Source organism: Phoca vitulina, unplaced genomic scaffold, assembly GCF_004348235.1.
Source record: "Phoca vitulina isolate PV1807 unplaced genomic scaffold, GSC_HSeal_1.0 scaffold6, whole genome shotgun sequence".
NCBI classification, from domain to species: domain Eukaryota; kingdom Metazoa; phylum Chordata; class Mammalia; order Carnivora; family Phocidae; genus Phoca; species Phoca vitulina.
In genome coordinates this window covers 31,876,753-32,020,931 of record NW_022589709.1, presented here as the reverse complement: position 1 = coordinate 32,020,931, position 144,179 = coordinate 31,876,753, and positions in this window count along the sequence as shown.

Here is a 144,179-nt window from a genome sequence, read left to right as displayed (position 1 = left end):
TGTTTTATAAACAGGTGTCACTAAAGAATTGACAACATGAGAGGATTTCAAACCAGAGTCCCACCTTCTCACTTCCTGAAAGGCTTAGTTTTTAGATTCAAACTGGAATCTTAGAATAGCTTCTTGCCTTTGTTTTATTGGTGTTTAATAATTCTAGCAAGTGTAATAGCTTAATAAAAATAGCTCATGCTCCAACTCATCAAAAATGTTATCTGTTAATAAAATGAAATAAAGAATAAGTAAAGCTTCAATAATTAAAATTCTTCCAAGTTTAAGAATACAGAATATAATTAATAATACACTATTATTTTTATATTTTTGTCTACTTACATAAAATAAACGCTTTGTTGTTCTTTCCTAGTTGCTGAATAATCTAGGAGTATTTTTTTCCTAGTAGGCTTGGAATGGTTATGGAGTATTTCACATTTGCCCAACAAAATGTTCTTAAATGTAAATACTAGCTTATAGTAGAAAGAGATCTCTAATTCCTTGTATATATTTGAAGTTTATTCTGTGTAATGATTTAAAAGGCTTTAAATTTTCTTAGTGGCTTACTCTGTAGTAGATCATGTTTTTCTTTATGGATTGGTGTTTTTGATAAGTGGGAAAAAATAGAAACAAGCCACAATAATTTTTGTCTCCCAGTTTAATCAAATTTGCTCAATGCAAATTTAATCAGAATGTGTGTTTCAAATGACCATATTCTTCTATGAGAATGACTAGACAAAAAATAGTAGAGAATGAACATTGGATAATGAGCGATGAAATGATCTTCTAGGAGTAGTTGTTGTCCCTGCGCCTGTGAACAGCTGGCTGGTGTGTACCGCAAGAGCTTCTCTGGTGACACTTGTCAGTCTCAGTTGTCTGCAGAACTGTCTTTCAAAGACTGTGTTTCTGCAGGGACTAGCAAATCTCCCAACTGCGCAAGGACAAAACGGACTTGCCTAGCCGTCTAAATCATTTTTGTGGTATTTAAAGGCTTTTATAAAACATTTAAAATTTTTAAGACCGATGATTATACAAAGTTTGAGTTTCTCAGAGAAATTAAAAAAAATCCAACAAAACCTATCATAAGTTACATTTGAAGCTGGGGATGGGAAAGTGAGAGGAGTTGCAGGGAAAATCAAGAAACTCTGTGTTTTCATCCTGGATTTCACCACACATTTTAGAATACTCTTACAGGGTTGTTTGAGTTAAAGCACTCCTGGAAGTTTAGTCTAAATCCAACTGTTCATATTCTTAAAAATGACTAATACAGTGTCTTCAAATTTATGAATATTCACCATATGCCAGGCACCAAACTGTTCTCATTTTCAATCTTTATAAAAGTCCAACACTATTGACCCCATATTGTACATTAGACAACTAGCATAGGGAGGTGGTGAGTATTTTGGTCAAGATCATTCAGTTGGTGAAGGAACAGAAATTTTAACCTAGCTGTATATCTAACGCTACTCGTACGTAGTTGTAGTAAATTTACTGTGAAATCAAAAGTTACATTAAATGTAACCTTCCAACATGTTCTATTTTATTTTGTCCCACAGCCATGACTGGTATTGTTGTTCACCTGATGGCTCTATATGCTTTCTAAAAAACAAAATGTTGTTAATCATGGAAAACATACCTTCCAAATGTACGATTCAAACCACTCACTGAGAATCTCACATAATTCTTTGTTTCATAAGTCATTCAAAATAAAATGTGCCACATACCGGAACCCAAAGATTTCCTCCAACAATGTAAAAAGGTAATCTGCTACCCCCCATTTTTTTAAATAAAGCTCTAGCTTCTTTTGTGTGAACTTTAGCCAACTAGTAATTGTATTATTTTATGCTGTCAAAAACCTCCATGCTTTCTTTTCTAATGTGCCAAGGTCACTTTCTCAATTATTTTCCTTTCTTGTGGGTCATGATTTAGCAAGCACTACTCATATCCTATGCAACTAAAGTAATAGAAGGCCTGAATCCCCATATGATCTAATTATATAAAAATTTGGCTAGCTATTATGCTAAATGTGCCCTTTGACCCGAAGAAAATATTTCGAAGATGTTTTGTTCACTGAGAACGATAAATGAGATGCATCAAAATTTCCTTAACTAATTGAGAAATGCTTGAATGATCTTGTCTATTTGACTGCTCCCTACTGGGACACATTTTACTGATAGTGTGAAAGAAACTTTGGAATCTAATCAGTAAGGTGGAGCATTTTTAAGCAAGGGATTTTAAGATTAAAGAGTGGTGTCATTGAGATGAGCTTCAAAAAAGGAAGAACACAAAAATACATGATCAAAGATTTAAGCCAAAAGATACTTTTTAAAGCAGAGAGAGAAAATTCATTTAATTAAACCATGTTATTATTATTATTATTTTTTAAGATTTTTATTTATTTATTTGACAGAGAGAGACACAGCGAGAGAGGGAACACAGGCAGGGGGAGTGGGAGAGGGAGAAGCAGGCTTCCCGCGGAGTGGGGAGCCCGATATGGGGCTCGATCCCAGGACCCTGGGATCATGACCTGAGCCGAAGGCAGACGCCCAATGACTGAGCCACCCAGGCGCCCCAAAACCATGTTATTGAGAGAGATAAAATCTCTAGTCTGAAGCTGGAGGAAGATAGGCTATTATATTACTTTATCTTTGTTTAAGCATTAAAGCATACATATTATAGATAATGGATGTGTTTCTGCCTGGTGTTTGGGAAGTGGATGGCTCTGATTTCATGAGGTGTATGTGGTACAGGTTTGCAAGCCAGTTGATTTTAGCTATTTCCACAAAAACCACTCTAGCAAAGATTCATGTGATCATTTTCTTCTGGGGCTCAGTGAGATGCAGAAGTCCTAGGTTTTATAGGATGGGTAGTTAGCTTAAATGGTTGCATTATGTCGTAAATGATGGCAGGGGCCAGTTAGCTTTGAATAGAGAACCCTCGACTATGAAAAAAATGTGTCCCTGACCTTGGCTAGCCATCTTGTAATGTCTGGTCATGACTACACCTGGGCCCTCAAGTAAAACCACTCAGGTAGCTAGCAGTTCTCATTACCATTAATAAATTAGGTAGAACTATGTTGCTTTGTTTTTGTATGAAGAGGAGAGCAAAAGATATGAGGCAGAGCGAGGCCTGGTAGTTCTTGAAGAAGGGTGTATTAGGGTGCTCCAGAGAAACATAACGGGAAGGATGGATACATGTACATACTTATATGTAAGTAACAGACTGTATTCTCTCTATATAATATATAATTATTAATATGTAAATATATGCTGTAATATATTTATGTAATATATATTTCATCTATGTTATATATTTACATATTTATATATCATGTGCATATGTAATATATGTATAATATATTATACATATGTATAATACATAATACATATAATATATGATATGTATATTACACGTATATAATATATGGATTATGTATAATATGTAATATCACATTATATAATATATAATATTATATAATATGTATAATAGCATTGTACATAATCCATATATTATATATATTATGTATACATATATACTGTGTGCGTGTGTATATATATATATATATATATATACACATAGAATGTGCACATGAGAGATTAATTGATTGATTAAAGAAATGACTTATACAGTTGTTTAGGATATATGAGTCCAACATCTGATGGGGTAGTCCATCAGGCTGAAGAGTTGAAAAGAATTTCAGTTCAAGTCCAAAGACAGTCTGTGGGCAGAATTCCTGTTGCTCCATGAAGGTTAGTCTTCATTCTAATAAGGCCTTCAACTGATCAGGTGATGTCCACCCACATTACGAGGATAATCTGCTTTTTTTAAAATTCACAGATTTAAATGTTCATATCGCCCCAAAGAAACCTTAACAGATAAATACAGAATAATGTTTGACCAAATATCTGGTCTCAGTTGTCCAGCCAAGTTGACATAAAATTAACTAACACAAGGGATGTCTAAGTGAATTATGGTACCTTTAGTCTAGTAATGCGAATCCAAGTAAGACCAATGAAATGGCCAATGCCAACTTTATCAGCAGATTCAGACGATGATAGCAGACAGGCTGATCATCTGCAGGTCTGTGACTGTCCATTCCAGTCTCAGTGTAGAAAAATACCTTGGTCCACTGGAAGGGCAGGCATAAATGGTTATGGCAGTGCTAGAATGCCTGAGACGGTAACCTGGATATAAAAGATAGAATTTTGCTGCTTTGAAGACATACACTATACTGCAGTCTATTTAGTGTGCAATAGCATTATGTCTATAAAAAAAGGTATTTTTATTAAAAAATCTTTATGGCTAAAAGATGCTAACCATAATTGGAGTTTTCAGCAAGTTGTAATCACTAATCACAGATCACCATAACAAATATAATACTAATGAAAACATTTAAAATAAATTCTGAGAATCACCAAAATGTGACAAAGAGACACAAAGTAAGAAAATGTTTTGGAAAAATGACACCAATAGACTTGCTCAATGCAGGGTAGCCACAAACCTTCAATCTGTTAAAACAAAACAAAAAAAACAACAACCAAAACAACCCCACAATATCTGTGAAACCCCAAGGAACAAAGCACAATGGAAGGAGGTGTGCCTGTACTGTGAATCTAAGAAGACTGATTCCCACCTGTAGTACAGTTTGTACCTGAAGCTGAAGGAAGGAATGTGCTCAGAAACAAGCACATTGTCCTGAACACACCTACAAACTGAAGGCAGAAAGGCCCACAAGAAACTCTGGGCTGACCATGCTGAGTTCCATAGATCTCAAACCAAGAAAACATGCAAGCACAGAAGAGTGGCTCCAGTCCAAGAAGGAGGAAATCAGCAAAACTCTGTCCGAGGCAGAAGAGACCAAGAAATAAATCACCTTTCTCTTGTCTGTACATACTGGCTTTGGCAATGACATAGATTAGTCATTTAATAAAACAAGGCTTACTCTGTGTGCCTCCACCACCCCCACTCCCAAAAAGGAAGAATATAGAACAAAGGCTTTAATGCTGTAACCTCCACAGGGGATGTCTGTGATGGTCCGTTAGTTGCCTTTAGATACTCATGCTTTCTCTCCCTAACAGATGCCTAGGCCATCACTGTGGATTAAAAACAGTGTAAGAGCTCCCAAAAGAGCAGGGTCCAGGACTTCTAGCCAGAGATTCATAGACATTATTAGTACACCTACTCTTTCTGTATCCACACTCTTCTGGCTAAGGTTTCCTATACATGCCAACTGCACACGTCTAATATGCCCACCCTGATTGAATGCAGTGGCCCTTATTAGGAACTTGGCAGGTCTCGTGTAGGTACAGATAAGGTGCCCTTGCTTGAAGTGGGATTCAGAATCCTAATTTGCATACACATGCCAGGCACATAATACTACATGCATTTCCTGTGCAGGAAAAACACAGGGTAGAAGAGAACCAGTTTTGAGCTATCTTGAGCATTACTTAAGAAAGACATTGGCTAGGAAGGATATTGTATGAAAAGGCACAAGCTGTGAAGGACATGAAAAGAGATCATTTGGAAGTTACCTTCCACATGAGAAAAATAGGCCTCCTTCAGAACCTGGCATAAGAAAACACTTTTATTCCTAAATACTACTGAAAATATTAATATGAAATATCCTAGGGCATAGCTCCAAATTGAAACCAAAACTAGAGTGAAGAATGAAGGACATTTCCAGGAAGAAAGAATATTCTAGATAATAGATGGTATGATTAAGAAGATAAGTAATCTTAGCATTCTAGTGAAATTATCTGCCAATAAAAAGAAACAAAAATTTAAAAAATCAAAGAAAATCTTGATCAGAACAGGAAATAAAACTATAGTATAATATTATGTAATTATTTAAGTAAAAAGTCTCCAAAAGGTAATTGATTTGTCATTTTCTTTTGAAGTGCCAGGCTTTCATTTCTCTATGTGTTCAATTACACTACATAGGTTGAGAAAAATAGTTCTATAAGTAAAATCACTATTGGTAAGTTTTTAAATTCTCTAAGTAAAATGACAAAAAAAGCATAGAAGATTTAATGAGTGTTAGGGAAAAATGTCAGTAATCGCTTTCAGTGACAGAGATACAGTTGGTGACAAAATTTTATGATATAAAGGAGAATTGAGAATTGAAGTCTATGGGAGTTATTTTTAAATTGAATTTGTATGGAAAGGCAAGATACACTAATTTTGTAAAACAAAGTCTAGGTTTAGGTAATAGATTAAATCATCATCCTGGAAAGATACACCAGTGACAGTAAGAATATAGAATCCTAGAGTATCTGAGTGGAGGTGACATAATACTGTCTAGGTAAGGGTATGAGACATGCTGTTCTGCTTGTCCTTCCACAGTATTCTTTACCTGCTCTTCTGCCATTCTGATGAGGGCTTTAACTTTCTTATTTCTTCTTTGCCTTTCTAGCCATTTGTCTGCATCATTACATGTGAGATCCAATGACCTAGATATTTACAAATAGGGATACTAAGCTAATCCTAAACTACGTATTCTCTAGAAAAGTCCCCCCCATACCCCTCAGGCTTAATATTTTTTATTTATTTTGATCAGGAAAGTACCTTTTCAGAGATACTTAGGACAACCTTTTGTTTCTTGATTATACTGAAAGAATGAAATGGGGGTATTTAAGATCTCATATTTCAATTTGCTACTGGAGGAAGCCTAGAGGAATATCGATAGTGTTTCCTTACTTTTGATCACATAGTTGAAATTGTAACTGTTGAATCTTCAACCTTCAAGTGTTTATAGGATGGAATGCTTTTTTAAAAGGTATCTATTAGATATATGATTCCTTCTTGATTTAGATGACAAAGACCAGAGGCCTCAATTGCTTGGTGACTTCCCAGGATATTGTAGAGTATTGTCCAGGTCCCAGTCTTTGAATAGAAAGATAATTAGCATTACGTTCTTTAGGTCAAGGAATTTTGCGTGGGGATTTTAGGTTTTAGTTGGAGGAGAATATTAGAATAATGTAAGTAAATAGGAGCTCAAGGGATTTATTTTGGGACTCATTCTTTTGAAAAACTTACTGCATGGTGGTGGCTGCAAACATTTCCAACATGATTAAGCATTAGCATAAGGATTTTGTTTACTTTGGATAATGCTAATCATGTTTTCTTTGTGGCTGAATACTAGCCAGTGAAGTTGATTCTTTTCCAAACTACAGACTATGTAAACCTTGCCACCCTCTTCACAGTAAAACAAAGGAATAAAGTTACAAGGTCTTCATTTTTCAATCAAATAATGTGTGATTGATAAATTGAATCACCATTGAAATCAAAGTATAAAGAGTCTCAGACCTGTCAGATACCTTGAGAGCAAGGAAATTTACAGGGAACATTCTAAATCACCATCAGGGCGGATTGCCAGTCTTTGTTACAGAAGTAAATTAACAGGGATTTTTGGCTGAAACAGTGAGGAGGCATGTTGAATTCTGTTGTATAGTGCCACAATATCCTATTTAGTTCCAGTTGGATGTATTTGGCAACTTCTCCCATGAGTGTTGGTTTAATACACTATACCTCATTTAGCCATCTGGTCTCAACCATGAGGAGGGTGAAAATTACCTACAATTTAAAATAGGTTTATTCTTTGTTGTCAGGCAGAGATCTTTCTGGACTCCAATGAGTTGAAATTCCTTTGTTCTTTTTACCCCAAATCTCACCTGTCCTTTTGTAATTTAAGCTGAGTAAATGTGTATGTGTTGTTTGTGTGCGTGCATGTACATGTGTGTATTTGTGTGTCTATAAAGGAAACTTGGGTTCATCTTTTTTTAAGAAATGGAAATTTTATTTTGCAAGTCTGAAGGTTTTTCCAATATAATGTCACAAAATGTATGTGCAAAATGTTGAAGTGAATTTTTCTTTTCATTGAACGGATTTGCGACATTTTTCAATTTCTTCTTAAAATCCATCCTGATTCAGAAAGAGGAAATTTCCTGTGAGTCTTTTAAACTTTCCAATAGGCTCCTTATGACATGTCTGACATGTAATAACAAATACAAGGTTAAATATCAAAAATCCATAGAAAAATAATCTTTTTTGAATGGGGTAACATACGTTTATATATTTTTGGTTTTGTATATTCAAAACGAGTTCTTCAATTTAAAGGAAATTAAAAATGAGAGGAAAAGTCTTTCCTATTAACCACATATTTACTTTTTCTAGCATTCTTCATTCCTTCGTGTAGATATCCAAGTTTGTTTGTTTGTTTGTTTTTAATTTATTTTTTAATTTAAATTCAATTAATTAACATATAATGTATTACTTGTTTCAGGGGTACAGGTCTGTGATTCATCAGTCTTATATAATACCCAGCGCTCATTACAACACACACCCTCCCCAATGTCCATCACCCAGTTACCCCATTCCCCCATCCCCTCCCCTCCAACAATCCTCTGTTTTCTAAGATTAAGAGTCTTTTATTGTTTGTTTCCCTCTCTGGTTTCATCTTATTTCATTTTTTCCTCTCTTCCCCTATGATCCTATGCCTTGTTTCTTAAATTCCACATATGAGTGAGATCATATAATTGTCTTTCTCTGATTGACTTATCTCACTTAGCATAATACCCTCTAGTTATAGCCACATCATTGCAAATGACAAGATTTCATTTTTTTGACAGCTGAGTAATATTCCATTGTGTATATATATATATATATATATATATATATATATATATATACATCTTTATCCATTCATCTGTTGATGGACATCTGGGCTCTTTCCATAGTTTGGCTATTGTGGACACTGCTGCTATAAACATTGGGGTGCAGGTGCCCCTTCGGATCACTACATTTGTGTCTTTGGGGTAAATACTGAGCAGTGCTGGGTCATAGGGTAGCTCTATTTTCAACTTTTTGAGGAACCTCCATACTGTTTTCCAGAGTGACTGTACCAGCTTGCATTCCCACCAACAGTGTAGGAGAGTTCCCCTTTTCCACATCCTCGTCAACATCTGTTGCTTCCTGACTTGTTAATTTTAGCGATTCTGACTGATGGGAGGTGGTATCTCATCATGGTTTTAATTTGTATTTCCCTGATGCCAAGTCATGTGGAGCACTTTTTCACGTGTCTGTTGGCCATCTATAAGTCTTTGGAGAAAGGTCTGTTCATGTCTTCTGCCCATTTCTTGACTGGATTATTTGTTCTTTGGGTGTTGAGTTTGATAAGTTCTTTATAGATTTTGGATACTAGCCCTTTATCTGATATGTCATTTGCAAATATCTTCTCCCATTCTGTTGGCTGTCTTTCGGTTTTGTTGACTGTTTCCTTTGCTATGCAAAAGCTTTTTATCTTGTTTCCCTTGCCTTTGGTGATGTTTCTAGCAAGAAGTTGCTGTGGCCGAGGTCACAGAGGTTGCTGCCTGTGTTCTCATCAAGGATTTTGATGGATTCCTGTCTCATATTTAGGTCTTTCATCCATTTTGAGTCCATTTTTGTGTATGATGTAAGGAAATGGTCCAGTTTCATTCTTCTGCATGTGGCTGTCCCATTTTCCCAGCACCATTTATTGAAGAGACTGTCTTTTCTCCTTTGGATATTCTTTCCTGCTTTGTCAAAAATTAGTTGACCATAGAGTGGAGAGTCCATTTCTGGGTTCTCTATTCTGTTCCCTTGATCTATGTGTCTGTTTTTGTGCCAGTACCATACTGTCTTGATGATTACAGCTTTGTAATAGAGCCTAAAGTCTGGCATTGTGATGTCCCCAGCTTTGGTTTTCTTTTTCAACATTCCTTTGGCTATTCGGGGTCTTCTCTGGTTCCATACAAATTTCAGGATTATTTGTTCCAGTTCTGTGAAATATGTTGATGGTATTTTGATGGGGATTGCATTGAATGTGTAGATTGTTCTAGGAAGAACAATATTTGTTCTTCCAATCTACGAGCATGGAATGTTTTTCCATTTCTTTGTGTCTTCCTCAATTTCTTTCATGAGGATTCTATAGTTTTCTGAGTACAGATCCTTTGCCTCTTTGGTTAGGTTTATTCCTAGGTATCTTACGGTTTTGGGTGCAATTGTAAATGGAATCGACTCCTTAATTTCTCTTTCTTCTGTCTCATTGTTAGTGTGATCCAAGTTTTTATTACATGTTGTCCTTTACCTGAAGAATTTCCTCTAACATTCCTACAGTGCAGGTCTGCTGATATAAAGTCCTCTCTGCTTATCTGAACATATCACTATTTTTTAACAACATGGAAATATGTTTATTGTTTAATAAAAATTCATATGTAGTGTATGTTTCCTTTTTTATTAATCCTATAAATGTGCAGAAAAAAGATTTTACATCAAAATAGGTTAGTTTTCCATGAAGGGATTATAAATGATTTTTTAACTTCTCTTTTTCATCTAAATTGTTTTATTTTAACATACTCTTTTATTATTGTGGTAAAAAACACCTAATATCATTTTTACTACTCATAAGTGTAGAATGGTGTGAGAAACAAAGGCAGAAGAAAAATTGTTAATTTTCCTTACTACTTAAAGTTTATTGACAAGTCCTTGAAACAGGCAGAGTGGCACTCCTCTAGGAACGCAGCTGCCTCGATCTCAATACTTTGCTAAGGGCGAAAGGCAATCTTAGCCCAACCCCCAGGATCCTGTAAGTCTACTTTAACATATAAAAATTCCTTTGGAAACTTCCTTTATCTCTATCCCCCAAGATACGTGTTGGCAATCATCCCCCAAGCATATGACCCACCGATATACATCTAAGGGTCTCATGACTCAGGTTTTATTAGACAGTAATAAATGACCCTTTCACAACAATAGCTAGCCCCCTCAAGGTCCTGGAAATCTTGCTTCCAAAATTCCTTAGAGTGTTACGCTATCCCTAACCCCCTCCCAACTTGAAAGTATATAATGGGCCACTCCTCATGACCCTGGTACAGCTCTTTCTGCCCACAGGTCCTATCCCTGTGCTTTAATGAAACCACGTTTTTGCACCAAAAACATTTCAGGAATTCTTTCTTGGCCATCGGCTCTGAACCCTAATGTCTTTTCCTACATCATAGAATTCATCGGCATTAAATACATTTACAGTGTTGTGTAACCATTATTGCTATTTGTATGCAAAACATTTTCATCACCCCAACAAAAAATCCGTACTTACTAAACAAGAGCTCTCTCTTCCCACTTTGCTGCAGACCCTGGTATTTGCCTTTTCTAGGTTCTTCATATAAATGGAATAATACAATATTTGACCTTCTGTATTGGGCTTATTTCACTAAGGATAATGTTCTCAAGGTCCATCCATGTTGTAGCATATATAAAAATTTCATCCCTTTTTATAGCTGAGAAAAATATTCTTATATTTTAATTTTTGAAACTTAAATAAATGTTCATGGACATTCCAGTAATAAGGAAAATAAAACCTGAAAATATCTTATTAGTGAAGGCTTTGCCTCTGAATCCTGTCATTATTCAATTTAAGGTAAAGACATATATGGTTCTTATGATTTAGTAAACAGTGTTCTATTTATGTGGCTATATACAAAACTAACTCTGTCCTTGTATTCTCCTCCAACGCTAATGCATGCAGTCTGAAACACCCATACATTAGGAAATAACTTTTTTAAATGCTGCAGTTTTCTTGCTGAATTGAGTAAATTTTTTTTTTTTTTTTTTAACAAAAGGTTATTATATAGCTACTATATACTAGGCCCTGACAGGTAAAAAGTGTTATAAGCCACAGGCCATGCTCTCCAAATACTTATTGTTTAGTAGAGGAGAGAAATCAATGAGCAATTCTAATACAATGGAAAATCAGTGCAACCGTTTTGTCAGAAAGTGCTGTGGAGGTAGACAGTAGGGTGTGGCCAGCTGTCTAAGGAACAGGAAAGACTTCCTACAGAGGTAGCCCATAGGCTACATCCAGAAGTATAAATAGTATTTCTGCAGTTGAAAAAGACAGAAGGGCCATTCTAGGCAGAGAATCACGCATGCGGAGCTCTTAGCATAGCATGAAGAAAGAATGGTTAGAAATTTGGCATAGTAGGAGATGGAAATGTGTAGAGGAAAGGAATAATACAGAAAGAGACATTAGTTTTCAAATTGAAATCTTAAAGGTACTAGGTCTTGTTTAAACAATAAACAATGACAAAATTTATCTCTTAAAAAATTAAGCTGTATTAAGTGCTTTGAATTTAAAGAGTGATGCTTTATATTAATTAGACTTTATTCTAATAAAAGTAGATAACTTTTGCTCTGTTTCCTTGGAAGGCAGTGGGGTCTAACTGAAAGATCTTAAGCTTTGGCGTTTTTACCTTTAATTCTTTTTTTCCCCACATTTCCCAGCATTGGCTATATTTGAAAGAACTATACTCGAGAAGATACTGTGTTTGCACACTCACGCTGCATCAGAGAACCCCAGAATGGGGTACTAAAAATACCCCTACCCAAAATACACACACAGGTGCACACAAGCATGCAAATACACCCTCTCCGTCCATCAGTGCTCTGGAACTGTAAACTGAGCTTTGGGGGTTAGAGCCACAGCTCAGACACCGAAAGTAAACCTTTAGGAAAAAAGAAAAAAGAAAAAGAATAAAAGGAAAAAAAACCCAGAATTTTCCAATTCTTCTTTCCTTCCAGAGAGGAGTGGAGCTGAGAAGACACAAGGCCACCTTACTGCCCAGTTCCAGGGCCCCAGTTCCACTGAATCATATGACTGATGCCCTTTGAGTTGTGCAGGGCCCAGCTGTAAGCTGCAGCCCTGAGAGCGGTTCCCACAAGTAACAATGAACAGGAAAAGAAATTCCACTTCTGTGCTCCATCCTCAGTTGGCCTGACTTTCAGAGGTATTTGTGGAACATTACAGTGGGGTCTGGCACAGGCGCTGGCTTTAAGAGGCAAGGCTACATTTTTGTTCTTGCCCCGAGGTGGACGACAGGTGGTTAAGTTAGCTGCCTAAGCTTGACTCCATTTCATCTACTCGGCCAGGAAGATCTCCAAGAGTAGAGGACGTGGCCTGGGCAGGGGAGGGTCACAGGACCTGGTGGCTCTAGCCAGTCAGCCTCAGGCAGGTTTTAGTGAGACGTGACCAACGTCCAATGGCTAAAACTGAGTTTAAAAGCTTTAAGCTTTTAACTTGCCTGGGGCTCACAGTGTATGTCCCACTGGACAAAGTTAAGCAGTGGAGAAACTTGGTAAGCAGAGAGGCAGACCCATGTGGAGAAACACACACACACACACACACACACACACACACAGGCATGTACACGCATGCGCATGCACACATATCACACACACATCCGCACAGAGGTTTATACCCCTAGAACCTAGAGAAGCCACTACTAGGAGAACTCCCTTGGTACTCAGCACAGGGAGCAAGAGTTGGTGCCGAAAGAGAGAAGTTGTATGTGTCAGCAATTTGGACCTTATGCATAGTCCTTGGCTCTAATGTCCCAGGGCTCTTTTCTATATATGGCTTGAGCTTAAAAGTACAAGTTGGAACTCTGTCTCATTCTCTCACAGGAAAGCTATCTAAGCTCTCAGAGGCAAACTTCCTTCTCACTCTCCCCATTAAGAGTCCCAGTAGCCATTCCCACCCAGCCTAGAGCCTGACTTTGTGAAAACTGGAAGGAGGCAGGCTGACCCAATGGTCAGGAGAGCTCTGACCCTGCAGCCCAGGTGTAGTGGGCGTCCAAGACCATCTCCCCTCTCTCAGGCTGAGGCACTGAGGCTGCAGGAGACAGGACTGAGAGCCAGCAGTGGCATCCTGACCCAGAAGGAGAAAGTAAGGAACAGATACATACATGTGTGTGCATGCGCACACATGCACACACATCCCGAAGGTGAACAGACTGACACAGGTGTGATGACAAGCAGAAGCCGGGACTCCACCCACTCAATGCAGGACCTTAGGCGGGGCAGAGAGGGAAGATGCTGGGGCACAGAGGCAAGGGCAAGAAGTTCCTCCAAATGGGAGTGGAGCGCCGACCACCCTGCCTTGCTCCAAACACCTGCCTCCGGGGCCATGGCAAGAATGCAGTCCATTAAGTGCAGTGTGCAAACTAGCACTTGGGAGTCTCCTGTCCTCATCTGTGAAGCGGTGTGGATGGGCTAGCAGTCACCTGGCAGGAGGCCTCGACTCCTGGCAGGCTAGTTGTATTGACCCTTGATCATTGTGTTCAACAAGGGCCCCACGTTATACCAGAAGTTCACGGGGATGGTAATCCCTCCTTCTAGTAATGACTCTGTCATGCTGCCAGTACATTGTGATGTAAAGAACATCACCAGGGCCAACCACTGTTTCATAAGCAACCACGTTCTGGAAATTGGGGAACCTCTCGTAGTCAGGATTGTCAAAGTCTACCTGGCTCCGTCTGTCACACGGGTGATGAACGGGACATGGGTACAGCCACTTAAACTGACCTGGAGGGAATAAAATGCATGACTTGTAGCCTTTTATTTGAGCAAAGAAGTTCTGCTTTTCATAGTGAGCAGGCGTCGCATTTCCCTCCATGCCCATGAGCAACGGGTTGGAGGTCAGCTGTCCCCAGCCGCGCTTTCCTTGTTGCTTATTAATCCAGTTCCAGTTAAAACCCAAGAAGTCCATGACAGTCTTCCAGCCCACACTGTCATTGAGTGTTTGCTGCCGATACAACCTGTCTTCCCCTCCTTGCTGCTGACAGAGATGACGCGACAGCGACGGAAGCTGCCGCCTCAGGCCCCGGAGAACCCTGGGAAGAGGCGGAAGCCCCGGGCCTCGCCTGGGATGAGGCGCAGCTGCGTAGTTACAGCTTCCAACCTGGCCCATCGCTCGTCTGAGTCAGAGTGACCCCGGGCAGAGGACCTGATGGAGAATAGGAGCCTGTGTGGTACTGACAGACACGAATCTTGTGTATCCTGCTCTGAAACGGGACCTTGAGTACCTGCAAGAGAACACAGGCAGCGGAGACGCGTCGGGAAACAGGGCCGGCACCAAGAGCTTGAACTACGGCGAGAAGAGGATGGCTGGTTTCCGGAAGTGTAAGCCCAGGTGCAACAGGGAGGAAATGAAATCTGTGAGTTTGTGGAGAACCTGCAGGACGTACTCTTAATTCTATCACTAATGAGCTTGATGTCTTGAAGAAGTAGATGCAGATTTAACAAGATGGAAATCGAGGTCTCTGTAAATCACCCACGGCCACAAAGGCTTCAGTGTTTTCTAATAAAAGTTTTATTTTTAGCTGTATATTTAGGTCTGTAAACCATTTTGATTTAATATTTATATATGGTGTGACATACACAGGGATCCAGCTTCATTTTTTTTTTTTTTTAACAAACAATATGCCCTTTTCCCAACACCGTTTGTTGAAAAGACTGTTCTTTTTTCTATTTAGCTGACTCAGCAACCTTGTTAAGAATCATCTGAGCATAAATGTAGGGTTTCTGAACTCTGAATTCGCTCCCATTGATCTGTAGGTTTATCCATACACTAATACTACAGTGTGTTGATTTCTGTAATTTTGTAGTAAGTTTTGACATCATAAGATAACTTTTGATTTCATTTATTACCTCCATTGGTTTTCCTGTTTTCTATTTCAGTTATTTTTGCTCTAATATTAATTTTTCCCTTCTTTCTACTTACTTTGGATTTTTCTCTTCTTTTAACATGGAAGGTTACGTCAGCGATTTGATTTTTTTTTTAATTAAAGAATAATTGACAAACAATGTTACATTAGTTTTAGGTGTACAACATAGTGATTGGACAACTCTATACATTAGGCAATGCTCACCACAAGTGTAGTTACCAACAGTCACCACACAACACTATTACAGTACCATGGACTATATTCCCTATGTCGTGCCTTGTATCTCTGTGATCGTGTAACCGGAAGCCTGTATCTTCCACTCCCCATTGCCCATTTTGCCCATCGCCTCACCCTGACGTCTTTTTAAATGTAAACATTTACAGTTTTCAATGTAGCATTGATTTAGCTGCAACCACTAGGTGCTGGTAAGTTGTATTTTCATTTTAATTCATCTCAAAGTATTTTCTAATTTTTCTTGTGATTATTCTTTGACCCCTTGGTTATATAGGAATGCATTGTTTATTTTATATACATTCATGAAATTTCCCAAATTCCTTCTATTATTGATTTTATTTTGATTACTGTGTGGTTTGGAGAATATACTGTTGATGATTTAAATCTTTTCAATTTAGGTTTGTTTTATGACCTATCCTGGAGGGCATTCTGTGTGTACTGGAGAAGAATGGGTGTTGTGTTCTTGTTTTTTGTTTTTCTTTTAGGTGGAGTGTTACATAGATGTGTGTGAGGTCTAATTGGTTCTTAATGTTGTTAAAGTGTTATATTTCCATGTTTATCTTCTTACCTAGTTCTTTTATTATGGAAAGTGGAATTTCAAAGCCTCCAACTATTACTGTTTGTTTTCTATTGCTCCCTTCAATTTTGTCAGTTTTTATTTCATGTATTTGGGGCTTCTATTATTGAAAGGGTGCTATATTTTATAAAAATATAGAAATGTGTTTAATAATTGTTATGTTCCTGATGGATTGTAACTTCCATCGTCATAAAATGTTCTTTTTATTGCTAGGAAAACTTTTTGTCTTCAAGTCTATTGTCATGATACTAGTACCTAGCTCTCTTTTGATTACTTTTAACAGGGATTATCTTTTTTTTTTTAATTCTTCAGCTTTCCCTATTTGTATCTTTGGACGGATGCTAATATTATTGAGTATCCCTTTTATGTGTGGAGTCATACTTCATTTGCTGCTTTCAGGATTTTCTTTCTGTCCTTGCCATTAGATATTTAACTATCATGTGTTTAGGTTTGGATCTAAGTTTATACTGATAGGAGTTCATAGAACTTCCTGAATGGGTAGGTTATTTTGTACCAGTTTGGGGAAGTTTTGGCTGCTATTTCTTTAATAATTCTTTCTGTCCCTTTTCCCCTCTCCTTTCATTCTGGAATTCTCTGTATGCATATGTTGGTATGCTTGATGGTATATCACTGATCTTTTGGGCTCTGATCATTTTTCTTCATTCCTTTTGTTTTTGATTCTTTACACTGGATAATCTCACACAGAGCCTCAGTGTCAGCCAGTGGTTAGGGATTATAGGCTTGTCGGGTCTTCCTCAGGCATGTGCCCTACCCTGCATATGCACATGGTCTTTTATATTTCCACAAAAATGTTGCATTTTTTCAAAGGTTAGACATTTCAATTTTCAGGTAATCCTTTGAAGTTGTTTGTTTGTTTGTTTATGGCCAGCCTCTTGTTTGCCTCAACTGATATTGTTGCCTCAGGCAGCTGTGATGGGGAGAACGATTGCCATAGATTGTTTTTTCACAGCGCCTTGAGGGCTAAATTTTCCTCACCGAGTCCAGAGTCAGATCAAACAAAGATAAGCCCTATGAATGGGACTTTTCCAAGGGTTTTCCAGACAGGTCAAATAATGATAATTCTCTTTGGGATTTTTTTTTTAGGGGAGAGGATTCAATCCATTCTACCCCCTCCATTTGTTGCTAGAATGCTGTTTTTCACACCTGCTGTGATTCTAAGGCTGCTACTTTTTGAGGTTCTGTGAAGCTGGGAAGAGAGAAATGAGAACAGTGCAATTTAAAACTGTACAGAATGTGTCCTTAGTGAGACTTAGGCATTTTTCTAGAGTAAGCACTCTTGGGATTGTCATAAGACTTTGGTTAATTTCCATAGTTCAGAAAAAGTCAACTTTCACCATTTTTTTTTTGGTCAGCTTTATCTCTGCTTTTATAAAGGAGCTGATTTTTGGAAGTCCTTATTCTATCACTCTGAAAATGCTCCTTTTAACATAGATTTTTGAACATCTGCTGTGTACCAAGTTCTTAGCTACGCAAAGGGGATATAGTGATAAAATAAAGTCCCGGTTCTTACCTTCAAATTAAATCATATTACTTTGTGCTATGGAAACTCATACTGGACTCATTTATTTCTCTTGTTCCTGCAGGAGAATAAGACACAATCTGTAGTAAGTAACAAATACAGCACCAGTTTAGTTACCTCTTTTTCTAGATTTATTCCTCTCCAATGATACATGTTTTTTTTTTTTTTCCCCCCCTCATGGGAAAATGAAGCTGTTCAGTATTCACTTAATATCTATTTAATGTTAGGAGTATATCTGTTATGCTTGTGACATATCGCTGATGTCTAGTGAAGTCTAGCACAGTGCCTGGCACATAGAAGAAATAAGTTCATTTGATGATGTAAAAACTGTTCAATTAAAAAAAGGCTGGGGAGAGAAGAGCTGTGGAACTGAGAATCTGATTTCTAGTAAATTATTACAAAGATGATGAGGCAGTAGTGTGTTTAATTGTCATTTATCTCCACATAATAAGTCTTGAAGTCAATGTTATTTTTAAGCAAAGGTCAGCCTTTTTCCTTTGAGAACTCCCAAGTGGTAGCAGATGGAGCACAACTGAAGGGACACCATGCTGTCTGTTCCTGGTCATAGCTTGACTGAGACGTTAATTCTAGGTTGCAAATTAATTAGAAAATTTCCTTCTGCCATGAATACGAAACCACTGAACATCACCAAAAATAGTTGTTTCTTTTTATGTCACACAGATTAGAAATGCATTCTGTCATGTCATTTTCCTAAATATGTTAAATTAGTCATCTAACTCTTGTCTAACTTTATTTAGCTCAATGAGAAGTCACACATCCCTTTTCATTTACATGTGCTTTTCAGAGGAATGAAAGGACACTTTTAAAATGCCAGGTTTAATAACATTCCATAGCAGTTATGCATATAATTATCATTTTTGTAGCTGTTTCTTGGTTGGTTAGGACTGAGTGAGCAAAGTGCACAGACTAATACCTTATTATACTATCATTACCAAGTTATTTTCTTCCACCTCTGAAAGATCATAAACATATCAATTTTTTTTCCTCCTTTGTACTGTGTCTTTTAAAGGTAGCATATCTTTATAACTGCTATCCTGAAAAAGCCATTTGCCTCGTGGGACTCTTTATCGGCCATAAAGGCAGTACTAAGTGATGAATATACTCATGACATTCAAGGAGGAGGCATGTATTTAGGTCATACATTTCCACAGAGATAAATCCAAGTGCATTCTTGACTTAAATGCCATTTCCCTTTGATTTTCTTTGGATAATCAACAAAGATTAAGATGTTTGGCCAGCTAAAATTAGTCCTATTTAAATGAGAAAAAATTCCAAATATGTGGAAATAATTGATTTTCACTCTACTATGTGTGAAGCATGACACTGTGTACTAGATCAAAGAGAAGGACAGGAAAAGATGTAGAGGACAGTTTTTAACCTGAGGTGATTGCGGCAGAGGTTAATGATTGGAAAAAACCATGATTGGGAATTGGGAATTTCTAGTCTTGGATTATACAGCTGAATTGGTATGGTTTATAAAACATACTTGGCCATTTAATTGCTTTGGGTTTCAATGACTTGTTCGTAAAATGTCAGGATTTGACGAATGGATTACTAAAGACCATTTTGTTCTATTGTTGGTCAGTCTATTTTATTTTTATTCAGAGCTTTGGTTTAGAGATTTTCAGATGTATTTATATGTTATATAATAAGTCTAGTTAAATTTTTTGTTAGTATGCTAGAGACCATAATACAAGAGGTTTATAATCATACCTTTTATTTGTGAATAAATTACAGTTCTATACATGAATATTGATAAAATTCAAAATGATAATGAACAAAAATCATGAGATTGAATAAAAACAAAACAAGTTATAGAAGTAGGATTTCATGTATGTAAAACTGAAAAGTATATGGAAAATACGAAAAGCATCATATATAGATAACGTGCTTATCTGTAGTATGAAAAGAAAAGAAATGATGGATAGAAAAATCAAGATAGTGGTTACCTCTAGAGGAAAGAAAAGGGAGGAAGAAGGGTAGCACCAGAAAGGGATCAATGGACTTCCAAGATAGTATGATGCTGTATTTCTTAAGCCAGGTTGAGAATATGTGGTGTTCATTTATTATTGTTACTGATGTTTTACATCTGTATATACATATTATTTTGAATGTTGGAAATATTTCACAATGAAAATCTAGAAATGGAACATGTGTTTGCAAAGGAAATTACTACAACTATTTTGTAGAGCAATTTGGCAATATTCAGTAAAGTTGAAGATATGTATAGTCTACAAAACAGCAATTAGACTTAAATGTATATATTTTAGAGTAGGGGTTTTCATCAGGGCCAATTTTGTCTCCCAGAGGACATTTGGCAATGTCTGGAGACATTTTTGCTCATCATAATATTGGGGCTACTATTGGCTTCTAGTGGGTAGAGACCATGAATAGGACAAAACATCCTATGATGCTCAGGGCAGTTACCTCACTTCCAACTCCAACAACAGAGTTATCTAGCACAGAATGTCAAAAGTACCAAGTTTGAGAAGCCCTGCCCTGGAGAATTTGAATTTCTGTACACAAGGGAGCATACATAAGAATGTTCATTATAGGGCGCCTGGGTGGCTCAGTTGGTTAAGCGACTGCCTTCGGCTCAGGTCATGATCCTGGAGTCCCGGGATCGAGTCCCGCATCGGGCTCCCTGCTCGGTGGGAAGCCTGCTTCTCCCTCTGACCCTCCTCCCTCTCATGCTCTCTGTCTCTCATTGTCTCTCTCACAAATAAATAAAATCTTAAAAAAAAAAAAAAAAAAAAAAATAATGTTCATTATAGTCTTAATTATAATAGTGAATAAATTAAAATGCTCTAAATGTCTACAGATTTGGGCATGCATGAATCGATTTTCTTACATTCAACCGATGGAAGTGGACAGTAATGAAAATGAGTAAAATACAGCTAATGTATCAATTTGAACAACACTTATTTTGGTGAATAAAAATAAATGGAAGAATATACATGATATAGTTTCTATAAAGTTTAAAAAACATGCAACACAAATGCAGTTAAAATATAAAATATGCATGGGGATAGTAAGTATTGAATTATATTAATGGTTAATTCTTGCAGGGGGGAAGCAAGAGGGAGAGAAAAAAAGAGGGAAAGCAGATTAGGGAGTATTATGTAGTGCAGTTAAATTCTGTCTGTAATGTTATAATTCTAAAAAGTTGAGGCCAATATTGCAAAATACTTTGAAGTGGGGAGCTTAGTTTTAGTGGGAGTTTGTTGTATCATCTTAAAAATTTTTATAATCCATGTTATGGACATTCCTGAAAAGTTTCTTACGAAGGAAACTTCCACATTTGTAAGAACATCGAATTTTATTAACATGATTTAATTTCAACTTAAGTCAATATATCTGAAATCTGCTTCCTGGACAACATACTCAAGTTCTTCAGACAAAAAACTAAAAAGGATCTCAGAAAACTGAGCTCTGTGGCTGTTGACTAACCTAAATGATTTTGTTTCTTCTATTTGACAAATGAAAAAAAGATCATCTCCCTTCAATAAGTCCATTTTTTTTAAAATTCACTATCCAAATTTACTTCCCCTTAGACTGTTTAAGTCATTCCATTGCTATTATAGGATTTGGTTGAAGAAATAATTTTTCAGAAAAAGAATGTACAGTAACCAAGTCATGCGAAATCACATCTTGTAGTTTTCAGATCTTTTCATTCTCCTAGTTACTTTAATGCAATTCCAAACAAAATCCCAAATGACTGTTTTTTGAACTTTGTAAGTTTCATCTCTTTGCATGATGACACAAGACAAATGTCTTTAAACTTTGATGTGGAATAAGGCATTGGATTGTATAATATATGCTACAGTCATGGGCAAGATTTTTTCTCCAAAACCATTAATTTTGTATGGTTCCAAATAGATTTTGATCATGTTTTGTACCAATATCAATTATAAGAACAGCAAAACCTTCTGTGATCCTTTTCCAGATGATCTTGGCCTGAGGAAGTCATGTTCTTATCCAAATCCCTGCCCATAGAAGCTCTGAGCAGAAGGGCCTCAGTGTGGGGGGTTGGATCTCTGAAGTACTGACTGGTGGCAAGGGAAAAGGTGCCCAGCAGTATGCTACTTTTCTCTGGGCTTTAGTGGACCTTTCCCAGCCATGTCCACTCCCTCAAGCACCATGGCTTTACTCTTAGGACTAGAACACTCCAAATTTCAACTTTTGGTGTGTTTTCAGTATTTTTTTTCTGTCCTGGTCATCTATAAAATGTAGGTCTGAGAACAGATGTGTCTGGTCAGTACAATGTTTTTTATATCCCTTTTTCTATTTTGTGTATGGTAACAGTGTAGTACCTCACTGAATAGGGAATTAATGCTTTGGGTTAATGTTGAGTTTGAAGTCAAAGAAATACCTAGGGTCAGAAACAAATGAATTAGTTTGAAGTATTTTTATTACTTTGATGGAGTTTGACATGTTAAGCATTATCTATATGCAGCCCTGCAAGATTTTAAATATGAATGTAGCCTACATTTAAAATATTCTCATCTTATTTAATGAACTATCAAGATTTCTGATTATACATGATAGAATAAACAATAAAAGAATAAATAAGCAAAGCTCATAAAGTTAAGATTAACTTTCAGGAATAGTTTGCCCTCTTTTGGTATTCATAAATGTGGAAACAAGATGCTTATTAGGAATCCTACAGTAGGTAAATCACGTCCATTAAGCATCTGCTAGCATAGTGGTTAAGAACATGGATTTCAGGGGCGCCTGGGTGGCTCAGTCGTTAAGCGTCTGCCTTCGGCTCAGGTCATGATCCCAGGGTCCTGGGATCGAGCCCCGCATCGGGCTTCCTGCTCGGCGGGAGGCCTGCCTCTCCCTCTCCCACTCCCCCTGCTTGTGTTCCCTCTCTCGCTGTGTCTCTCTCTGTCAAATAAATAAATAAAATCTTTAAAAAAAAAAAAAAAAAAAAGAACATGGATTTCAGAGGCAACTGACTTGGGTTTTAGTCCTGGGTTTGCATTTGCTGTCTTTGTGACCTTGGGCAATTTACTTAATTTTTTTTCTTAGCTCAGTTTCCTCATCTGTAAAATAGAGAAAATGCCAATGTCTATCCCATAGGAATGTTTGAGGTACAACACAATTTAATATTTGTGAAGTACTTAAAGCGATGTTGGCTCAAAGTAAGTGTTGTTCAAAAAAAAAAAAAGATTAATCTAGAGGAGCAATGTCAACATTTTGAACACTGGAACGAAGATTAAAAATGGCAACCAAATTAACAAAATTAAGACGGTTAAAGATAGTTTATATTTCAAAATACACAGTAGGCTCAGAAATTAGAAGCACCAAATACCAATGAATGTAAGAGTATAGGGTGTTTTGAGGACAGAACTGGCAATTTCAGAATCCTATATAAGAAGACTCATCAGTTTTCTCTGCAAACAACCTATAGTCGGGTAACTCCTCTTCCCCAGTCCAAAAGAAGAAAAAAAGATTACTCTGGACAGACTGAATAGAAGGACTCTGACTCCTGGAAAACAAGCACAATGGAGGTCAGGGGTGCCATATTGAACATAGGAATTAACTCTTCATACGAAACAGAGAGAAACACTTTCGCCTTCTTGCACTCTTCCCAATGCTATAGCAGCCAGTTTTATAGCTCCTGGGCAGATTTTATCTCTGGGAAAGTGGATTATTTAAAGAGAAAGGGTGACCGAGAGGTTGGGATGCCCCAACAGAACAGGCAGAGAAAAATTCTATGTGACATGATAGCTGGTAAATAAACTTACTATGGTAATGACTTTGAAATATATAAATATATCAAATCATTATATTGTAAACCTAAAATTGAAACAATATTCTGTGTCAGTTATAACTCATTAAAACTGGAACAAAAAGAAATGAGAAAACATGGTGTTCAGAAAACAGACAAAATTCCCAGGATGTCGATAAATGTAATTTCTACAAAAACACTTATAGTGTAACTGTTATCCTCTTAATCTAGTATGAGATCATCCAATCCATTTTAAGGTGGAGAACAGCAGACTCCAGAATGGTTATCCCCAAGAGAAAATTTAGTTTCCTTGATGACTTTGCATGAATTCATACGAGATTCACACTCCTGCCAGAAATCTTGGGGAAGAATTAGTCCTAAGAATATGGAAAATTAAGCAAATGGCAAGAAAGATGCAAACAAATGCATATGACACAAATACATTCAACTGACACAGATTATCCATGGAATGCCCTATTTTTGTTGGTTTCTTTAAGCCCAAGCAACAGCTTTGGTATATTTGTTTCAATCTGCTACAACACTTAACTTGGACACTTTGAAAGCCACAATTAACATAAGAGATTTTCAATGTTTATGGCTTCACTTCCCAAATTCATGGTAAGAAGGAATGCTTAATTTCCATTTGCTTTGGGTCTACCATCTTCACAGATGTGTGTTCATGTAGTTGAACGAAGATCAGTTATCTTTAACTTTTCATCCTACCTTAATAGTACAACACATTTTTGTTTTACCTTCACTTGGTTTTGTATTTTTGCAGCTTTTACTATATCCAGAAAGTTCTTGAGGAGGTATAGCAGTCTTATATAAAATCTCTTAATGAGTCTTTCTTGCTGGCTTATCTTTTTGTACACCTTCTAAATATTTAGTTCCTCAATATTCCATCCTAGATCTTCTCTCCATGTTCACCATACTGTTTGTCAGCTACATGCCAATGAGCCAAGTCTATATCTCTTGCCCAAATTTACTTTTTAAGCTTTATATTTATATATTCAAATACATCTCCTCTTGGATTTCTCAATGGAAAATTAATATCATTATGTTCAAAATTGAGCTCACTATCTTACAAAACTGTATTTCCTTCAGTTTTTTTTTATTTCAGCAAATGATACCACTATTATCCAGTTGTATGAGACAGAAATCTGCATTTTTGTCTACAACTTCTTTTTCATTTATCCTTCTAAATTCTGTCCATGCTACCTCTTGAATATTTCTTAAGTCTTTTCGTATTTTCCCAGTTTGGCATTGCCATTAAAGTGGAAGCTACCATCCCTTCCTTTGAGTTAATACAGTAGCTTTTACATTAATTTTCGCATTTTGACTCTGGTTCAGTTTTCATCCATTCTCCATGCCAAAGCCAGGGTGATGTTAACATGAATATGTGCTAATGCCATATCCTGATTAAAATATTTTAATAGTTTTTCAGTGCCTTTAGGATGAAAAACATTATCCCTAGGATGGCATAATAGGTTCTCCTTGATTTGTTTTCTGCCTGTATTTTCCTCTTCATGTTTTACAGTTCTCCTCATAGTCCATTATTCTCCAGGCATCATCATCCTCTTTCATTGCCTCAGATGTACCACACTTTCCCCATTTGGATCCTCTTCCCATAGTGCCCTGCTTTGAATTTTTAACCCACCATGTAGCTGCCCCCCTGGCTTTCAGAACTTGGTCAGATAACACTTCCTCAGGAAGGTCTTTCCTGATTTCCCAGACTGCATTAAGATCTCTTGTGCTCTCAAAGCACCTTGTAATTTTCCCTTATGGCACTAAATATACATCATAATTACATTTTTATTCATAAGATTTTTTGTTATTTATTTGCTTATCTAAATTGCAAAGTTCAAAGAAACTTGCTGTCTTATTTAGAGAAACTAGCACAGTGTTTGTTCCACAAAAGACATTACTCAGTACTTGAAAATAATCATTTGAATCAGACCATTCCAAGGTATTTCCATTACCAAAATTACTTATATTTCATATATGCATAAATTTTAATACTAAAGCTTAACACCTCTACAACAGTCCTATTCTACTATACAATACAGAGAATACTAAATTACAAATATAAGAAAGCTTTTTTACTAACAATGAAGGCCAGGCGGTCCTGCAATATAATAAGCTTTGTTTTTGTACCATGTATCTCCAATTCAGAAATTGCTCTGTATTTTTCCTTAAACAGAAATACTGCAACTGAGCCCATCAATATGAACACCATTACCTCAACTGACATCTTTTAACATTTCATGAATGGGATTTTAACTGATCCATATGATTTGGGATTCCACTGTCATAACAAACTGAAATGAGTGTTGTCTGAAAGGCTTTATTACTTGGAAAAAAAAAAAAAAAAGAATGTCTTATGCAATGAGAATTAACACAGCTTTTATCTCACTGGCTTTTTAGAAGAAACTCCGAGAACAGGCTAGAATTATATAATATGGCAACAATTAAAACACTTTTTTTGTGTGTACTGTTATTGAAAGACATATGCACGAGAAAGTTTTAAAGCAAAAATGTTTTTCATTAAAATCTCTCCCTCCATCTCACCCACTCACCCTATTACCACTTCAGGGACACATCCTATATACCCAGGCCAGTTTAAATTAAACGCATCAATCATCCTAAATCTCAAGAGTTACCTAACACTGTGATGAACGACTCCTGTGACTTAGCCTCTTAGGGTTTACTGTTAAGATTTGCTACCATGTGCATTTATTTTCTAGACTGAGGCAATCAGTCTGATGCAAAGTTGAAACAGGCGGTCACCTATGTTTTGCTCCGAATATCTCTAGAGGGGTCTGCCTTAGTGCTTGGCATGTCCACAGTCAGGATTATTTTCTTTGAACTAAGACACCATCAATAGAAAGTCACGGTTCTGACTTAAATACAGTTTCTTGGAGGGGTGACAAGCTAAACAGCAAATCTTAACAAATAAGTATGATAACTAAGGTGCCTTTCATGGAGCAAATCTGAACAATTAAAGCTAAAGGTAGGTGCGTTTTGATGGTGGAGTGGATCAAAGGATCTGAAGCATGAGGTCATGGGTTGTATTCTGATCTATTAACATCCTAACATGAAAGAGGGAACTGGAGGTCACTGAGAACATAGGGTAGATGTGTACAGAAAATAGAAGGTTGGTGAGGGGACCCCAGGCAAAAACCTTTTTCTTAAGGCTGGTCTTGTTTTAATACTCTAAATTGCTCTAAAATATTGAGCGACCCCATTTTTTTTTATCTGATCAAGGTGTAGGTAATATATTTTTTTAAACTCAGAGAACCTTAGACTAAATAAAAACAGGATGTTGCTTTTTGAAATAATTGTATTTGCAAAAAGGATTTAAAGGAATTTTTAGAATTAGAATAGACATGGTAATTATACATTTTCTTCAATCTGACTGGTTCAGCTTGCATACATAACTAAACAAAGGATGAAGTGAACTCATTTAAATGAATGACTTGGAATTCATACCCCAATCTCAAGCACGGAGTGTCTGAACATTTTTTTTTTTTTTTTTAATTTGTTTTTGGTGAGGGGAAATTGATGTATCATTTTCTTTATTACTGTCAGTCATGCTTTATTTAAAAAACAAAGGTATGCTAGCACGCTACCTAAGAAAATGGTAGGCTGCTTTAATGCAGCTAAAAAGAGAGAAAGCCCATGAAAAAAGCATAGGATATGCCTGTAGGTATTGAATACAGTTATTTTGTAAACATTTGGAATCGTTCCCAGTTTGGTTAATGAGGTAGCCATTTACTTGACTGAATGGTCTTTGAAAAACCTTCTGTTTAGTGAAAGATATTTCTTGTTGCTGCCAGGTAATTCCTATCACCAAGTGTGTTTGGAGACAACAGACCAGTCTGGATGGCTGGAAGGACAGAGTTTTTTTAATCATCTAAATTGATTTTTTTTTCTTTGCTCATCAATCTATATAAAGGATGGACACAAAAGAGAACCGAAGACCAGTCTTAACAAGTTTCTATTTTTTATTCTACTGTAAACATTTTCCAATCAGCTTTTGAGCAACATGTGGACTTCTATCAGTCATTCTCTTAATGTTGGCTGCCAAGGCTCAGAGCCAGCATCTTCCACCTGTCCTGGTTTAAGGCCTTTATACTTACAGACTTCAGTCCTGCTTGATAACAGTAATTTCTCAAAACTGCTGTTAAATCATCATTTTGACCTCTGCTTTAAACTGGCCACCTGCCTCCTTTGCACTATACAAGTGACTTTGCAAATTTCCTGCAAATTTGGACCAAGATTTCAGTTTAAATCTCTTGATCCAGGTGTCCATGGTTCTTCCACTTTCCTTTTTGTTTGCTCGAGATGACCTAAGTCAAATGTTCGACTTTCCTCCTGGACCACTGCTTCTCAAGCTTGCCAAACCTTCTGCCTTCTATCATGTCGGTAGTTAATGTCCCAGTCCCAAGAATGTTTTCTCCCACCATTTAAAAATAGCAGAGTCATTTCCTGAGATAGAACTGCCAAGATTTTTAAATGCTCAATTGTTGTACCTGTATGCACATGATAAGCATTATTCTAATTATATTTGCATGTATCAAGTTTAGTTTTATATCTGTAAATTCACTTAGCCAAGATTTGTGCTTTTATGTTTTCTATAGTTTAATCACTTTTTTACTTTTCCAGACTATCAATTCCCTCCAGTTCTATGGTCCTATACCCTGGAATCTAGGTGCCACCCTAAGAAGGAAGGGTAAGGAAAGTTTTTTACTGATGGGTTTTAGATGCAAAACATATTGCAGGAGAGAAGGTGAATTATATTAATTGAGAAATCTAAAATGGTGTATAACTACTGTAGAAAACAATTAGGCAGTTCCTCAAAATATTCAATATAGAGTTGCATTATGATTCAGCAGTTTCACCCCTTGGTATATCTTCAAGAGAAATAAAAACATATCCATGCAAAAACTTGTACACAAATGTTTACAGCAGCGTTACTCATCACAGCTCAAAAAAGTGGAAATCACCCAAATGTCCATCAAAAGATGAATAAACAAAATGCGGTATTCATACAATGGAATATTTTTTGGCTATAAAAGAAATGAAGTATTGATACTAAGTCTGGATGAACCTTGAAAGCATTATGCTAAGGGGAAGTAGTCAGGCACAAAAAGCCATATATGGTATGATTCCATTTATATGAAACGTTCAGAATAGGCAAATTCTTAGATACAAAAAGTAAATTAGTATTTATCTAGGCCTGGGGAATGAAGAGAGAAGGGAGACAATGGCAAGAGACTGCTAATGGGTGGGGAAAATACTCTAAACCTGGATGGTGCTGATGGTTGCCGAACTCTGTAAATATACTAAAAACCATTGTATTGTATACTTCAAATGGGTGAATTTCATGATATGTAAGTTATATCTCAGTAAGACTTAAAACTGGGAGGAGAGGCTGAAGATGCAGAGAGTTAAATAATTGTTGAAAAATTGAGGAAGATGGACTTTTTAAAAAATTGAATTCACGTAACTTAAAATTAGCCATTTTAGAGTGAACACTTCAGAAGATTTAGTACATTCACAATGTTGTGTGACGACCTCTATCCAGTTTCAGAACATACATATATATTTGGAAGTACCTCTGCCTAGTTTCAAAATAGGTGTGTGTGTGTGTGTATGTGTGTGTGTATGTGTATGTGTGTGTATAACTGTATGTAACCTTTTGTGTCTGATTTTTGTTTATGCCTTCATTAATGGACATTTGGGTGGTTTCCAGCTTTTGGCTATTGTGACTATTGCTTCTATGAACATTTATATGTATGCATTTGTTTGTCTGTTTTTAATTCTTTTGGGAATATAACTAGAAATGGAATTGAAACGTCACATATTCTATGTTTAAACTTTATAAGAAACTGCCTAATGTTTCCCACGGTGGCTAAACCATTTCGTATTCTCACCAGCAATGTACGAGAGTTCATATTTCCCCACATACTCACCAACACAGGCTGTTTTTCTTTTTTATTTGAGTATAGTTGACGTACAATGTTACATTAGTTTCAGGTGTACAACTTAGTGATTTGACAAGTTTATACGTTATACTATGGTCACAAGTATAGCTACTATCTGTCCCATTACATTGCTATTAAAATATCATTTACTGTTTTCCATATGCTTTGTTTTTATTTCCATGGCTAATTCCAAACTAGAGGCCTGTATCTTTTTCTCCCCTTCACCCGTTTTGCCTAGCCCCCCAATTTGTTCTGTGTATGTATAATTCTGATTCTGCTTTCTGTCTGTTCATTTTTTAAAACTTAATTTGTAAGTGGAATCATATGGCATTTGCCTTTCCCAGTTTGATTTATTCCACTTAGCATAATACCTTCTGGGTCCAGAAAAAAAGAAAGGAAAAAGAAAAAAAAGGAGTAGAAAAAGAAAAAAAAAAAAAAAAGAACAAGAAAGAACAAAACCAAAAAGAAAAAATAAAAACAAAACAAGGAAAGACAAATTTTAAAAAGTTAAAAAAAATAAATTGGAAAACAAAAAGTAAACAAAGAGAGAAAAATCCACAAAACTGCAGCTTGTTTTCTGTGTGTCAATATTACAGGGTGGCTGATGTGGATTTGGGGACCCTGTGCTGACTAAAGTTACAAGCTCATTGTGAACCAGACACTGCTCTGATCTAGGTTTTTAAGGTGGTGGGGGGAGGGGAGGAAAGTGTTCCCACAGCTCCTTGGCCCTTTTGAAGTGCAGCTGCTTTTTCTGTGCCTCATAGCGACTAGGGCTAGTATGAACTTGTGGACTCTGGGCTCACGGAAGTTGCAAGCTCACTGAGATGACCAGACCCCCCTGTTATGGTAATCAGATTTCTCTGGTTTAGGCTTTTAAGATGGAGTGGGAATGTGAACCCTGTGGTTCACCAGACCTTCCAACCTGGAGAGCTCCTGCAGTTCTTCTACCACTTGGCAGAGCTCTAGTGTTGGCTCTTTTAAATGCTAGATGCTCTTTTAAACTGAGACTTTTATTCTGTGCCCAAGGCCAGAGAGATCGGTTCCCAGTCCCTCAGTACTACCCCTTCCCACTGCCATTTGCAGGATCGGGAATGGGGGTTTCCCTTTGTTACCATGTCTCCATCTCTCTTGCTGTTTTCTTGCCATTCTCTCTATCTTTGGTTGTTCAGTAGCTGTTCATTCCACCCTCAGTTAGTTCTTCTTGAGGAGTAATTATTCTATTAATAGGTGTAATTTGATGTGTTCAGTGGAGGAGATGAGTTCAGAGTCTTCCTCTGTCACCATCTTGAACTGGAACCCTGCTATATTTAATATTTTGCATCCATCCTAGTGGGTGTGAGGTGGTATTTCATCATGGTTTTGATTTTCATTTTCTGAATTACTAATGTTGTTGAGTATCTTTTCATATTTTACTGGCTGTATGTGTATCTTTTTTGTGTAAATGTCTATTCAAGTCTTCTGCTATTCTTTAATTGCATTGTCTCTTTGTTGAGTTTTAAGAGAGGTTTTTTTTTTTTTTTTGGTATATTCTGATACTAGAACCTTATCTGACACATAATTTGTGAGTATTTTCTCGGTTATTTGCCTTTTGATAGAGAAGACATGCTTAATCCATTTTAGTGAGAACAAACATGAAGAAAATAGTTGGAAAAAATTTAATTGTAAAGTACATTATTCTTTAAACTGTTATTTTTTTTAGATATAAACATAGATTGGATAGATATGATCACATACATTTATTCAGAACCTCATGTGTTCTGTAGGGTTAGGGATTTATTTCATAATCATCAAAAAGACACTAAATGCCCCATCTTAAGATAGAAATTACAGTCCATGGCACTTGGTTCAAACCAACTGATTTATTTACAAAACCATATTTCAATTCAGTTGGCCATTTACATTAAAGGTAATTAAGAACTTTTGGGTCACCTTACACTTAAAAACTGTCATTAGACTGTGCATTAAAAAAAGTGATTTCTTCCCCAAGGTAGGTCAGCTCTTCTCTACTGTCCCTGGATCTCCATTAGTTTTCTGAGTATGAATTCCTAATCTCATCGTAGTATGATAATTCTGAGATTCTGTGTGTAGAAAAGATCAAAAAATAATCAGGTTGCAGACGTTGTGCAAGGTGCCATTTTTTCCATTTTTAAAAAGGCAGAGAATCAATAATTTATGGCTGCATGTCTCTCTTTCTCCTTGAGGAATTGATGAGAGAAAGGCAACATTTTTGTTTTAGTACAAGAATTTTAGATCAATGAAGGTTAAAAGTTGAGCAGGATAAGGGCTTCAGTGAATCCCTGAAGCACCACACTGACATTCCAAGACAGAACTAGTAAAGGTCTCCTTTTCTTGATGTCACTTTGAAAAGAATGTATTATCAAAATGTCAGCTATTTGCAATATGCATCTCTACTCTGTATCCATCTGTGGGTCTCCAGAGCTCTGTGGAGGTTCACAACTGGATTTCCATATTTCTGATGATTGTTTACCTCCAAGGAGGTCAACCAGATGCATTACAAACTGTCAGGGACTGACTTTAATAACAAGCACTTCTTCCTGTGTTATTTGCCATAACACACACACACACACTAAACACAAACACACAATAAATCTAAGTTTATTTTCCAAGTTAAGCTGATCTTGATCAAGGAAGTGGTCTAGAGGCTTTGGATTTATTTACTTAATACTTGCCTTGGGTCAAATAAATATTGTTGCATGTTTTTCTATCTTTAACTTAAAAATTACAAAAATCTCAAAATTGTACAGTTTCAATGAATTCTAGCAAACATCTAGTTCAATTATTTTGTCTTCTAGCTGATTCTTCCGTACTCCAGTGAGGAAACTCACCATATCTTGGGAGAAATAAATTTTTAGCCACTTCAAATGCATTGATATAAACATACACATGTGGTTTATACATGAAACCACTTTTTAAATGAGCAGTATTCATCTTCCTCCACCTTTCCCCCCTACTCCTCCTCATTATTATTAATTTTTCCCCTATTTCAGATGAAGGAACTGAGGCTACATTAAGAAATCTGCTCAAGAAAAGGGATTCAATCCCAGCAAGTCTAGTTGCAGAATCCACTCTATTAAACTCCTATGATAAGCTGGTTCACAATGATGTGATTTACCCATTTACAAACCCACATGTAATAATTCATCCATGTGCCTGATTTTTTTCCCCCCATGAGAACCATATAATTGCCAACCTTAAAAAAAGCCTCACCCTTACAGAGATCAATGAGATCTCTTCCTCTAAAAGAAACTATTTTTGTTGGTGGAAGATTTAGGTCATTTTCTTTTCACAAATGAATTGACCTTCCATAATCATTCTAATGATGAGGGTATTGTAGGGGGAATGACTTACTAATTTTAGAACAGGATCACTATTCAAACAGCATCACAGAGGAATATTTATTCCATACTAAGTATTGCCTTAATACCGAAAGCTGTTTTTTAAAATTGTGTGGGAGGAGTTCAGCTATTATTACACAATTAATTGAAAGTGAGGTATACTCCTATGATCTCTCACTTCCTAACCTACCATTTATTTTAGTGCTCTGAATTTTCTAGCTCTGAAACAAGAGATAGAGACAAGGATTGCAGAAACAGAAGAGGGTTACTTTTTTTCTGTCAGTGCAATCTCCTTAACTGTGTTTGAATTGCTATCATTCCCTATCTCTTCTGAGACCTTCTGTCACTATTTCTTCCCCACCTCCCTCTTTATCTCTCTTTGCCCTTCATTGCTTCCCCCATCATAAAATCATGTTTCATCCCATTTAAAAGAAATACTTTTCTTAACTCAGTCATTTCTTTAGCTCTTGACTTACATCATTCTTTATATATTCATTTCGCAAGAATGTGGTCAAAATTTGCTTTTTCATTTTCCTTTCCACCCTTTGGTCTCCCAAATCATTGCAAATAGGTTTATGTCAGCCCCACATCACTGAGAGTCCTCCCACATTGATTACTAATGGATTTCTTATCACCAAATACCATTGATTCTTTTCAGTCCTGTCTTACTTATCTTGACCACATATACTTTCAAAATCTTTTTTTAGTTTGCTCAACAGTTCAGTCCTGTAATTCTACATTTTGTTCCTACTCCTTAGTTTTCCTTAAAGGTGCCTCTTGCTCCATCTGTTGTGTAAATGTTACAATCCTACAGAATTTTATCCTAAGTTTAACCTAATTCTACAAACTTCAGGTCACCATAGCACATACCCTCCCCAATGCCCATCACCCAGCCACCCCATCCCTCCCACCCTCCACCACTCCAGCAACCCTCAGTTTGTTTCCTGAGATTAAGAGTCTCTTATGGTTTGTCTCCCTCTCTGGTTTCATCTTGTTTCATTTTTCCCTCCCTTCCCCTGTGATCCTCTGTCTTGTTTCTCAAATTCCTCATATCTGTGAGACCATATGATCCTTGTCTTTCTCTGATTGATTTATTTCACTCAGCATAATACCCTCTACTTCCATCCACGTCATTGCAAATGGTAAAATTTCATTCCTTTTGATGGCTGCGTAATATTCCATTGTATATATATATACCACATCTTCTTTATCCATTCACCTGTTGATGGACATCTTGGCTCTTTCCATAGTTTGGCTATTGTGGACATTGCTGCTATAAACATCGGGGTGCACATGCCCCTTCGGATCCCTACATTTGTATATAACTATATACTGTATGTTACTCAAGTTTTCCTGAAGTTTACTGGGTTTTCTTTCATCCTATTTAATATTCATTTAAGCATAGGCTGCACCTTTATTCTGTCTGATTTTAGGAAGTGTATACCTTCCCAAGTTGTTTTAAGTATCTTTGGAGGGAACTTAAATTGGTGCTCATTATTTACTGTTGTGAACTTGTGCTTTATTAATTCCAGCCACCAAATCACTGCTTCTCTGTATTTCATAGCTGTGTCCAGGCTCCTTCACCCCATCCTTGACATGTATCCAACTTTTTATTGATACCACCCTACTGGCTCTTCCTCTGTTCAGGACTGGTCAGCTGCCATGTTGCTGGGACCCACTCATCTTTTTTAAATTCTTGTTTCAGTGATCCTTAGAAAAAGCTAAAAATCTCCTAGTATCAAAATACCTGTTTAGGGCAAAATATCTTCTCCTCGATACATGAGAAAGTCTTTGCTTTATTATTCAAAGTATTTAATTTTTTTCTCAACTTTTACTTTACAGAGTAGGCTCTGAGCATGAGACTTACCTTTGTTTAAATAAGATACCCATTACAGTGCTCCAATTCAGAAGAACATTCTCCACCAAAGATACATTTTACCTTTCTACATTGAACTGTGGAAAGAGCTACAAAGTTTTAAATTGTGCCATCTATTTCCTCACTTCAATTAGGGATGATGTTTAAGTAGTATGTACGCTACGGACATACTACTTGCTAAAATTTTAGAATACTTTAACACCGGTTTGTTAATAGTTACTGCCTGAGCCCTACCTCCAACTCCTCTAGTCCCCAAAATCTTTCCACAACTTAGTAACTAAAGACCTTGACACCTGACACGATAGGGAGGCTCCAGGACTCTGCACTAGCACTTCCTGCCACCAGGTGGCCTTGACTGAATCTTGTTGAACTGATAAATATTTTGAAAATCATCACCAAATGTACACATTTCTGTCTGACTACTGGACATCGCTGAACTTAACATTTTTCCTCTCCATTCACTCTCAGAACAAACAAAAATAACAAAAGTAAGAATAACTGAAAAAAATACATCTTGGTCTTCTATAATTTTTTCGTAAATTGAAATCAACCTCATAAATCAAAATGTTCCTCTGTGTACTTTTGAGGGTTCAAATCCAAACTATCCCTATATTCTATTTTACCTTCTCTAGCTTCTTCACATCTATCCATTCTTTCTGTTCTTTCAATTTCCTTTGGATTACACAGTGATGGATACCTCACATTGTTGTAATAAATCGTAACTCCCATCCCTGCCTCCAGTGTGGTCCCTTTGAAATTCTTCTTCCACAGAGCCACCAGAGGCGTCTAGCAGAATCCCAAATCCTTTGTTTGTTTAAATCCTGCAATGATGTTCCATCTCCTACAAGCCTCTTTGACTTGATATTCAATACCCTTCATAATCTGGCCTACATGTCAGACTCCCCTTTTGCCATTCTGTCATATTTACATTGAATTTTACCTTTGCTAAACTACTTCTAATAAAACAAACAAAAACAAACCAAAAAACAACTTGTCGGCCTGGGAATCCCTTCTTATTTCTCCATTGATCCTTCTCCTGTTCACCCTTTAAGATCAGCTTAAGCATCGCCTTTTATGTGCAGTCTTCCTCCAATTCCTGCCCACCCAGCACTTCATTGGCTTTTTCTTTTTGGGGGGGATATTTTTACACCACAGCTATCATATGTAAAGTACAGTTTTGTATGCTGTGTTCACTTGTCTGTCTCTCCCACTTGGCTTAGAATTCCTTGAGGGCAGTGATTTTGTCTTAATCTTTATTTCAGCGGTGCCTAGTATATTGCCTTGCATTTGTTAAATTACTGAATGAATAAACATAAATACATAATAGCTTCTTTTATCTTGGGATTTGTACATGAAGGACAATATTTGTCAATTGGGTTTCTAGAGACTAAAAGCAAATCAAATCTTTTCCCTTAGGTATTATGAATAATCACCTCACCCTTGTTTCCTTGTTTAGATGAAAATATAGACAATAGTGTTGGAAAGGTAAAGTTGACAAATGACAAAATAGGTGATCATAGAGACTTACAGAAATGATTCTCTCTTGTCTTGTGAATTTTCTAACTCAATTTTCTTGTTAACATTTTTTTACATTCATTTCATTTTTTAGTCTTCTACACTAATGAAATGAAAAAACATGATTTGCATTTATTTATTTTTTAAGGAATGACTTATTGTAAATATAATATGATTGAGTCAACTTTAGCAAGGCAAAAGATTTAAAAATGGACAAAGGCAAAGAAGGTTATGAGTAGAAACTAGACTTAGAAGCCAAAAGTATTTGCTAAAAGGAAAAAGAATACTGTTCATATTTTGATAGGGACTGCATTGAATCTGTAGACTATTTAGGGTGGTATGGTTATTTTAAAAAAATATTAATTCCTCCAATACATGAACATGGAATATGTTTCTATATATTTGTGTCTTCAATTTCCTTCATTAAGGTCTTACAGTTTTCAGAGTACATGTCTTTGACCTCTTCGTTGAAAATTTTTTTGAGGTATTTTATTCTTTTTGACAAAATTGTAAATAGAATTGTTTTATTTCTCTTTCTGATAGTTTGTTATTGGTGTATAAAAACACAAGAGATTTTTGTGTGTTGATTTTGTATCCTGCAACTTCACTGAATTAATTTATTAATTTGGAAAATTTTTGGTGGAGTCTTTAGGGTTTTCTATATAAAAGTACCATGCCATCTGCAAATAGTGACACTTTTCCTTTTTCTTTTCCAATTTGGATGCCTTTTCCTTCTTTTTCCTGCCTAATTGCTCTAGCAAGGACTTTGAATAATATGTTGAATAAAAGCGATGAGAGTGGGCATTCTTGTCTTGTCCCTGATCTTAAAGGAAAGGATGTCAGCTTTTCACCCTTGAGTATGGTGTTAGCTGTTGGTTAGTCATATATGTCCTTTGTTATGTTGATGTGTGTTTCCCCAATTCCCAATGTGTTGAGAGTTTTTATCATGAATGGATGTTGAATTTTGTTAATTGTTTTTTCTACATCTATTGAAATGTTCATACGATTTTTATCCTTCATTTTGTTAATGTTGTGTAAACATGGACTGGTTTACAGATGCTGAGACATCCTGGAATCCCTAGAATAAATCCCACTTGATCATGGAGTATAATGTATTGTTGAATTCAGTTTACTAATGTTTTCTTAAGAATGTTGGCATCTATGTTCATCAGGAATATTGGCCTGTAATTTTCTTGTGGTATCCTTGTCTGGTTTTGGTATCAGTGCAATACTGGCCTCATAAGATGAGTTTGGAAGAATTTCCTCCTCTATTTTTTTTAGAAGAGCTAGAGAAAGATTGGTATTTCCCAGTGAAGCCCTCTGGTTCTGGACTTTTATTTCTTCAGAGGTTTTTGATTACTTTCAATCTCCTTCTTAGTAATCAGTCCATTTAGCTTTTCTATTTTATCATGATTCACTATTGGTAGGTTGTATATTTCTAGAAATTTATTTCTTTGAGGTTCTCCAACTTGTTGACATAAAACTGTTTAAAGTAATTTCTTATAATTCTTTGTATTTCTGTAGTATCAGTTGTAATGTCTCCTCTTTAATATCTGATTATATTTGAATCTTCTTTCTTTTTTTTCTTGATGAATTTAGCTAAAGGCTTGTCAATTTTATCTTTTCAAAGAGCTAGCTTTTAGTTTCTTTAATCTCTCTTGTCTTTTCAGTCTCTATAGCATTTATTTCTGCTCCAATCTTTTTCTTTCCCCTTCTTTCTAACTTGGGGCTTCATTTGTGGTTCTTTTTCTAGTTCTTTGGGAGGTATAAAGCTAGTTGTTTGATATTTTTCTTGTTTATTCATGGACTTATTTCTATGAACTTCCTTTTTAGAATTGTTTTTGCTGTAACCCACAAATTTTGATATATTTGTGTCTTTTTGAAATGTAGGATAATAAAACAAGGATATATATATAAATAAGTGAAAGGACTGTCCGTCCTTTTTCATGTTGGAGTTACACATTCAGAATAATTTCTTATATTAGTATCCACCAAGTAAAAACTCCCTTGATTTAGATCTCATGTTCTAAAAATTAGGGCAAAAATTATTTTTCCAGCTCTGCATTGCTTATATAAGCTCTTCACTAGTATTTGTAGTGATTTCTTACTGTTATCACACTTATATATTTTAATAGTCTTTGGATCCTATAATGTAACTTGAAGCAAAAGCAAGTGAAAAGTGTGTGTGTGGGGGGAGCTAAAAAAAAAAAGTGTGCCTCAATATATTACTGTTCACTCTGACGCAAAAGATGACAATGCTACTTGGATTTTAGTAATAAAATGTGAGTTTTGAATAATTTTTAATAATTGACTTTTTCCCTTAATAGATGAATGATAAATATTTCCTCATAATTATTAAAATCCTTAATACACATTTTCTTTTTTAGTTTGTAAAATATTATTCAGTATTATGAATATTGATTTTTAGATCATATTATTACTGATAAGAGAGTAAGAGAAGAAAAGCTTTATCACATATATCAAATTGATCCTTTTAAATTGGAATTCTACTTGTGATAATCTTCTCTTCAAATTTTATAATCTTTGATATAGGTGAGCTTTGTAATACTAAAACACTGTTTTATAAAATAAAAATGAAAGGCTACTGGAAACTTAAGGACTTTGTAAAAGACATTTTTCAACACTACCAAATACCAATAAAATCACTCTGCAGATCTTGAGTAACAATGTTTTTTTTTCTTCTGGACATCCATATTTCTCCTAACATAACCTTTGTTTTATCTGTGTGTACATTTTCCTCTGAATACATAGGCTTCAGGGGATGTTGGTCCCAACTCAAGCCCCAGGTTATGGGTCTTGATTACTGTAAGCCAAATCATGGTATTTCTATTTTTCTTGCCAACAATTGAGCTTAACTCTGAGCATGTGATGGAATTCTGCCCAATGAGATATGAGAAAGCCTGCTGGAAGGTTTCATCTGAGTATGATAACTAGAACTGCTGTAGCCATATGCTATCAGCATGAGAATGATACCAACACACAGAGATAAGAACCAAGGGGATTGAAAATAAAATGAGCCAGAGCTCTGGCTCCAAGGGACTTGGCCTACCTGTGGAATTCTTGGATTTTGATATTATAAAATCCTTTAGTGTTTAAACTACTTTAGGTCAGAGTTTCCTGTTACTTGAAGCTGAACATATCCTAATTGATAGAATGTTCTATAATAATGGCTTCTTAAACTTGTATTAAAACAGGTTCAGGGGCGCCTGGGTGGCTCAGTCGTTAAGTGTCTGCCTTCGGCTCAGGTCATGATCTCAGGGTCCTGGGATCGAGCCCCACATCAGGCTCTTTGCTCAGCGGGAAGCCTGCTTCTCCTCTCCCACTCCCCCTGCTTGTGTTCTCTCTCTCGCTGTGCCTCTCTCTGTCAAATAAATAAATAAAACCTTTAAAAAAAATAAATAAATTAAAACAGTTTCAGTTAAGTTCAATTTCTGGTCAAGCACATGAATGCCATTATATTTCTTGCAAATGAAGAACTTATACTCTAGTTATATAAAGATAATAAGAAAATCACAGTACATTTGACAAATAAGTAAATAAAATATATTTAAATAGCATAAGGAATTATGAGTAAAGAGCTGTTTACCCTGTTAAAATGGAAAAATATTAGGGTCCAGTTAAACTTCATAGAAAAGAGCATGCTTCAACAAGGTTTCAAAAGTGAATGAGTTAAGATTTTGTTTGATTGTAAGTAGCAGGGCACTCAGTTAAGAGGGGAAAATTTTTTTTTATCACAAAAACTTAAGCAGTTTAGGATTAGATTGTTCCTAGGAGCAGTGATGACATTGATAACCCAAGTTTCTTCTGTCTTTCTTCTCCTTTCATGACAACAAAATTACTCTTGGCTCTCTAATCACCACACCAATTTTTGAAATAGGAGTAAGAAAATAGAGGGATAAAGGTTTTTCTTCTCTCTCATTTTTGTTTTGATGAAGCAACCTTTCTATGGGACACTTACCCTGTGTCATTAGTCAGAACTGGAACATATGTCCAACCTTAAGCCAAAGAGAAGGAGATAACGTAGGCCACTGGTCAAGTGGTTTAAGAGAACTGTGACTTGTTTAGATCAACCATATATCATCCTCTTGGGCAGCTAAACTTCCTAGGGGTGTCTCCATTCAACTTGTACAATTGGAGCTTCTCTCAGCATGATTGAGGTAGAAGGTGGCAGTTGTTGGGCAGGCAGGGAACAGATTATTCTTGAAAGTAAGAAAGACCTGTGCAAAGGGGGCTGACACATGATGACAAGTTTGGGAAACTACAAATAATTTGGTACTTCTGGTGGATGAAGTTTGAGACCTTATGACTAGAAATGCTCCTATGAAGGATTGAAAAGAGCAAAAGGATGCAAGCATTAGCATTTGCCCTAAGTTCAACAAAGGTGCTTGTGTTGATAGCTGTAAAAGGATTTCGAATAGGCAAGATCTGAATTTAGAAAATCACTCTGAGTGCTACATTGTGGAGAATGGATTTAGGTGAGGTCAAACTAGAGCAATAAATCGAATTAGGAAGTTACCTAAGTAGTTAAGCTTAGGAAAGATGAGGGCTGGAAATAAATCAGTAGCTAAGAATATGACCACTGAGAAATAGATTCTTGAGAATGAGAATCTCAAGAGATTGATGAGAAAACCCTTAGATTTGAATTAAACAGAAAAGTCCAGTAATAAAATTAATGCTATAAGAGAAAACATACATTTTGTGACAAGAAGATAGTGGGTCCCTTTGTGATATGCTGAGTCACTCTCATAATTTTGAAGGAGTGTTTCTAAGACAAAATGGGACATGTAAGGATAGAGTTTTTATGAACAAGACTCTGCTTAAAATACTTTAATATTTTTGACAACCTTAATCCAGATCATTCCATAATCTATCTCCTTGTTACCTTTGTCTCTTTCAGCAAGGATGAGGGTGAGTGACTACATGAGTGGCCCTACAGTGTATCTAAAGGCCAGATGGCATGATCCAAGAAATATGTGGATAACTGGGTTCTAGTTCCAGAGATCTCCACTTAGGAGGATACCTGGGCGAGGATGGGTTTTTCTGGCAAGCATATAAATGATAGTGAGACATGAATTTAACCTTTATCATGTTTGCGTGTCCTATAGATGGCATAACTTGCAGCTTCATGAAGCAAAAGTAACTCAGATGAGATAGTCCCTAGTATGAATCCAGATCAGACTATGTGCAGAACTCTTCCATCCCTGTGTACATAGAGCTGTTTGGGAAGAGTATAGTTAAGCTTCTAGATGATCTAATGAGACATTCACTTAATCAGACAAATTATCTACAATCATGTGAATATAAGAACAGCCATTTTTACAGAGACCCTAAGTTTATACTTTGTACTGGTTTTAGATAAAGTTAGTAATCCCTCTGTTGTATATAGTGACTGCTTACTTACTTCTGTATCCTTTATATCTATAACCCTTGTTCAGTCTCTCAGGTGGGATCTATGTGTCAATCTATGATGGCACTTTTCAATATGATAGTCATACTGCCATCAGCCAATTTCCGAGAGGATATTGAGAGATAAATACTCTAGTTTCCTTGCTCCCTGTTTGGATATTTCTGAGACGTGTTCTTCATTTTCTCCTAGGGTTCTCCTTTAGTACTGAATTCTAATGAGTCACAGTAGTTAGGTTTGATAATGTACTTTACTGATTTCCTTCTTGTCCTTGTCCTCATTCTACCATTCTCTTACTGCTATTTTCTGGAATGACCTTACAAAGAAACTATTTGCACTTAACTCCTTGCTTCAAAGTTTGCTTCCAGAACGTGTCAAAATATGACCACCAAAACTACATTTTTTTCCCTTTAAATGCTGTAATTATGACATACTAAAGTATCTAATGGAATCTTGGAAAATTCAATCCAATCTACATTTATTGAAAAAAATTTGTAGGAGGAGGATATTTACAAAAAAATTAATAAAATTCATAATTGTGCCACTTACATAGGAGAGGTTGAGCCCTATTTGTTCCATCTGTCACATTGCAGGAAATGTAGTAACTATGTATATATTTAAAAAATAATCATTAAAAAAACCTCAACAACCCTGTTTGTTATACCCGGACCTATTTGCTTTTTGTACCAAAGGTCCACAGGCTTCCTGATTTCTGTTCTCTGTTGATGCTGGGAAGTATTTATCAAAATGTCTAGACAAGTTGTTGACCATCAAGGTTTAATCACTAAGGTCTCTTAGCCTTTTAAGTAGTTGCTTAGAAAATGCAGGTACTGTATTCAAGTCTAGAACAAATCTTTGATTTGAAACTTGTTCTAGTACAAAGTATAAACTTAGGGTCATTTTCTAGAGTCTAGAAAATGATCTGTGATTCTTTCCCAGAGAAAATTATTAATGTTAACTTTTGAGCAATTAGAAATAGATCAAATTGGAACTCTCTCCTCAGAATAAGCATAGATTACAAAGTGAAATGGGGATTAATTATATTTTAAATGAAGAATCTTAGTCTATCAGAAGGCATTGAATAAATGCTGACACAAATATGTATGACTGTAAACAGCTCTATTTTAACTTGAAAGTTAATATCTGCTTTATAGATGAAATAATTTTTCCTTTAAAAAATGGAATGAGGGGCACCTGGGTGGCTCAGTCGTTAAGCGTCTGCCTTCAGCTCAGGTCATGATCCCAGGGCCCTAGGATCGAGCCCTGCATCAGGCTCCCTGCTCCGTGGGAAGCCTGCTTCTCCCTCTCCCACTCCCCCTGCTTGTGTTCTCTCTCTCGCTGTGTCTCTCTCTGTCAAATAAATAAATAAAATCTAAAAAAAAGGTAAAAAATAAAAAATAAAAAATGGAATGAGATTGAAATGATACAATTTAAATGTGCTGTAATTGTAAAAACTAGAATATTTTATACATCACTTATAGTAGGATTAGTCCATATAATCTTGAAGATACATGAATTACAATTTTTCTACCTGAATTTTTGGACAGTTTAAATTATAATTACTGACAAATTTTTTTCTGGCTTTTTAAAAAAATAATTGTAATTTATTTGATAAACATTTATTGTATTTCCTAACCTCCCTAATGGCATTTGGGAATTTGGATTTATATGGGTAAGGTAATAGCTGTCTGTACTTAAGCAAAGTTCTTTTAAAATTGGAGTTTTGCTCTAAGTTTGTTAGTAATTAAGGGGTATTGGTAATATATATGAAGTAAAATCTCATTCTAATCATGAGTCAAAAGAAAATTTCACAAAAATATCAAATGCCTGTAATTATTGGTAATCAAATGGGATTCCAACACTATTCATGCATTCTTATCACCCTGCAGGAAAATTAAAGTCAATGACTATTGTTGAATGAATATTTGGATTTATGTGAGGTAAATCTTTGATTTGAAACTACATAATATATTATGTTAAAAAAAACACCACTCATTATAAAATGAAGAACTTGTACCTCAGAAACAGAAGCCAGATAAATTGAGAAGCTTTAAGATTGGAGGGTATTCAGTAGAGTTAAAATTTCGGTATGTGGGCATACATATATTTTAATAATACTGAAAATTAAACAATAGGAGGTAGAGATGGCTTGTCCAGGTATATATCATACATATTATTCTTGGAACTATAACTATATAGGAAGTCATTATAGATGGGCCAGGTAATGGTAATGAAGTAAACCATGAAATAAAATTTGGAGACTGAGTTGCTGACTTTTAATCATGACAATGAAGAAAAGGTTCTTTTCTCTAGATGTTTCTACTTCCAAGGAAACACTAGTGACTAGAGGCCTCCTTCCTTTAGAAGAATGCCAGTACTTTGAAATTGGAAGTGAACTGAAGAAATGAAACCAAACTGACCATCAAATAGTATTTAAATAACCACATGGAATGAGAGATGAAAAGCAACTCTAGAACAAAGTAATGTGATAAAATACCATTAGCGAGCTACATTCCTAAGAACAGAGGAAATAGTGTAGAAAAATTTTGAACTTTGTTATTTTATTGTTTGCTTTAATGTCATATAATTTAAATCTGTTTTCTTGGATTATCAGATAAAGCAAATACGTAATGACTTTTAATTCAATAAAAATATATTTTTTTTAGAATTAAAGGAAAGGTACAAATACAAGATTAAAAATCTAAATGGTGATTATGTATTACTAAAATTTAATTGGAAATATCAATATGGTTGCATTTCTTTCTAAGAAAAAAGTCGTCATTTTTGGTTTTGTCCACTAGAAGACTCACCTTAATGTCCAGATTCTGATTGTTAATTGTATTTTTCTACTCAAATGAACCTGAGTTCCTTGGAGATGTTAGGGGCAGGGAGGTATAAATGAGGCTGGAAAAATCATGTTGTGTCTCAAAGCAAGGAGGCTTTTAAATATTAGTGGAATCATGTCAAAGAGCCACAGAAGCCAACGTTAATGGGGCTCTCTCAGGCCAAAGTGCAAGAATTAGAGCTTCACAAGGGGAGAAATAGCTATGGTCCACTGAAATAAATTAAATCTAAAAAGCCATGAATCATTAAGTATTTTAAAATTAAGTCATTTAATCATCTTGTCTATTCATTTTATTGCACAAATGAAGAAAATAGAAACTGTAACTATTAACTTAGTTAAGTGTTATTTTCTAAATCATGGGAAATATCTGTTAAGAGACACACATGTGACCTGGAGACAGACAACACCAAGTGAAATGTAGAAAATTCACTGGATAAAATATTAATTATCCTAAGAATTAGGTGGGTTTAAGAATATATAAAAAATGAGAGTCAATCTATTCAAAAGGAATTGTAATTAGGTTTCTAAAGATCATGGCAATAATACAAATGATTCATTCAGGCTTTGATTTTTGAAGTGAAATCTTAATAATTGTTTTCAGTATTAAAACATCTAAGAGGGTGCCTGGGTGGCTCAGTTGGTTAAGTGACTGCCTTCGGCTCAGGTCAAGATCCTGGAGTTCTGGGATCGAGTCCCTCATCGGGCTCCCTGCTCAGTAGGGAGTCTGCTTCTCCCTCTGACCCTCCCCCCTCTCATGCTCTCTCTCTCTCTCTCTCTCTCTCTCATTCTCTCTCTCAAATAAATAAATAAAATCTTTAAAAAAAACAAATTCTAAGATAACTTTAAATATATGGCATTTATAAGTTAATATATTAAATTTATAAGGATTATTTTATATTCACAAAGGCTGTATTTGTTAAATCATACAGTATAGATAATTACAAAGGTAATACTTGACAGAATCTACTTAAATCTACTTCATAAGCAGACCGTTAACCTTTAACATTGGCACGTATGTTCCATTCCCTGGCCCTTAACTGCTTGACCTGCAACAGACCAACACCAACAAGGAAAAATCTGCCTCACCATCAGTAAACTCCTTTCTCAATGTATTCATGCTCTCTAACCCCATCTGGAAGGAATCTTTGTGTCTGCTAAATCCCATTTCCCTGGACTAATACAGGAATTACCCAGTTTTATGCATAAGTAAAAGGGAGAGGATAGGACAAAAATTGCCTAGTTTATACTCCATTTTATACTAGAGCAGTTTCTGATTCTGTGTACTGTCCTCTTTATGATGCTTATAATGCAGGAAAAAGTCCAGGCCCCATGTAGAACATCAGGAGGTTCTGTCCTTAACCCACCTCCAAAATGGTATTCCAATTTAATTGACTACTACAATATGTTAATGGGAATATATCTGTTTTCTAGATGGCCCAAGATTTTCTCCTTCAGGATGGTGTTATTTTACTTGTCCTTTAAGGTACACATTTCCTAATACATTTGTGAAGTGCTAAACAATTTCAACTATATACTTTCTTTTTTTTTTTAAGACTTTATTTATTTATTTGACAGAGAGACACAGCGAGAGAGGGAACACAAGCAGGGGGAGTGGGAGAGGGAGAAGCAGGCTCCCCACTGAGCAGGGAGCCTGATGTGGGGCTCGATCCCAGGACCCTGGGACCATGACCCGAGCTGAAGGCAGATGCCTAACGACTGAGCCACCCAGGTGCCCCTCAACTATATACTTTCAACTACATTTAAAAGATAGTGACTATGACATTAACATATGCCCATCAGGAAGGCCTCTTCCCTGCCTGTCTCCCTCAAGGATTTCCGGGAATCTCTGAAAAGGCATGTTTATTAGCATAATGAATATGTAGGTATAAGTATCTGATGTAATCTGCTATTCTATCACCCCTAGTAATGCATGTCAGACATTCTAAAAGTTGAACATTTAATTTATAAAGAGATTGTTAATATTTTCCTACTCTGGCCATAGGGGCTACTTTATAGATCTTCAGTGTAACCTCTCTATGGATACGAAATATTTTCCTGGACAAATGCAATGCTTTCTTTTAAATAAAGGTTATCAGTACTCCTCTCAGTGAGCCTTTTTAATGTTCTCTGACTTATGTCTACCTTTCTTCCCCTACCTGAGTGTTAGGAAGCTTTTTCTCCCCTGATGACCATGGTGTCATTCTTAGAAGGATAGAAATCTGAATAACCAATCTAAAGAATAATTATCTAGCAATGCAAAGATGTGCATTCCCTGCAACCCTTAACTCCACTCTTGGGCGTATGTCCTGGAAATGTTGCTTGTGCACCAGCTCACAGTATAAGGATGCTGGGAATAGTGCTATTCATGGTAACTAAAGACTGGAAGGAGCCCAAAGACCATTGCAAAAAAGATTGGAATATTATTTGGCAATAAGAATCACTCTATTACAGTTCATGTAAATAGAGAAATGAGTTTCAGGAGCATAATGGTGAATAAAAAACTCAAGTAATGTGGAATGGCTACCCTTAAATAACACTGTGCAAGACTAGCTGATAAATTGTTTAGTTACTTAGAGTTATCTTTGTAAAATTAAAAACAAAAGCATCAGGCACCTGAGTGACTCAGTCGTTAAGCGTCTGCCTTCAGCTTGGGTCGTGATCCCAGGGCCCTGGGGTCGAGCCCCGCATTGGGCTCCCTGCTCAGTGGGAAGCCTGCTTCCCCCTCTCCCACTCCCCCTACTTGTATTTCCTCTCTCGCTGTCTCTCTCTCCATCAAATAAATAAAAAAAAATCTTTAAAAATCTTTTTTAAAAAAAATAAAAACAAAAGCAGCAAAATGATAAATTTAAAAATGTGGTTTCGTAGTGAGAAGAACCCAGAAACTTTGTTAGTTTAAAATGGGTGACAGGTGGACTTACGTTTCATTTTTTTCCCCTCAAAATCTGTACATTTTGAACATCTTCATCCAGTTTCTCCACCCCCAACTCTCCATCTCTTGTAACCACAAATCTTATTTCTTTTTCTATGAATTTTTTTTGTTTTTTTAGATGCCACATATAATAAGTGAGATCGTGTAGTATTTGTCTCTATCCATCTGAGTTATTTCACTTAGCATAATACCCACAAGTTCCACCCATGTTGTTGCAAATGACAGGATCTCCTTTTTTATGACTGAATAATATTTCATTGTATACATATACAACGGTTTCTTTCTCCATCTATCTATGGACATTTAGGTTGTTTCCATGTCTTGGTATTATAGATCATGCTGCTATGAACATGGGAGTACAGTTGTCTTTGACATAGTGTTTTCTTTTCCTTTGGATATATTTCCAAAAGTAGAATTACTGTATCATATTCATGGTAACTAAAGACTGGAAGGAGCCCAAGGACAATTGCAAAAAAGATTGGAATATTATTTGGCAACAAGATGGTAATTCTATTTTTATCATATGGTATCATATGATAATTCTATTTTTAATTTTTTGAGGAATCCTCATACTGTTTCCTTAAGGCTATGCCAGTTTAAAATCCCACCAAGAGTGCATGAAGGTTCCCTCTTCTCCATAATATCCTTGTGAACACTTTTGTTGTTGTTTTTTTGTTTGTTTTGTTTTGTTTTTTCGATAACCATTTTAAGAGGTGTGAGGCAATATCTCATTATGGTTTTAACTTACATTTCCCTAATTATTAGTGATATTGAGTATCTTTTCATGTACCCATTGGTCATGGGTGTATCTTCTCTGGAAAAATGTCTCTTCCAGTTGTTGGCCCATTTTTTAATTGGATTATTTGGTATTTTTGGCTACTGAGTTCTATGGGCCTTTTATATATTGGATTATTAACCATTATCAGAGAGTGGTTTGCATATATTTTTTCCCATTTTGTATGTTGTGTTTTCATTTTGTTGATTGTTTCTTTTGCGAGGCAGAAACTTTTCAGTCTGATGTAGTCCTTCTTATTTTTTATTTTGTTGCTTGTGCTTTAGGTGTCATATCCAAAAAAATCATTGCCAAGACTTATATCAAGGAGCTTTTGCCCTCTGTTTTCTCCTAGGAGTTTTCTGGTTTCTGGATTTACATTTAACTTTTTAGCCCATTGAACATTAATTTTTGTGAGTGATATGAGGGGTCTAGTTCCATTCTTTTACATGAGATTATCCACTATTCCCAGAACCATATTTTTTAAAAGTGTCTTTTCTTTATTGTGTATTCTTGGCTGTCTTGTTAAATATTATTTAACGTTATATGCATAGTTTTATTTCTGGGCTCTTCGTTCTGCTTATGTTTCTATTATTTTTAAGCACTTCACATTTGTTGTGAACTTTTGTGTGTTTGGAATTTTTATGTATAATAAAAACAAAATCCAAAAAAAAAAAAAAGAAAAGAAAAATCTTATTTGAAATAATAAGTGTCTTAAAAAAAAACCAAACAACAACTTTGAGGCTTGAAAAAATTTTGGCTAAATTAATCCTCTCAAGGGACACCTGGGTGGCTCAGTCGGTTAAACATTGGACTCTTGGTTTTGGCTCAGGTCATGATCTCGGTGGTCGTGAGATTGAGCCCCTCATAGGGCTCATTGTTCAGTGGGGAGGCCTGCTTGAGTATTCTGTCCCTCTTCCCCCTCCCCCATGCTCTCTCTCTCTCATGTGTATTCTCTCTCTCTCTCTAAAATAAATAAATCTTTAAAAAATAAATTAATCGTCTCAAAGAAAAGGAACAATATAAAAGAATAATAAAAAGAGGAGAATGTGGTTGAAAGGGAAGCTGACATTCCTATGGGAGTTATGGTCATTGGTGAGGGTGGGGTCAGATCACAGAAGAGAAACAGTCTGTTTCATTTTTTCTAAGACTTTTTTCAATTTCGTGCATATTTTTTCTATTATGAAATTTAATCTTTAGAAGCAATCCTTCTCATTCAGTGGAGCCATATAATTCTTTTATGAGAGTATATTTGGTGGATTGGATTAAATTTATAAACAAATAATTAAAGGGAATCACCAAAAAATTACTAGTTTAGCTAGAAGGCCAATTACATACCAGGAGGTGGCCAAATTATTATTTTTCAGACTATAATGAACATACAAATTGCTTAGGGATTTTGTCAAAATTCAGATTCTGAATCAGTATATTTGGGGTGACTTTCTTGCTTGTAACAAGTTCAACGTAATGACTATGCTTCTTGTCCTTGCATCACACTTTGAGTAACAAGGAGTCAAAGTTTTTCCCAGATGCAATATTTGAAACTTTTAATAACATAAGTTGTGGAATTTTCAGGGATATACAACTTTAAGAAGTGATTGCACCATAATGCTAAAAGTAGAAACAGGCAATGGAGATAAATTTTGAACAATGATAGATATTGAACTTAAAATTCCAGAGGAGTATATTCTATTTCCTGGTATAAGTCCCGATGTGGGACTCGATCCCAGGTATAAAGGTTATGTCTCCTTTTTGACTAAGGTTCTTCTGGTAATGCCAGAAAATAGTGTTTTTATAGAAAGGAAATTGAAAGGTGATTCTCAATTAATGCTTATATTTTAGTACTTCTTAACTAATATTGTGTTTGTTTCCTTTAGGAAAAAAGATGTATTAAAAACAAAGAAAAATGGATGTGTTATTTTTAGGATCTAAGAACTTATGTTTTGGGTTTATTAATTTCCATTTAATGCACAGGATAGTCAACTTGAAAAAATCCTGTTCTCCATATTATTTTTTATTATAATACCTGCTTTGAAGATATGAAAGATGATTCTTGTCCTATCTTGTTTGATAGGATATAGGTAATTCTGTTTAAGTTTTTTTTATCTTTTGTCCCTGGGTAAGGTAGACAAATTGAGTTTCACTTTTAGTTTATTTATTCTGTCAGAGATTCTGAATCAGGAGTTTAAAGTCTCTGTCTGACAAGAAAAAGTCAACATCTGTTGAGTTGATTTATTATTTATGTATTAGATTTTATGGCACTTTTCCTCTGAAGAGCCAAAAGCATCCTACACATAATTCTTACACTTTTCAAATACCTTTCACAAGAAACACCTATAAACATCCCAACATGAAAAGCGACAGACAAGGAATTGAACGAGAAAAACAAGGAAGAAGAGGCCCCCAGGGCAAATGATCACAGCCTCAAATAGGTGTGCCTAATAATTTAAGCATTCACATTGCAAGGCCACTGGGGATACACTTGTCTCTGCCAAAGCTTTCCCCCTGAACATCTGCTGTCATTGCATGTTACCTGGCTCCCAGATGCTTCTGTTCTCTGCAGCTACCTTTTCTATACTGGGAGCATCCGATATTTTGTTAATTAGGGCAATCTCGGAATTTAGTATGATGAGACCTCAGGTTCCCCAAAGGGTTTTTGCTCTCTACTCCCGCAGATAGTGGAATTTCTGGGAAGGTGGATTTGTGGTGGGAAAGAAAGAAAATCTGTTGTATACTACTTCATGACTTATATGTGACCATTTAAAATGACTTAATTAAATAATAAAATAATTGATTTTAATTATTTTGAGTTAACAAGTTAAGGTTGAACAAACTTTTGGAAGGATTTCATGAAGACTCTAGAGATATGGAAGCATATTTTGCATGTTTTAGATTTCAGTTACAGTTAAAATCATTGCTCAAAAAAACAAATTGAAAATATATTCAAATTATATTATCCTATAAACATCTATGATTTTATGTAATTCTTAAATACTTTGTTTTTCAATATCTTTCATATGGAAAAAAAAGACAATTAGAATGTTGCTGATGAAATGCCCTTTCTGGAATTTTCTTTTGTTTGGGAAGTATGTCCATTTGGTTTGATAGCTGAGGCAAAAGGGACATAATTCCTTCATTCTTTCAGGAATTCATAGTATGAAATATTGTACAGTTTATTTTATTTTTTTTAAAGATTTTATTTATTTATTTATTAGAGAGAGAGAGAGAGAGAAACAGCATGAGAGGGGAGAGGGTCAGAGGGAGAAGCAGACTCCCCGCTGAGCCAGGAGCCTGATGTGGGACTCGATTCCAGGATTCCGGGATCATGACCTGAGCTGAAGGCAGTCGCTTAACCAACTGAGCCACACAGATGCCCCAATATTGTACATTTTAAAAAATATTAAATAGGTTTTTTGGAAATAAAATGGAACCTTGCTGAGATAATAAGCATATAATTTTAAGTTCATGAGATTTCATAATTATATATTGAACTCATTTTCTTGACTCATGTTAACTGTCTACATTCATTTTTCTCAAAGAAAATAAAACCACAAAACACATGAAGTTATTAAACAAAAAACAGGAAAATATGGCATGGTACATATTTTTAAAACGCAAGTTACTAAAGTAATTCAAAATTTATTACTTTCTGAAATTTATCTAATGATTTGAGAGTTCCTAGAGCCTTAACCAACACCCACCAGCCATTTAAAGAAATTCATTGCTGAACAGTATGAGGCAAAGAGCAGCAAAGAAGTTGACTGGCAAGAGAAAAGTGAGCATTTTCCCATAGAAGATGAAAGATAAAATAAAGGTTCAATGTCTTATTTTATTAATGAGTATAAATAAAAATACCTCTACTTTGACCTTCTAAGAGCATGATAACAGAGAGACAGAGAGACAAGAGACTTGGGTGTGTAGTTTTCTGTCTTTGACTTGGATGCAAGCTGTGTTTCCACAAAGCCACTGTATGAATTATTTGTCCCCAATATATTAGGCCTCTGTTGTCTTGTTTGCATTGAGTTGTATATCAAAGCAGTGACTGAAGTGAGCAGGTGCTAGAGACAAGCATGTTTCTGAAACAGAGTATTCATTGTATTTTATGGTGTCTTTAAACATGTGGAGAAAGGAACTTGGGATAATACTTACTGATTTCATTTATCCTTGATGAAACATTTGAGTTTCAACACTTGCCTTACTGAGAAAAACATATTTAGTTGAAACAATATCTTGAAACAGTTCATAAGATAGATCTGATTCTCAATTACCGAAGGCCACTTATATCATGTTAATACTTTTCAATATATTTCTTTGTTACTCTTTAGACCCTGGCTTTTATGTAGCTTGTTTAAATCATTAGTGTGTTTCAACGTCTCACTCTGTTAACAAGATCCTCTTCTTGCATCTCGGTAGGGTTAACGATACCCTCCTGGATTGCCTGGACTTCAGGGGAAGACACATAATTATATTGTGTAAGGTTTCGTGCTTAGTGAGAACTTACAGAAGCTGAAGTTTGAATTAGGCTCTGAGGAACAGATAGGACTTAACGTACCAGAGAGGTATAAAATACAAGGAGAATGGGAGAGTGGAGCTTGGCTCCAGTGAGGTAAGTAATGGCATTGAGACCAAAAAAGTTGGTTGGACTAGGTTGGGACAGGAGGTGAAGCTTAAATACCTGGGTGAAAACTTGATAGGCACTTGAGAGTATTTGAGCATTTGTGACCATGGGGATGACATGGTGAAGGCAGTGCTTTAACATAATTTTTGTGAAATGTGTATGAAATGCATCGAATGCATAACTGACACCAACCTGGTAAGGACATGAAACAAAGTGGTGACATTTAGAATGAAAAGAAAGGGATACATATGGCAGATAATTCAAAGGAAACTTCCATAAGAATTAGACACTGGTGGAATGTCAAGGCATAAAGTTTTTCCTTTAAAGTTGTCCCAATGCTTTTGCCTCAAGCAGTAGGAAAATGACCAATAATAGGGAATTGAGACAGATGATAACATCAAAAGGTTGATTTTGATTTTAGACCTGCTGATTTTGAGAAAAGAATGTTTCCAGAAGAGAATAGGAGATTTCCTGAGGAGATAAAGGCACAATATAGATTTGGGAATAAATTTTTATATTTAAATCAAAAGCCTTCCAAAAAGAGAAGCTGATTTGACTTTGGATAAAATAAGTAGTGAGCTTTAATAAATAAAATTCACTAAGTAAATAAGTAAAATTCAAGCAGTAACATTGCATCAATTGAAATTGATCTAAGTGAGTATAATTTAGAGGCATTGGATCAGTTGCTATACATTTTTTCATGATTATAAAAGTATGTCATTGTAGTAAATTTTTAAAAATTAGGAAAAATATAAATTAGGAAGAAAATAAAACAGCCTGAAAATATCCGTACACAGTACCGACTATTAACATTTCAACAAATTTGTCACCTTTCTATATGTAATTTCATGGTTGATTCTGTATTTTTATGCTTAATTTAGTATCTGTTTTGGCTTTAAATAAACTTTTGCCATACCACTAAAAATTTAAACATCATATATTGATGGCTGTCCAGTGGCAAAGAGGACACCTTTAGAATCAGAAAACTTTGTTTTAAATTCTAGAATTGTTGTGAACTTGTTGCATGATCTTATGTAAATCATTTAACTTCTCTAAGCCTAAATAATTTCATCCCCAAATATGACAATTTCATAAATGCATTGGGCAGGGGCGCCTGGGTGGCTCAGTCGGTTAAGCGTCTGCCTTTGGCTCGGGTCATGATCTCCATGTCCTGGGATCGAGCCCCACATGGAGCTCCCTGCTCCTGCTTGTGTTCCCTCTCTTGCTCTGTCTCTCTCTGTCAAATAAATAAATAAAATCTTTAAAAAAAATAAATGCATTGGGAAGATTAAAGATATAATGTATATTACACATTAAAGATTAAAGATATGATGTATATTAAGCATTTATCACAGAGTCTGTTAATACTGTAAGCACAGTGTCCATAAATTTTACAGGTCTATCTGGAACTACGTATTTCTCTTTTGCCTTTTTTTCCATATTTCTCCTTTAATGACTTTGTCCATATTTATCTTTTTTTTTTTTTTTACAGTTTTTTTTTTTCTTTTTTCCCTCTGTCCCTCTTCTTTTCTTAATAGTAAATTACATTTTCAACTTGAGACCGGGAAAGAGGAAAACTAAAAAAAACCTGTGTTGGCTTGCCTTCAGCACAATTGTACATTACTTCCTCGTTCCCAACCTTTATTAGGCAAACAGGTCACTGGTTATGTCACTTATAGGTGCCTCTGCATCCATTCTATTTACTTAGTGCTCTAGCCGCAGCTAGTCTTCAACAAGATGCTGTTTCTTGCTTGCCTGGAAATGAGAACCAGCTAATTTGGGGCATATTTGGGTGTACCCTAACTTGTAATTTGACTCCTCCCTTGCTTTGCTCAGAACCTTTCACTCCTGTCAGATATGTGCTGACATATCTGTCTACCTCTTCGTTCTGACCCTTCTGGTGGGAGGCAGTTCCTCTTAAAAATAGCCCATCGCATCCTCTCTTAAACTAGAACACTTAACGGCAACTGGTTGCTACAGTAAAGACCTATGTGAATGGTACGCAAAGGGGAAAACTGAGGAATTGTCAAAAATACAGATTCTCCTAAAAGTAGCAAAACCAAAGTATCACTACCCCTACATGGCCCACTTCCCAAGGGGTTTCAGCAGTACACTGAGTAAGGACCATGTTTTTCTTTAGCCATTATTATTTTTATTACCTTGAAAGGAAATGATCTTGGAGTCATTCTTTTTGTTTTTAGAGGGTGGCGTAGGGGATGTACATGTGTATGTGTGTGTGGCTTGAGGTCGCAGGAAATTAGAAAGATTTTGACTTGAAACAAAAGTGTGACTGTCTATCAAAGTGATAGATGGAAAATATAGAATAGCTTGCTGCTTCAGGTCGCTTGAGGGAGGGACAGGAGGACATTTCTTGGCATTTCTGCCAATAATTTATGGAACTGACTGACCAAGCACCTTTTACATCCATAATTATGATGAACTGTTGTGAAAATGTCACAAGGTGAACCACAATCTACCTCGCTGTTGTCTCCATGCCCGTGAAAATTTTCTGACAGCTCCAATCCCTCTTAACAAACCCCAGAATTACACTTCCTTTAAGGTTGGTATAACAAGCTAGCTTTAAAACGTGTGTTGTAGTTCAGATGCATTCAATACCTTTTCTCCTACAGGAGTCAAGCTGAAAAAAAAATGTGCCTCATACACAGGTTTGGTATTTATAATAACTCTCAGGTAATTCTCAGAGATACAAATATGTTCTTTGGGAAATAATGGAGCTTAAATTCAACAAGTAAATCTGTCGGTACCCATGGTGCTTGTTTCTTTTCTTGATTCAAGTCATTTGTCACGTTTGACATGAAGTAGAAAGCAACTCTAAAGTTTGAGTAATTTTAAAGTACATTTGTGATTTTTAAACTTTTATAAAATAATACTTTGATGTGAGGTTTAATGTTCAATCTTGTCATAAGTAATCATAACATGTGTTTAAGTTTCCATGCTTCTGGTTTTCTACTGATATAAGAGGTAGTGTTAACATTTTACATAACATGCAGGGTTATATTAACTTTGATGTCAGATGCCAAAGATCTGTATTGAGTGGACTTTGGTTAAGGTATAACGAGAGCCAGCATTAATTGGTAGCCTACCAAATAACCACCTTCTAAACACAATATCTCCTTTTATAGATGCTATTCAGGCATGGCAGGTAACTTGTCCAGATTAGAGGGTTAATCATCTATACCAACATTAATTTTTATTTTAATAAAATTTTCAAACACAAAATCAGAAATAACATCATAATGAACTTTTAGGTCCCCATTGCACCTACGTTCAGGTAACTATCAACTCTTGGCCAATCTTATTTCATCTTCTTCCTTTCACTCTCCCTCTCCCCCTGTTTTATTTTGAAGCAAATGTTTAGATTACTTATATCTAAAACTTAAAAAGCATTAACAAAATTGCCAATAATACTATCATCACACTTAAAAAATGGTAAGTTCTTAATATTAAATAGAAGCTCAAATTTCTGTCTCTCTCTTTTTTTTACTTTCTTTAATTATGATTACAGTAAAGTCAATGCTTTGAAATTGGTCCATGCAATTGCTCTATATTAACCTAAAGCTTCCTTCCTTTCTTTCTTTATTTTTTGCAGTTCAATATTGAAATAACAAAATTGCTTGGTAGAATTTTTTACAGTCTGTGTGTATCCTTCTTATGTTATTTAAGATGTTATGCTGTCCCTGCATGTTCTAAAAATGCTCATTTAGAGGCTTGATTAGGTAGGGGGTTTTATATTTTTAAAGTTTCCTTCATACCTGATATTGATTACTTACATCAGGAAGGACCCACTGTGATTTTCCCTTTTTTGCAGCCATTATTTTATCAGTGATTGTAAAATCATGATATCATAATTCTAACCTTTTTCTTTATTAGCTGCAATACATTTATGAAGAGAAAATTTCCCTCATTAATTTTTTGTTACTTTGAGTTACAGTCCATAAAAAATAAATTAATGCTTGATATTTTTCTGTTATGCAGTTTTATAAAATAATAAGTTAATTATATGGCATCTTCCATAAGTTATCTGTGATGTTTTTCAAAATTAATACATTCTTAAGGGTTCAAAAATATTGATGAGTTAGTCCTGCATTTTAAAAAAGATAGCCATATTAATATAATTATAACAATACTAGTTTTAGATGAATAGTAGCATACTATACAAATTTTTTATACATTGCTAACTCAGAAATACATATCAGTGATTACTCCATAGCAATATATACTACTTAATAATTATTACTTTTATAAATATGTGTATTTCATTGTATGGATATGAAATAACTTATTCAAGTTTCTATTAAGGGTTATTTCTAGTCTTTTGTTATTATAAATTGTAATGGCCTAATTCACAGATGGTTGCATATATCTTTCTAATTTTTTCCATGATATCTTTAGGATAGTTTTCTAGGAGAGGACATCGCTATATCAAAGGTTAGAGAATTATGATTTTGCTGAATATTGCCAAATTCCCTTCTCCTATGGTTGTACCATTTTGCATTCCCTCCAGCAATGCATGAGTGCCCCTTTGCCTTCAGTCTCATCAAGAAAATCTGTCTACCTTGGATTTTTGCCAATTTCAGTACTAATTTACTCAAGTTAGTCCAAATGAAGAGCTGATACCTTTTTTTTACTAATCTATATTGTTTTCTCATATGCCTAATTTATATTGTTTGTAATATGAAAGTAATTCCACTTCTTCATGCTGCGAAAAGTATTTGATTCTCCATTTATTAATTCTACTTTATGCTGCTGCAAGCGCATTTCTCCATTTATTCCGAGACATTATTACAATCTCTGCTAAAGTAAACCTGGGATTCTACTGACTTCTTTTTATGTATTTCAAAACTGTACGTGAATACTTTAATTAAATTATTCCAAAGACCATTTCTAGCATATCTGTAATCAGCTCAGGCTATTTCTGTGATGTGTAAATGATACAGTTAAATCCTGCTTGTTGGGCTCCTGTGTAGACAATCTGTTCTGATCAGTGTAACTAAATTGCTTTTTGGAGTATTGCGTTTTTCTAAGTTTACAGCCCTGCTTTAGACAAAGAAAGCTTAGATGACTGTATAAAAAATGTACAGAACACTTTAAAACGAAGGCAAGGCTAAAATAGTGTTTAATTTCTCAGCTCTTTGTTGGGTCACTAATATAATTTCTGAACATGGCATACACTTTCATTTATTGTCCTGAATTTTAATTTTTTGCCTAAAGCTAGTGATTTTTCCTTAAAGTGAATCATTGATTTACTCTCCCTCAAGCTGAATTTCAGACTCAGACTACCTGCAGCGATATGCTTGTTGTGACTAGAGAATCAGTCAGGGAAAGATGCCTTTTTGGAACTGTCTATGCAACAATGACTTCTCTTCTCTCTTTTCAATCAGAGAAATACCCCAGACTCCCTTCACTGGAAAGCAAACAAAAGCAATAGTTCATGAAAATGTTGATGAAATGGTGTGTAGAAACTAAACATAGCGGCAGCCTCTTAGCTTTTAGATTTAAGTGCATTCGTTTTTAGTAGAAATAAAAATAAGCACAGCTATCCAAAACATCTCAGGTTCTGCCTGAGATTTCATAAGATTTTGCCGAGCAATATGCTTTTACTTTATCAAGGGGTAAGTGAGTGACTCAAATTTTTACTTAATCAGTATGAAATGGAGTGTGACATACCAATTCTGGTAAGTTCAGTTCAGCAAATGTTGTTGCTACCATGTGAGAGGAGCAATGTGAGTTGTTAAGAAGAACACAGAGATAAATGAGAAATGATGTCTGAGTTCAAGGACATCGTCTCCCCCCCAGGTTAACTCAGTATCTCCTTTTGAACTTTCAAAGTCCTTTTAGGTCCTATCCTTTTGCAGTTTGGATAGAATTATTCTGGGGATTGTGTTGGAGTCATTAAGTACTTCTTTATTTGTGTATCTCTGAAGTGAGGCTACAGTATTTTTAACTACTGGAAACACACCAAATTATTCTCTATCTGTACATGTAGTCCAGGCATCCAAGCAGGAAAATGAAGATGCTACTCCTAGCAGAACGTGAAGAGGGGAACATCAGTTGTGAAATCAGTTTCAGGCTCAAAAAAGTCAGATTAAGTATTTTTAACACACACACACACACACACACACACACAGTCTGGACACACTTCATGAGTTAGTGCCAGATGCTGGAATGTGGTTGAGCCAATGAGGCAGGTCCTCAGGAAGGAGAGGATTTGGATGCAGCTTAGGACATCTCCTCCTCGAAAGAGAATAAGGAATACCAAGAATTTTTATAGTCTTCAGGAAATATTGTAAAGGGAATTTAATAATCCAACTATCTTGAAAAATGAAAACGACGTAATAGTTAAAACTTTTTTTTATGTCTGTAGTAGGGAGCCAGTTTCTCTGCCTGCCTTAGGCCTTGTCTGTGTGAAATGAGCTGAGAAAGGAAAAATACAATGTAGATGAAATCTGTGGCAGAAAAGAGGAAGTAAAATAAAAATCTCCTTTTCCTGGCTCCAGGGAATTATGGGGACAACAGGGAGCAAAGGGGCAGGAGACATGTGGTTGAGATGTGGGAGTCTCGCTGTCATCCCTCTGAAGGGAAATCCTGAAACAGAAGGGACTGCAGTTGTCAGAGGGAGACGTTGAACCTGGGGACACTGTGGCTCTTCTTCCTATTTGGGACGCTGGCACAGACAGCTGGTAATAGGTTGTGGTCTGGAATGGACCCAGGGCAGTTCTTCAGAGAACAGAGTTAGGTAGAAAGGACGTGTGGAGCAGTCAGGAGGTAATCTTAGTTTCTTTGGTTATAAGGTACCAGAGTTGCCTCCTTGTCCCATATCAGGGGGAATACTGAAAGTTATTGGGAGTCCGTGGGCATGCCACAGGTCAGATCCAAGATGCCCCCACAGCACAGCACAGGCCGTCTGTTAGACTAAGTCTAGGGACCTGTGGTGGTCAACAGGGAAGAGAATCAGAATATGTCCGCGATGCCAGCGAGAGTACCGTAGTAGGGCTCCATCAGATGTAAGCTCTCGGTGAGGCTTAACTGAGTTGACAGGGACAAAAACTACAAGGTATTCCAGGCAGAAGTTGAGCAGCAGGAACCAATATGTTGCCCAAAGATGGGAACTCCTGTAACAGTGCCTCAGAAACACGAACCAACACGGACACAAGAACCAGCACAAGGCGAGAGTATTTCCTTCCTGGTAATGCTGGGACAAACCTAGATGCCTTCTTTAACAATGAAAGATGCCTTCTTGGAGTGGGGTGAAGGTACAGTGGAGTGCTGCTTAGATAGACAAGAGGCAGAGAATCAAAAGAAACTCTTATAAACATTTTACCATGTTGGGCAAGTTTAACATTTATGGTGATCTACTACTTAGAAAGTAAAATCAGTAACAGATAAAAGAAGATAAATTTTCTGCACAAATTTAAGTGCAGTGTAAATAAACCTGAACCCCAGCCGAATCACATTATAGTTCTTTGTCATCGATTCTGTGTATACCAATGGGGTGTAAGTGACTTGAGGGCAGAAAGCTACCTTATTTTTCTTTGGTATCTACTGCGAATAGCATAATTTTGGGCATAAAGAAAATGCTAAAACAGTGTTTATTAGATTGAAATGAATTTACTGCTACCAAGAGCATTTGCTTTGAAATCAAGTTTCCCTTGTGCTTGGGCTGAACAGCCCTAGGAGAGAATTCTGGTATTTTTCCAGAGGTTCTGAATCTTGAAGGATTGGTTCAAAGGCAATCTAACCAGAGGTATTAGCATGAGCAAAGACATAGAGATAAGAAACAAGTGTGTTTGCAAAATGGTGAGTTCTCCAATTTGGCTGATTAGGAATTATCATTATCAGGATTAAATTCCAGTAATAATATTGGCAGTTACAATTTACTAAGCACTTTTGCCATTAGCATATTACTGCACTTTGAAATTTATATCCTTCATTTCAATTAACAATCCTATGGCAGTGGGTATTACTGCTGTATTAACCAGGTTCCAATTAGGAGGCAGAAATCACACAGTAATTCAAACATGGAAAGTTACTGTAATACGGGATTGACTAGTTAGGGGGAAGGAAAACTAAAGAATTTTAATATAATGAATACAGGCTGAAGCTTCTGCTCCTAGCTAGGGCTGACATCTAGTACCCAAACAGGAGACAAATCTGGATGATTTCCTTCCATGGCCCACTGGATGGTGAAGTTGGTTGAGATTTTGCAAAAAAAGACCCACGAGGAATCCTCCTCCGGGGTGCTGGGGAAGCTGCCCATGGAAAAATTCTGCCCTGAAAGCCAAGGGGGAAAGCTGTCCAAAGGGGTGTGCAGAGATGGTCGTACCTTCTGCACAGCTGCTCCGCTGTGTGCCAAGGAAGCCGCTCCTAGAGAAGTGCTGCCTGCTGCCCAGAGGTGCTGTTGGCTGTCGCGTGATGATGGAGCTGGGTACCACCGAAGTCCTATGTGGTTCAGGAACCTGGGAGAGAGGCTCACCAGAACCCAGAAGAAACTCCTACCTCAGGTGTCCCTCTAGCACCCTCTACTGATAAAGCGTGACATCATGTCCTCTGGAAAAGGAGAAACAATTAGTGTCCAGTAGCAGACAATGAAATGCAAATTTGCGGCTGAAAACCCTTCTTGTTTACTTTTTACAGATTAGTAATTTGAGTGTCAGATTTTTGTGACTGAGTCACACAAATGATCAGAAATGCTTGGAATTCAAACACTTGCATATTTAGTTTTCATTGTATGTTGCTGCTCTAGAAGATTCATCTGACAACGGTGTGTAGGATACATTATAGTGGGAGGGAGGCTGGGATAGGAATATCTAGTAAGTTGTTATGGTGAGCCATGCAGAAGAAAATGAGGACTTCTGAAATATGTAACTGCATGGACCTTTTTGTGTGACTTCGGGATCTTCTAAGTTAAGCTGGTTAATACAAGAATTCGGTTGTTTGAGTGTCATATGGTAAAAGCAATTGACAGGAAAATGCTTATAGACTCATTTAAAGGCTCTAATTTAAATGTATACAAAGAAACAACTTACTATATTTAGGTTGTTCTCAATCTAAATTTTGCATTTCACATGTATCTCTGTTAGAGGAACAGCTCTTACTGGTTTTCAAAGCCTCAAAAGACTGCCTGGTATAGATAATACCATCTGATGGGGTGAATTTCTTAGACCCTTCTTACCCTTCCCAAAGGCTCTGGAGTCTCCAGCTATGTGCCAGACTGCTTCTTAGGTCTAAGTAACTATGGGCATCCTCAGCAGTGCTGAGGGCATAATACTCAGCTTCCCAGGCTGACTTCCTCAGCTGTGCCCAACCCTCGTGAGCCCATGTTTCAGATCTGTCTGAGATACATCCAAGCAACTATCACCTTTCCTCCATAAATTATATGGACTTTTAAGGGAAGTCTTTTAGAATCCCAGCTGTCACTTGGAAGAATGCAACGATTTATAGAATCCGTGTTATACTGGATTTACTACGGCGTTCTGTCCATTGTATTAAACTCATTCTTAAAATTAACCAGAGGACTGCTTTTTCTGTTTTTCCTCATCGCCCCCCCCCCAGACTATTGGGCAGTGTTGTGTAGTTAAGACTATGTTTTGGTTCTCAGAATGCGCCATGCAGACCTGCAGGTACAGAGAGCATAAGGAGCATAACTGACCACAGGCCCCACATGCTGTGCTCCGAAAACCTGTAGCTGCTTTTGCACTGAGGCGCACTTCCTACTGGCCGTTCCTGCTGGGTACCTGAGCACAGCAGGGAGATGAAGGGAGGCTCAGTCTTGGGAGACAGGGCATTCCTCTGATGCTGTCTTTGACCCACGACTCTGACAACCTTGGCAAACCTTCCTTAGACTGCCCTGCATCTAAAATCACTTCTGCCCCATCCGTTTTCTCTCTCTTTCACTTCTCTAGAGATTTGCGTAATGGTCTGACAGCTCTCCCATCCTTTCTGGCTTTTTCTCCATTTCTCCACAGGTATTTCCCCAAGTAAAATCTTTGCATTTTTCATTCTATTTTGGTATTTGCTTCTTGGAGCTTTGGAACTAAGTCATCTGTGGATTCAATACAGTTGGTTCAAACTTGGGCTTGGCCATTTACTGTCAGTTAGCCGCTGTGTTCTGCAGTTGAGGTATATATAATATGGGAATAATGAATTATGTACTTCATGGGGTTATAAGGGTTGATAACATTCATATGTATATATAGAAAATAAAAAAAATAAATGTTAGCATTCTTATATTCCTGGCACAGTTTACTGTACAGAAGTCTAGGTGAGAAAATTTTATATGAGCTGTCAGAAATTTTTCAACTCATCTTGTTAGGTACCTCTTGAATTTATACTTAATGCAAAAAAAAAAAAAAAAGGAAGCCACCATATCTAAGGATGTTGAAGAATAAAAGCAGAAAATGAGGGGAATATTCATGCTGTCCATATACTGTTAGCACAGCAAACCTAGCAAAAATTTCCATATGCACAACTTAAAGACTCCATTTTGCTATATTTAGCCACCATAGGTGAATAACAAGAGAGAATAAATTACAGGAATCAGTAGGACATCACCGAAGGCTGGGGATCCACCCTGCATGTAAATGAGATGTGAGAAGGGTAAAAGGAAACAATAAGCAGATATTAAGTGAACAGTAACTAACTTCTTCTGCATAATCACATTTTATGTGATATTTACCCAAATGCATGTGCAGAAATTTAATTTATTTGATTTTTTTCCTCTGGAATGTTAATATAGACATAGTATCTAGGGACAACTATCCTGGAATGGTATCATATGATCTAATCCTACATTATACTTTTTAAAAAATTTTCTTTCTTTCTTTCTTTCTTTCTTTTTTTTTTTTTTTGACAGAGAACAAGCAGGGGAGGGGCAGAGGGAGAGGGAGAGAGAGAATCTTAAGCAGGCTCCACACCCAGCACAGAGCCTGATGTGGGGCTCAATGTCATAACCCTGAGATCGTGACCTGAGCTGAAATCAAAAGTCAGACACCTAACAAATGAGCCACCCAGACACTCCAAAGAATTTTCAAATAAGTGATCTTAAATAATTCTCACAACCACATGAGAGATAATAGAACAAATATGAACAGTCTTATTTTCTATTCCCATAAATAGATGAATAAGCCTGTAATGACCTTGTAGAGGACACTTTGCTCATTCTTTATTCATAGTTCAGTGGGATTCTAAGATCTGATGAGGAATTGGTTAAGTTCAGTATCATTCAGAATTTCTAGATCCATTTATGTCTCTTGAATACCACATTGATTGTGCCTTACATGGAACCTCTGAGACTTTTCAAGATCTGGTGAAACAGAAATCACCCTGGACTTTGTCCGACAAATTGAACTCAGCAAGAAAGGAGTGTTCTGGTATATTTGTCCAAAGATACTTGCTTTGGTGACAAAAATGGTTTCCAAACAGTCAGTCAGATCTTATTCAACTAGTATCCCTAAAATCTATACCTATTTGGTCTGTCACATGGTTCCCATCAGGATTCTGTCCAAGAACAAGCAGTAAGTGAGCCATATGGATTTTAGCCTCCCCTGGTGAGCAAGAATGTGTTTGATTGCACAACTTAGAGTTTCTACAGTGGAAGACTGGCACATATGTAACAGATGTAAGCTCCTCCTGGATCTTGCCCTACATCTGCCTTGAAAACAAGTTGCAACAGGGTTTTTATTTACATTAGATAGCCTGCTTCCCTGGTCTTTGATTCCAAAGCAAAAATTCTCTAAGATTTTTCAAATGAACTCCTACTCCTATTTTAATCTTCCCATTCTCCCATTTTGGGTGATGTAATGACATTGAGACATTGAATATGATAAAGAATGAGTACGTGAGAAAGGAATGAATGCCACATAATTACAGGCCATTGGTCTGCTTTTTAATTTTGTTTAGTTTTCCTTGAAATTTCAAGATACCTGTATTTTGCTTCAGCCATTTACAGAAGGAAGTGAAAATGTTGTGATTCCAAGCAGAATGGTGTTTTCTTGAACTTCCCCTACAGTGGATGAGGACTACCAGATAACTGTGGTTTTATTATTTTTCCTTCTGAAAGATACTGATCCAATCGTTGATAAAGGTACTTTAGATGATTAGCCCAGCCTGCTTCTTGGCTCTCTTTCTATTAGCAGGAGAAACTCTAGTATATATAAGAAATACCTAAGATTTTTGTTAAAAATGCAACTTCCTGAGTCCCAATTTCAGAAATTCTGATCCAGTGTTTCCTGCCAGCACCCAAGAATCTGCATTTGGTAAGGATCCTAGGTGGCTGATGCTAGAAAACAGCCCCACACTTTGAGAAAAACTGGTCTGATAGGTGTTTTCTTCTGATGACAATTTAGCAATTGAATCATCTCTCCCAAGGGACTGCTTTGGTTATACATTTGTAGCCAGTTGAAGGTTTGATAAAAACAGCTAAAGAGTTCTCAGTAGTTTTTAATTGTAAAAAAGCCAATTAGCCTTTCAAAGGACAGAGATAATAAATTATGGACTGTAACTTATTCTAATAGCCACAGATCAAATAGCACAATGAGGTATAAGCAGTATAACTTGGTTAACATACTTGAGAACCTATTGAATCTATCAGGCTTTTCCCATCCTGTACCTTCCTCCTTTTCTCCATTTCCTCTTTTTTTTACATATATATAGGAGTATGTGTGTGTATATATGTGTGTGTGAGTGAGTGTGTGTATATACTCTTTTTTGAGTCGATTATCTCTGTATGTCTCTTCCTCATCTTTTCTCTCATTTTATGTTGAACCTCCCCAAACTTTTCTTTCACTTCCATCAAGTTGTTATTTTTATATCCCACTCAAATCTATTCCTTTTTGTCTTCTTCTCTCTTTCCAGTAAGGTATCTTTCCACCCTATATCCATCCTGTCTCCTGAAAAAAACCTCTTCCTGGTAACATTCCAAATGAGTCATACTGTTCAAAATAACATTATATATAATCAAATGAGATAATTCATGTGGAAATGCTTTGAAAATTAGTGAAGATTTTAAGCTAAAGTATACAAATTTGTTTGGGGTTGAAAAACTAGCACAAATGATGTTGGGATAAAATTCAAGGTTGCCTTTACAAAAAGTGGGAAAAATACACTTGTAAGGATGCACCAAAGTGAGGTTCTCTGTGTTTCTCCTGGAGGAACATCGAAATTACATAGTTACTGTGCTCAAATGAAGGAAGGGAGCACTATGCCAGAGGAGCTCAGAGATGGGGTCTGTGCTCTTACACCATTGGTAGGAGCATAGGGAATAATACATCAACACTCAAGGGCGATTTAAGAAAACTGTTGACCGTAAAAAAATTTAAGAAAATTTTGCTTAAGGGATTTCAAGAAAATTCCTGCTCTTAGATCTTTACATACTATTTCTGTTTTATTTATTGCAGTAGTATTGGTTTTAGGTTGTCCTACCTTACACTGTTTGCTTGCCTTAAATATAATTCATGAAATGGAAGCAGGAAAAGTACTTATTTATTCCCTCTACCAATTTTCAGAACAATGAGTGGGTACTCTAGTAACCTCTAAAGATAACCCATAAGTTTTAAAATATCATTATGAACTTAATGAAACTTAATTTATTTGCACTATTTTGTACATCACAGTTGTTATTTTGATGCTGAAACAGTTCCATTTTTGGGGAGTGAAAACCTATTTTCAAGTTGGGTTCTGTGGTTTTTTTTTTAATTTAAATTAAATTAGCCAACTTATAATACATCATTAGTTTCAGATGCAGTATTCAATAATTTATCAGTTGCGTATAACACCCAGTGCACATCACATCACGTGCCCTCCTTAATGCCTATCACCCAGTTTCCCCATCTCCCCAACCACCTCCCCTCCAGCAACCCTCACTTTGTTTCCTATAGCTATGAGTCTCTCATGGTTTTTCTCCCTCTCTAATGACTTCCCATTCTGTTTTCCCTCCTTTCCTTATGGTCCTCTGCCCTGTTTCTTATATTCCATATATGAGTGAAACCAAATGATAATTGTCTTTCTCTGACTGACTGACTTGACTCAACATAATACCTTCCAGTTCCATCCATGTCGATGCAAATGATGGGTATTCATCCTTTCTGATGGCTGAGTAATATTCCATTGTATATATGTATATACCAAATCTTCTTTATCCATTCATCTGTCGATGGACATCTCTGCTCCTTCCACAGTTTGGCTATTGTGGACATTGCTGCTATGAACATTGGGGTGCAGGTGCCCCTTCAGATCACTACATCTGTATCTTTAGGGTAAATACCTAGTAGTGCAATTGCTGGGTTATAGGGTAGCTCTATTTTTAACTTCTTGAGGAACCTCCATACTCTTCAGTACAGAGTGGCTGTATCAGCTCTCATTCCCACCAACAGTGTAAGAAAGTTCCCCTTTCTCCACATCCTCATCAATATCTGTCATTTCCTGTCTTGTTAATTTTAGCCATTCTGACTGGTGTGAGGTGGTATCTCATTTTGGTTTTGATTTGTATTTCCCTGATGCCGAGTGATGTTGAACATTTTTTCATGTGTCTGTTGGCCATTTGTATGTCTTCTTTGGAAAAGTGTCCGTTCATGTCTTCTGCCCATTTATTGATTGGATTATTTGGGACTTCATCAAGATAAGAAGCTTTTGCACAGTAAAGGAAATAGTCAATAAAACTAAGAGGCAACCCGTGGAATGGGAGAAGATATTTGCAAATGACATTTCGGATAAAGGCCTGGTATCCAAGATCTGTAAAGAACTTCTCAAACTCAACACTCAAAAAACAAATAATCCAGTCAAGAAATGACATATAAACTCTTATTTGGGCATGGATACATTTTCTGTTATGACATAAACATTTTCTCAATCATACTGCCCTTTCCTAAGCATTACTTAAAAATAAATTCCATGATGAGAATACTGTAAAATAATTTAACGTATTTTTTTTTTTTTTTTACCTGTGGCTATAATTACTTATTTCAAAGAAGTACTTAGGTACTATTTTACTTCCACTTAAGCATATTTAAAAATCTGAATATTCACCTGGTTTCCTCCAAGTAAATACAACTTTGATATAAAAGGCAAGAAATGCATTTCATTCAGACCATTTTTAGACAATTTTTTTTAAAATAATAACTCCATGGCCTTGAGGAAATAACTTTATCTCTTTGGATTTCTAGTTCTTCACCTAAGATGTGAAATAGGAATTTCTTTCAGGTCTTACAGCTCTGAAATACCTAGTTTTCTATATGCCTTTTTGCTGTCTAACACACTAATGCAAAATTGAAGGACTCATTAGGTTGTTTTTCACTATCCATCAGTTTCATTAACAAGAGCTTTACTACTTAGGAGAATATGGTAATAGATGATTAATGAGCCAGATCTGCAGCCTAAATATACATTCTCACATTGCTTAGCATACTGATAAACCAGCTAAGAAAAAAAAAAAAAGTTGAGACTGCCCAATTTCCTTATGGTGGCAATTTTATTTTTCATACTTAGTGAAGTTAACACCTAGGAGAAGGAACAAGAAAAATAGACAATAAATGCATAGGTGTCTGCAAAATGAGGACAAATGTCAAATCAAAATACAAGAAAACAGGTAAAGTTAGAATAAAATATTAAATTTAACTTGCAAATATTTTTTTAAAAAATTATTGAAGTCTCAGGTTATCTTTTTTCCCTAAAGTATTTACACAAATTATTGTCCTTTGATCATGTCATTCCTTTTTCTCAGTTACTCTTTTGACTTCTAATCAAGAGGTTAAGATACCAGGAAACCTCCCGATTATGTAATTTATACTTAACACTTTCCATACTGGAAGGAACCAAGGCTTCTTAGACAACTGATTTCAGCTGGATCAGGTAATAGTAAGAGATGATGGAGATGTCCTATTTTGACAGAAAACAGACTATTATGTCAAAAGGATACAGAATTCATATGGGTTTTGGTGCAATTGTAAATGGTATAGATTCCTTAACTTCTTTCTTCCGTCTCACTATTAATGTATAGAAATGTAACTGATTTCTGTGCATTGGTTTTAAATCCTGCCATGTTGCTGAATTCCTGTATGAGTTCTAGCAATTTGGGGGTGGAGATTTTGGGTTTTCCACGTGAAGTATCATATCGTCACTGAGGAATGAGACTTTGACTTCTTCTTTGCCAATTTGGGTGCCTTTTATTTCTTTTTGTTGTCTGATTGCTGAAGCTAGGACTTCTAGTACTATGTTGAACCACAGTGGTAAGAGTGGGCACCCTGTTGTGTTCCTGATCTTAGGGGGAAAAGCTCTGTTTTTCCCCATTGAGAATGATATTTACTGTGGGCTTTTCATAGATGGCTTTTATGGTATTGAAGTATGTTCCCTCTATCCCTACACTGTGAAGAACTTTAATCAAGAAAGGATGATGTATTTTGTCAAATGTTTTTTTATGCATCTATTGAGAGGATCATATGGTTCTTGTCATTTCATTTATTAATGTGATGTATCACATTGATTTGAACCACTCTTGCAGCCCAGGAATAAATCCCACTTGGTCGTGGTGAATAATCCTTTTAATGTACTGTTGGATCCTACTGGCCAGTATCTTGGTGAGAATTTTGGCATCCATGTTCATCAGGGATATTGGTCTATAATTCTCCTTTTTGATAGCGTCTTTGTCTGATTTGGGGATCAAGGTAATGCTGGCTTCATAAAATGAGTTTGGAACGTTTCCTTCCATTTCTATTTTTTGGAACAGCTTCAGAAGAATAGGTAATAGTTCTTTAAATGTTTAGTAGAATTCCCCTGGGAAGCCATCTGGCCCTGGACTTGTGTTTTGGGAGATTTTAATTACTGCTTCAATTTCCTTGCTGATTATGGGTCTGTTCAAGTTTTCTATTTCTTCCTGTTTCAGTTTTGGTAGTTTATAAGTTTCCAGGAATGCATCCATTTCTTTCAGATTGCCTAATTTGTTGGCATATTGTTGCTCATAGTATGTTCCTAAAATTGTTTATATTTCCTTGGTGTTGGTCATGATCTCCCCTATTTCATTCATAAGTTTATTAATTTGGGTCCTTTCTCTTTACTTTCTGATAAGCCTGGCTAGGAGTTTATTGATCTTATTAATTCTTTCAAAGAACCAACTTCTAGTTTCATTGATCTGTTCTACTGTTCTTCTGGTTTTATTTCATTGATTTCTGCTCTAATCTTTATTATTTCTCATCTCCTGTTTGGTTTAGGCTTTATTTGCTGTTCTTTCTCCAGCTCTTTAGGTATAAGTTTAGACCTAATCACAGAGGTAAAGGATCTGTACTCCAAAAACTATGAAACACTCATGAAGAAATGGAGAAAAACAGAGAAATAGAAAAACATTCCATGCTCATGGAATGGAAGAATAAATATTGTTAAAATGTCTATGCTACCCAGAACAATCTACACATTCAATGCAATCCCTATCAAGATACCATCAACATTTTTCACAGAGCTAGAATAAATAATACTGAAATTTGTATGGAACCAGAAGAGACCCCAAATAGCCAGAGGAATGATGAAAAAGAAAACCAAAGCTGGTGGCATCACAATGCTAAACTTTAAGCTGTATGACAAAACTGTAATCATCAAGACAGTATGGTACTGGCACAAAAACAGACACATGGATCAGGGGAACAGAATAGAGAACCCAGAAATGGACTCTCAACTCTATAGTTAATTAATCTTCAACAAAGCAGGAAAGAATATCCAATGGAAAAAGGACAGTCTCTTCAAGAAATGGTACTGGGAAAATTGGACAGTGACATGTAGAAAGATAACTGGGCCATTTTCTTACACCATACACAAAGATAAACTCCAAATGGATGAAAGACCTAAATGTGAGACCGGAATCCATCAAAATCCTAGAGGAGAATACAGGCAGCAACCTTTTTGACCTCGGCCACAGCAACTTCTTGCTAGACATGTCTCCAAAGGCAAGGGAAACAAAAGCAAAAATGAACTTTTGGGACTTCATCAAGATAAAAAGCTTCTTCACGGCAAAGGAAACAGTCCACAAAACTCAAAGGGTTTGCTAGAAGATACAGGATGGTAGGAGATATTTGCAAATGTCTTATCAGATAAAGACAAAATCTATAAAGAACTTATCAAACTTAGCACCCCCCAAAAAAACTCTGTAATCATATGTGGAACATAAGGAATAGCACAGCGGACCACAGGGGAAGGGAGGGAAAGCTGAGTGGGAATAAATCAGAGAGGGAGACAAACCATGAGAGTCTCTGGACTCTGGGAACCAAACTGAAGGTTACAGAAGGGAGGGGGTGGGGGGAGGGTGTAACCAGCTGATGGGTATTAAGGAGGGCATGTGTGGTGATGAGCACTGGGGGTTATATGCAACTAATGAATTGTTGAACACTACATCAAAAACTAATGATGTGCTATATGCTGGCTAATTGAACATAATAATAATTAAAAAAGAGTTTGTAAGTCAGTTTCTCACTTTTTTGATGGTTTATCCTGAATTATGTACCCTGTCTGAATGTGATTTATAAGTTTCTATATAGTACAATTCCATTTAGTGTACAAAATCCAAATTAGAAAAGACAAAAAAGAATCTAAATCATAGATTGATTTAAGAAATTTACCTGTATGTCTTTCTCAAGGACTTAACCTTTAAGAGCTGAGCCATTTAAAAAAGAAAAGAGTAAACTTGTCAAATCACTATGTTGTACACCCTAAACTAATGTAACATTGTGTGTCAACTATACTCAAAAAAAAAAAAAAAAAAAGAATACACTTAAAGCTATGAACACTGAGTAATGTATAGAATTGTTGAATCATTATATTGTATAAACTAACATAACACTATGTTAACTATACTTCAATTTAAAAAAATTAAAAAGAAAAAGAAAAGAGGCCTATGGAAAGCAGAAAGCAGTCCATCATAACTACTTAATTACAAACATGGGCTATAGAAAAGAAAAGAAAAGCATTTTAGAGAGCAGAACCAAGAATCCAGAGAAGGTACCAAGAATTTAGGAGAACGATGGATTAGGGAACCAGTCTTAGGGAGCGCATAGGGACCATGATCAAAGAACATTCTCTATCTTCAGAATTACAGCAACTGGCAGTAAGTGATGGGCTGGATTTCAGAATTACTCTGAATCAGTAAATTCCATTCACATTGAGGTTATATGTTCACATTATTTCTATTGAGGTTATTCTGCCTCTGTATTACCAATGCTAGGTGGAGGCTAGATGGATGGATGGATGTGTTTGGGGGTGGGTAGCGGTACATCACCTTTTTTTTAGCTTATAGATCCCTGGACAAAATACAGATCCTTAGATACTGGACTCTGAGCTCAGTGCTACTTATGGGTAATACGTTCAAGGGTCTTGAGAACAGATAAATGTATTTTACATGTGGGAGGATTAGAAATACTTATGTAACCAGAGGACAGATTGTGATAGATTTAATATGGCTATAAATTCTTTTTAGTTTCTCCCATCAAGCAATAGTCTCTTTTACCACTCCTTGAATCATAGGTGGCATTGTGACTTATTTCAAATAAAATGTAGCTGAAGCAATGTGTGATCTCCAGAGTCTAGGCCTCAAGATATCTTGCAGTGTCCTTCTTTGTCACCTTGGAATGCTGCTCTGAGACCATACTCTCACTAGGTCAATCTCCCCTGCAGAAAGATGGACGGACATGTTGCAGGAAATGGAGGGATACCCTCTGGCAGCAGCACAAGCTGCCAGGCGCGGGTGAGACCACAAAGGCCCTTCCTGCTGAGCTCCCCTCCCAGCTGAGTGCAGACACATAAATGAGAACAGACAAATTCGGCAGAGGAACCTCCTAGACATGGCTCAGAAACATGACAAATAATAAGCTGCTGTTGTTATCCACTAAGGTTTGAGGGAAGTTTATCACAAAAAGGCATTTAACTGGAAACAAGACACAACGTTCTATAAAAGAGAAGAAAAGATGCTTTATGTAAGGAAGGGCCACATTTCATTTAGGAGAAAAAAGAAAATGCTCATGAAGCATGTGCTATTTGAGGCTTGTACTCAAAGATGTGTCTGAGAGATAAATTGGGGGCCTGGTGTAGAAGAATTTGAAAGCCACGGTGTGGTATTTATACGCTGAAAGCAACGGGAAGCTGGCCTTGTTGGTTGGGAAGGGCAGTTTAAATACACTGCGTTGTCAGTAACCAAGAGAGCAGCTAGAACACTGAAGGAAACTTGTTTCCTTCTGTTGAATGAGTGACCTGAATTTTTTTCTAATCTATTAGGTGTTACAACCCAGTGAAGTCCTTAATGCCAGTTTAGTCTATTGTGAGAATGTGTCAGAAGGTGTTAGGAAGAAAAACAGTTTAATGTTCATCAAAGGGCCCGAGAACAGAAGTGAGTAACATTCTTCATGTTGAATACAGCGTTGAATATATTGGAGTGCTGCAAACCTACGTGGAGGGATGCATTTTGAACAGGTAAAAGAAAGGCTGCAGCCAGAGTAAACAGGATCACCTCTGTGGCGAAATGTACCACTCTTGTATGCGTGGTCACAGGATACTTTATGACCCACAGCATACACGTGGAAAACATTTGCCCTCCTTGGTCATTTGGATTAATTCGTCCCATAAATGCATCTTTTACCATCTTGTTCCCAGATTCATGGGCTTGATATATGGCACCATTTAGGTCTTAATTTTTCTTCTTAACTTCCCCTAAGGGAGTCTTCCAGTGTGACCATACTGATTGATGACCACCCTCCCAGTGACTAACTCCACAGTGTGTATGTGTGGACAGCCTTACGGCTCATGGAACTCTGGGAACATTTCCGGTCACTTTCTTTTTGTTTCCCCTTGTTTCTTGCTCTCTTTCCTAGTTTGAACTTAGTTTCTTACCCTATTTGACTTTCTCTGAGTAAGAACCACTCTTGAGCCTTGATTTCAGATACTGCATCCTTGTCTTGACTCTTGCACTGCTCCCGGCAGTAGGCATGCGGCATAAGCTGATTTGTGCTGTTATCTGTCATCGGCTCTGTCTCCCAACCCTGGCTGTCATTGCCGCAACTTCTTCAGCACAGAGTTGTGCCTATCAGAGAGACTCAAAAATATTTTGGTTTTTGTTGATGATAAGCTTTTATATTTTCTCTGCGTTATAATTTACAGCCCTTGAGGCGTATGTGGTGTCAGTCTGCTGAGTTTGCTGAATTGTCCGTGATTTTTACCAATTAGATTATTTATTTCCTTATGCTTGATTATGCTTTCTAAGCTGTTAACTAAATCTGTCCTTCTCATTGTCATGTTCTTCGCTAATTAAAGATACAATAGGTGTTTTTCCAGTCCTTAGGCATGTCAGTTATGAGTAACCCAGAACAAGGAGGAAGCTTTTGGCTTGAACTGAGTCCCAGGAGCGTACAGCTAAAATCCAAGCTGCTTTTACGCTTTACTCCCTCTTTCCCTCCTTCCTCAACTTCCTTCTCCACTTTCCTTTTTCTCCCTAAAATAATGTTATTTAACCTTTCCTTGTCTAAGTTATATGGCTCCACCAAAAAACATTTTGGAAAATAATACAAAGTATGGAGAAAACCTCCTAAGTAATTTTTTTTTTTTTTTCCTTGAGGAAACACCAGACTGTATTTTTTTGAAGAGACTCTCTGTGCCTGGAAGCAAATACTAAGACATAGTCTCTCTTCTACAGTCAGTGTTGCCCACCGGTTTTTCTGGCCTGTAGAGACGATGATGGTGATGGTGGTACCACTATCTACTGTACTCTTGTCATGCATAACCTAATTTACTCCTATTTCCATTTGTGCTGGGTAGTTGGATCATCACCATGTCACCATCACCAGAGGGGTCTCCTCTGCCATGCAGAAAAGCCAAAGCCTTCGTTTTTTAGAATCTCTCTATAGATTCCTAGTTGACCTAGGCCGGTAAGAAGCATTTTCATTTGACTAGGAAGGCAGAAGCAAGGAGAAGCCATTATTCTCTGAAAGCAGTTTCAGCCAGGAGCTGTGCAGATGAGACATGGACACCGATTTCCTGCCTGGCTCCTGAGAACCCCCCTTTCCCTGCTGTAGACAGAGAGTCAGTAGGAGTTTCCACATATGTGCAGGAGCTAGCCGGTCAGCTTAGGAGAAACCCTTAGCAGTGCTCCAGGCTGAGATCATCAGGGTGGCTTCCCTGACCTTCCCTCCCCGACTGTCTCATGGTTGGGTAATTCTCTCATCCTTGTATTTAACCCTTCATGCTTAGAACACATAAAATGGCTTCTAGTTTTCCAGGAAACCGTGCCTGGTAAAAATAAATTCTTTAAGTTTGGTTGATATTCTTCAGTTAAGAAAACAGGTTTAGTGAGTCCTCTGACTTAACAAGTACACAGAACTACTAAGTGAAGGAAGGAGATGAGTTTGGAAGTCTGTCTTTGGGTTTACAGATCACTTGTGTGTGGCTTATAGGGGCTTCCTGGGTGCAGTTTCAGCAATGCTGTCCTCTCTGTCCCTTCATGTCCTGTGGCTGCCCTGCTCCCAGTACCCATGTCAGCCATCACTGCTCTGTCATATGAGCCCCATTTTACTCTCAGGGTCCTGCCCTGGCCCCGAATTTGGGAAGTGAGTAGTATCTCTTTCTAATGCATGCTAAGGATAAGAAACTTGTGTCCTTTTTTCTGCCACCCTCCCCTCCCCCAAAGGTTTTACAGGGTTGTGAAGATTCCACCTGTCTGCTTTTGTTCTGAGAAAACACAGGATTGATAATGAGCCCAAACCTGATGATTGATGGTGGGGGGCAGGGTGATGAGATTCATTTCTGCCATCAACCAGATTTTCCCGGTTTCAGACATTCATTGACTTTGTATTTAGTATATAGATTTTATCTTACAGTTGTTGGGTTCTTTCCTTTTAAATAAAGGGTCAAATCTGAGGTTAGTTTGTGTTTCTTATTTTACTATGTCTCTTCTGACTTTTTTCATTCTCTTTTATGCCTTTTTACTAAAGTTCATTGACCTTCTAATCTGATAAGATAGTTAGATTTTTCACGTTTACATTGGGATAACGACCCTAAAATCTAAAGATGCTGGTCTGGAATTTCATCTTGTGACCTGTGTTACTAATTATTCAGGGTAAAGAGTCTGCATATTTACAGTGAGCAGTTTAACTCTGGCATAAATCTGGCATCGTTTGTTAATTTTAGAAGTCAGACATCAAAGTTATCCAATTTTTCTTGTCAAAGATTTAAATTATATGACAGTTAGCTGAAAATTAATTGCTAAATATATCAGTAACTTCATTTTTCTTAAAAGATAAGTGATTCATGAAAAAATGCAGAATAGGGTTTCAGTATGTCTTGCTTTATTTCGTGGGGCTTTCCAATTAAATGCATGCTTTTGCTATCAATTATCATGGGAAGGTAAGTTAAATCCACTCAATTAAACAATCACTTTTGAAGTTTCTGGGTCTAATTTTGACCCATCTTAATGTTAATTTAGCCTCCTTTCAAAGGGAAGTGAATGATTCACCTAAAGATTTCTGTTCATTAGTACTAATTAGTGAATCCATTTGACTATGTCAAGAAGAGATAAGAGATAATTTGAAGAGGAAAAGCAATACCTTTTGATGGACTATGATAATCATTAATTTATCTCTATTCACTTTATATTGCCATCAAGATATACAAATGCTTTTGCCTATTGGCCTCTTTAAAATTCTGTTGTTACACCTGCCACTGTAGCAAGTTATATATGGATTATAAAGAAATACTACGCTCAGTTTCATTACATGGACCTGACTTTTTTAGTCAGCGGATTTCAGGTATTTTCTATCATCTCACCTCGTTTATTCCCTCATTCCAGACTCTGCCCGAGTCTGTGTTGCAGGTACTAAGTATACCCCGGCCGCCAGTCAATCAGCCAGCCGGCCAGTGCGTACATGCACACCTGTACAGATACCTAAACACTAAGCGCGGTTCTTGGCGTCAGAAACTCAGAGTGAAGGCTGGGGCAAACACGTAAGGTAACAGATCATAATGAAACTAGAAAATTTTGAAAAAGAAATATGAATAAATTGGGTTATCACGGAAGAGGAATTGACAAAATTGGCTCTAATTGTCTAGGGAAGCCACACCTGAAGGCTGATATATTAGCTGGGACCTAAGCCGTATGAGCAGTTCTTCAGGCAAAAAAGTGGGTTGGAGTGTGGGTTGAGAATAAAGAATCACAGAGGAAGGAACAGTATACATACTTATTCTGGGTTAAAGAATATTAAGAAGAATAAAGTAGTCATTACTTTCATATTTAATATTTGTAGTCAGATTTAATTTAAATTCTTTTTTTTTTTTTTAAAGATTTTATTTATTTATTTGAGAGAGAGAATAAGAGAGAGAGAGCACATGAGAGGGGGGAGGGTCAGAGGGAGAAGCAGACCCCCCGCCGAGCAGGGAGCCCGATGCGGGACTCGATCCAGGGACTCCAGGATCATGACCTGAGCCGAAGGCAGTCGCTTAACCAACTGAGCCACCCAGGCGCCCCTGTAGTCAGATTTAATTTAAATACCCATTTTATATCTCTTCTCTTATATTAGGCTTCCCATAATCGCTTATCATGTGCTTGATGACACATGAATATAGCTTCAACATCTCCTTAGTTGTTACATAATTGGAAATTCTTTATTTTAAGCTGAAGTAAATAAGTAATATATTAAGAGCTTAGTATTCTTATAATTACCATGGGTTAAATTTGGGGATAATAACCTCTCCAAAGAGACCTTACAAATGATGCTTTCGAAGAGTTTACAAGAGCATTAAAACAAAAAAACAAACTTGCTCAGGGTGATTCTAAAAGTTAGTAGTCCTAAAAAAACAACAATATCCTTAAAGATTAGGCAAGAAGTTTGGTTGGGGTGGGGGATGTATCACTTCAGAAGGGAGTGTGTATTAGTGAAGTCTTCAGGTGCCTTTCTCTGCTCTAAAACCACTCTTCCTGAAACATGAAATCTCTGTGGCTTAATGGGCTGAGGTCACTTTCTTATCAAACAATAGACCCATGAGGACTTGGAATATGTAAGTTCTGGTACTAATTCTGGCACCTGCTAGCAATGTGGTCATGGATAATAAACTTCTTGGAAGTGCTACGGTTTCCCTACTTCTGCATGAGCTTTTCCCATTGTGAAAAAGAAATATATAGGAAAGAGGTCTCTAAATTACAAAGTAGTTTATCAACTCCCTGGGCATTGCCAGATATTCCTAACTCAAGAGTATGCATAATGTGGAAGGCACCATTTCGGGATAGATGAAGGAACCACGTGATGCATGGAGTCATTTAGACAATGCCAGAGCAGGACCAAGACGCCTATCCAAAGTCTCTTTGGGATTCTTTCTGCTACAACATGTTGAGTTTTTCTGTGAGTTTGTGTTGGAGAAATGGACTTACAATATTGCTGTGTTGGCAGTTTTGCCACTAAAAATGACCACTTAGGAAAAACGTATTTGTGGCCCATCTGCTCTCATTGTGGGAGCTGTAAATGTAGGAGATACATTACTTTCATTAATCTGTGCCTAAGAGTGCATTTCTTTAAAAATTCTTAGAAGGATCTGTCATTTTATTCTTAATACTATACTAATTCACACTAATGACTTGAGAATTCCCAAGAGGTGGCTAAATTGTGCAAATGAGTAGCAATGAACATTAAAAGGCAACATTATAAAATCAGCAATGTGGAATCCCGAGCTGTACTTTATTTATCTTGACAAGGGCAGTTTACTTTTGGTAACTCGTAAAAAAGTACTGCTGTAGAATAGTAAATGTACTAAAGTTGTTTTATTAAAGTAATAAAGCATGAATGGGAGTCCTCACTGAAGCCCACCACCATTAAATTTGTACTAAATACTGAGTTAAAGATGCCAGGTTATTGTATTTTTTATTTTCTGTGTAAAATTTGGTTTAAAATTATGAGGTTTCCAGAAAACACAAGTTTGATGGCTCCTCTTCTTTTCCACACTTGTCTTTGGAATGAAAACATATTTCCAATTACCTGAACACTTCCAAACTTTCATTTTCAATTGCTTAGAATACTTCCTTAGTTAAGACTGAGATCATGACCAAGTTCACAGAAAAGCTCAACATTGAGAGTATGTGCTTTACCCTCACTGATAGCACTTTTGCAAACACAAAGCAGAGGCACAAGAAACAGTGGGGTCAACGGGTGGATTCAAGGAGGTACCCCTATACCATATACAGTCTAGCCACTGAGCTCTTCCTGGTCGGTTTTGCCTAATCATGGAGTTCATGTCCATTCACTCAGTTTTACTGTGGTCATATTTCTCAAAGTTTGAAGTGATACATTTTTTCTCTTCTGGGTGTTCTCTGGGCCCACCCATGATACATAGAGATCTTTAACACATGGTGTTAATCATAAGAAGCTTGATACATTTTATTAATCATGGCTAAAAAGAAGGGAAACTGTATTTTTTACTTGGTTCGTAAATGTTTGTCTTCCTGGAAAGTCTGGTATAAAGTAAAGGTAGGGATTCATAGGGAGAAGGGAAGAGGCAGTTGCAGTACCTGGGAGAAAGACATGGGATCAACATTGTTACTTATGATTTTAATAAAGCACCCTATGGATGAGTTTGAAAGGCTTAGTAAAACCCATTGCCTCATCTGGAAAAGTAACCCAAAGTGCTAATGACTGGCTATTGTGTCCTTTATTCTAGATAATCAATAGCTCTTTTCATGAAGAGTGTGGAACATGAAGCTATACATAAATGATTTCTGTACTGTATTCATTCACTCCAGTTTTGCTTAAAGTCATGTTAAGCTGAATTCTGTTCTGTCATTATTTATTGAGTGAAAATCCAGTTTGTATAAGTGGGATTATTGTTAGTTATTCAAAACTCCTAATAGGCTATAACCCATACAAAACAAATAAAAATAGCAAGTCTGTGGTATATTTTCTCCTTTTATTTAGTTTTCTTTGTTGGCATGGTATGTAATGAAATAGTGTGAATAGTAATATATAGTTTGTGGTACTTGTTTTAATAATAAATTTTATTTAACCTCTTCTTAATAAATGAATTTGTTTATCAACTGCTATCTGTAGTTCACCAGGTTACAAAAAACAAATTTCTAACATAAAAGTATAACAAGAAAGCATGAAATGCAGCGAAATTATATTGTTACTGTATTTTTCCTCTAGTTCTTGCTCCTCTTTGGCCCCATTATGTATTATGAATTCAAAAGTGGAGGTAAATCGGTGGTTTGTGAATTTTTTTTTAAAAGATTTTATTTATTTATTTGAGAGAGAGAGAATGAGACAGAGAGAGCACATGAGAGGGGGGAGGGTCAGAGGGAGAAGCAGACTCCCTGCTGAGCAGGGAGCCCGATGCGGGACTCGATCCAGGGACTCCAGGATCATGACCTGAGCCGAAGGCAGTCGCTTAACCAACTGAGCCACCCAGGCGCCTGGTGGTTTGTGAATTTTATAGAATGCAGAGAAAAAAACTGCAACCTCATTTTTAGAGTATGAAATGATAGAGTGTGGCCAAGTTTAAAAATGCTCAAATCCCTGTTAGAACAAAGTTCCAAGGTCAGCTCAGGGTTAAAATATTTCGGACGAGTGATAGGGTCTGGAGCATTCTTGCAGATAGTGGATTTTAGGTATTTCACAGGCTTAGATTTGTCTGAAATACTTCAATGTGAGTCAGAATTTTCCCTCTGCAAATGTCCTATTTCAAGTTTTCCATCCCTTACTATCATAGAGTATACAACCCAAGAGGTCTGAACTCAAATTTTTTGAATTAATAATTAATAATCATTTATGACTTATGTGACTTTGGATATATTAATTAACCTTTTGAGCCTCAGTTTCCATGTTACTTTGGTGGAATTAAAATTTACTCCTTTTTCTTGAAAATGTGGTGAGGATTATATGGTATAATGCAGGTGTTATTTTAAACTTAGATGTGGCCATATTTTAAGTGTTTTAAAAGTCCACATATTGAAGGGAAAATGTATTGTTGATTCACGCAGTCCTTTACCCAAATAATCAACCACCTAGATAGAGTCTATATTGTAGTCAGGTAGTATAGTAGATTTGAGAGAAATCTGGTCCGTCCCAGTGACTGCTTTAGTGAAGCATGAGAAGTGAAGCTAGAGAAGATGTGTAAACAACCTATTTTAATACAATGATACAGGTGCTATATGAAATACATGTGAAATGCCAATGTGGCCACAGGAAGAAGAAAATGTCTGCTGAAGTATAAACAAGCAATACAGAAATCTGGAAGGATGGTTCTTAAATTGAATCTAGAATGATAAGAGGAATAAATCAGGGGAACAAAGAGTTGTGGTATCCTAGACATTCCTTAGAAAAAAAGTCAAATGCTACTAATAGCTAAAATTGCAGGAGCTTGGAGAATGGTGAGCAATATCCACATGGCCAAAAGAAATCTGTTGGACAGGAATAGCTTTAAAAATGTACAATTTGCAATATTTCTGTTTTTTAACAAGATTTAAATAAACAACAAAGCAATAAACTTCTCTCAAACTTTTAACCTGGTCTAATTTTTAGCTGGCATGAAGTTGTTTATTCTTTCTGCTTATGAGGAATTGAACTAAGATAGACACAAACTTCTACAATTATTTTCTCTTGTTTTATGTGAATAAAAATTATAATACTTGTAACTCTGGATGGGAGCTGTGTTCTAAGGAAATATTTAGTGAATACACTTTCTTTTTGGCCATGGCGATAAAAAACATGTTGGCAGAAGGTATGGTTTTTATCTCTGATCATAAGCTTTACAAAATAAACTATTTTCTTTTATTAGAATTTTCACAAAAGAATTTATGTAAACCTTGTTTTTGTTTTTATTTTTTAGAGAGCACACACATGCACCCATAGGCATGCGAGTAGAGAGGGGATGGGCGGAAGGGGAGGAGAAGAGAGAGAGAATCTTAGGCAGGCTCCAAGCTCAGCGTGGGGCTGATCTTGATCCTGAGATCATGACCTGAGCTGAAATCAAGAGTCATCAATTAACCGAAAGAGCCACACAGGTGCCCCTCCAACCTTGTGTTTTTTTGTTTGTTTGTTTGTTTTTTTAATATTTTATTTCTTTATTCATGAGAGGCAGAGACAGAGGCAGAGACAGAGGGAGAAGCAGGCTCCCTGTGGAGGAGGGAGCCCAATGAGGGGCTCGATCCCAGGACCCTGGGATCACAACCTGAGCCGAAGGCAGATGCTTAACTGAATGAGCACCCAGGTGCCCTTCAACCTTGTTTTTTAATTAAAAAAAAATGATATCCTGTATTCCACACTGAGTTGATAAGTTCTGTAATAATACGTGTGTCTAAAGTGTTAAGTACTTTCCTGGTTTTTGTTTTTGTTTTTGTTTTTAATGCCAGAGCATGCGTTCTAGTTAAAATTTTACTAAGGCTGTAATTCAATAAACAACAAACAAGACCATGTGAATCGTATCATTGCTGTATGTGTATGTGAGAGAGAGGAAGTATTTTCTCTCACTAACATGCTTTTAAATAAAAGATCAAAACTCCTTTTCATAAAAATATTCAACTAACCATTTTTCTTTAAAAAGTATACAACCCAAATTCTAGTCCTCTGTGTTGAAAAGTTAGAATTGAATAATGCAGTGTGCAATATTGAGGACTACTATCTAAAATTATAGATGTGTTGTACTGCTGATTCTCAGTAAACCCAGTGCAAATTATTCAACTTTAAAATTTTCTAATTATTCTTTGAAATAAGTTTTAACTTGCATACATCAAGGTACATTATACAGAGCAATCATATGGGCTCTGTTAAGAGAGACAAAGCTAAACCAAGCTCGTATTAAAGCCCAGGAACCAGCATCACCATCCAGAGTGTGTGTTGGAAATGCAGAACCACGGGCACCATCCCCAAACTACTTAATCAAATTCAGCTTTTTAACAAGATCCCCAGGTGATTCATTGTACATTAAAGTTTAAGAAGCTCTGTTGTAACTGCACTCTTATTAATAAAAAATAATGTGAAGTAGATAGTTAAAATTCCTGATGAAATGCAAAGGCGTTTCACCTGTTTATTACTGATACACCAAAGTTTCAAAGAACTAGGGCAATCCTTTGGTACATGAAACAACTTATAAAATCTATGATGGCAGACTAATATTCTGAGATACTAAACTATTTCTATTTTTTCACTATTTTGTTTGTATATTTTCTCCTTTTCCATCACTCCTCTTGAAACACTAAGTAGATACTGTGTTCAGTTGCCTTAAGGGAGCAATGTGATGTGGTACAAAGCAGAAATTGTGATTGATCATGGTTTTCCAAAGGCAAAGCCCTTAGACCAGAGGTCTCAAAATCATGATCTTCAGGTTAAAAGCATAGCACAGATGTGTTTTCTTTCTTGGTGAAGTGCTTGTTTATTTTAGTTTTTAATGTAGAAGTATGTAGTAAGGGGACTCCTTTTTACCTGCCTCCATTGCCAGGAAGAAGGTTGGGAAGTCCTTAAAAGGCCAATGCTGAACTTCCTTACTAAACTAGTGGATGCACCCAAAATGAAGATTAAGTATTAAAAAAAAAATTCCTAGCGTGTAATATAGCACTTACTATGTGCCAGGAATTGTTCTAAGTAGGCCTCATGGAGGGAGTGAGCCACACAAATGTCTGGGGAAAAGTGATCTTGGTGGAGGAAACTGTCACTGTGTACCTCCAACATGGCGGCATGCCCATCCTGTACTGGCCAAGTAGTCTTGTGTGTCTAGACCAGAGTAAGCCAAGAAGAAATCAAAAGAAGACTAGGTCAGAGAAGTGACAAGGACCTTCCTTGGTTTAGGGCCTGGAAGGCCATTGTAAGGGCACTGAAGAACCATGTCTTTCACACTGAGTAAAGCAGACATTTCATCTTTCTTCGATCTTCATAGTGTTTGTTCCTTACACCATTTAATTCTTAGCCCTGAGTTCTTCTCTGCAGAAAGATTTTCTCTGATGACCCAATCCAATTTCCTTCCCATCATAATCTCTAACCACTTAACTTGATTTGAATTTTTTGTTTATTGCTAACTAAAATTGTTTTATGTGTTTACTTTTCATCTGCCTCTTTTGTGTATAGATTTCATTTGTTCGAATGAAAAAAACAGCAGGACATGGCTTTTGTCTTGTTCATTTCTGCATTTCTCAGGCCTAGAACAGTGTCTGGCTTATAATAAACACTTAATATATGCTAAATAGATTATTGTGTCTAGATGGCAAATAATAAGTGTATATCTATATTTTATTCAAGAATGTTGGACTGCTGAGAACCAGCCTTGGAAGGATAAGAAAATTGGGCTTATGCAAGTTTGGAGTTTGTTTATAGAAGAAAAGCAGTCCGTAGGATTGTGAAGAGGTTTTAAAGAGAATGATAGAATGATTAACCTTGTGCATTAGTCACGTTCTCCAGAGAAACAGACAATAGGAAATTTTATACACACACACACACGCTCATACTATCTCCCCCTACACAGAGTAAGAGAAAGAGATATGTATGTTTGAACGATTGTCTTACATGATTATGGAGTTTGAATGAAAGCTGGAACCAGAAAAATGAATAATGCAGTTCCGGTCTGAGTCAAAAGGCCCGAGAGCCAGGATCACCTGTCAGGAAAAGACCAGTGTTCCAGCTCAGCAGTCAGGCTAAGAGACTGAATTCTCCCTTTTGACATCTTTTTTTTTTTTTTTTTTTTTTTTTTTTAATGTTAAGACCCTCAGTGAATCGAATGATGCCCACCGACATTGGAGAGGGCCGTATGCTTTTTTAGTCTATTGATGCCGATACTAATATCATTAGGAAACACCCTCATAGATATACCCAGAAGTAACGTTAAGCCTAATATAGGAGCAAGCCCTGCCCTGGTCATTGGCACATAAAATTCGCCATCAGAGCATGAAATTTAAACTAGCTAGGAAAGCAAGTGAAGATAAGAGCATGGTGATGTAGATAGTGAAATTTGCAGTTTTGAGGTCAAAGCATTGACTGTAGAAATACTACTGGAGGAAGAGAACATGGTGCCCAGTGGTGCTGTTTGAGAGAGTGAGAAATTAAAAAATCAAAGGCAGCCCAGTTATTGGTAAATGTAGTGTTTGGGTTTGTATGGCTGAGGATGCAAACTTTTGGAGATGATAAGTTCAAAGGTCCAAAAGCTTAGGGTGTTCTATGAGTCACTCCAATGCTGAGGTTACCAAATAGTCGTGATGGAGAGGAGGATAGTGAGTCGTGCCTGAGTTCTGTATGAATGCGTGGGCTGTGATCGTGTCAAAGGCTGTTGGTGCACGGCCTTAATTTATACCTTCAACATTATTCTTGTTAACTGTAATGACACTCTAAGTGATCTCTCTGCCTTTTGTCTTTTTGTCCCTCCAGTCTGTCTTTGCCACCACAGATTGTTTTAGCTAACTGAAATTTAGCTGTGATAGACCAGCAATCTTCTTCGGAAATTCCTTTAAGTCTTCCTATCTCTAAAATGGGTCTTTTAAATTAATTTTGTCTTTCAAAGATCTTCCCAATATGGCCTTGCCTTCTTCAGCATCATGTCGTGCAGTTTCACCCAAGTCACGTTACGTGGAGGTGATAATGACCTGCTGTTACACGCTCTTGCACACAAGATTTTCTCTGCTTTGAATGCACTTATTTTTTATGATTTTTCTGCCCATAAACTCTAATTTTTAAGAGATTAGTGATTTCCTCTTCTGTGAAGACTTCTTTGTTGTCTGTAGAGGTAATTTCTCCATTCTCTAGTCTACTTTTGTATCTCATTTATTTTTCACTTATTTTATTTATCATGCATACTGTCATAATTTGTCTTTCTCCCCAGTAAGACAGTAATCTTGAGGGTGTTTTGGTCTACTGTTGATACATTTTATGCCCTCAATAAAAAATTCTTCGCTGAATCAATCAGTGAATGATTAAATTAACAGACCGTTAGGCAATTTATCAGTGGTTAATAAAGATGGATTTTTTATTTCAGCATGGCCCAGAGACAGTAGATAGTCAACTGTAAGTTTGCTATTGATAAAAGTTTTGCTTCTTATTGCTGTCTAGAACAATAAAGCTTTTGACCTTGACTTGGAATATGCGCTAATGATAGGTAAATATAGGCCACTACCACAAAATGTTTTATCATCCTGACTTTGCTCACTTCTTTCAAGTAAAGTTATTCCCAAAACTCTGGCATTTCTTGGAACATTACTGTTTCATAGAATGGAAGTAAAAAAATTAGATCAAGGAGAAGGGATAATATTAATAAAGTATTTGGAGCTATTTAGTAGGTTAACAAAATAGTTGCTTAATAAACTAGGCATGCTAGAAAAAGGCATTATCATGAAGTTACCCCTATTAAATTTTTTTTTTTAAATTAACACATGCAAATTAGAGGGTGGAAACAAATACAATTATTGAAAAGATTATGTTTTATGAGGGAGCTGCTTAAAAGTGATTAGTTGATAGTTCATTAATATCTTTTTTTGATGCTGGAAGAATAAACAGATGGAAAATATACTTCTAGAATATCTGTGGAATTATGACTCTGGGTTCCTTAAATATGTCAGAAAGACTGACTTTTGGCAGATGTGCATAAAAGCAAAGAAAACCTTTATATAACAAGAAAAAATCCATAGATTTTAAACTATGTCAAGGTACTCAGGCAAGTAAGGCATGTTTTGAATATGATAGCTGGTGGCATTGTCAGTAAAATCACCTTGCTCAGCATACTTAAGCCATATTTTTAGTGGAGAAAATCCCACAGTTGTGTAAAGATATGAGAAAGTAATGGCATTTGCTCTTTCTTATATGTCTCTTTGTTTTACTCAGCTAGTTTTCAGGTTGTCAGGCATCTAAGAAGAAACAATTAAGGGTTTTTTTTCTGTATATATCTAACTGAAAACAAAACAAGTCTTTTATTTTTTTCCTAGTTATAAATATTAGATTTTCCTTTTCTTCTTAAAAGAAATGTTGCTCAGTTTTCTTGGGAAAAATTGATTTTGAATTGGGACTACTAGAAGGTGAGACTTGGTGTAAAAAAATAGTATACCATTTGCTTCAGGCTTATCTTTTTGCAATTCCATAACTGGAGAAGCACAGGCATTTGTAATTTGCTAAAAATAATTTTATTTACATAATTTTTAAATTATGGGAATGATTAACAACAGTGAAAAAGATTCACTCACAGTGTAGCCCATTTCTTATTCATCAAGATTGAGCATTTGGGTGCTCAATTCAGTTTATGCAAGTGAATAAAAACTAGAAGAGTAAAGAAAGTACAATGTAAGAAGAATAGGGAAATAGAACTTTAAGACCATCAGTATTTTTTCCCCCAAATTTAATGTCCTGAATAGATGATAAAAACAGTAATCTTTTGTTTCTTACAGTCCAGCTATATAATTTCACACTAAATGGTATATTTTTAAACTGCTTATCATTTTCTGCTCTTATAAAATTATTAAGAATTAACAGAAATAATTAAAATTATAGTAACTCTTGCTATTGATGTTTGAAAAAAGGGAGATCAGAGTGATCAGTGAGAGCCTATTAAAATCACCAGGGAATGGTCTAAAGAGACCTGGGCCCACTGTGTCAAATTCCAGTTTAAACATGCCTTTTTTGGGGAACCTAAAAATTTTATTTCGCCTGACCCAAATCTGCTAGAATGCACAGAGTAATACATTTTATGTCTTTTTATATGCCTCTCAGGCTTTGTGTGTGATAGGTGCTATCCTGAACCATCATTCTTAGATGGCTGATAATTTGAAATAAAATAGATGCACTTCATCTTGTTAAATAACCTTATTTGAATACGTATTGTGGAATTTATTATGCTTATAAGTGATAGAATAGTGTTGCTAGAATACTAGCATTAGCATTTTTAAATGACAGTGCTACACGTAGTAGGATGGTGAAGTAAATTTGCATTTACTTTGAGTTACTTGGAAATTGGCTTTTGAGGAGGCAGTTTGCTTTTTACAGAATGCAGTTGTTGGTATTTAATTAAGCACAAGTGGGGTAAACGTTGGTTCAGTTTTTTCTTTTTACAAGACTACCTGCATTCTAGAGCAGTGCGTTGGCATTGTTTCTGCTTGCCTTACCAACATCTCTTCCATGGGGAGATCTTTCTTTGGTGCTCCAATGTGGTTTTTCAGTCTATTAACCACTGTTCTCTCACCCTCCTCTGAGGATAAGGGCTGGTTTGTAGTCCCAGCTGGTAGTCCACAGGCTGCAGTCCACACGGACTGTCTACGAATTTCTGTCACTGTGTTCACTCTAGTTCCTGTTTCCTGGGGCCTGGTGTTTTACCTCCACTGTGATTCCCTGAGGTAGTCTGCTCTTTTTTTTTTTTTAAAGATTTTATTTATTTATTTGACAGAGACAGAGATAGCGAGAGCAGGAACACAAGCAGCGGGAGTGGGAGAGGGAGAAGCAGGCTTCCCGCTGAGCAGGGAGCCCGATGTGGGGCTCAATCCCAGGACCCTGAGATCATGACCTGAGCCGAAGGCAGACGCTCAACGACTGAGCCACCCAGGCGCCCAGGTTGTCTGCTCTTAAGCAAATCCTCCATCCGTCCCTCTAGTTTTTAAATGTTCTCACCCTTGGAAAATTAAGGAAGGCCTGGATGCCCAAAGGAGGTGGCTGCTGATACAGAGGGAGGCCAGGCCTTGGAAAAGGAGGAGAAATTGCCTGTGACACAGAGGCTCATATATAACTTGGCTGAAGGTTCTTTCAAGCCATTTTGGGACTTCCTGTCTTGCTTGCTAGTGCCCAATTTATAGAGCCTTTATGACCTCTTGCCTCACATATTTATGAGAAGGATATTAAAGCAGGTAGCCTATCATGGGGAGATACTTTTTTACCCAAATATCTAAAATTAGCTATCTTGAGTTTTATATAAATGTTGAATAAAGAAACCTCCCATATATAAACTTTACAGTTTTCCAGATATCATCTAAAAACCCTTGCCAACTTTGCCTCCAATATATTCTAAGTGAAGATTTAGAAATCAAATATCTAACAGAAAAAAACCAGATTTCATGTCTCCCAACTCTATCATGGACACTCTGTTGCTTCTTGTATAAAAATCAGTTAAGTATGGCCTCTTTCTGTGGCTTTTATCCTGCGTTTTTGGCTGCAAAGACAGGAATTGTTTATAGGCCAGTTAGTATAATCTCAATATTGATTCCTACATCTTCAGGCTTCTTCAAAGCTTTTGTCAAAACACTCACACAAGAATCAGAGTGGGCAGAAAGTGATTTTGGAGAGCAAATCTTTCTTTTGAGTACCAATTAAAACAAAACAAAACTGTGACCTAACCATTCTCCTTTTTCACTTTTACTAGTGCAGTTTATTTTAGCATTGAGATATTTTCCCGTCTTAGTAAATAATAAGGTAAACATCTTTTTATATGCTGATTCCATGGGTATCAGGAATGAGTTGGAGGGAGAAAGAAGGTTTGTCTCACCTGCTGTTGAGGACTATACACTCAAACTTGACTGGTCAAGTCATGACTTGCTTCCTGTCAGCTGGATTGCTGACATAGGAAACTGCAATAAAGCAGTTACAGAGCGTAAGTCTTAAATGTGGCATCCTTTGGCTGAGGTAAGGAAGCTCCTGTGAGGCCTGCTGCTTTTTCTCTCCATTAACATCCATGGGGCCAAGAGAATTGTAAACCTGTTTATTATGTTTTTGCAAACATTCCTTTCAAAGAAGTGAAACTCAAGACTCTGGCCTCAGTAAGGCCTGAGGATCTGGGCTGTGAAACTGGCAGTTGAGTTTTAAGACTGGGAGCGTGGGATGATCCGAAAGGCCACGTTAGAGGTTAAATTCACATTGAAAGCACAGTGAATAATGACATGGAATTATCTGTCTGTATGTCGTGGACACTGCAATATATCTGAAGATGAGGGAATGGTATATGGAGACATAGTAACAGAAAACTGGTTAGGAATGGGATATAGGAGACAGAGACTCGCCAGATGCTGTGAAGCATGGGAGCCTACATAGAGTGATGTTCACAGGGAGTTGTGCATTTGCCTTTGGTTGGGGATGGAACTGAAAAGGATCTGTTTCCATAATCCTCTAAAATTCTAGGGCTTCATAACTGTTAGAGTGTAATATTCAGGAACGAGCAGTTAGATTCCCATGACCACTGGTTCCTTCAGGCAAAAACCATTCATAGTGGACCAGATAGTGGATTTGATCCTGACAGTTGGATGAGTTCAGAACCTTCCTTATAACATAATCCAGTTCCATTGCAGAACAATAGAGCAGGTTTCTCAGATACAGGGCAGAAAATAAGTTCTTAGTGATTTGAGCATAGTACAGAGGAATGAATAAAATATGAATGCATGGGTGGATTCACATGAATAGTGGCTATGAGAAACATAAATTCACCACACTGATGACTTCAGCCACTTTTAAGGGCCTTATGTGCTTAACCTCTAACTTCTAGCACGAGCGAATGATACATATGTAGTGGATGGGGGATTATTTAGTTTCTGTTACTCCTATATATTCTACCTGGATTTGATATGTTCAAGGATCTCTGCTCTCCCCAGCAATGGTCCTTGAAGTCACCTCTGTGTGGTCTATGATGTTTAGAACTTCAGCCATAGCACTGAGTAAGATGGGTAGGGCAAGGAGTAAGTGAGAATGGGATTCATACTTTCTCTAAAAAACACTGTGAGTGTAGACCTGCAACATTAATTGTGTCATTGTATTGTATGTAAAAAGGCCATACTGTCAATCAAACATAGATACTATGCCCATCTGTAAAGAACTCCTGCTTAATAAAACAATACTCTGCAAGCAGTATTCTCTCTTTTTAAGATTTTTTTTGGGAAACAGAAACTTGATGATAATATTTTCTTAAGAATATCACATCTACCAATTGCAGGAATTTTTATGGCAGTACCTGGATGGGTTGGATGTAGCAACTAAACTTTTTTTAGACTAATAGACCCTTCATCCCAGAAAAAGAATTTAAATGTAAAAATATAGGCATACATATCTTTATTAATATAATTATAAATACATTCAGTTATCAACTCTTAATGTTATATTCTGAATATATATGTACTTTATTCCTCAATAAGAAAATGTTGAGAAACTTTAGCCCTTATGACTAAAATTTTAATTCCTCTCTCCTTGGACTTTAATGACTTCCTGTGTGACTTGTGGTTTCACCTTACCTGATTTGCTAAGGAAGGGTCATTTGGAATAGAAGACACATACTTATTGTGTGTCTAGTAGGACTTAGCACCATGGAAGGTATTGGAAGCATAAGTGAAAGGAAAAAACAGCCACAGTCCCTGCCCTCATGGAGTTCAAAATTTAATTTGGAAGAATAAGATATTGTTCCCATCATCTTTTAAACTCATGTGAGTTGCCACTGTGAATAACGTGGAAATGAGTCATGAGGGCCACCAAAGGGGTAATTTGGCCTAGGTAAGGAAGTTAGGGGGAGGCTTCCTTGAATTAATGATCCATTTCCCTCCAGTGTGAAAGAGGACCATTGGGGGAGATGAATATTCCAGGCCTTGGGGACAAACTGCCTGAAGGGAAATGAAAAAAGTTTTAATGGTTAAAGTGGGGTGAGCAAGGAGGAGCATGGTGTGAAGTGAGAGTGGGCATGATAGGTTGGAACAAAATCATTCTGGATCTTTTGACCATGGTAAAGATCGTGGTCTTTATTCTGAGAATATTGGGTACCCCTCAAAAAAATTCAAAAGCAGGGAGATGGAATGATGAGAAACTTCTTTTGAAAAGATGGCTCTAGCTTCAAGGTCAGAACTGATGGGACGTGAAGGCCAAACTTGTCTGTTTCTATAAGAAGAAACACCTTAGCTTGTGGATTTGCAACTGCTAAAAGTTCACATTTAGTACATTTTGTTTTTGAAAATGTCTCTCCTTTAGTACTCTCTGCAAAATCTGTAATCCGAACCACTCATTAGAGGAAAATGTTCTGTGTTTTTGCGATGCCTCAGCTGCTAACCTGAGCGTTCTTACCTACACTGTGTTGTCTGTTGTAGTAAGTGGTGTGCTCCCGATCAAGGTCAAAACAAAATACAACAGACTTATCTTCTTCTTCTTCAGCTTTTATAAAATAAGCCATAAATTAAGCGTTTTGAGGGAAGATGTCTTGGAACATTATTCCTGACATTTGGGACAAATCTCCTACCCAGTTGTTGAAACCAGATCCTACCAATTCCCTCTCTATAGTCACGTGTTTTGAAAATTAATTTGTGAACCAGTTTCATGAAACGTGGAACTGTTTTTTCTACGAAAGCAAGCTTTTCCAACTGAAATAACAGTTTGCATACCAGGTTGGCCTACAAATCTTAAGAAAAAAAAAAGAGCAAAGGAGGGAAAAAGTGTTCTCAAAAGCCAATATGAAGCCCTGCTACATAGTTGACAAGTGGTATTTTCTTAGCTACCCTGCACGATCAGATGAGGAGGTATTATTAGAATCCCTATACTGTAGCTGAGAAAATGGATTTATTATTTTATAAATGTACATATGTAATTCATTTTATAGGCCAATACCTTCCAGCTTCCATTTAATACCTAGGGGTGCATCTTTCTTTAGCTGTAACAATGAGGTTAGATAGTAAACTCTTATCCCTTATAGAGAGAGGCTGATGAGTCTCCATGTTCCCAGTCACTACTAATGGCATAACCACGGAAAGGGGCTCAGGCAGGATAGATGTAGATGAAGAAGTAAGGAAAGATTTTTCAGGAGATCAGATCCATCACTCTCACCCACCACCACCACTTCTGCTATCACCACCACCACTCTCTCCTCAAAATACCACTAAAACTGCCCTCATAGTTGCAGTTATGGCCAATTTCTATTGCTGGTGGTGTTAACATAGCTGTCATTATAGCTCTCACCCAAACACCACCACTGTTGCTACCACCTTACTTTCATCTCAGCTCTCCTCCCAGTGGAACCACCACTTTGTCTGCTCTTTACCATCACAGTCATCACCTTGATGATATTTCATGCAGCTAAGTCAGCTCCTCATTTCTATCTATACATGTGCTTGGATTTATCCACAGGGATTTTGATCACAGTTTTAAAGTTCTCTGCAGTCCATTCCCAGCCTCTTAGAGAAGAAAACCAAGTCTATGAAAAGCTATAGATAGGTTTATAGCAGAAAGCACTTGACCACAGGAGGGATAAAGAGGTAGGTACATGCTGAAAGAGATAATATGAACTAAAGAACAAGCTACCTCAGAAGAGATTAAAGATCAAGTAAATTAATACTATCAAAAGAGACAGGTTGTAGCTAGAGGGATTAAAGAAGAAATTAATGAGAGAGTTTGGAGGTCATTGAGAGGGGAGAAAAGATGTAGACTATCACTCTAGATTAAAATGCCTTTATCACCACTATAGGTAAATCATTAGCCACCAGATACTTGAGGGAAGAACTAGCAGAATTTGGCATTTTGTGTTTATCTGCCTGGTAGGAACCCGTGAAGTGATCTAAATAATGGTCATTCAGAACAAAATGTAAAAATAAAAATGAACAGGGATAGAAATAAAAAAAAAAATGGTGGTAATAGGCAGTCTCAAAAGATACTATCCTCTTTTTCTGTTGATTTATAACAATATTAGTCAAAACCTCTAAGTTTTGCCTATTGATTGTCCCTCCTCTGGCTATCGGGAAAAAAGAAAAAGTTATCAAGTAAGTCCCTTGGATTGATTATTTCTATGAGAAATGAAGCCTCAACAGCTCATCCTAGACTGAGAAACAAAGCAGAATCCAAAGGCATCCACATAAAAACAAGATGAGTCCTTGTTAGGCAGAGTGCACTCATGTCAGTTCTCTTAATACAGGAAAACACAAATTTCCCACCAAATCCACAGTCTTTGCTGCTTAAACCCAAGCCTCTAAGCTCAACAGGAAAACTACTGTCTAAATCTATGAAGTAAACACTTGTGACTATAGTTTTGAAGGAAATTTTTAAATAGGTTCCAGATCAGTTATAAAACCAAGGTGGTTCTGCCTACAACATACATGGTCAAATTAAGATCAGGATAGAGTTTCCTCTTCCAAAAATATGAATAATAAAAAGAAAATGCTTGGTGACCTTGAAAAATTACCTCAACAGGAAAGTAAGTAACCAAGGGGCACCTGGGTGGCTCAGTTCTTAAGCGTCTGCCTTCGGCTCGGGTCATGATCCCAGGGTCCTGGGATCGAGCCCCGCATCGGGCTCCCTGCTCGGCCGGGAGCCTGCTTCTCCCTCTCCCACTCCGCCTGCTTGTGTTCCCTCTCTAGCTGTGTCTCTTTTTGTCAAATAAATAAAATCTTAAAAAAAAAAGTAAGTAACCAAACAAAAGTAATCATAGAAACAATAAAATGTAGTTTATACTTAGTTATAATTAGTAAGAGTCCCAACTATAAAAGCAAATGTATTAAATTCTCACTGAAAATAACAAGGTTCATAAAGATGGAACAAGCATCTGGCTATCTATTATATGCAAGTGATACAGAGAAAACAATTTAACCAGAAATTGGAAAATAAAAGGATAGACAAAATTATGTAAGGAATATTAAAAAGAAAAGAGGAGTAGATGGGCGCCTGGGTGGCTCAGTCGTTAAGCGTCTGCCTTCGGCTCAGGTCATGATCCCAGGGTCCTGGGATCGAGTCCCACATCGGGCTCCCTGCTCGGCGGGAAGCCTGCTTCTCCCTCTCCCATTCCCCCTGCTTGTGTTCCTGCTCTCGCTGTCTCTCTCTCTGTCAAATAAATAAATAAAATCTTTAAAAAAAAAAAAAAAAGAAAAGAGGAGTAGAAATTTTAAATTGGAGAATTTAAAACTAAAAAGCATTAATAGAAAACAGAAGACATGATTAAAGTTGAATTTTTCTGAGAAGATGGTAACTTATGACCATTTAACACTTGTTAACATAGCAAGGAATTATGTAAATCCAAATGCAAAGTGATGGATGGGGAAAATGAGAGGTGTACTTCAGCCTGATTCTCCTTTACTTGGAAGCAGCAGGAAGATAAAGTGTGAGGTCTTGCCATGAATGGTGACATGTCAGGGAAACAGACCTCTGTTCCCATTATCCAGCATTAAGTTCAAGGAAATATTTAGATCAGGCCAAATTGGCCTAGGGAGGCTGGGTGTGAAATAGGAGATACTTTGAACTTTTTTTCCTTGGGAATTTTTTTAAGTGCTTTGTGTAGAGGTTACTGTTTTCCAGCATCATAGAAGGCATCCCATATGTCTCTCTGAGATTAATGAGATGAACGTGCCCAGGTAAGGAGTCTACAGCACAAATCTGTCTAGCTGAGGCTCCATATGGAACAGCTCCATTAATACTGCACGGAGATAGTTATGTTCTCATCGTGTCACATGACACACACTCAGATGTTAGCTTGTTAGTGAGGTCTAGGAGCCTGGGATTTCTTAGATCCATGCTTTGATTTCTTTGCTTTTGGAAAATTCTTTGCCCTTGTCCGTTTAAATTTTACATTGCCTAACTGTCTTTCTCTCATGCTGGGATGCCAATCCTGTGATCCTGATACTTTAATCTGGGTGTGTTTTTCTGAACTATTTTCAAGGTTAATCATTGACTCTAGCTGTATCTGATCTGTTCTTAAACACATATGTATTGGGTTCTTAAATATATACTCATCTCCACTTGATTTTTAAAATACAGTTTTTAGTCATCTGTCTCAATTCTGCATCTTCTTTGTGCTCCTGAATGTATTATTTTTAAAATACAGTTTTTAGTCATCTGTCTCAATTCTGCATCTTCTTTGTGCTCCTGAATGTATTAATTATAGCAAGTTTAAAGCCTGGGTGGTAACTCTGATGTACAGCTTACCTGTGAATCTGTTTTATCTTTTTTGTTTTGCTTTTGAGTAATTCTTGTCCTTTTTCATAACTGGTCATTTATTTTACTGAATGATGGACATTATGGGTGGAAACTTGTAAGAGTTAACTTGAGACTCAGGATAACGTTACTCATTGGAGATAATTTACTTTTGCTTTAGTCAGGGCATTAGTCTGGGGATAGATGACCTTTAATTCAGTTGGGGGTTGAACCCATGGCAGGAGAGCTTTAGTCCTTGTAACAGCTGAAAATTTCTGGTTCACTGTCATTCTTAGGGTTTGGCCTTTCAGGATCTCTCATAATTCAAATAAACAAACAAACACCTGCTATGGTACCCTCTTCCCTGATGGCCATCAGACCAATTTCATTTTTCACTCTTGGTCTCCTGGCTCTATGAGAGTTTCAGAAGTTGTTCTCAGTTTTCCAGCTTCTCAGTCATCTGCAGCATTAATAAACCCTGCTAAATTTATTTGAGCGCCACCAGTCTCTGGTGTTTCTAACCATTTTTACCTGTAGTACAGGAAACTTTTTTTACTTCTCTTTAGAATTTAGAATGCTCTCACTTTCTTGGAATTTTGAAATTCCATCAAAAAGATGTAGGTGTGTGTATTAAAAAAAAAAAAAAAAAGTCCTGATTGGTTCTTAACAGGCTCATTCCATGAGAAATTTTGTGATTTTTTTTTTTAAGCAATGACAAATTTTGTTATTTTTGATATTTCATTCTATTCTGTCTTGAATTTCTAATATGTAGATTTTAGATTTTTCTGAATCTATCCTTGTTGTTTTTGGAAAAGGCCGAATTGTAAAGTAGTAAAGAAAGTAACATTATCAAGTTTCAAATCTTCATTCTAAGATTTAGGTAACTGGGTGAGCTTAGGCAAGTTTAGAAAACTATCTGTGCCTAAGTTTCATGTTCAAGTTCATTAATTACACATTTTACAAATGACTCAGAGAAAAAAATTAGGTAAAATGTAATTATTAGCTCTCAATTGTCCAACACTTGGTGTTACTGCTTTAAATTCCAGATCATTAATTTACCCTTCACCTATATCCATTTTATTGGATTTTTTTTTTTCCCTTTAGCAATCAATCTTAGAATAGCTAACATCTCTCATGTAGTTACACAATTATTCCTTTTTGGAGCTTACCTTGCTGTGAATAGAGATTTGGATTTTGAAATTCTCTTTTATAATTTGCATTATGTTTCATTTTAATTCATCTTAGTCCCTTTTCTTTTATGTTGTTAGGTCTTTACTCCAAATATTTGATAATTCTTATTTATGTTTTTAAGAACTAGAGTGATGACTCTGGGTGACTAGTATGTTCTTAGCAATTTGCCAGTTAGTTTCCACAATAGCGTCTCTTTTCAACAGAAGACCTTACTGTGGGCTCTGGGTCAATGTAAAGTATGTCAAGGTAGTTTTGCCTTCCGGATGCAGTGATAGAAAGCTCAAACTGGAGATCACCTACTGCCAAATGAGATTTGGAGAGGTGGAGGAATTACATGTGTGTTCAAAGTCTGCCATTTTGAACTAAAAATCTTTTAACATTTACAATATAATAAAGGCAATGGCAGTACATTTAAAAAGAATATTCTTCCCACCTGTTTCATGTTATTAGGTTTTTATTTTTGTACTTAGAGTTATCTATGAATTAAGATTCATCTACATCAATGACAGTGAACCAGAAATTTTAAGCTGTTACAAAGACTAAAGCTCTCCTGCCATGGGTTCAACCCCCGACTGAATTAAAGGTCATCTATCCCCTAGCCTTTGTGGGAACTTTCATAAGTTTATATTATACAACTCATTTTCTTTTCCACTTAAAAATAAAACATTTTGTTATAGTTCTCATTCAGATCTTGTGTCAAGATCACTACATTTCTTGAGTGCATTTTTTTTTCTTTCACTATTAAAATTAGTTTATTCTCCAGCCAAATCTTCCTAACAGTTTCTGTCAATTTATGTATCCATAAATAGGAGGATATGTCAGAATCCATTTAACAGATTTCAGCTTCATTTTGAGAAGCTTTGAGAAAAGGAAGTATATGTATGGTCTGGAATGTCAATATAAAATCTACTTTCTGAAATTTGGATAGATTTTAATGAAATTTTACTGGAGGATATAAAAAGACACGGGAAGATACAAATTCATTTTTCAGATTTCTTGAGATTTTACTAGGCACATAGAGCCTTCATACATTTCCTTAAAATACTTCTAAAAAAACAACACAACTGCTAAAGAGTGCTCACTGAAACATTCAGCATATAGAACTAAGATGATTACATCACAAACCTCAGTATATTTCTGTTTGAAATAACAGAACTGTCATCTTTCTAAGAAAAGGATTTGTGAAAAAATTCACAGTATAATCATTTCATGTTGTAGTAAAAAGATCATGGGCTCAATAGAATAACAATGACAGTGATAGCAAGCTTTTCTTATAAATTATGTGCTCATTATGGTATTGATTCTTGGATAATTGATAATGTTTTGTCATATTGATATATTTGTAATAAATGTATATGAAAGAATACTTACAGAAACTTCACAAAATTTGACCTAATTATAAAAGGCTACTTGCATAGATTATATCCAATTTTGTTCCCTGGTTTTCTTATCCTTTTACCATTTTCTTCTTTGTAAAATGAGTGAGCCAATTGGCGCCTGGGTGGCTTGGTCTGTTCAGCCTCTGACTCGTATTTTCAGCCCAGGTCATGATCTCAGGGTGGTGAGATTGAGCTCTATGTTGGGTATGGAACTTGCTTAAGATTCTCCCTCTCCCTCTGCACCTCCCCATCTCTCTCTCTCTTTCACTCTCTCCCTCTCTTAAAAAAAAAAAAAAATGAGTGAGTCAAATAAAAAGCAGTGTGTGTGGAAAACCTGCTTTTTTGTTGAGGTAAAGTCTACTTGAATTTTGACTGAAAGGGATATACATTGTTTTTTTCCAGTTGGAGATGTTTGTTCACATATGTATGTCAGGGCAGAAAAAACATATTTAAAATAAACCATCATGAAGGAAGGAAAGAAGGAAGGAGGAAAAAAGAAAACCTTTCTTCAGAAAAATCTTCATTTCAATGAATGTTCTGACTTTGTTGATGAATATATTAATGTGGCACATCATTAAAAAATTTTTCATTTTATTGGAATCTCTTAAATGTATACAGATAGTTAAGATAAAGTTTAATATTTTAATATTTTTTCTAATTATTAAAAATCTGTTTCAATTCAAATGGGGAAAAAGTCAGCTTCTCAAATGTGAGGTAGAATTAAAGAATTGGAAATAAACCAGTAAACTTAAGTCCTTTATACACGTACAAATAACAACTGTTTATTTGTCCTATCTCTGACAACTCAACATTTTTTTCATGCATTAACATGCTCATTAGTGACTGGTGTTAAATCCTGTAAGCAGAAAGTGTTTATCCTCTATCCAAAGTAAATAATAAATAGAGGATACATGATTTTGAGTACCTGAGACAACAGCAGACCCAGAATTGTGGGGGTAAATTCTCATGAATGACTGCCTTTTTAGTAGTTGGCAAGTTCTAGTAGTACTCCTTTTAATGTTTTAATCTACATGAACCATTAAATTATACTATCTTTATTTTTTAATATTGATATGTATACACATACATATGTATATAAACAAATACATGTATATACATAAATTTCTAGTTTCATTTAACTGACATGTGTGTGGATAATTTTAATAGCCTCTATATGCTTTTCTCTCTAAATCTGAGGTATTCTATAATTACTTTAAATTCAGATAAGAATGAAGCAGGGTGCCTAGGTGGCAAGTTGGTTAAGCGTCTGCTTTCGGCTCAGGTCATGATCTCAGGGTCCTGGAATCGAGGACCTCCCTGCTCAGCAGGGAGTCTGCTTGTCACTCTCCCTCTGACCCTCACTTGTGCTTGCTCTCTCTCTCTAGTACTCTCTCTCAAGTAAATAAAATCTTTTAAAGAAAGAATGAAGCAAATGTCATAAGATAATGAATTTTGAACACAGGGATTTAAATAGTACTCAAAGAATTTTTTTTTAATTCAAAAGAAAAAGGACACATTGGTAAATACAGAGCAAACTTAAAAACGGTCTCATGTGATCTGTCACTCAGCAACTATTAAACACAGCTCTGAGTCAAACTTTGCACACAGTGCTGCAATGCAGAATGAGGAGTTCATAGATATCAATATAGAAAAGGTGAAGAGCCTCAGGACGCCACGGATTTGGTTTGCTTCACTAACCACTCTGCCCAGCGCCTGACAAAGGATTGCTGTTCAACAAGGCAACCCAAGTAATTAATGATAGATGAATGTTCATTATCGCTTTTAATAAAAAATGCAAACTAAAGCAGTATGACTTTACCTGGCAAGTGTTTGGAGATGAAAATACTCAGCATTGTGAAAATAATCTGCTCACATACTTCTGGAGAAATGTAAGTTGGTACAACCTTAATGGAGACAATTTTCCTTTTCTAAAAAAATCTTTAAAACCCTTCATCCACTTTGAACTATGGCTCCTGTTCTGATAGTGTATCTTTAAGAATAATTAAAAAAAAAATTCTTTATTCCTCTTAATGAAAACAAGGAAACAGTCTAATTGTCCACTAATATAATATCAGTATAATGTAATATGAGTGGTAAGGGGCAATGGGCAAAAGAGGTGAAGGGGATAAGAGTACATTTAGCACAGACATACAAGAGGGAAAAAAATAAGTTTAAGATGGCCATTTTTGTGTGGTAGAATTATGGGTGACTCTTTCCTTGTTTTTGTTTCTCAGTATTGGATACACTTTTCTACAATAGATTTGTACCAGCTTTATAATGAGATAAAAGTATATATTTTTAGACCAAATGTCAAGCCTTGCCATGAGCCTTATCATGGACTTAAAGTTTGATTCTGTTTTTTGAGGATGAGTTACACAAATCAGGTCCCTGGAATGTAAAATAGGGCTTGGCGTAAGAGAGAGATCTCAAAAAATAGTTGCAAATAATTGGCTAAAAGAAGGAATGAATCAAATGCCTAGGTCATTCGAATCAGGTTAAAGTTCTTTCCTATTTATGTAAAATTTGAATTTTATAGATTTCTTGAAGTTCACATACATGTACATTATAGAGATGACTGACTATTCTAGGAGTATTTTTAAAACTGTATCTCTTGAATAGCATTTTCAATATGTTCTATAGAATATCAGCAAGGCAGGATGATAATTTAAAACCAGGCCCTGTTGTCAAACAGATTTTGGAAATGATAAGTATTATGTCTCCTTCTTATGATTTAAAATGCTCATTACTATATTAATATTTTAAGGAAAAAGTCTTAGGATGAAAAAAATATAGTTTTATTCTTTGACCATAAATCTCTTTTAAGGAAAAATTGTTAACACTCTATTTTACTGGTGTAATATGGAAACTTTGGAATACTTTTTGGTCCATGCTGCCATAAGTAATTTTCCCTTCAAGATGTTTGCCATGACATAGTATCTCTTACAGTCTTTTTTTTTTTTTTTTTTTTTTTTTTAAAGATTTTATTTATTTGACAGAGAGAGACACAGCGAGAGAGGGAACACAAGCAGGGGGAGTGGGAGAGGGAGAAGCAGGCTCTCCGCTGAGCAGAGAGCCTGACGTGGGGCTCGATCCCAGGACCTCGAGATCATGACCTGAGCCGAAGGCAGACGCTTAATGACTGAGCCACCCAGGCGCCCCTCTCTTACAGTCTTGGAGCATAGATTGATTACACAGGAATGACTCTCCAGATACTAGTGTCTAGGAATTCAGGACTTCTACTCTGACCGTAGTTTCGTGTGTGAATTTTAGTTATATATATTATTTATCAACAGTATTTAATTATATAATTCATGTCTCTGGATAGTAAACCTCTGTTTAAACAGCATTTAAGCCAAGAAATAAAGGAAGTTAAGAATTTAGTCCTGTCTGGAAATATATGGCTTTCTAAATATTCCTTCAAAGTAAAATCACTGATTTTTCACATATATATGGCAGTACTTACATTAGGTCATCTTTTTTTGACCGCAGATTTTGGTTCTGCTTCAGTAGTATTGTTATAAAAAGTATGTATATTCATAAGTGAAAAAAAATAGCTCAGAAGAAGATGCTACAAACTAAAAAGTTTTGGTGAACAAACTTCAAAACATCTCTCTATGTACAGAAACCAGTATAGTTCCTGGTATGCTATTTTATACATAAATGGGTTTTTATTCTATGTATTATTTTATAACCTGTGTACCCTAGCAACTTCCACTCATTTTTCCCTCTCCTTTGGCCCTCTCATCTATTCACAGTGGCTTTTAATGATACCTTGTCCATTATGTGTCCACAATGATACCTTGTCCAATATGATGTCCATATTATGGGAATTTCTTTACCTGGATATGTTCCCCTTTATTTTTCTCCAAGTTAAACACAAGTGACACATTCAGATACCAGCTAAATTGTCAGGTTTTTTCAGAGAAACCTTCCTATCCTTCCTTTTCCCACAAATCTCCACTACTTCATAGCAGCTGTAACAGATGTAATATTTTTTTTTTTCCTCAGATAAGTTCGTTTTCCTCAGAAGAGTAAGATTTCCATAAGGGCATAGCTCCAAACCATTCATTCATTCATTCATCTCATTTGTGTAATATTTGTTAGTACTCACCCTTGTTCCCATGCTTCTGTGTTGACTCTCACAATGACCTGGAAGCCTGAAAATTACATTTTGAAAACTGTTGCAGTTGGATTTTGCATAGCTTCTGCCAACAGGTGTCTCTGGCCGGAGGTAAGACAGCTGGTGGGTGGGGAAAGCCATTCTGCCTCTGACTGCAGCATCAGAATCACCTACAGGTGACTGTGGGACCCAGGTAGTAGCATCAGTAGTTTGAGTAATGGGAGCATAGAAGTTGCTGCTTAGTACATACCTCTAGAAGCACCCACAATGCTCGGGGTGATGGGATTCAGCCTGGGTAGTGGGAGCTCCTGATTTCTGGGCAACACCATCATCTCCCTTGTGTTCTTTCAGCCATCCCATCAACTTTATAATAAACTGTTACTTTGTACCACGCACTGCTTTACATAGATTAGTTTTTTATTTCTTAACTGGATCCTGACCAATAAACCTAGTTCATATCAAGTATTTTCAGTGAATGAATGCTCCTGCTTTTCCACTCAATATGCCATATATATGTATTTTATGTAAATAAATATAGATCTATATCAGCATTGATTTTACAAATCTATTTAAATTACTCCTTCTAGCTAAGCTATAAAATAGAAATAAGATTTATTAAAATCATCTCTATCTCAGTTGAGGCTACATTTAATTTTTAACATTCTATTATTCTGTCAGGCTTTAACTTCAAATGATGAGGAACTGTAATTAGGACTATGGGCTTATATGAATTTTTAGAGCATGTGTGTGGTTGTATTTAAGCTCAATTTTCACTAATAATTTAGACATAGGAAAATTAGTTAACTTATATTGATGAAAAAGTATCTTTCAAGAGTATTTTAATATATTCTATTAGACGAATAGATGATTAGAAAATAAACTGATCATAGATACTAGATGTATTTGGTATTCTATCTGATTTAAATGTTCTTGAATTATGATAATAAGGTAAAAAAAAATCCTCCAGAGTTCTAAATAGTCCTAAAGACATTACTAAAGCCTCAAGGTGGTAGGAGAAAAGTTTCAGGCTTGAAGAACAATCATATAATTGAACAGATTCTAGTTCACTCTAACTTTAAATAACTGGAAGCAGAATCATATAGCCTCTGAAAGGAGAAAAAAATATATTAAAAATGTCACTCTCCCTTTAAATTTGAAAGTAGTTCTAATTAAAGGAAGCAATGAAACAGTCTCTTTGTATTAAAAAGTCATTCATTGTATTATAAAAATGTCTCAGCATGTACAGAACAGAAAACAAAAATGACAGGCATTTGAACTGAATAAAGAATTGATTAACTTTCATTTCTTTTTTATATTGAGATAAAATTGACAATGCAACATTCTATTAATTTCAGGTGTACAGTGTCAGGATTCGACATTTGTGTACACTGTGAAATGTCTAGTCACCATTCATTGTCACCATAAAAAGTTAAAAAAAACTTTTTTTCTTGTGATGAGAACTGCCGAGATCCACTCTCCTGGCAACCTTCAAATATCCGCTACAGTATCACTGAATATGGTCCCCATGCAGTGTACAACATCCCCATGACCTTCACATTTCACAACCGAAGTCTGTACTTCCAGACCACATCACCAATTTTGACCAGACCCCAACTTCCTTCCCACCCCAGCAACTACCACTCTGTTCTCCAGATCCATAAGTTTTGTTTTGTTTGTTCATATGTCTTCTTAGATTCCACATATAAGTGAAATCATACGTTATTTCTTTCTCCATCTCACTTATTTAGCATAAATATTATCCCTATTATCCATGATCCATCCATATTATCCATTATCCATATTATCCATCCATGTTGTAAATGGTAAGATTTCATTTTTTTCTTGTGGCTGAATAATCTCCCATTGTGTATATATGTATATACCATGACTTCTCTATCCATTCATCCATCGATGGACACTTAACGTTGTTTCCATGTCTTGACTATTATAAATGTTGCAGTGAACATAGTGGTGCAGATAACTCTTTGGATTGGTGTTTTTGTTTTCTTTGGATAAATACCCAGAAGTGGGATCGATGGATCATATAGTACTTATATTCTTTAATTTGGTGGGGGTCTCCCTACTATTTTCCATAGTGGCGGCACCAATTTACATTCTCGCCAACAGTGTACAAGGGTTCCCGATTCTCTATTTCTACCAACAACTCATTATTTCTTGTTTTTTTATAATAGCCATTCTAACAGGTGTGAGGTGATAGCTCATAGATTGGATGTGCATTTCCGTGATGATTAATGATGTTGAGCATCTTTTCACGTACTTGTTGGCCATCTGTATGTCTTCTTTGGGAAAATGTCTATTCAGATCTTCTGCCCATTTTTCAACTGGATTGTTTTTTTGCTTAGAACTCACCTCTGAGGGAAAGTTAGAGGGCTTTTTCCTTGAAAACAGTAGAGTAGGAATATTTATTTGAAGTAAAATAAGTATTATGCTTCTTCTGTAAATGTGTCAAATTTTCTCTCTTCTGAAGAATTAATTTTAATTAAACAACAAATGTGAAAGAGGCAAAGCTTAACAATCTGTAAAAAAAGTTTGTAAAAGAGGACCATCTAACATGTGATTTGTTCTTTTTCTGTTAAAATATGTGACTGGGTGATGGACGTAAGGCGGGCATGTGATGTAATGAGCACTGGGTATTATATAAGACTGATGAATCACAGGCCTGTACCTCTGAAACCAATAAAATATTTTATGTTAATTAAAAAATAAGTGACTTTCACTGATAATAATTTCTTTTTTTGTTTTTAAGTTTTTAATTGAATTCCACTTAAATTACAGGGTTATATTAGTTTCAGGAATACCTCACCCAGTGCTCATCACAGCAAGTACGCTCCTTAGTCCCCATCACCTATTTAACCCATCCCCCCCCACCACCCACTTCCTCTCTGGTAACCACCAGTTTGTTCTGTATTTAAAAATCTGTTTCTTGGTTTGCCTCCCTTTCTCTTTTTTTTGTTCCCCTTTGTTCCTTTGTTTTGTTTCTTAAATTCCATGTAGGACTGAAATCCTATGTCATTTATCTTTCTCTGACTGACTTGGAAAGAGAAGAGTTTAAGTCTGCAGGAAGATATGTATATGTACATATATATATTTATATATAAATATGTATTTGGTATTATATGTATATTATACATGGTATATGTTCTCCCAGTTGAAGGAACGTCTTAGGACATTTCTCTCTCTGTGTCTCTCTCCATCTCTGTTTTAATGACGTGAACCTCACGTAATAGAGAAGGAACTGTTTTAGAGTGTGCAATTACTGGCATTTAATGCATTGACGGTGCTGTGCTGTCATCACCTTTATTTAGTTTCAAAACATTTATGCTGTTTTTTTGAGGCCATTTGACCAAGCTGCGGAAAACCCCGCTGCAGAGCCTTCTACTGGCACCGTGATGGTACCTACACCCTATGTAGTCTCCTTGCACATGAACTCTGGGCTTGTCATTGTGACTTGCTTTGGCCAAAGGACCATCAAAAGCATAATTCAGTCAGGGCCTTGGTAAGCGCTCGGACATTGGGCTTGCCCTCTTGAAACACTGCCTCCATATTAAGAAGTCTATCCTGCTGGAGAAGTTTCACAGAAGAGAGCAGAAGCACCTTAGCCAAAAGTCTCAGTGGAGTTCATAAACATGAGAAGCCATGTGGGACTTACTAGCCCTGAACCAAACATCCATCACATAGAATTGTGGGCCAAGAAAATATTTTTGGCCAATAAGTCTGGGGCAGTTAGTTATGTGGCAATAGGAATTTAAACAATCTTTTAAAATTTTTCTGCAGCAACGCTATCTACATCTAAGTGCTCCCTCTAATCACCAGACTTCTAGTTTCAGAAGTCTTTGCTTTCTTTGTTGAAATATTGCAGAGGGCAACACAGAATGAGAAGGAATGCTGGAACTATGTAACTCTCTAAACCTTAATTCAAGGAACCCCTTATGTCTAACTACTTGGGAAATACTATGGATCCAATTTCCCGTTCATATTCTGTAAGCAGGGAACAGAGCACTCTGCATTGTCTCTAGGCGTGATTATCCTGATTAACTTCTGATTTTCTAAGCCCCTCCACCTGTATCATCATTTGGGGACAAGTGAAAGGGAATTCTTTCTGGTTGTCAGGTTATGTATATATATCCCTCCTGTGTTTCTTGTTTTCCTATATGTCAGTGAGGAAAATGGTGCGTGATTAGGCATGGATATTAAGGTACGTACTGGCCCTCCCATCTCCTCTAGCCTGGCTAATACTGATGGTGTTCTTCCTACATTCACAAATAGAACTGAACAACAAAAAATTAACCTGTAGCTCCTTTCACAATTCAGTTTGTCATTTGTCATTTTCATAGCCAAAGTAATTGCAAAAGGAAGTCCATTTCCTTTGTTGTCATTAGCTTATTGCCTGTGCCTGTTTTAATTTTGTTCTAATAGGGAAGTTCATTTCTTATGGTAGATAAATATGGGACTCATGTTTAAAATAATATACTTAAGGCATGATTGCATTAAAATAATGAGCTAGACACTGTGGGAGATATAAAAATGCATAACAGATTATCCCTCACTGATACAAAATTATAATCCATTTAATAGAATGCTTTATATAGGCCATTATGACTGACATATGTGGGAGGAGTTAATATGTTAAGCCTCTTAGAATAAAGGAATCATATTTTCAGATCACCTGTATTTTAGACTATTACTTATTTTTTATATATATAAAAACGGTAGTATGCACAAAAGAGACAGAGGCCTGAGAGAGTCATCAGAATGAGCAAGAAAACAAAAACAGGGATATGATCCAAATCATGATGGAAATCTTGGGTTATATCTTACAATGTACTTAACTTCACAGGCAAATGCTTTTAAGTTAAACAGACTTTAAAAATTTGATTTTTAGTCCTGTGTAGCATTTTATCGTGTGGATACAACAAAGTGTTTAACTATTCATCTATTGTTAAATCATCCCCTGAATTTTATCACATAGCTAATGTTGTAATATATTGAAATACTTGTAGTTATTTTAATGGAAAAAGTTTTTTCTTTTTTAAAGAAATAATTCCATGCCATTATACATGCTGTTTTTAATTTCTTATATACTTCCCCTTCTCCATGTACCACCCTCTTTACTGAGTTAACTCTCACCCACTGAACTCTTGCCTAATGTCTAGGTCTGTGTAACCAAGAGCATTGGTACTATTGGGAGTCACATATAATATGTCTAAATATTTAAAAGGTACAAATCAAGCTACCAGATGTTATATAAAACATGTTCTGTTTACTTACTCATGCAAATATATCTTCATAAATATGAACTTTTTCAAACTATTAATTTTATATTACTGAATGATGGCAAAATATCAAGATCAAAGATGACTTTGTCTAATTAATATTGCCCATGTCTGGCATTCTTTGATGTTTTGAAGACAGTTGGATGAAACATATCACTTACAAATTACTAATTTATTAAATTTTATTTCTTTCATTTCAAAGTCACTAGTCGTGAATATTTTTCACATAATTTGTATTCCAAACTGAGCAACTTCTCTTTAATCTTTATAGTTCATAGTAGTATTATATGAATTTAAATTTGAAGATAAATATCTTTGCCAAGGTAGTAGTAAATAGAATTATAATTTTTTAAAGCGATATCTAAACTGGGAAAAAAACAGCTTTATGTATCATATTCAAATATAATGGCTTTCCATATAATAAATTACCATCAGAAAAGAGCCCAACATATTTTAGCATCATATAAATTATTATTTTTTGTATTCCCAACATCCATAATCTCTTATAGCAATATTTAGATCCATACAGGGTTTCTTCTTTCAAATATTTTAATTCTAGGATGTTTATAAAACCAACAAGTTAAAAAAGCATGTTTCTCAATTTGTTCATCCCTCTATTTGGTCAGAGTTATGTCTTGGTTCATAGTGACTAGAAAATCGACTCTATATTAAGTTGTTCATAATATTTGTATGCAAACATTTCCTTCAGGGAAACATTATTTCTATATTATATTTTACTGGACTGCCACCTTTATACAAATTTCACTTGCAGTTTCCTTTAATAGAAAAAATAAAAAAATTTAAAATTATTTTAGAAAGTGAAACAGCCAAACTTAATTTTAGCTTTTAAAGGCCTTACTAACATTATTAGTAGCAAACAAATGTTCTTATCAAATGGCTCTAGATGTACTCAAAACTGAATCTTAGTTGTGGCTAGACCCCCTTTTCCCCTGTATCTGAGAATATTTTGTTGTTTCCCTGAACCTTTCTGATACATTATATCTTGGCTGAGTGAAATCCAGTTACTTTAACAGAATGTTATATTCCCATTATGTGTTTGAGAGAGCTTGTTTGGTCAAATATTTGATATGTGTTTCATCAGTGTATGCTATCTTGGATATATCCATAAAGCATGATATAAAATACGTAATTATTCCAAATAACATCATCAGTCTTGGTGCATTTGAGATCATTTCTCCCAATGACATACCACCACTGGCAAAGAAATTCTTAAGGATTTTTCAGCCAAAATTCTGATTCTTACACTTTTGTTTACCATCTATGTTAGCAACATTGTCATAGAATTGTCCTCATTATATCAAACCAGGGTCTACAGTTGAGATTGTTAGTTTTTCACTTAAAACTGTTCTTTCTACAACATGTCTAAAACTGATAAAATTTTCAGTTTTGTGATTTTTTCCCTAATTTTCCAACAAATAAATAAATAATTGTTCAGCATGACTTTTTTATTCCTTTTTTTTTAAATTCTTAAACGTATTATGGATATTTCCTTCTCTTTTTTTTTTATTCTACTAATCTCATTTTGAAGCTACCTTCTTAGTTGTCAATTGTTTCATTATTTTAAAAATTTATCTCCATGTGCAGTCACTCTGCCATCAGATTTCCAAATCATTTATCCTACATGTAGAGAAAATAGGAATTGTCTTCTGCAATATGCAGACAGTGTCATGCAAAACATTATAATCATCTAAATATTGGACATACAGTGATGATCCTTTAAGAGTATTATAAAATATTTAATGTCACTGATCACTTGGTTTTGTTGAAAACTATTGATTAACTTCCTATTAAGCTTTTTAATAAATTCTAACAATTAATTTGTGCTTTTTTGGGTGTAAATGATTTTTTTGAGGTGGATATTTAGATCTTCATTTAGTACATAATAGGAAATTGCACGGACATCACATCTGGTTAAGTTGCAGAATTGTGATCTGTTCATGATTTTTGTATAGGTCATGCTTGACAAAAAACTGCTCATTTGTTTTCAGATTTTAAAATTTAAGCAGATTTTTCTTTGGAAATTTTCAAATTTTTAAAAAATAGTTTTTTTTTTTCCTTTTTTTCCTGACCTCCCCTTTCTTACTGTTTATTTTTATTTTGATATCTACTCTTTTCAAAAAGACTAAAAAGTAAAATATAATTAGAGTTTACAAGTTCAAGTATATTTTCACAAAAATGGAAGTTGATGTGAATTTAAACCATAAATAATTTATTTTTTATATTTTGAAAAAGATATTTTTCCTATAAAATACTTAAGACCATCTATTGAAATTAAATGGTAAGATAAAATATTAATTAATGCATGAATTAATCATATATGAATCTTTATATAAACAAATCACAATTTAAAAATAGGGAAACCTTTGTGTTTAATTTTTGACCATTTAAAAAAATCTTATTAAAAATTTTAATATAGTAAAACCATTTTTGCAATTCTGGCTATTTGCATCTAGTTGTGAATGTAATTGGTATTATGTTTCATGCATATAAAATATAGAACCACAGATTTACAAATTAAAGAGTAATATGAATTGTTTTTCTTTCAAAATATTCCTGAGTTGCCAAGTGTAGCTCTTATAAATACTGTATGTTTTCCTGAATACCCCTGGTACTTCTGAAACCTGAGAAGAAGCAGAAAAACAGATGCTTGGCAGGACCAGGTAATGCTACTTTCTTATGCAAGAATTCATTGCGTTCAAGTAATCTGATAGGAAATTTCAAGTAAGATATTTTCAAGTAAATTAATTTGTCTATTCTCATTTTTAAGCACTTCTGTAAATCACTTCCTCCTCACTGGTGCCTGTCTCTGACACTGATCAGGGTACAACCCACAAATACTGGCAATTTTGGAGGTAGCTACCCTTTGCTTCAAAGACCTAGAACAAGAAATATGTTCCTGAGGCTTGAATGATGTTGGTCAGGAGACAGGATGTTTAGAGTTGCAGATCTCTTTGTGCCAGACCCTGAGTGACATAAGAGTTCATGTGTTCTTTAGTAGAACACGTGCAGAATTTCTAAGAACAGAGTGCAGGCATGGATCCTTCATGCCTGAGGCTAAGGAGAGGGCTATTCTACCTGTCATCAGGTTTCATTTAAACATCATTTTCCCAGAGGCTTTTGTAATCCTCCCAATAACTCAGATCTTTTACCTTCATAGACTACTAATCTTTCCTGTTTATAATGACAGTCACGCTAATAATTATTAGTTTAAGGTTTATATTGTCTGTCATTACACACAATGTGTATCTGGTTCCCTACCGTACCTTTAATACTACAGTGCCAAGAACATGGTAGTTCCTCAGTAAGTATCTGTTGAGTTGTAGAAAAGAGAATGATGTGTATTTCTTCTACACAACTATTACTATTTCTCTTACTGCTTTATTTTTTAAGTGAGTTCTAACTGGAATCACTGAATCAGAAAGCACAAGTGTTTAAAAGTTCTTGCTCTGTTGCTTGATGCCACTCAAGAAAGTTTGAGCTTGTTAACTATACCCAAATAAAGAAAAAAATTAAAAAGAAAGTTTGAGCCAATTTACATGTAATAAACATGGATAATCGGGTTTACTTCACTGTGCTTCTTACTCCTCTATTATATTTTTACTTTATATTTAGTGTTTTTATTTTTTTTTTAAGATTTTATTTGTTTATTTGACAAAGAGAGAGAGAGTACAAGCAGGGGGAGGCAGAGGGAGAAGCAGGCTCCCCACTGAGCAGGGAGCCTGATGTGGGGCTCCATCCCAGGACCCTGGGATCATGACCTGAGCCGAAGGCAGATACTTAATTGACTGAGCCATCCAGGTGCCCTGATAAAGTATTTTTAAATTGTAGTTTTTATTTATACCATTTGACTTGCCAAGTAGAACGTTTTCATATGACCACAGAATATATTTTACTTTTTATTTACATTGTCTATATTCTTTTGATTTAACTCCGCTGCTTTACTTTGAAATAGATAGGCTTATAAAGCTTTCTTTATGTACTACTGATAGTAAGTAACCGTTTCCTGTCAAAGACTGAAAATACCCTTTCTAGAGTATTGTTTCCTTTTCATATTGTGCTTTTGAATTTTTAATGAGAAATTTTAAAATAGAAAATACTTCATTATTTTCCTCCATGGTTTTAAATAGAGTTTTACACATAGACTTATTCAACTGAGTAACAGAAAAACAATCTGCTATATTTGTTCCAGTACTTTTTTGGTCTCTTGACTACATTTAACTTTTAATCCCATCTTGAATTTATTTTTTAGTATGGTGTGAGAAAACGATCTAGTATTTCCTTCTTCTCCAAAGGTGCTACAATTTTCTCAGTACTAATTATTGACTATTCTTTTCTTAAAAAAGATGTTATTTATTAGAGAGAGGAGAGAGAGAGCGAGCGAACATGAACAGGGGGAGGGCAAAAGTAGAGGAAGAGGGAGAAGTGGACTCCCCACTGAGTGCAGAGCCCAGTGCAGGGCTTAATCCCAGGACCCTGGGATCAGGACCTGAGTGGAAGTCAGTCACTTAACCGCTTAACTGACTGAGCCACCCAGGTACCATGTTGACTAATTATTCTTTTTTTTTTTTTTATAAAGATTTTATTTATTTGACAGAGAGAGACACAGCGAGAGAAGGAACACAAGCAGGGGGAGTGGGAGAGGGAGAAGCAGGCTTCCCGTGGAGCAGGGAGCCTGATGTGGGGCTCGATCCCAGGACCCTGAGATCATGACCTGAGCCGAAGGCAGATGCTTAACAACTGAGCCACCCAGGTGCCCCTTGACTAATTATTCTTAAGAATGCTGTAGTTTGGAAGGAAATTATACTTACAAGCATACCTTATAAGGAAAGTGAGAAGCAAACCCAATATTTCAAATTACATATTCTCTAGGATTGTTATAACCTTTTTATAGAGAATTCATTTTCATCCTATCCTAGAACATACTTTTTTAAAATTGAAGCATAGGTTACAAATGCACAGGTCTTCATTGTACAGTGAATGTTCCTGAATGCATATAGGAGCAACCCAACACCCAAATCAGTGTAGAATATTTCTAGCACTCTAGAGGAACCATCTGCCTCCCCGGTCAATACTGCTTTCTTAAAGGAAATAACTTGCCTCACCGCAGTACCAGAGTTGAGCTTTCCCTGTTTTTGAACTTTCCGGGAGCATGCCGTATACTATTTTGTGTCAGGGTTCTTCAGCTCAGTTTTATGTCTTTGATACACATAGCTGTTGCTTTTTCCATCGTTACATAGTACTCCACTATGGATATATCACAATCTATTTAATTCATTGTATTCTTATGGAGTTTTAGGCTGCTTTGAGAGTTTTAGGCAAGTATAAATAAAGCTGATTGAACATTCATATGTGTGTCCTTTGGTCCCAATATTTGCACTTATTTCATTTGAATACATACCCACACTCAGCATAGATTTGCTGGTGACAGAGTACAAAGATGTTCAGCTTTAGTAAAAACTGCCAAATGGTTCCCCGTTGTGTTTGTGCCAATTTATACCCACACAGGCAGTGTATGAGAATAACTGCTTTTTCTTCTCTTTTGGTCTACCTCTTTTAAAGTTTTGAAAAAAAAAAAATTTTTTTAAGTTTTTAGTTGGAGTCCCCCACTGAATTTGTTTTCTTTTTAATAGAGTTTCAGGGGAACAAAGGTTAGGCTTTTAGAAAAAAGCTTAGCAAAATTGCTAATAGCATCAGCTTTGATATCATAAAAACCCAGTTTCTAATTGAGCTCCTTCACCTACTTCATGTATGACCTTGGGTAAGATACTTAAATTATGTAAGTATTGGTTTCCTCATCTGCAGTTAGTGAATACTCCACAACATATTCATTGAATAATATTTTTTAGGCCCCAGTGAAAAGAAGTCAGGTACCCTACTAGCTAGACTGATGGAGTACTCAAAAGATGATACTAATAATAATAAGAGTAAAATAAAATTCTTATTATTTTTGTCTTTCATTTTTAATTCTACAATTGGAATATTCACATATAGTATGATCTCCAAAACCATTGGAATTTAACATGAGTTTTGATTGGTTCTAAATTATTGAAACTGTTCCCATGAGCATTTAAATGCTGCTTAGTATCTCTTGACTTATGAAGAGTTGATTATATTTAAAGTAGCAACCCAAGAGAGGTTGAAAACACTACTGGTAAACATTATGGATTTTGAGTATTTTATCTAAAAATAACTGTGACCAACCAAAAGTTTAAATTGTGTCTATTATATTAAATTCTGTAATAGAAAGTGTCAAGGGCACTTCTGCACATCTAGGGGCTGTGAGTGGAGATAGATGTCAGAGGCAGAAGCAGAATACAAAACCAGGAGAGATGAAGAAAAAGCAAAATATTGAATGGGAATCAGGTAAGGACACTATGCAAATCCAAAAAGGACACAGGGACCAGGGCTCACTCCAAATCAAGGTACAGTAAGTAGTCAGGAAGCAGTGTGTATGTAGAAGTCAGTGGTCATTAAAAATCAATTCAAAAACCAAACAAGAAGTTCAGAGTCAAGGAATATACCAAATGTGCTTATGGGTGACAGAAAGAATGAAAGAGAAGCCTATTTGCCCACCCACAGAAATAAGAGCCAGAGAGTTGCTCAAGATCTGAGATAAACTATTCTCTTACTTATTACTATTACTGTGTTTTATATGACAGGATATGTACCTGGAAAACAGTAGACATACTTCACAAGAAAAACTGTAATGAATCTTATTTTCTTTTTTCTCCTTCCACTCATTTTTAAAGCAAGCCTCTCTTGAAAATAGCCTAATAGTATTAGTAGATTATGATAGATATAATTCATGAATCTTAAACTATTCAAGGTCAAGTCCCGTTTATTTTAGCAAACATTTCTCCTTGAAGTAAGAGGAGTCCTAGCTGCAAAAGTTTCCTTAGGTACTCAGTGCTGAATACAAAGGCATTTTTATAAATCAGTGATATTGGAATAGTTTTCCCTTCATTTTCACGAGTACTTAATCTATCTCTTTGTAGGTCTATTTGACTTTGGGAAAAAATGAGTCCATCTTCACAAATTATTAGAAAGCAAATTTAGAACTTCTGGAACTCACTTCTCCGGTTGTCACCCTCTACCCTGCCTTGTATTGTTTCCTTCCAATTAATGGATAGATTTAATGAGTGAATAATGAAATGGGGTCCCTCTAAAAAACAGTTAAGTTATAACAATATGCTTATTTACTTTGTTGCTAGACAGCCAACAAAGCAGTCTGTTTCTGGTAAGCACTTCACAAACTTACTGTGACTGTTGGGCATAAAATGTAACAAAATTGATTCCTTTGTTTTTAAGACCAAGGTTATCCATTTGAAGGGGTACATAAAGATTAAATGACAGCAGGAGTATGGCTCTTTACTTTTGCATCTTGGTCTATTGCTCTGCTAGCTTTTTTTTTTTTTTTTAATTTCATTACTTTGCAACATTAATTGATTCTTTTGAAGTATGATGCCTTATAAACAAGAGTCCTACGTGAGTTTTATTTCTAACATTATTGCAGTTTTAACAGCAATATGCAGCCACTTCTTTAATATGTGGAAAAACAATAACATATGGCAAGGTGAAATTATGGGCAGGGTGTATTGGGAAAGGCTGGAAACCAGAAATCAATCAATTCCCATAACTAGTTGGAGAACACTGGGTAAATCATTTAACCTCCCTGGGTCTCAGTTTTCTTATTTATAAGAGGAATAAATTTGTATTAGATGACCTCTGGATCCTTCCAGGTGGAAATTAGTTCTTTTATTTATCATTATTCATTCCAGGTCTCTTTGATCAATACTTTGCTTGAGAATCAAAACAAAAAAATGGCATTTGGTTGTAGGTGTTTTTTGTTTTCCCTACTTAATCTTTTTTTTTTTTTTTTTTTTAAGATTTTATTTATTTGTGAGAGAGAGAATGAGAGACAGAGAACATGAGAGGGAGGAGGGTCAGAGGGAGAAGCAGACTCCCTGCTGAGCAGGGAGCCTGATGTGGGACTCGATCCCGGGACTCCAGGATCATGACCTGAGCCGAAGGCAGTCGCTTAACCAACTGAGCCACCCAGGCGCCCCCTACTTAATCTTTTATAGTGGCATAAATAAACAATTTAATTCCCAACAGGTAAATAGCAGGGGGAACAGAGGAGTATGAAATTGAATAATTTTTAAATTGGAAAAAATGAATTTATTATAGAAAGAAAATTGTTGTTTCTGGCCTCAGCTGGTTATTTCATTCTAAAACAATGTAAAATTTATTTATAATACCTATATTAGAAAAAAATACTTTTATAGTTGGAAGATCATATCTAGGATGTTGAAAAAATATTCACACGGAGAAGTAAATTTATTTTGTCTCATGCTATGCAGTGCATTGTCTCCCTCTTCCAAACTGGATCTTATGCTTGATGCTTGATATTTGAATAGTATTCGTTCAAACTGCATTTAGAGGTATAGGCTCATTTTTATTTTTAACAATTTGGCATTGTTTTAGGAGATGAATAGATCATTTTTACGTTTGTTTGAAAAATCACTTATTGTACTGAGAAAGGATAAGAATATAGCAGAAAGATTTATTTATATTTATTTACTATATACATATTTAATGTAGGCCACTTTCAAAGTACTTCAAAACACTTTACATAAAATTTGAAAAGCTACGTACCATACTATCCGTAAGGTAGATGGATAATATGACAAAAGAAGGATAAAGAAATCACACCCATGTATATTTTATCCAAATGTAATCAAGGTAGTAATTTGGAAGAGTAACTATATTGGATGAACTTCAGATGGAAGGATATGTTCATATAGCTCTGACTCTCTGGTTTCTGCTTATTCTCAGGGTGATCACATATTCCTCTCACCTGCGCTCCTATTTGTATATCCCAGGAGCATGAACTATTTTAAGGGTCTTGAATGCACATGACCCTTCCTACTTCAGGGTCTTCCCCATACGTTCACCATCTTCTTGAAACCATCTTCTGTTCACTTTTTGCCTAATGAATTCCTTCTTATGCTTTAAAACTTGACTCAGTCATCATTTCCAGGGGTTCTGTAGACCAAGAATTTCCTCTATATAATCACAATATTATCCTGGATATAATTTTGAAGTGAATAGTTATTGTGTCTTTCTATTGTGAAGTGAATAGTTAAGCAATTCTTTAATATCTATTTTCTTGGCTAGGCTGTAGTCTTTAAAAGGGCAGGGACTCTGTTTTGTTTCTCTCTTAATTTCCAGCACCTAATAAACCAACCGGATTTTATACCTTATGGATATATAAAGAATACTGTATTTTACCTAATAGGATACCTGATTCAATACATACTTAATGAATGCAACGCAATTTTATGTCCCTACCATATTGGAAAAGTAACCAGGAGCCATTGCATTTGAACCTTATAGATATTAGTAGGTGACTCTCATTTTGGGAGAAAAATACTGTATCTTATAGTTTCAGTGTATCTGTCTTATTTAAATTCAAGTCTCTTACAGGGCCCTGATAGTTCATTGCTAGTTTACAGGGGTCTTTAGGCATTCTCTGTTAAAAAAAATCTTAAATTAGAAATTCTGTACTTCTTTCAATTAAATTTTTATTTTGTGACTATCAGGCTAATGGTCATAAAAAATTTATTCCGATTGTGTACTTATAATTTTTCTTGAGTTAAAGTGTTTGTATTCCATTTTAATTATTAAAGTTATTGGCACTTGAGCCAAATGATAGCCCCCCATTTTTCATTTTTTTAATTTTATTTAAGTATTCTTGACCTACAATATTATATTAGACTCAGATGAACAGCATAGTGATTGACCTTTGTATACATTGTAATACCTCAGTAAATCTAGTTACTCATCATCACCATACAGACTTAGTATAATATTATTGAATATATTCCCTATGCTGTACATTAAATTCCTTCCCATGACTTAATTGTTTTATAACTGGGAGTTTGTACTTCTTGATTCCCTTCACCCATTTCACCTTTACCCACCCCTTTTCCCCTCTGGCAACCAACAATCTGTCCTCTGTATCTATGGGTTTGGGTTTTGTTTTGTTTTGTTTGTTTAAATTGTTTTTTTAGATTCCATGTATAAGTGAAATCATATGATATTTGTCCTTCTCCACCTGACTTGTTTCACTTAGCATAATATCCCTAAGGTCCGTTCATGTTGTCACACATAGAAAGATTTCATTCATTTTTATGTCTGAGTAGTATTCCATTCTATATAGAAGCACTATATCTTCTTTATCCATTCATCCTTTGATGGACACTTTGGTTGTTTCTATATCTTACCTATTGTAAATAATGCTGCAGTGAAAATAGGGAAACAAATAGCTTTCTCAAATTAGTGTATATTTGAATGTACACTATTTCAAATAGTGATTATACACTATAATAGTCACTATACACTGTAATATTCACTATTATGAATATATATTACACACATATTTCTGTTTTAGTTTGTCTTTTTTGATATTGGCCATTCTGCTGGTGTGAAGTAATATCTCATTGGGGTTTTGATTTGTATTTCCATAATGATTAATAGTGATGTTGAACATCTTTTCAAGTGCCTGTTAGCCATCTGTAAGTCTTCTTTGGAAAATGTTCAGATCTTTTGCCTATTTATAATCAGATTGCTTTTTTTTTCTGTTACTGAGTTATATGGGTTTTTAAAATATATTTCATAGATTAACCATTTATCAAGAAATGATTTGCAAATACTGCCTCTCCTTCAGTAGGTTGCCATTCATCGTGTTGATGGTTTCCTTTGTTATGCTAAACTAAAAGTGTTTAGTTTGATGTAGTCCCATTTGTTCTTTTATTTTTTGCTTTTGTGGCCTTGCCTTTGAGATCAAATCCAAAAAGCCATTGCTATGACTGATATGAAGTTTCTGCCTTTGTTTTCTTCTAGTAGTTTTATGGCTTCAGGTTTTACATTCAGGTCTTTAATCAGTTCTGAATTAATTTTTGTATATGGTATAGGGATCCAGTTCCTTCCTTTGCATGTACCGGTACAATTTTCCCAGCACAATTTATTGAAGAGACTGTCCTTTTCTCATTGTATATTCCTGCCTCCTTTGTCATGAATTAATTTACCATATTTGCATGGGTGTATTTCTCAGCTCTCTATTCTGTTCCATTGATTATGTGTCTCTTTCTATGTCAATACCATACTGGTTTGATTATTACAGCTTTGTAGTATAGTTTGAAATCCAGAAGCATGATACTTCTGACTTGGTTTTTCTTTCACAAGATTTCTTTGGCTATTTGGAGATTTTGTGGTTCTATGAAAATTTGAGATTTATTGGCTCTGATTCTGTGAAAAATGCCGTTGGAATATTGGTAGGGACTGCATTGAATCTGTAGCTAGCTTTGGGTAGTATGAACATTTTAACAATATTAATTCTTCCAGTCCATGAGCACAGACTATCTTCCCATTTATTTGTGTCTTCTTCATTTTTTTTTTTTTCCATCAGTGTCTTATAGTTTTCAGTTTACAGGTTTTTTACCTCCTTGGTTAAATATATTCCCAAGTATTTCATTCTTTTTGATGCAGTTATAAATGGGATTATTATCTTAATTTCTCTTTCTGATATTTTGTTCTTGTATATGGAAATACAACAGGTTTCTGTGTATCAATTTCGTATCCTACAGCTTTATTGAATTTATTTATTAGTTCTAACAGGTTTTGTGGGTGTGTGTGTGGGGGGGGCATCTTTAGTGTTTTCTCTATTTAGTGTCATGTCATCTGTAAATAGTAACAGTTTTACTTTTTCCTTACCAATTTGGATGTCTTTTATTTCTTTTTCTTCCCTGATTTCTCTGGCTAGGACTTCCAATACTATGTTGAATAAAAGTGGCAAGAATGGACATCCTTGTTTTATTCCTGATTGTAGAAGAAAAGCTTTCAAGCTTTTTGCCATTGAGTATGATATTAGCGGTGGGTCTGCCATATATAGCCTTTATTATGATGAGGTATATTCTCTCTTTACTTTGTTGAGAATTTTTATCAGGTATGAATGTTAAATTTTGTCAAATGTCTTTTTGGCATTTGTGAGATGATCATACGGTATTTCTCTGACTTTATTAATGTGGTATATCATGATGATTGATTTGTAGATGTTGAACCATCCTTGCTTCCCTGGAATAACTGTAATAACTGCTACATGATCATGGTGTGTATCCTTTTACTGTATTTTTTAATTCAGTTTGCTGGTATTTTGTGGAGAATTTTTACATCTATGTTCATCGGAGATATAGGTCTGTAATTTTCTTTTCTTGTAGTGTCCTTGTCTGGTTTTAGTATCAGAGTAGTATTGGCTTCATAAAATGAGTTTGGTGTAGTGTTTCCTTCTCTTAAATTTTTTGGAAGAGTTTGAGGAGGATAGGTATTACATCTCCTTGGAATGTTTGGTAGAATTTACCAGTGAAACTGTCTGCTCCTAGGCTTTTGTTTGTTGGAAAGTGTTGACTACTGATTCAGTCTCCTTACTAGTAAACAGTTTGTTCAGATTTTCTATTTCTTCCTGCTTCAGTCTTGGATGATTGTAATTTTCTAGGAATTTATCCATTTCTTGTAGGTTGTTCAACATGCTGAAATATAATTGTTCATAGTAGTATCTTAAGATCCTTTGTGTTTCTGTGATATGGGTTATAACCCTTTAATTTCTGCTTTGATTTATTTGAGCCCTCTCTGTCTCTTCTTGGTGAGTCTACCTACAGTTTTATCAAATTTATCTTTTCAAAGAATCAGCTCTGTTTCATTGATCTTTTATATTTTCTCTTTAGTTTCATTTATTTACATTCTGGTCTTTGTTATTTCCTTCCTTCTACTAACTTTGGGCTTTGTGTATTCTTTCTCTAGTTTAGATGTAAAATTAGATTATTTGAGTTTTTTTAAAATTAGATTGTTTATTTGAGTTGTTTTTGTTTTTTTTTTTTTCCTTGAGGTGGGCCTGCATTCCTGTGAACTTTGCTTTTAGCACTATTCTTACTGCATCCCGATTTTGGTATGTTTTTCTTTCTGTTTTCATTTGTCTCTAGGTATTTTTTTTTTTTTTTAATTTCTCCTGTAATTTTCTTTGAAGACCCAGTGGTTGTTGAGTAACATGTTGTTGAATCTCAAAATACTTATGTTTTGTTTTTGTTTTTGTTTTTTTTTTTTTTTTTTTAGTCGTCTTCTTGAAATTGATTGCTAGTTTCATACTCTTGTGGTAAAAAAAAAAAATTGCTTGATATGATTTCAACCTTCTTAAATTTATTGAGACTTATTTTGTGGCTTAACATGTGAACTATCCTGGAGAATGTTCCATGTGCTCTTGAGAAGAATATGCATTCTGCTGCTTTTGGATGTAATGTTCTGAATATATCTGTTAAGCCTGTCTGATCTAATGTGTCATTTAAAGCCATTGTATCTTTATTGATTTTCTGTTTGGATGATCTATCCACTGATATAAGTAGTGTTTTAAAGTCCCTACTATTATTGTAGTGCCGTCAATATCCCCCTTTAGGTCTGTTAATATTTGCTTTATATATTTTGGTACTTGTATGTTGGGAGGATGCATATTTATAAATCTTCTTGCTGGATTAATCCCTTTATGTAATGCCCATTTTTGTCTTTTGTTACAATCTTTATTTTAAAGTCTTTTTGTGTAATATGAGCATGGCTACATCAGCTTTCTTTTTGTTCCTATTTTCGTAGAATATCTTTTTCCATTCCTTCACTTTCAGTCTGTGTGTATCCTTAAATCTAAAGTCACTCTCTTATAGGCAGTACATAGAGGAATCTTGTTTTATTATCCATTAATCCACTTTGTGTGTTTTGATTGGAGAGTTTAATATATTTACATTTAAAGTAACAATTCATAGGTATGTACTTACTGCTGTTTTGTTAATTGTTTTCTGGCTATTTTGTAGCTCCTCTCCTTTTTCATTCTTCTCTTTTTCTCTTCCTTTGTGACACGATATCTTTCTTTAGTGTTATTTTTAGATTCATTTCTCACTTTCTTTTGTGTATTTGCAATAAGTTTTGGCTTTGTGGTTACTGTGAGGTTCACATAGAACATTTTACATATATAACAGTCTATCTTAAGTTGATAACAACTTAAATTTAAACACATTTTTAAACTCCAAAGTTTTACTCCTTTTATGTTTTTGATGTCAGATTTTGCCTCATTTTATTTATTATAATTTTAGCTAATTTAACTACTTTTGTCTTTTAACCTTCATGCTAGCTTTGTAGTAATTTATTCACTACCTGTATTAAAATACTTACCTTTCCAGTGAGATTTTTACTTTTGCATGTTTTTTTGTTAATTAGTGCCATTCCTTTTTAGCTCAAAGAATTCCCTTAAACTTTTCTTGTAAGGTGGGTTTAGTGGTGATGAAGTCCTTTAGCTTGACTTATCTGGAAAAGTTTCTCTCTCCTTCAATTCTGAATGATAACCTTCCTGGGTAGAGTACTCTTTGTTAGAAGTTTGTTCCTTTCAGTGCTATGAATATATTATGCCATACTCTTCTGGCCTGCAAATTTCTGTCGAAATACCTTCTTTAAATTTTGACAATTATAGTGTGTCTTGGTGTGGATCTGTTTTAGTACAGTTTTTTTTTGTTTTTTTTTTTTGTTTTTGGAACTCTCTGGACTTCCTGGACCTGGATTTCTGTTTATTCCCCCAAATTAGGAAACTTTTTTAGCCATTACTTCTTCAAATAAATTTTTTGCACCTTTCTCTCTCTCTCCTCTTTTTGGGATGCCTATAAAGTGAGTGTTAGTCTGTTTGATGTTGTCCTTTAGGTCTCTTTAACTTTTATTTATTTTTTAAAGTTTATTTTTCTTTTTGCTATTCTGGGTGAAGTCCAGTGCTTTGTCTTCCAACTTCTTATCTCTTCTTTTTCATCTGATCTGATATTGAACACTTGTAGTGTATTTTTCAGTTCAGTCATTGTATTCTGTAATTTGATACTCTCTTATATTCTCCATCTATTTGTTGAAGTTCTCACTCTGTTCATCCCTTCTTCTCATGACTTTGGTGAGCATCTTTAGGACCATGATTTTGAGTTCTTGATCAGGTAGATTACTTATTTCCGTATCATTAAGGTCTTTTTTCCAGAGATTTTGTCTTGTTCTCTTACCCGGAACATTTCTTTGTATCCTCATTATGCTTGACTTACTGTGTTTGTTTCTGTGTATTAAGTGGATCAGCTAGCTCTTTCAGTCTTGAAGGAATGTCCTTCTGCAGGTGATAAAACTTCTTGCTCAACCTTGTCCTAATTCTTTGTTGCCTCCTTAACTTTTGTGATTGTCTAAATAGCCTGATTTATTGATAAGTCCTTATGACTGAGGGTGTGCCAAGACCTGTCATTGTCCCAAACGGAGGGATTTCATTTAACACCCAGTTTCAGGCTTATTGGAAGCTAGACCCTCAGGCAGCAGCTTTTAAAGTATGCAAATATATACAGACTTGAGGGGCCACAATCATAATCTCTGCTGACCTCCAGAACAGGGGTCCAGAGGTTCTCCTGGGTAACACTTGTAAAAATCAGGGCCCCAGATAAGTGTATAAGCTCTTTTCTGAGAGGTCTTGTTGAATTGTAGTGAGGTGCATGAGGATAATGCTGTCCTGCTTATGTTCTCGGCAAGCCACTCCGTATTTTCTAAAAGTGTGGGAAACCTGAAGCCTGACCCTCAGGCCGAAGCTCCAGGTTTAGTAAATAGGCATTTTCCTAGGAAGACTGGGGTTGTGTTTCAGTCTGTTATCTGTGCAGGGCCCTGGGGATGTTGGCCTCCCAAGAACTATGTTTCTAATTGTCATGGTGTCTGGGAGCTGAGGAACACTGGACCCCTTGGCCACCAGGGCCAGGTGAACAAGGGGCACCCCCTGTGTGGTTTGCACGTGTCTGTCAGCTTTACCAAGTAATCTGGGGAGTGTGTGTGTGGGGGACACACTCACTGGCCTCAGAAAGGCAGAGGGAAAATGCCTTGATTGAACACACCCACAGGCTTCAGCGATGCTGCTAGAAGAGTGTCTTGTCTTTGCACATGCATTGGCCCCAGGTTGGGGGCAGGAGGATGCTAAACTGTTTGTACTTGCTTGCCCCAGCCAGAGAGTGGAGGATTACTATGACTACTTGTACTGTCGAGCCTCAGTAGGGCAGTGAGACATTGGTGTTAATATTCTCTCCTGCCAACTCAGTGGGGTAGTGGAAGGGTACAGCATCCCAGAAGGGCCACTAGTGGTAGCAGGATAGATGGAGAGTGCACAAATGGCATCTGCTAGCACTTGCATCTCCAAAGAGATCCCCAAATTTCCCCTGCCCATTGAGAAGATGCCCCCACACTGGCAAACGAGTCTCCTCCACGTACAGTACAGATACTTTTCAAATTGGTGCTTTTGCCCTAGATCCCAGGGTAAGACTACACGTGAGTCTTTTGAAAGGAAATTCTGTTTCCTCTAGCACTCTAGGTCTCTCAGAAGTTAGCCCCATCAGTTTTCTAAGCCAGATGTTGGGGGAACTCATCTGGTGCAGATCCCAAGGGTTGGGGTGTCTAATGTGGGGCGCCAACCCCTCACTCCTAGAAAAAGTGCTAGACTGGTAAGATTCCTCCCTGTATGTTGTCATACTTGGTATGGCATTTTTTTGCTAAGATCCTGTCTCTGCCTCTCATATCCATCTTGATGAGGTTCTTTTATCCTTTGTTGTGGAGAAGTCCTTCATGTAGTTTATAAAAACTTTTTATAAAAAGTTTATAAAAATCTTTTTCAGAGGGAAATGATCCATATGTAGCTATATATCTGCTGTATTCATAGGAAGAGGTGAATTCACGATTTTCCTATGCCACCATCTTTTACCCCTCCTCTCTCACAGTTTTAAAAAATATTTATTTATTAAAATTTGAATTTATTAAATTTAAATTAAAATTTATGAACATTGACACATGTTTTGAGCTCTAAATTAAAACCTCACTAAGAAAAACTTTTCCAAAACTAATTTGGGGCACCTGGGTGGCTCAGTTAGATTCTAACTGTTGATATTGGCTTAGATCATGATCTCAGGATCATGAGATCAAGCCCTGTGTTGGGCTCTTTGCTGGGCATGGCACCTGCTTGGGATTTTCTTTCCTTCCCCTCTGAGCCTCCTGCCGCCTTGCTTTCTTGGGCATGTGTTTTCTCTCTCTCTAACTCTAAAAACATAAAAAGATAAAAATAAATAAGCTGTTTAACATTAAATAAAATGAATTAATACCTACTGGGAACCCATTTTTGTAACTAAATAAATTTTTTTCAAGTTTGTTGGTTAATTGCTATAGGCAGAAGAGTTAAAATGAAAAATACAAAAGAGAACATGGTAGGTCCTGAAATTAAACATAGTTCTATACTGTCCACATTCCTGAGACATCATAGTTATCAGAGTATCTCAAAACTAGAAGTCTATTTAGAGACCATCTAATTCCAATCTGATGGACACTCTTTGCACAATAATCCCATAAGTGATTTGAACATTTCTGAAAACAAGTATTTCACTACCTTCTCAGGTAGTTCCTTATGTTATTGGGTATCCATTATTATTAGAGAGTTTTCCTTTATTTTGACATAAAATATTCCATTTAGCAACTTCCACACATCCCTACCTTTTGTTTTAGATACATACAAAGCACAACACACTTAGTCTTTGTTGAACATTTTTAGGGCACATCTTCACTGCTGTATCAAGATTGCTATTGGTATTGGAGGAATTTCTTTTGAAATTAGATCTGGTACTCCTGAATGTAGTTAATTTAGACCAAGAGACTTAATCTCAGTGGTAAAGCTTAGGTGTCCTCATGTTGTTCACCATCTTGATCTTCAGTTTCCTCTTATATGTCCATTCATGCCTAAAGATTATCCTCTCTTATAGAGAGGATAGAAGCAAAATAGCAAGACGCAGTATATCTCAGTGTCATCCATCCTATTGTGGTAGCCATGGATGGGCTGTGCTCTGGTAGGAAGGAATACATGCATAAGTCCAATCTTGTTGGGCAGCAGCATGTCAGAAAATAGTAGGTCTGTCCTATCCTCCTTCTTTGCCTTAATTAAACTAAAGTTTTTCTTTGCATTGCCCTTATTGTTAACCACAAGTCTATTCATAAATCAGCTCTGATACTAGTGATATACTTAAAAATCCAAGTTGGCTTTTAAATTTCTTCAGTTTAAAAAAATTTTTAAAGATTTTATTAATTTGAGAGAGCGAGCAAGAGCATGAGAAAGAGCACGAACAGGGGAGAGGGGCAAAGGGAGAGGGAGAAGCAGACTCCCTACTGAGCAGGGAGCCTGAAGCAGGGCTAAATTCCAGGACTTGGAGATCATGACCTGAGCTGAAGGCAGACGCTTAATGGCCTGAGACACTCAGTACCCCTAAATTTCTTCTTGATTATATATCTTATTGAAAACGGACATGGGCAGTTTAAACAGTAAATAGTAAATTCTCTTTGGGGTAAATATAACTAACTTCCAATAATTAGAGATGGAAGAGGCTATTGTCACCCCTACAACCCAGATAAAATGCTGACAGGCATTCTGCTGTTAATTAGCAAATAGACAAAATTAAAGGACCTGTGTGACCTGGATGACTTCTGATGATTGATTCTTTTAAGGCTCGAGTAACATCTGGTTTTTAGATCTAAGACAAATTTAACATAGTTTTAGTAGCAGGATTTGTCAGTACAGACTCTGATAACGATCCTCTGAATTAGTGTAAGGATATAAGTGTATTTAAAAATCAAGGATTAAGTAAATGGATGATAAATGGTGGTAACTATGTTTCTCAAACTATCAGGCAGGTTTCAAGTAAGCAAGGTAAAAGAATACAATGACTCATGTGGTATTGAATTAGCATTGAAGATACTTGTATGAACTAATATTTAACTTAATATTGATACTGATAGATATATAAATTATAAACATGTCTATTTTACAGAGGCTGGTATATATACACATATTTCCTAGTTCTGTTCACTCAGAGGGCTCAAAAGCAATGATACTCCAGGGACAATGAGACTATTTGTTGATTACATCTTAGTTTCTGATGTCATTCTCTAATGAAAGGAAGCAATGCTTTTTAGATAAATGGCTGGTTCTAAGACGTGGACAGGAAATATACAAAATAAGCTTGGAGCATCTTTTACAGCTAGAAAGTAAGGAAGTGCTAAAAACAACAGCAACAAACAAACCCAAAACTATGCGGTATGTTAAAGAGATGGAGGAGCCAACTGGAAGAAGTCTCAGTGGCTAAAGCTGGAACAATATGAGTAACAACAACAACAACAGCAAAAGTTAGTAATGGGGGCTCCTGGGTGGCTCAGTCGTTAAGCATCTGCCTTTGGCTCAGGTCATGATCCTGGGGTCCTGGGATCGAGCGTCGCATCGGGCTCCCTGCTCCACGGGAAGCCTGCTTCTCCCTCTCCCACTTCCCCTGCTTGTGTTCCCTCTCTCGCTGTGTCTCTCTCTGTCAAATAAACAAGTAAATAAAATCTTTAAAAAAAAAAAAAGGTAGTAATAGATTATAATTAAAATTACATAATAAATATGCATGAGTCCATAGTGGTACATAACTGATTGTTTTAAATAAATAGACGAGAAAGAAGAAACAAATTGCTCAGATAATTCCAAATAATTTATGTAGATATACTCCCCTTCCAAAAGTGATGGAGTATAACTTTCAACTCCTTATTGGTGGGTATACTTAGTAACTTGATTCCAAAGAATATAGTATGAAAAGGGGAAAAATTAACTTTATAGTGGAAAAGTCTAGAAAACAGTCATTTAGCCAGGTAATCAAGGTTAACATCATTAATGATAAATATATTGAAAGCATATGTTCTTGGGGCAACTGGGTGACTTAGTTGGTTAAGTGTCTGCCTTCGGCTCAGGTCATGATCCCAGCATCCTGGGATCGAGTCCCACATCAGGCTCTCTGCTCAGTGGGAGCCTGCTTCTCCTTCTCCCTGCCACTCCCCCTGCTTGTACTCTCTCTCTCTCTCTGTCAAATAAATAAAATCTTTTTTTTTTTTTTTTTTTAAAGAAAGCATATGTCCTTGATATATGTTGAAAATGGAACTTCATCTGTGTGGTCTTCTACCCTGAAACCCATAACTTCACTCTAATCATGAGAAAACACCATACAAACATCACTGAAAGACATCTACAAAATACTTAGCCAGTACTCAAAGCTGTCAAAGTCATCAAAAGCAAATAAAAAATGTGGGCAATTGTCAAAGCACAGAAGAGCTTAAGGAAACATGACAATGGAATATAATATGGTATCTTTGATGGCATCCTGGAACTGCAAAAGTACACTAGGCAAAAACTAATGAAATCTAAATCCAGTGTGTGTGTGTTTGCATGTGTGTGTGTGTGTGTCTATGTATCTATGTCTGTATCTGTTTATATCTGTATATATGTGTATTAAACCTTTTAATGTCAGTGTGAATATATATGTGTATATGCTTACCAGATTGTTTTATACATCATCTGGTGAAGAAAAGCAAAGTCCTAACCATTTCTTTTTTTCTAGAACAAATTTATTTTCCTCAATAAATCTTGAGAATAATTTACCAATAAAACCCCACTTCTAATATACATTATGCTAATTAATAAAAATTCTCATAAAGTTAGTCAAAGCACTTGTGAAAGTTATCTTTAGACTGATATATACTTTGGAATATGTATTTCCAGTTATGTTTACTAAGTGGACCATGGATATGGATTGAAGACCAGGAAACGGACGCAAACACTCGTATCCACTATCTATGCTGAAGTGTTTTAGAAAGAATCATTGATATCACAGTACTCTTATTTTTCCTCTTATCTTTTGAGGTTGTCTCTTTTATATATAACTTTTTCCATAGAGCTTTCTGTGCAGCCTCATCTTTCTTTAGACACATTTGTCATGTTTTATTAGATGCAGTTACTCATGACTTCCGGTCAGGACTTTGTTTTTGGAGACTTTCCTAACTGTTTTCACTTTTAAATGCAGACTTTGCCAGTATTAGCCATTTTGTTGTCATACACCACACCACAACAAGTTGTCCCTCCCTGAAGCTTCCTGTAATTATTTCTTCCCCAACTGGAACTGACCTTTATATTCATATTATGCCCAGAAAGGCAGCTTACTTTTCTTTATTATTTTTTTTGAAATTGAGATATAAATGACATATAACATTATGAGTTTAAGGTGTACAATGTGTTGATTTGATATATTTTATATTGCAATATGATTACCCCTGTAGTGTTACCTAATCCCTCTATCATTTTACATAATTGCCATTTCTTTTTTGTGATGAGAACATTCAAGATCTTTATTTTCTCTTTTCACTCTCTGTCAGATATAATTTTCAACCTGCCAAATTTTTCAGATGTTTTATATTTAACCAAATGAGATACTCTTCCATGTTTTCTTTCATCAAAAATTTTGAAAGACTTACTATACATGGTAAGCATAACTAAGATACATACTTTGCCACCAAAAGTTTTTAGCTTCATGTATGGGTACAAACAGAGTAATAATACTATGTGACAAAATCTAGGGTAAATTTGTGCATGGGTGTTTATGAAAACTTACTGAAGGAGTTTTTATACCAGCCTTCCTGGGAGCGATTTGTTATAGAAGGCTTTCCAGAGGAGGGGTCACCTGAAATGAGTGCAAAAATATAAAGTGTGCTGGATAGAGATATAAGCAAGAGGGAAGACAGGGTGAACTCGAGTTCAATGTTGAGAAAGATCAGTTCATGTTCTGGGATGCAATTAGATCAGGAAATGAAGTTTGGATGTAATTGAAGAATAGCAAGAGATGAGACCGCAAAGGTAAGCAGAGAATATATCATGATGGTTTTCTATGTCATGCTAGGAAGTTTGAGTCATGTCAGGGGCTTGACATAATCAAGTTTGTATATTATAAAACTCATTCTAGGAATAACAGACACAATTGAAAAGGGCATAATAAGAATCAGGTAGAACAGAGCTGTTACTGGTAAGATTGAGTTGAAAAATGATGAGGTAATGAATTACAGCAGTGGAAATATGAATGGCGAGATGAATCTCCAGTGTCAATCATCCTTAAAGTCAGTACTTAATAGAAAATTTTAATAAATGAATCAATGAATAAAATTAAGAAATTTAGGCTAGAGATTTGGATAGGCATCCAGCGTGGACACTAGAAAGTCTGACTTTAATAGTGAGAGTTGCAATGGAGAAAACTTTGACTTAAGCTCAGGTAGAGAGGGTAGAAGAGCCAAATGGCAGGAGGCTTAAAGGAACACATTTCAAGCAAAGAGAAAAGTATCATTATTAGGGCTCTAATGTGTCCAGAAATACGTTGTAAGACATAAATCTTATATTTCTGATATCTGATTGGGCAATTCATAATGAACTACCATAAAAATACAAATTTTATGTTATGTTATATCCACCAAAATGTTATCTTCTGATTTACCAACTTCCATATAAACAGTACTCCGCTTTCTTTCTAGTCTCTCTCTGCTTATTTTTCCTTCTCCTTTTAACCCATGTAGGTCATTTACCATGTATTCTACTAGCCTATCCTGAATATCACTTGCATGACTTTAATCTTTGCCCACAACTTCTAACCGTTTGGTCTACTGAGGGAAAAGAATCAGATCATGTGTTCAAGTCTGTTCTGATTTGACAACCTGCCAAGCCATTTATAACATTTCACAATATCTGAAGACACCATTGCCCACTAGGTACTATCCCACTCCCAAGTTCCTAAGCATGTCTCAGAAAGAGGCAAATTGACCTAGGGAAAACCTTAAAGAAATCTACTTCTACCATGGAAGTTAGGAGAATCCACTGTAGGTTTGTCAGCAGAGAAATCCACAGGGAACACTATGAAGATAAATTATTAAATTTACCCTAGTCTTCTTGTATTTCCCATTTCTACAAAATGTCTTCGGGATTTCTGGCTTTGTATCTGCTCTGTTATGTTTGTTTCTTACCAATTTGGCCTCCTCTAAGGTTTTATTTTCTGATTTAGAACTGGTCTTCTCCATCCTCCTTAGCTATAATCTGAACAGTCAGTCACTCTTCTGATATCTCTGGTTTGATTTTATCCCTCCATGCATTGGCCCTAACTCTGTCAGGCCAGCCTGTATTTCTGTAATTACCCCCTGGACGACAAGGTGGGACAAGAATATCATGGAAGTGATGGAGAAGAGAGGTCTTTTACTTACAGGTACTGTCTTTTAAAAGTATTCCTTCCAGAGGCACCTGGGTTGCTCAGTCTGTTCAGCTTCCAACGCTTGATTTTGGCTCAGATGGTGATCTCAGGTTGTGGTGATCTCAGGGTCCTGAGATCGAGCCTGAATCGGGCTCAGTGATCAGCGCAGAGTCTGATCATCTCTCCCTCCCCCTCCCGCCCCTCTCCCTGCTGCTGCACCAGTGCTCATATGCAAGCATGCTCTCTCTCAAATAAATATCTTTAAAAAATAATAGAATGAAAGTATTCCATCCAGATGCCAATCATTGTCTTAAGGAAAATAAAAGCTGATGAAATAAAAATACATGTTTTTATAGTCATCAGGTTAATTATATTTGATTTGAATGAGCCCAAATTAAAGAATCTCTTTGGTATTGATATTAACTGATCTATACATGATTTGAAAACAAAATCCAAGGTCAACCATATATTTATTCTTAGTGGCATAATCTTACCTGTATGGCTTATATTTTTAAAATCTCCATTTATATATATGGAAATGAGCTATATGGTAATATACAACTTGATTAAAATCACTCAATATTTATACGCTTCAGCCTCCCTACCCTCTCCGAATTAGGAATCTATTGACATGAGTTCAGATTTCCAATTCACATACTGTATTTCATCATGATAAACAGACTCTATATATGATCAGACATAAAATGTTGACTGATATGCATTTTAAGATTTAATACATAATTTTCTTAATTTGAAAGTGATGATATCTTTTGTACAAGTGAGTTATCTTTAGAAATAAGATTAAATTTATTTCAAAACCCTAAAATCATGAGTGGTTTATGAACTTAATCTGTTAATTGAAAGGCCACAAAACATGATACTTAAGAATTTAGTCTTGAACTTGATTACCTAGATCAGTTTCTGGGATTGCCACCAGTTAGCTGTGTGACTTTGGACAAACTCTCCTTGTTTAGTCTTCTTCATCTATAAATTAGGAATAAAGTATCTTTCCTAGAGGGTTGTTATAAATATAAAAGAAGATGCAAATAACAAGCCACAGGCCCGTAGAAAATAATACCTACACGTGCTTGTTAAATGATTTAGAAAATGCTCTGTCAGTAAAATATTGTACTGAGTGAATGATTAAGAGATGTTCTATTAAAGAAGTGGTAATTTTCTTCAACTTGGAATAATACTCAGGTTTCTAATACTGGGAGGCAAGAGAAAAGCCATTCTAAGAAAATTAGAATTTCAATGTTATTTTCTTTCTAAATGTATTGATTTTATAACTTGTATTACTATATATTACCAATATTTTTTATTATCTGTTTGAAATGTAATATATTGTAAAGTGATCAAAGTACAAGTAAAAATACTAATAATATGGCCAGCAACACCAAAAGGACTGGCCACATTGCATGTTCATAAAATTTGATTTATAGCAATTATTACCAGTGTTGTTCAGTTTCATATATAGTGTTTTATCAATAAACAGTATGACTCCTGAAGGTCAAAAATGAAATAAAAAATATTTTGCACATCAGCTACTTCATTGTATTTTATATGGCAAAGTGGTTGGCAATTGCTTCATTGAAAATTTAATTTCCCTTTCATATCTTTCATCCTCTGTGGTTATATAAATGACTGTATTTGCAATCATGCTTTTCCACAGATAAAAGTCCTGTGGGTTCAGTCATTGGTTAAACTTTTAAAATAAATACTGTTAAATGAATTCTCTATGCCATATTTTTCTCATTTACTAAATCCAATTATGGCCAAATTCTTTCTACTGTTGAAACTTTATCAAATCCTTTTACATTGCTGCTATTTGGAATTTGTTTTCTTAACTTCATTGCTGTACTGGTTTTCCTTTTCTTATCATGACTGAAGAATTATATAGAAAAAATATGTATAAAATAAGGTAGCCTTATTTTTATAATTTTATAATTTTTAAATATTAATTGAACTTTCTTGATCAAAATGTATTCTGTATGGTACAAAGAAATTCGAACATCCTCCTGTTTTTGAGTAATTATTCTCACAGTAAAAGATAAAATATGCTCAAACACAGCAAGATATTTCTGTTTTGTGTTAAAATGAAAGAGAGAAATGACATTTTCGTATTACACAATTTTTTGATTGACTTAACAATATTTACATATTCTGCTTAAAAAATCCTTCTTGTTAAAATATGAAAATTCTTGCCCAAAGTCTTTGGATTTTCATTTTGATGACTCAAAATTCACTTGGATGACTTTTTTCCATCTTAATTGCCACCACAACATGTGATTTATCTAAATAGAAAAGTGTTGATTTAAATGTCCTACATGACTGAAGTCCTTTTCTGATCTATTCTCTCTCAGATACAGAAATTCATGGCCATTTTAATTTTAGCTGATATATCCAGTTGTGGTCTAGTGAAGCAAAAGCAGAGGGGCTAACTCAATTAAAAAAATACCTAAGCAAACATTGTTATAGATCCATCCACATTTTGTTTACAATATAAGGAAATATTTATATATACAGACACACTGAGATCAAGCTATATTTTTTGTGTATAGATCTTTGCATGGTATGTTTTTGTCTTTTAATTCTTATTTGCTAGAGAACTTCATATCAGTGTATGTCCTCATTTTATATGGCTAGTGGGAGACTCTTTTATCATCTGGTCTTGCAGCGTTTTTTGTTTTGTTTTTAAGATTTATTTATTTATTTGAGAGAGAGAGAATGAGCAAGGGAGGGGCAGAGGGAAAGAATCTCAAGCAGACTCTTCACTGAGAGTGGAGACACATGCGCGACTCTGAGATCATGACCTGAGCTGAAACCAAGTTGTTCGCTTAACCAACTGAGCCACCCAGGCACCCCTCTTCAGCCTTTCTTTTTATGTCTTCATTTAATCCTGATATGGCTCATTCTGAAATAGAAATTTCTTTTACAAAAGTTCACATGTTGGGGCACCTGGGTGCCTCAGTTGGTTAAGCCTCTGCCTTTGGCACAGGTCATAATCCAGGGTCCTGGGATTGAGTCCTGCATCGGGCTCTTTGCTCAGCGGGGAGCCTGCTCCCCCTGCTTGTGCCCTCTCTCTCTCTCTGACAAATAAATAAATAAAATCTTTAAAAAAAAAAAAAAAAACCTTATGAAAGTTCACGTTAATTGCATACAGTTCCCAAGGCCTACAATTTTCCCAACTTTCAACCTCACAGTATAGAGCACCATTGCACTGTTGTTCAATAGAACATCAGGATCCCTCAGTTGGGTCTGGGAACTAGAAGATATTTTATCTTACTTGAGGATATCTATAATTTCCATTACCATGTAAAAGGCTATAAAATGTACTCCAAAGAAACCAGCTTAATTTTATTTACACTAGTGTTTTCCTCTTTTAGACTATGATATCTTTATTATTATTTTCTTTAAGTATCAGGTAGTAGTGTAAATAAGTACTCTATAAAATGTAACTGCAAAGTGTTGTAATTTCTTTAGCTCTATTAATGCCATCCTTATAAATACTCCAAAGATACTTGCAGAGCTACAACCTAATGGGTTGAGTTTCTTCCCCACTGTCCACTTCATGAAATATGCCTACTGTACGTGCCTAAGAATGAATGTCATTCTCATCTTTTCAACAATGGTGGGAATTTATATAAACCACCTTGAACGTAGGATAGAATTAATTTCAGGCTACGTAATACATCAGTGAGTCCTCCTTGCTTAATCAAAATAATTATTTTGGTTCCTTTAGTCCACACTGAATTAATCTTACATTATATATACTGAAACTATGATTTTGCTATTTAATCATGTCATACTAAGCTTTTCTGTTTGAAATGACTAAATGGACTAAATAGTTGACCAAATTATATATCAGTATTTATATCTGTATGCACATTTATGTCTACATACACACACGTACACACACACGCACGCACACACACAAATAATATTCACTATAAAATATCTACCAAATGCCAGACAAGACAGGCAAAGCAAACTTACCTTCCTGGAGTTTAGAGACTAGTGTGTACTCTCTGTGCCTCTCATTTGCTCTGTATTGTCAGTCACAAATCTCTACGCTGTTTTTTTAACTAGGAAAGAAGTGAATGCCTACTTAGATATTGAAGAAAGGTTCTAGCACCAACATTTAACATGGAGGTTAGCCCAGGAGAAAGAGAGCAAAATAGGGGTCCAACCTCCTTTTTGACGCCGGCAGGTAGGGTGAGACGAGTGTCCCTCACATGGCTTTGCACGTGCTCTGCTGAGGACGTGGGTGCTGGTGCCGTGCTGCGGGGCATGGGAGAGCCTGGCAGAGGTGATGCTAGGGCCTGGATCCTAGTCTGACTCCTCCTTCGGTAAGGACTGGGGTGTTTGCTGCCACCTCGTCACCACCCTTCTTTGTTCCCACTTATTTCCTGGGCCCGTTCACTGGGTGTTTATTCAATTCTGGGACTTGCCTGCTATCCTTAATGTGATACATTTGCTTCTTAAATTAGAATTGTTTGTGTAGCTTGATTGACATACCTATTGGGAAAGGCCTAGGGTAGAGGGAATGCAGAACAGAGGAAAATCAGTGTATAAAGAACATCACATTAGCTGTGAGAATTCAAACCTCAGTAGTAAATCCCCAGCTACAAAGGGAGGAAGAATCTGAAGTACGCTATTTGAAATGAACTGAAACATTTTGTTTCTATAGGTTCTTCTCTACGAGGCATTGAAAGCCGTGTATGCATGCTCGTTGCTGTGTTTCTCTTGGAATGCTCTGACATTGATAAGAACAAAGGCAATGATTAAAATTTATGTTTAGAATACCTTGTTAAGGTTAGTTTCATTTGCACAGCTACCTATAATCAAATTAAGTTTACCTATTATAAATGTATTGCATTTACTGGACATTACACTTCTTAAAAACAGAATTTTTAATTATATATTTTATTTTTTCTATGCTTGGCAATATTTTGTACAATCGCTGTGTGTGGATGACTCCATTAAATTACATCAGCTTCTCTTTCCTTAAAGATTTTGCATAAGTAAATAGGCCTAAGGTGTATTGTAGAAGGGGAATTGTGATTTTGGAACTCTGCCTCTTCTCCCCTTCCCTTTCCGACTCTGGTATCTCTTCTCTTGGGCTTTCTTGTTACTGCTTAGGGTGTTGTCAGCTCTACTAGTTAATGAAACTTCAATTTCTCTTTGAATCCTCCATCTCCTTGGTCTCTCTTTGTAGTCAGTTGCTGAGTGATATAGATGCGAGTCTCCACTGGAGCTTGATTTGTCTTCTCTTTTTTTTAATTTTTAAAAATTAAAAAAAAATTAAAAATTTATTTATTCATTTATTTATTTATTTATCCATTTGACAGAGAGAGAGAAAGAGAGAGAGAGCACAAGCAGGGGGAGGGAGAAGCAGGCTCTCTGATGAGCAGAGAGTCTGACAGGGGGCTCAATCCCAGGACCCTGGGATCATGACCTGAGCCAAAGGCAGGTGCTTCACCAACTGAGGCACTCAAGCTCCCCGATTTGTCTTCTCTTGCTGGAACTAGGCTTTCATGATTTTTAAACTAGGCTCCTATAATTACCCCACGGCTTTCCCACTTGATTTCACTCAACAGTTTACATTCCTGGTTTGCCGCTTCCAATTCTTGGAAATTAGCTCCCTTTTTCGGACATGTGTGGTCTTTCACAGTATGTCTCACACCGTGTGTCCAGGCCGATGATCCTCAGTAGTTCTCTTAGGATTTTCCTGTCCTGTATTCAAACTCACCCACTTGTTTAAGCATAATTTAACTTCCCCACTTCTGTGGGTTTTGTTCTTGTTGCTTTTTCTGCCACAGTTCAGAATAACTGACCTGCACAAAAATAGCGTATTATGTTCTGGGCTTTCCCTAAGCTTTTCATTTGTTTTATTTCACACCATCTTCAGAGTAACCCTGTGAGGTAGAAACTGAAATCATACTCATTTTATAGCTATGGGAACTGAGACACAAAACATGGAAGGGACGCGCTCAGGGCTGCACAGCTTGTAAGTGGAGCTGCCAGAATATGGCCACAGAGAGCCTTAACCAGCAACAGCACCTAATTAACGAACATATGTTGGATAGATAAAAATATGAGAGAGGACACGTTCATTACTTCATCATGGTTACCATTCAGGCTGGATAGTAAAATGGCATTTTCTTGTTACTGTCCATAATAAAGAGAAAGGGGAAGAAGTGGTCCTGATACTGTGTATCAGAATTCTACTTATCTTTCAAATTCCATGTCAAATGATACTCCTTGCAGGAAGATTTTCTTCATTCTCCCCAGATGAAACCCATTCTCTTTTCAAACTCCCATACTATTTTTTTTCCTATTTCCCTTATCCACTCTATTTTGGCATGAATTAGGACTCTGCTTGTGGCTCATATTCTCCCACTGTGTTCCCTCCAGACTGTCAGCTTCTCAAGCTCACGTCTTCCTTATCCTTTCGACCCCGGAAAGCAGTGCGTACTTGAAAGTACTTATTGTTAGTTTCAGACTTTTACGGACACAGAATTACAAACAATAACAGCTAAGCTTAAAATGCCTTTGATGTCTAAAATGGAAGCACTCTTATTATTTACTTAAGAAATTCTCACACTACAGAAGTATATTTTAATGTTTATTCACATATTGAAAATAAATACCCTACATGTTTTTCTTTGTCTTTCATGATTGAAATATGGGAGTGCTAGCTACATCAATTTTTAAGGAGGGCTCCTGATTTTAGGTATCTAGCTACAATTTTAATCTCTGGCTTCATTTATGAGCTGCAGGAAGATGTTAAAGCCAGTTTCCAGGGGCGCCTGGGTGGCTCAGATAGGTAAGCATCTGCCTTTGGCTCATGTCATGATCCTGGGGTCCTGGGGTCGAGCCCTGCATGGGGCTCCCTGCTCGGTGGGGAGCCTGCCTCTCCCTCTGCTCCTCCCTCTCCCTCTGCCCCTCCCTCTCCCTCTGCTCCTCCCTCTCCCTCTGCCCCTCCCCCTGCTTGTGCTCTTTCTCTCTCTCTCTGTCAAATAAATAAAGTCTTTTAAAAAAATAAAGCCAGTTTCCATATGATCACATAATCAGGAAGAGTACAAAGTTATCCATGCACAGGGGACTAAGAAAACCAATGTAAATTTGGGAAAAGGTGTGAGATATATATTGGAATATCTTTCACACGTGACCTGGTATGATGGTTTTAGATGGTGTTAGTTTTTCAGGCTATACTGCAGAATGAAAAACAGCAATGCATGCAAATAGGCATTAATACATGAGATGGTAGAGGCAGGAAAGCAGCCATATAACGCTATTTAGATGATTAGTATGCTAAAATGAAGAGCAGGTAGCTGGGTGAATGCCTTTTTCCCCCTTCTGTGTATGATCAACTGGTACAGAACAATGTTACCATGGAGTATAGCTTTAAAATTAATTTCCCCTCTTTTTCTGATAATGTGATTTGTCAAATTGACCGGATAAGTAAAGATGCATAAAAGAGAAAAAAGAAAGTGTATTTTCTTGACAGTGTCAGAGTAAGAAGAATGTTGACTACAGTGTAAAGGATAGATACATATTGTTTCTATTGTTTATTCTCATCCTAGTTCCAGCATCTGCCAGAGGGTAAGAATGCCCGGGATCATTTCATTTTTTGACATTCTAGTATAATGAAAACAAGAAAGAAAAAAAATTGGTAATGCAGGCTGCAACAATAATTTTACATTGTATGACTTTGGCTTTTGCAAAGCCTGTATTTTATCCTACCTAAGCTTGTCTCTAATGTCCCCAGAATCATACACTTGGCAATGGCAAAAAAATTCAGTGTTTTAAACAAAATATTTCCTTTCCTTCTTACATGCCAGAGACTTTTGTTAAGTTTTTACACATTAAAGTTTTATAGAAAGAAAAAGAAAAAAATTAAGGGAAGTGAAGGGAAGGAAAGGAAGAGTTCAAATGAGGTCCATGATGGAAGAAAAGGCACTTTGGCTTTTGCAAAAAAATAGAGGATGGTGCTCAACAAATAAGATGAATTTTGGAAAATGCTCTATCCAGGCCCATCTTAGAGCAGTGAGGCTCCTTTGTGGTCCGGCAATTCATGATAAAACTTCAAGAGTTGCAAATCTTTGAAAATTCCCCTCCTTTATCCAACTTTGAGGAGAGAAGTTCAGCCACACAGCACAAAAGCACTAATGTGGGAAATTGTGCCAAGATTTACAGACAGACCAGAAGTGGCTGGAAGGTTGAAGTGTTAGCGGTGAACGAGGTGGTGGGGTTTGCCCTGAAATGCCACCTGAATGCCCCCAGAGCTACAGTGGCCTCTGTGAATGAGGATTAAGGCCACTTTATGCATTAAATTCTTTGTCTGAACATTTCCCTGAAACATGTCCTCATCCTGGTTGATTAAGTAATTCAGAATTTGAGTTACAATGTGAGAAACTAAGGTTGTCAGTGCTTTGGAAAAAGGACATCAATTTGAAAGAAAACTGCTACAAACAGGGTGATCTGGAACTGTCCCAGTTCTTGCACTGCCTATCCTCCATCCCAACAAATACCTCAATCTCAGGCTAGCCGGGACGGTCGGTCACTCCAGAGAGAAATTTAAGGAGTAAAACCTCTCTAGTTTCAGAAGTAATTTTTTTTTTTTCCCTCAAGCAGTCTTCTCTCCTAAGGCTTCTTTAGCACAGGTAGTGTTTTCTAAATTTCAAGATAACCATTCCAGGTCCATCTGTTTAGACAGGCTTTCCCCTGTTAATGGGGGAGATAAACTACCGTTATTTCTCCTTTGCATTAATGAGGCTTTTTTCTCCATATGCATAAAATGCTTTCTAAATATCTCATTAATCCTCACAACATCCCTGTTGGTAGGGGAGCAAGCATTATAACTTCAGGTAGTGAAGATTCTTGTCACTCTAATAATGACATTTTATTACTTAGCTTAATGTGATTTTATTGCAATTTCCTGGAAGTTTGAAACAGAGTGTCTTTTGCAAATGGAGATAGTAAATAAAGAAAAATATCATCTTGAATATAAATGCTTGAGAATAAATGTTAAAGATTGACAGTGAGATTTGAGATGATAGAGCACATGGTACTTTCTCTTCTATTTTTTGGTTTGCATTCAGCTTTTCCTCTTGAAGTCTGTTAGTTTAGCTAGCTTAAATTTGTTTTCTATGTAAATGCTTAAAACTTCTCAAGATTTCACCATGTTTTAATGTGAAATAGGCAATTTTATTTTTTTATTTAAATTCAATTTGCCAACATAGTACACCATTAGTTTCAGATGTAGAGTTCAGTAATTCATCAGTTGCATCTAATACCCAGTGCTGTTTTAATGTGAAATAGGCAATTTTAGAGTTAAAGGAGATGCTAGAGATCACCTAGTGGTCCACAGTAATTCTACTTCTTAATTTCTTTTTCAGATGAGGAAGGGTATTGTGGTGTAGTGGCAAGAGTTCCGACTGAATCTCTGCCTGTTTTTGTCCCTGTCAGGCTATGGGACTGTTGGCAAAGCTTTCATTCTCTCTCAACCTGTTTCTCCATCTTGAAAATGAGAATGTTGAACTAGGTGATTACTGGAGTTCTCTCCAATTCTGAGACAATGAAGAACAGACGCTTTGGGAGTTAATGACGGAGCTGGGGTCATAGAGACAGCACCCACATCCAAGTCTCTGCATCCCTGTTCCAGTGAGCCTCACACACGGCTGTGCTGTCTCTCCTTGTACATATTTAAGTTTTTTTTTTTGCAAGAATCCTACTTTCCCTCCCCTGAAATACAGCTATATTGAATATTTTCCCTGTGGTTTTTCTGCCTCTATCTTCTGAGATTGAAAATACAGTGAAACTTGCTTAGGAGACCACCTGGATTCATAGACCACCTGCCTAAACAAATTTGCCAAGCACTGAGTCTGTTTCCTAGAGGTGTGCTGCATCTGGTGGCCACCTGCTTTATGGGTCTGTGAGCAGCTCACCAAGTCTGCTAGGTGGCAAAGGCAGGATGTTTTAGTAGGAACATAATAAAACCACAATCCCCCCCCCCCCAAAAATGGTAGGAAATTAAGCCTTGAGAATCACAAATATTTCTTGCTTAACAAAAGTTTGCTTAATATAGGGGCACCTGGGTGGCTCAGTTGTTAAGCATCTGCCTTCGGCTCAGGTCATGATCCCAGCATCCTGGGATGGAGCCCCGCATTGCATCGGGCTCCCTGCTCTGCGGGAAGCCTGCTTCTCCCTCTCCCACTCCCCATGCTTGTGTTCCCTCTCTCGCTGTGTCTCTCTCTGTCAAATAAATAAATAAAATCTTTAAAAAAAAAAAGTTTGCTAAATATAACTTGTAGCTTGAGAAATTCAAATTTCTACTCATCCTAATAATTAGCAATTCTGATCTACTTATCAAACTGCCCCCCCCCCCCGCTTTTTTTTGTATTGAAATCATCTTTTCCAAGGAGCAAAAACTGGTACACATTGTGATTGTTTTATTTGCATATTATCTCCCAGAGCCTGAAAACATAAGCATTTCCATTTTATAACCAAGGGAGTGTTCTCCGTGTGAGGAAAAGATGGAGAGATTAAGCAGAAATCATTTTTGGATTCCTTGAGCCAGTGTTTTATCCATTAAGGTGGTTCTCACTTCAGTATTTCATCTCCACCTCTGGCAGGTTTTATAGCCCTCATTCTGTCTTGGGCGGTGGTACCATTTTCATTCTGCTGTATAATTAAGATAGAATGGTCACACAAGTGATCAGCAGTGGCTCTAGAAATGGTAATTAAAGTTGCTACCTTTACACTGTCAGGCATTTATTTTTCCCCCAAACATCAAATGAAACAAACTGTTTAATTGCCTGACCAGCTATACTTGTCTCTTGGGAATTAAAGTTTGCATCCAAGTGAAGATGAAAATAGACACTTGAAACAAGTTTACTGGTCAAGCAAAAAGCTCCCTGTGAGTAGAGATTGTGCCACTGGTCACATGGCTGACACATCCTAAATGATTTCACAGGTCTTAGAATAATGTGTTCCCCTTTTTCATACTTTATTTCAAATTCTTCATTGGGTCACAAATTCCAAGATATGTTGGAGATTTGCTGCTGGGTATTATGATTAGGCTTACTACATTTCATCAAATCTAAGGCAAACTGTATTTTGTGAATGACCAAGAAAGTAAAAATCCTTCCAATTCAGCTTTCAGAGTTTTCAAAGCATTAAAAAAAAGAGTGCATCCTAGAATTGGTACAGTGTTGTTGTTGGAAAAATTTTATTATCTGTTGCCCTAGGCCTATGCCAGAATTGTGTGGACTTACACATTGTAACTAAAGCAGTTGCCTGTTAGTTTAGACAAGTCCAATATGGGGTACTGTTATAAGGACTGTTATTTCAGCTAGGAAAGTGGGAAAAGCAGGCTCTCTAGGCTGATATATATATTTTTTCTAATGCTATGGACTAGAAATAGCTATTTTTACATAGATAATTAAAATAATTTCCAAGGGATTCACTTCCTCTTGAATAACTCATTTGAGATCTAAAAATACTTTATGATATTTCAAGGGAGAAGGCATCCTGATTGCAAGCAGGCCTTAAAGAATGCCTGAAACTCAATGCAACAAATCTTTCATTCCTTTTTTTTTTCCTGGTTCATAAAGCTGTTGGGTAGGGAATACACAAATCTAGAAGCAAAGCATTGCTGTATTATTCGGTGCTGACATTTGTATGTGAATAACAGCATCATTTAATATTTTCTTCAACCATCAACCAAATGCTTTCTGACATTATACTCTAATTTTGCAAGATACAGAATCAGGTGTCCTAAATGGCAGAGGAGGTAAGCTGCAAGAGTCAGTTTAATGTCTCACTTCTCTCATTTTCCAGGGGTTGAGATAGATAGAAACATTCTGAAAAATTCACTTCTGTGCGTATGAATCTTCATAAATGCAAATTCTATTGACTTTAACATTCAATTTGCTAGTAAGCTTGAAAGGTTTGAAATTGCACTTGAAAATGCCTTCTTTTTGGCAGTCAACAATAAATATTTTCCAAGCAGTTGATGACATTAGGATTAAGTCAAAGTAAAATCACATTTCAATGCTTGAGGATTAAATGTACATTTCTATTCACAGTTGGCAGTATCATCATCTCTCTAATGTGGCAAATAAGGAAGCTTTGACACCATTTTGCTGTTTTCCCTAGCAACAAACTCACTTGATGCATAGCGTGTACTCAATATATATTTGTTGAATTAAATATATTGTCACTCAATAAATCATGAATTTGTTCATTCAAGAAATATCTTTTGATCACTTCCTTTTTTGCCAGTTCTCCAAGAAAACATTACAAGTGCTTTCTGCTTTCTAGCCCATTCTTGTACTTTCCTCTTTATATTTTTTTCTTGCTATAAAATAGACTTGATTATCTTCAGCTTTTGCTAGTACCTCATTTTCGCTTGATTTCCCATTTCCAGGATTGAGTACTTTTCATCTGTCTCACTATTATTGTCAAAGCTGGCTTCTTCATCTGTCACACTGACCCATCTTTGCCTACCCGAAGCCCTTCATCAATTTTCCATTGCATTGAACACCACGTCTGTAATATTCTCATTCCTAAAGCCTTTCACTGGGAAGATCAAATGCTTTTCCTTTTTCCATCCTCATGCTCCCTTTTTCTTGCCTCAAATTTGCCTTCTTGGGTATGTCTCAATTAAACTGTCAACATTTTCATCCTTGCGAAAGCATTTTGTGTATTATTTTGACCTGCCCTCCTATTCTGGCATGCAAAACATTATTTAGGCAATTATTTAATTATTTAATAATAAAAATTATTTAAATAGCTTCTGAAATTCAATTGTTTTCGCTAAAAATTCCTAGACTATTCAAATTAGTAATAGCATATAAGCATCCTGACCAATCAAGATAATGAGATTTCCTTTCATTGTGATATGATCTCTCTTGTAGTAATGGAAATTACTCACCCCAAATTATGTTACATACAGCATCTTATATTTCAGTCAGTTCAGTATAGGAATTCCATTGTCTGCATGTCTTATGAATGGTTCACCATGTCTATGTTGTCTCTTTGAAGTGAGAGACTGTTAAAATAAATTACTCTGAAAATATAAAACATACTATATATCCAATTAAGTACCTAAGTGATTTATTAATTATTCCTAGAACAAAGAATATGATAACCAGACATTCAAACTTTATGGAGAAGACATCAGCCTAATGACATTTTGTTTTTTAAAAAAG